The sequence below is a fragment of the Balaenoptera borealis genome (genome assembly GCF_965194805.1).
Source record: "Balaenoptera borealis genome assembly, chromosome: 11".
NCBI lineage: Eukaryota > Metazoa > Chordata > Mammalia > Artiodactyla > Balaenopteridae > Balaenoptera > Balaenoptera borealis.
Window position 1 is genome coordinate 50,279,850 of NC_138868.1, and position 144,179 is coordinate 50,424,028.

The window sequence follows — 144,179 nt, forward strand, 5'->3', positions numbered from 1 at the left end:
GGTAAAAGAAGCTGATGCCATATGCCAAGAGCCTCACACTTACTTCATTTGTTCTTTATCCTTACCCTTTGCAGTTGATAGTCTCCCCATTTTTAATAAGAAAAAGACTGAGACTTCAAGAGTTTAGGCAATTTACCCAAACATAGGGTAAGATGGTCTGGATGGGAAATCTGGTTTTGTCAGATGGTAAAGCTGATACCCTAAGCTGCTACTGTGGTACTATCTATCTCCCATCCTTTCCTTTTCTTTTTTTTTTTTTTTAATGATGATGAAAGCTTGATGGTATTCACATTGCTTAATTTGTGTCATGCTTTATTTATTTATCTATTTATTTATGGCTGTGTTGGGTCTTCGTTTCTGTGCGAGGGCTTTCTCTAGTTGTGGCAAGGGGGGCCACTCTTCATCACGGTGCGCAGGCCTCTCACTATCGCGGCCTCTCTTGTTGCGGAGCACAGGCTCCGGACGCGCAGGCTCAGTAATTGTGGCTCACGGGCCCAGCTGCTCCGCGGCATGTGGGATCTTCCCAGACCAGGGCTCGAACCCATGTCCCCTGCATTGGCAGGCAGATTCTCAACCACTGCGCCACCAGGGAAGCCCCCTTTACTTTTCTTATCCAATAGATTCACAGAATCTTTACATTTGATCCCTGAGGAAGTAGTTTCACACATGGTATCACTTATTGGCATATTCAAGTACTCAATTCACAGAATTGCTAAAGTCAGAGTTAATATAAAAGAACATCTGTGAACGATTTTAAAGTTCACAGAACTTCAATCTTTTTTTTCAATACCTAGTCAATACCTGACCCAGAAGTAAGTAAACTCAAAAAACCTAACATTGTGTGTTGGAGCCTGAATTACAAATCCATGAGGTTACACAGGGGCATTTCTTATGCTTATTTGCTATGAAAATGTAACTTCTATTTATATTTTAGATACGAATAATTTGAAATGTGCATGGACTTTAGTTGGGGGGAATTCAGTGACTATGTACCCATCCACTCTGGTATAGAGATATAAAAGAAGGCTTTGTAGAGGAGAGATGGTCTGGGATGGAACTTGATGCCTGGGTTAGAAAACCAAGAAAGTGGTGAGACCTCTCAGCAAAAATGTAGCCATGTGAAGAAAGTCACCATGTTACCATGACATGAGTATGGGGAGTCTGACTTGTTGAATCTGAGATTCTAATGGGAAACATGAGGAGGGCAAGCCTAAGACAGGACAAGACCCAAATTATACCCTGTGCCCTCAGCTTCTGAACCCTGAGGATGTGTAGCAGTAGGAGCCATTGCTAGATTCTTAGAGGCACCTGAAGGGCAAAAGAGCAAGAAGTGGACCAGGCTTTTACAAGTAATGGACAGTGGTTTAGCGCTGATCTCCCTATCTCTTCAAAGAATAGAGACCAAGAAGTATGTGGCCAGTAAGAAGGGTCCTGTTGACTGTTTTCTGTCAGTACATTTTTCTTTTAATCACTGTGATCAGATAATGGGCAAATGTCCAGTGAGATTTGCTCATAAAAAGATGCACCTCATCTTTTACCTATCTCAAATTATAGATGATGCCCAGATTCTCAGAAAGTTTAATAGACTCTGTCCTTAATGTTCCTTAGGATGGTTGACTCTGTCTGTTCTTCATCTTTCTAACCATGAAATCTGGGCAACCTTAAATGAAATATTTTCCTTTGAAAAATTAGGTCCTGTGCCAGGTATCTTTTAAAGAAGTCAATTAGATTCATCAGTCTGACCAAACCATTATTAAGCTATTAAAGAAAAGGGAATTGTACCTCACTAATATATTTTCCTTAGTAAATTGTCCCCTTAGTAAGTTGTCCCGTTATGTTTTTGATTGGGTTTTGATGATTTTGTAAGACTTTTAAAGCTTTTCACTATTCTTCAAAAACAGAATATACCCATACACAAAAGAAAGAAAATTAAAAGAATGTGTTTTTACATCCAAGGTATATTCCTATAAGAAACACATATTTTAATGAAATCATACCGTATCAATACTTTAATCTGCTTTCTGCCATTCCCTCACTTAGTGTAATATGACGTAAACGTTTTACCAGGTAATACATAGCTTTAAAAATATTATAATAAATCTAATTCATTGAATAATGCTTTACTTTTGAACGCATTGATTCTAAATTTTCACTATAAAATCATGAATTGCAAATAAGCTAATCATTGTTACTGATGTTACTCTTTATACAACAAAGAGAAGCATATGCAGGCACTAGGCTAAACACATGGACTTACATTTAATCATTGCACGTAGAACTTTGTGTTTTCCAGTGTAGAAGTCCCCCAACTTGTTCATCCCCTTTGATCCAGTAATTCCGCTTTGGGAAATATTTCCTAAAGGAAATGGAAGAGAGCAATTTAGCAGTAGAAATGTTAAGCATACCTGTTTCTACATTTACCAGTGGGTGTTTTCATGCAAAGTCTTTTATAAAATACATGTCAATTTTCAAGTAGACATTCAGAATTCTTCTTTATTATAGGTTCCACCAGGATGGAAATAAGATTCCAGTAGTCTACAGTTTCCAGGGGCAATATCTGTCATAGCAGTAAAAATCTAAAACTAAGAGCTCCTGTCCCCTAGCTACTCTAAACCCTCAAACATGTTCATGTCTGCTTGCTAATAATGCCTGCTTGGTGCCTACTTCTTTCTGGCTTACTGACATCCCAGGGCTGGAGTCCCTGCACATCTGGCTCTCCATCCCCTTTAGCTCCATGTACCTGGTGGCTGTGGTGGGGAATGTGACCATCCTGGCCGGGTAAAGTTGGAGCGCAGCCTGCACCAGCCCATGTACTTCTTCCTGTGCATGTTGGCTGTCATTGACTTGGTCCTGTCAACCTCTACCATGCCCAAACTGCTAACCATCTTCTGGTTTGGTGCCTGTCACATTGACCTAGATACTTGCTTGACCCAAATGTTCTTTATCCACTGCTTCATCACGGTAGAGTCAGGCATCTTCCTTGCCATGGCTTTTGATCACTATGTGGCCATTTGTGACCCACTATGCCACACCTCAATGCTCACCCATGCAGTGGTAGGACGTTTGGGCCTGGCTGCCCTCCTCCTTGGAGTACTCTACATTGGACCCCTGTCCCTGATGATTCTCCTGAGGCTGCCCCTTTACCGGACCCAAATCATTGCCCACTCCTACTGTGAGTACATGGCCGTGGTCACCTTGGCATGTAGTGACACAACAGTCAACAACTTATATGGAATGGGAATTGGCTTCCTGGTATTGATCCTGGATTCATTAGCCATCACTGCCTCCTATGTGATGATTTTTAGGGCTGTAATGGGGTTGGCCACCCCTGAGGCTAGGCTTCAAACCCTAGGAACATGCAGTTCTCATATTTGTGCTATCCTTGTCTTCTATATCCCCATTGCTGTTTCCTCTCTCACTCACTGCTTTGGCCATTATGTCCCTCCCCATATCCATATCCTTTTGGCCAAATTTTACCTCTTCATTCCACCCATCCTCAACCCAATTGTCTATGCTGTTCACACTAAACAAATTCGAGAGAGACCTCTCCACATTCTTAAGTCAGGGGCTCAACCCAAGTGACTGTTCTGAATCTATGAGACAGATATTTAGTGATGGCAGGAAAAGGCTCTGACCAGGGAAACCAATGAAATAAGACCCATGCAACCAAGTCTTACCTGAGTTATGGAGAAAAGGGTCAAAGAGGAATATTAGAATATATTCTGTTTGACCATGGATTTCCTGAAAGTGGACACGGGAATATCTGAAATATTTGAAAGAGGAAATCAGGGCTTGAGTTTTTGTACAATATTCCTTTTACTATTTGACTTCATAAAATTAAGCACAATAGACACAAGCATACAGACCACAGAAGTAGGATCGCTTATATCTTTGACTTTTTTGGTGAAGGATTTCTGGTTTCTCTTTGGAGAGAGTGTTTTGCACAATTTCTAGAAGGTAAAATTATAATTTAACACCTTCTTGAAAATGGTTTACAAATTCTGTTCGTAAAGGTCTGGAAAAATTAAAATGTGTTGGCAAGCTTTTCCAATCCTTTTCACTTGCCCCATAAAAGGTCTTTTGTTGAGAATGGAGGCAATATGAATGTGAGAAACCTTAATATAATGAGACTTGGAATGGGACTCTACTACTCACAGGAGTTAAAGTCCTCAAGCCAGGTCATTCTCCCATTTAAATAGATAAATGGAAATGCAGTATCCCACATCTCCTCATAATAAAATTAACTATGAGTGGGGAGGAGGAGACAGAAGGACATTAGGAGATTCCATTTTGGAGACCCTGAAATGGCCTACATGAAGGACAGCAGCCAAACTGAAGTAAAATGACAGAAGCAAGAAGGTAAGAGTGTGGTTATTGACATGAAAGAGGTTGGGTAGAGAACTGAGTAACGGTGATGAGAATAAATATATTCCCAGTGGTAGATGCAAACTTTATATAACTTTAGATCTCTTTGGAGAATTCTTAGGGACAAATTATCAAAATAAATGTATGAACTTTTGTTATTTGTTGATCATAGAAGTTCCATAATGAGATGACTACTTCAGGCTAGAAACCTATAGAAATTTCGTGATAATGCATGAAAAAAACGGAATGAAGCAATCACACTCAATTACAGTATGTCCATTTTAGTTGTAAAATGTTTCAGACCTTAAATTGAAAATGCTCATTTAGCCTCCTCAATTTACAAGCCATTACAAAAATTTAAAAGCTAAGGTGACTTACCTTAGGCTTAAAAGGAATCAACTTCGCATTTGAACGTATAATCTAAAGAAGCCAATGATTAAACCAGAGCTAAAATTTAAACCTCATATATCATCAACAAAAAAATGAAGGACTTAGAATATCAGAAACTTTTTTCTAAAGTTTGGCTTAACGCCCCTAAGCCAGGTCTAAATTTCTATTTCCTCAGAATACTATGCCTAAGCCTAAGGTTGGATGGGTAACATTTATTAATTTTTTCCCATTGTTTTGGGGTGAAGGGTACTTATTTCCCCATCTCCTTATCAAGGGTCCTGGAGTTCAGTACCAAACCTAAGTCATTTATTGGGGAAACATTGTGTTCTATGAACATAATTTAAATGCCAAATGTAATGTATCTGCTAGATTTTATTAGGAGTTGATGAAAAGATACCATAAAATCACCAGAGTTAGAAGCTTATTTTACAGAGTTATCTCCTGACCATAACTTGTGCTTTGGAGAAAATGAAGAAAAATGATGTTCATGTTTATCAGTGGCACCAGTGCTGTGAGGGAAATGACAAAGAACCTTTGTCATGGGATAACTCTTTGACATTAGCTGAAAGTCCATTTATACTATGTAAAGCAGAGTGTGTGTATGGAGATCCATGGCTCTTAATCTGGACTTAATTGAATTCAAGAGGATTAGTACTAAGAACTTTCTAGCTGAATATCCCCCGAAATGCCACAGTAAGGGGTTCCTCTATAGATGACCTGTTAGTTCTTCTGTAGATCAAGAACAAATACCAATAATCTCCAGTTTCTTTATCTCCAGTCAGTCATTCAATACTGTATGAGGAAAAACAAGAAAAATATTACCTGTATGTGTGCTCCTGCTCCATCCAGGGACAACCAAACATGACAACACCCAGGCCTATCAGACTCAGGATATGAGCTAAATTATAGATCATATAGTAGAGCATTTAATCCCCTTGTGAACTATAGTCATGGCTGAGCCCTTTCATGGTGAACAGGATAAGAGGGAAGATACCCTGGTGAATGCAATATGAGGATGTGACAAATAGGTCCAATAACTGAATATCCATCTTATTCAAAGCCAACACCTTGTTTCTCCTTCACACAGATACCTTTTTCTTTTCTGTTACCCATACTCAGGGTGGAAGTAAAGGACACTATCATCATCACCTTTTTTTTTTTTTTAATAAATTTCTTTTTGGCTGCATTGGGTCTTCGTTGCTGAGCTTTCTCTAGTTGCGACAAGTGGAGGCTACTCTTCATTGCAGTGCACGACCTTCTCATTGCAGTGGCTTCTCTTTTGCAGAGCACGAGCTCTAGGCACGCGGGCTCAGTAGTTGTGGCTCACAGGCTCTAGAGCACAGGCTCAGTAGTTGTGGCACGTGGGCTTAGTTGCTCTGAGGCATGTGGGATTTTCCTGGGCCAGGGCTCGAACCCGTGTCCCCTGCACTGGTAGGCAGATTCTTAACCACTACACCACTAGGGAAGTCCTCATCATCGCCTTTTGAGTCTGCAAGTCTTCATGGAAAAAAATGAAGACTAGGGAACAGTTAAGGGAGGAGGAATCATTATAGTTATTAAAGGATCATGTGGCACAGGTAGTTAACTTGGGCTCTGGACTTAGAATAAAGGGCAGAGATGGATCTGAACCAGTAATTTTCAGACTTTGGACGTGTTGCACAATCTAAGCTTCAGTCTCCTCCTCTTAATTTTCTTTTATGGTTTTTATTCTTCAATTTGTTAATATGGGGTGTATCACATTGATTGATTTCCATATATTGAAGAATCCTTGCATCCCTGGGATAAATCCCACTTGATCATGGTGTATGACCCTTTTAATGCGTTCTTGGATTCTGTTTGCTAGTATTTTGTTGAAGATTTTTGCATCTATGTTCATCAGTGATATTGGTCTGTAATTTTCTTTTTTTGTAGTATCTTTGTCTGGATTGGATATCAGGGTGATGGTGGCCTCATAGAACGAGTTTGGGAATGTTCCTTCCTCTGCAATTTTTTGGAAGAGTTTGAGAAGGATGGGTGTTAGTTCTTCTCTAAATGTTTGATAGAATTCACCTGTGAAGCCATCTGGTCCTGGACTTTTGTTTGTTGGAAGATTTTTAATCACAGTTTCAATTTCATTACTTGTGATTGGTATGTTCATATTTTCTATTTCTTCCTGATTCAGTCTTGGAAGGTTATACCTTTCTAAGAATTTGTCCATTTCTTCCAGGTTGTCCATTTTATTGTCATAGAGTTGCTTGTAGTAGTCTCTCAGGATGCTTTGTAATTCTGCGGTGTCTGTTGGAACTTCTCCTTTTTCATTTCTAATTTTACTGATTTGAGTCCTCTCCCTCTTTTTCTTGATGAGTCTGGCTAATGGTTTCTCAATTTTGTTTATCTTCTCAAAGAACCAGCTTTTAGTTTTACTGATCTTTGCTATTGTTTTCTTTGTTTCTATTTCATTTACTTCTGCTCTATCTTTATGATTTCTTTCCTTCTGCTAACTTTGGGTTTTGTTTGTTCTTCTTTCTCTAGTTCCTTTAGGTGTAAGGTTAGATTGTTGATTTTAGATTTTTCTTGTTTCTTGAGGTAGGCTTGTATAGCTGTAAACTTCCCTCTTAGAACTGCTTTTGCTGCATCCTATAGGTTTTGGATCGTTGTGTTTTCATTGTCATTTGGCTCTAGGTATTTTTTGATTTCCTCTTTGATTTCTTCAGTGATCTCTTGGTTATTTAGTAACATATTGTTTAGCCTCCATGTGTCTGTGTTTTTTATGTTTCTTTCCCTGTAATTCATTTCTAATCTCATAACGTGGTCAGAAAAGATGCTTGATATGATTTCAATTTTCTTAAATTTACTGAGGCTTGATTTGTGACCCAAGATGTGATCTATCCTGGAGAATGTTCCATGTGCACTTGAGAAGAAAGTGTAATCTGCTGTTTTGGGATGGAATGTCCTATAAATATCAATTAAATTTATCTGGTCTATTGTGTCACTTAAAGCTTCTGTTTCCTTATTTATTTTCATTTTGGATGATCTGTCCATTGGTGTAAGTGAGGTGTTAAAGTCTCCCACTATTATTGTGTTACTGTCGATTTCCTCTTTTATAGCTGTTAGCAGTTGCCTTATGTATTGAGGTGCTCCTATGTTGGGTGCATATATATTTATAATTGTTATATCTTCTTCTTGGATTGATCCCTTGATCATTATGTAGTGTCCTTCCTTGTCTCTTGTAACATTCTTTATTTTAAAGTCTATTTTATCTGATATGAGTATAGCTACTCCAGCTTTCTTTTGATTTCCATTTGCATGGAATATCTTTTCCATCCCCTCACTTTCAGTCTGTATGTGTCCTTAGGTGTGAAGTGGGTCTCTTGTAGACAGCATATATATGGGTCTTGTTTTTTTATCCATTCAGCAAGCCTGTGTCTTTTGGTTGGAGCATTTAATCCATTCACGATTAAGGTAATTATCGTTATGTATGTTCCAATGATCATTTTCTTAATTGTTTTGGATTTGTTTTTGTAGGTCCTTTTCTTCTCTTGTGTTTCCCACTTAGAGAAGTTCCTTTAGCATTTGTTGTAGAGCTGATTTGGTGGTGCTGAATTCTCTTAGCTTTTGCTTGTCTGTAAAGCTTTTGATTTCTCCATCGAATCTGAATGAGATCCTTGCCAGGTAGAGTAATCTTGCTTGTAGGTTCTTCCCTTTCATCACTTTAAGTATATCATACCACTCCCTTCTGGATTGTAGAATTTCTGCTGAGAAGTCAGCTGTTAACCTTATGGGAGTTCCCTTGTATGTTATTTTTCGTTTTTCCCTTGCTGCTTTCAATAATTTTTCTTTGTCTTCAATTTTTGCCATTTTGATTACTGTGTGTCTCGATGTGTTTCTCCTTGGGTTCATCCTGTATGGGATTTGCTGTGCTTCCTGGACTTGAGTGGCTATTTCCTTTCCCATGTTAGGGAAGTTTTCGACTATAATCTCTTCAAATATTTTCTCTGGTCCTTTCTCTCTCTCTTCTCCTTCTGGGACCCGTATAATGCGAATGTTGTTGCGTTTAATGTTGTCCCATAGGTCTCTTAGGCTGTCTTCATTTCTTTTCATTCTTTTTTCTTTATTCTGTTCCGCAGCAGTGAATTCCACCCTTCTGTCTTCCAGGTCACTTATCCGTTCTTCTGCCTCAGTTATTCTGCTATTGATTCCTTCTAGTGTAGTTTTCATTTCAGTTATTGTATTGTTCATCTCTGTTTTTGTTTGTTCTTTAATTCTTCTAGGTCTTTGTTAAACATTTCTTGCATGTTCTTGATCTTTGCCTCCATTGTTTTTCCAAGGTCCTGGATCATCTTCACTATCATTATTCTGAATTCTTTTTCTGGAAGGTTGCCTATCTCCACTTCATTTAGTTGTTTTTCTGGGGTTTTATCTTGTTCCTTCATCTGGTACATAGCCCTCTGCCTTTTCATCTTGTCTATCATCTTTCTGTGAATGTGGTTTTTGTTCCACAGGCTGCAGGATTGTAGTACTTCTTGCTTCTGCTGTCTGCCCTCTGGTGGATGAGGCTATCTAAGAGGCTTGTGTAAGTTTCCTCCAGTCTCCTTCTCTTAAAAATGGAAGTAACAATAGTAGCTCCTCATGGGTTAATTATAAGGATATAATGAGATAATGAATCAAATGTCTGCATAATCCCTGGCACATGAAACACAACTTGTCTTTTAAAAACAGTATTTTATCATGCACTGAAAGGCCCATGGGAAGGGTAATAAGTCAGGAAGAGTAACTGGAACAAGTTCCTTGAAAAGCCTGCACTTGTGCCTCACTCATAAGTGTACTAGCCTCAGCTCTAGAAAACACTCTCTGTTCTTTGCTTCTCTACAGAAAATTAGTTATATAAACACACTCAGGTTTCCTCTGTTCTCTTTGGCTGCCTGGTACCCACTCATGTACACCTGAGGCTTTTTAACTATTGACACCCACCTAATTAGTCCTGTGACGGTAAAAGGCTAAATACCTCTAAATATTTCCTTGTATAACAAGTAAAAAATTTATACTCACAAACTCAGTTGTGCAAAATGTCATTTCCTTCTTTTTTTTCCCCTGCATCATCCATCCACAATGGGGCTTAGAGTAAAAATTACGTTATACAAGATAGCATTTCCAACCAAATCCGATCAACTTTATAAATTGGAATTGATTAAGAAATCCTTAATTTAGGCTGATACAGTTTTAAAAACTCCCCCAGGAGTTTTTTTTTTACATTACCCTCTTCCTTGTGTTAGATTTAAAACTGCAGTAGGGGGTGGGTGGGTTCTTACAAGACTGCCACCATGGCAGTCATATGGGAGACAACTATCTCCTGCTTCCTTTTCTTGGCTGGCCTCGAACCCATATACATCTTGTGCTATAATTATGGTATTTTTTCACACTGTGGCTTGTGGTACATGACCTCCTCCTACCAGAATCTCTGGTACAGTTGATCCACTGAGATTGCAGTCACGTCCCCACAGGACCCTGGCAGAGACTGTCCACTCTATCTTTCTCATGCTTGTCCCTTTGTCCCAGCTGCAGCACCCTCTGCAAACTGGCCAAAGTGACCACTTTTTATTCTCTCTGTCAGCCAACTTATTTATTTCATCTCTGCCCCAGGAGTGCTTACGATCCGCTTTCACACCACTTGGAGTCTTGGGAGCCTCAGCTTAAGAAGGAGAAGGTATGGTCCCAACTAGTGTTCTTCCTCCCACCAGGCACAGATTGTCTTTGTGCCTAATCTAATCTGAAACCAGGAACAGAAATCTGTTCTGCCAGGTCAGATACCCTTATACGTTTTTTGTCATCTTTTTGGCTCAAAGCTTTTGAATTTAAAAGCCAAGAATTCTATGTCCTGCTAAAGGGGTAACATGGGAGGTTCTGGATGCACTGGTATGCACTATGACTGGTATGTACTATATATATATGTTGTGTATATATATGAGTATTACTCAGCCATAAATAAAATACTGCCATTTGCAGCAATGTGGATGGACCTAGAGAATATTATGCTCAGTGAAATAAGTCAGGCTGAGAATGATAAATACTGTATAATATCACTTATATATGGAACCTAAAATTAATACAAATGAATATATATGCAAAACAAACAGACCCATAGATATAGAACACAAATTTGTGGTAACCAAAGGGGAAAGGGAAGGTGGAGGGACAAATTTGGGTATGAGATACAAACTACTATTTATAAAATAGAAAAGCAACAAGGATATATTGTATAGCACAGGGAATTATAGCCATTGTCTTGTAATAACCTATAATGGAGTATTATCTGCAAAACTACTGAATCACTATGCTGTACACCTGAAACTAACAGTATAAATCAACTATAATTTTTAAAAATCTGTTGCATTTCTATACACTAATAACAAACTTTTAAAAAGAAATGGGGGCAGGTCAATAACTGAGGCAGAAGAATGAATAAGTGAGCTGGAAGATAGAGTGGTGGAAATCACTGCCACAGAACGGAATAAGGAAAAAAGAATAAAAAGGAATGAGGACAGTCTCAGAGACCTCTGGAACAACATTAAATGCACCAACATTCTCATTATAAGGATCCCAGAAGGAGAAAAGAGAGAGGGCCTGAGAAAATATTTGAAGAGATAATAGCTGAAAACTTCCCTAACATGGGAAACATTAACTCAAGTCCAGGAAGCACAGAGAGTCCCATACAGGATAAACCCAAGGAGGAAGAAGCCAACACACATATTTATCAAATTGACAAAAATTAAAGACAAAGAAAATATTGAAAGCAAAAAGGGAAAAGCAACAAATAACATACAAAGGAATCCCCATAAGGTTATCATCTGATTTTTCAGCAGAAACTCTGCAGGCCATAAGGGAGTGGCAAGATATATTTAAAATGATGAAAGGGAAAAACCTACAACCAAGAATACTCTACCCAGCATAGCTCTTGTTCAAACTCGATGGAGAAATCATAAGCTTTACAGACAAGCAGAGGATTCAGCACCACCATACCAGCTTTACAAAAATACTAAAGGAACTTCTCCAGGCAGAAAAGAAATGGCCACAACTAGAAACAGGGAAATTAAGAGTGGAAAAGTTCACCAGTAAAGGCAAACATACAGGAAAGGTATGAAACAATCCACACACAAATATGATATCAAAACCAGCAATTGTGAGGAGAGTACAAATGCATGATATTGGAAATGCATTTGAAATTAAAAGACCAGCAAGTTAAAACAATCTTGTTTATATATAGACTGCTATATCAAAGCCTCATGGTAACCACAAACTTAAAATCTACAATAGAAACACACACAAAAGAGAAAGCAAACCAAACACAACACTAAAGTTAGGTATCAAATCACAAGAGAACAAAAGAGGAAGAGAAGAAGAAGACCTACAAAAACAATTAAAACCCAAAGACCTACCCAAAACAATTAAAATGGCAACATACATATTGCTAATTACCTTAAATGTAAACAGATTAAATTCTCCAACCAAAAGACATAGGCTGGCTGAATGGATACAAAACAAGACCCATATATATACTGTCTACAGGAGACCCACTTCAGATCTAGGGACACATACAGACTGAAAGTGAGGGAATGGAAAAGATATTCCATGCAAATGGAAATCAAAAGAAAGCTGGAGTAACAATTCTCATCTCAGACAAAATAAACTTTAAAATAAAGAATGTTACAAGAGACAAGGAAGGACACTACATAATGATCAAGGGATCAATCCAAGAAGAAGATATAACAATTATATATGCACCCAACATAAGAGCACCTCAATACATAAGGCAACTGCTAACAGCTGTAAAAGAGGAAATCGACAGTAACACAATAATAGAGGGGGACTTTAATAATAGAGGAATGACTGCTTATGGGGGGGGTGGGATTATTTCTTGTGTTGATGAAAATGTTCTAAAATTGGTTCTGGTGTTGGTTGCACAAGTCTGTGAATATACTAAAAACCATTGAATTGTGTACTTTAAATGGGAGAATTGTGTGATATATTATCTCAATAAAGTGGTTTATAAAAATAATAATAAAATAAAAAAAGAAGTATTCATGCCTGACACAACAAAACAGTAAACTGTTTCACATCTATCTTGTAAGTTTTACTCCACACTTCAGTCAATTAAAGATATGTGGCTGAGGTACAAGCCTGAAAAATAGGGATTCTTTCTCAAAATGCTCAGAATGAAACAATGATTGTGCTGTCAGTGGATGCTATGGCATCATTATATTAGTATAAAAAAAAAGAATGTTACAAGAGACAAAGAAGGACTCTGCATAATGATCATGGGATAAATCCAAGAAGAAGACATAACAACTATAAATATATATGCACCTAACATAGAAGCACCTCAATATATAAGGCAAATACTAACAGCCATAAAGGAGAAATTGACAGTAACACAACAATAGTGGGGACTCTAACACACCACTTTCATCGATGGACAGATCATCAAGACAGAAAAATCAATAAGGAAACACAGGCCTTAAATGACACATTAGACCAGATGGACTTACTTGATATTTATAGGGCATTCCATCTGAAAGCAGCAGAATACACAATCTTCTCAAGTGTACATGGAACATTCTCCTGGATAGATCACAGGTTGGGCCACAAAGCGAGCCTCAGTAAATTTAAGAAAATTGAAATCATATCAAGCATCTTTTCTGACAACAACACTATGAGATTAGAAATCAACTACAAGAAAAAACTGCAAAAAACCGCAACTACTTGGAGGTTAAACAGTGTTGCTAAACAACCAATGTATCACTGAAGAAATCAATGAGGAAATCAGAAAATACTTTCAGAGAAAGGAAAACAAAAACACAACAATCCAAAACCTATGGGATGCAGCAAAAGCAGTTCTAAGACAGAATTTTATAGCAATACAATTTTACCTCAGGAAACAAGAAAAATCTCAAACAACCTAACCTTACACCTAAAGCAACTAGAGAAAGAAGAACAAAGAAAACCCAAAGTGAGTAGAAGGAAAGAAATCATAAAAATCGGAGCAGAAATAGAGACGAAGAAAACAATAGAAAAGATCAATGACGCTAAAACCAGGTTCTTTGAAAAGATAAACAGCATTGATAAACCTTTAGCCAGACACATGAAGGAAAAAAAGGAGAGGGTTAAAATCAATAAGATTAAAAACAAAAAAGAAGTTACAACAGACAGCACAGAAATCCAAAGGATCATAAGAGACTACTATATGCAACTGTATGCCAATAAAATGGACAACCTGGAAGAAATGGACAAATTCTGAGAAATGTACAACCTTCCAAGACTGAAACAGGAATTAAATATAAAATATGAACAGACCGGGCACAGTACTGAAATTGAAACTGATTTAAAAACTCCCAGCAAACGAAAGTCCAATACCAGATGGCTTCACAGGCAAATTCTATCAAACATTTAGAGAAGAGCTAACACCTATCCTTCTAAAGGTATTTCAAAAAATTGCAGAGGAAGGAACACTCCCAAACTCATTCTACAAAGCCATCATCACCCTGATACCAAAACCAGACAATGATACCACAAAAAAAGAAAATTACAGGCCAGTATCACTAATGAACATAGATGCTAAAATCCTCAACAAAATACGAGCAAACGGAATCCAACAATACATTAAAGGGATCATACACCATGATCAAGTGGGATTTATCCCAGGGATGTAAGCATTCTTCAAATCCACAAATCAATCAGCGTGATATACCACATTAACAAACTGAAGAATAAAAACCATATGATCATCTCATGAGATGCAGAAAAAGCATTTGACAAAATTGAACACCCATTTATAATAATAATAATAATAAACTCTCCAGAAATTGGGCATAGATGGAACCTACTTCAACATAATAAAGGCCGTATATGACAAACCTACAGCTAACATCATACTCACTGGTGAAAAACTGAAAGAATTTCCTCTAAGTTCAGGAACAAGACAAGGATGTCCACTCTCACCACTTTCATTCAACATAGTTTTGGAAGTCCCAGCCATGGCAATCAAAGAAGAAAAAGAAATTAAAGGAATACAAATTGGAAAAGAAGAAGTAAAACTGTCACTGTTTGCAGATGACATGATACTATACATAGAAAAATCCTAAAGATGCTACCAGAAAACTACTAGAGCTCATCAATGAATTTGGTAAAGTTGCAGTATAAAAAATTAATACACAGAAATCACTTGCATTTCTATACACTAACAATGAAACACCAGAAAGATAAATTAAAGAAACAATCTGATTTAGCATTGCATCAAAAAGAATAAAATATCTAGGATTAAACCTACCTAAGGAGGAAAAAGACCTGTACTCTGAAAACTATAAGATGCTGATGAAAGAAATAGAAGATGACACAAACAGAGGGAAAGTTATACCATGTTCTTGTATTGGAAGAATCAATATTGTCAAAATGACCATACTACCCAAGGTAATCTACAGATTAAATGCAATCCCTAACAAATTACCAATGGCATTTTTTTTCACAGAACTGGAACAAATTAATTTTAAAATTTGTATGGAAACACAGAAGACCCTGAATAGCCAAAACTATCTTGAGAAAGAAGAATGGAGCTGCAGGAATCAGGCTCCCTGACCAGACTATACTACAAAACTACAGTCATCAAAACACTATGGTACCTGCACAAAAACAGAAATATAGATCAGTGGAAAAGGATAGAAAGGCCAGAAATAAACCCATGCACCTATGGTCAATTTATGACAAAGGAAGCAAATATCATATGATATCACTTATATGTGGAATCGAAAAAAATTATACAAATGAACTTATTTACAAAACAAAAACAGACTCACAGATTTAGAAAACAAACTTATGGTTACCAAAAGGAAAAGTTGGGGGGGGGGAGGGATAAATTAGGAGTTTAGGATTAACATATACACACTACTATATATAAAATACATAATCAATGAGGACTCACTGTATAGCACAGGGAACTCAATATTCTGTAATAATCTATATGGGAAAAATAATTTTAAAAAGAATGGATATATGTATAAGTACAACTGAATCACTTCTGTGTACACCTGAAACTAACACAGTTTTAAATTAACTATACTGCAATATAAAATAAATATTAAATTAAAAAAATAAAAACATATGCCAATCACTCAGTGTGGTACATCACATCAACAAAAGATAAAAACCACCTGATCATCTCAATAGATGCATAAAAAGCATTTGATAAAATTCAACATCCATTCATGATAAGAACACTTACCAAAGTGGGCATAGAGGGAACATATCTCAGTATAATAAAAGCTATTTATGACAAACCCACAGCCAATATAATACTCAGTGAAATGCTGAAAGCCTTCCCACTAAAATCTGAAATAAGATATGCATGCTCACTCTCACCACTTCTTTTCAACATAGTATTGGTCCAAGCCACAGAAATCAGTAAAGAAAAAGGAATAAAAGGTATCCAAATTGGAAGGGAAGAGGTAACATTGTCACTATATGCAGATGACATGGTACCATATATGGTCAGCAAGGTAGCAAGATACAAGATTAACATACAGAAATCTGTTGCATTTCTTTACACTAACAATGAAATATCAGAAAAAGAAAGTGAAAAACAATACGTTTTAAAATTGCATCAAAAAAATAAAAATAAAATACATAGAAATAAACCTGACCAAGGAGGTGAAAGACTTATATGCTGAGAACCATAAAACACTGAAGAATTAAAAAGAAATGGAAAGATATCCCATGCTCTTGGATTAGAAGAATTAACATTGTTAAAATGGACATACTACCCAAAGCAATCCACAGATTCAATGTGATCCCTATCAAATTACCCATGACACTTATCATTATTTATTCTAGTTTTGTGAAAAGATTTATATGGAACCACAAAAGACCCAGAATTGCCAAAGCAATCCCGAGGAAAAACAACAAAGCTGAGGCATAGCACTCCCAGGCTTCAGACAATACTACAAAGCAACAGTAATCAAAACAGTGTGGTATTAGCACAAAAACAGGCATATGGATCAATAAAACAGAATAGAGAGCCCAGAAATAAACCCACACACCTACAGTCAATTAATCTTCAACAAAGGAGGCAACAATATACAGTGGAGAACAGACAGTCTCTTCAGCAAATAGTGCTGGGAAACCTGGACAGCCGCATACAGATCAATGAACTTAGCATACTAATTCACACCATACACAAAAATAAACTCAAAATGGCTTAAAGACTTAAATATAAGACATGACATCATAAAACTCCTAGAAGAGAACATAGGCAAAACATTCTCTGACATAAATTGTATGGTAAGTCCCCTACATACAAACCTTCAAGTGCCAAACTTTCAAAGAAGTGAACATGCATTCACATGTCCAGTCACATAAGTTAGTTCACTTGTCTGGCGTACATTGTCATGTGCATGCATCCTGTACAAGTGGTTGTGTTTTTGTGTACTTTGCAGTACTGTACAGAGTACAGTAGTACAGTACCTTTATTTAAAGCCCAGGATGTCCAGAAGCAAGCATAAAAGCAGTGGTAATACAGCTGGTACTACTGTACTTTATGTATTATTTATGTGGAAAGTATTATAAACCTATTACAGTAAAGTACTATATAGCCAGTTGTGTTAGTTGGGTACCTAGGCTAACTTTGTTGGACTTACAACTTACAAACAAATTGGACTTATGAATGTGCTCTCAGGATGCAACTCGTTCATATGTAGGGGACTTACTGTACAAGTGTTTTCTTAGATCAGTCTCCCAAGGCAATAGGAATACAAGAAAAATAAACAAATGGGACCTAATCAAATTTATAAGCTTTTCCACAGCAAAGGAAACTGTAAACAAAACAAAAAGACAACGTACTGCCTTGGAGAAAATATTTGCAAATGATGCAACTGATAAGGGATTAATTTCCACAATATACAAACAGCTCACACAACTCAACAACATAAAAACAATCCAATCAAAAAATGGGCAGAAGATATAAATAGACATTTCTCCAAAGACATACCCATGGCCAGTAGGCATATGAAAAGATGCTCAACTACACTAATTATTAGAGAAATGCAAATCAAAACTACAATGAGGTATCAACTCACACCAGTCAGAATGGCTATCATCAAAAAATTTACAAATAATAAATGCTGGAGAGGGTGTGGAGAAAAGGGAACCCTCCTATACTGTTGGCTGGAATGTAAATTGGTGCAGCCACTATGGAGAACAGTATGAAGGTTCCTTTAAAAACTAAATATAGAATTACCATATAATCCAGCAATCCCACTCCTGGGTGTGTATCTGGAGAAAACCATAATTCGAAAAGATACATGCACCCCACTGTTCACTGCAGCACTATTTACAATAGGCAAGACATGGAAGCAACATAGGTGTCCACTGGCAGATGAATAAATAAAGATGTGGCATATATATAAACAATGCAGTATTACTCAGCCACAAAAGAGAATGAAATAATGCCATTTGCAGCAACATGGATAAACCTAGAGATTATCATGCTAAGTGAAGTCAGTCAGACAAAGACAAATATCATATGATATCACTCATACGTGGAATCTTAAAAAAATGATACAAATGAACTTATTTACAAAACAGAAACAGACTCACAGACATAGAAAACAAACTTATGGGTACCAAAGGGACAAGAGGCAGGAAAGGGATAAATTAGGAGTTTAGGAGTAGCAGATACAAACTACTATGTATAAAATAAACAATGACCTACTGTATAGCACAGGGAACTATATTCAATATCTTGTAATAAACTATAATGGGGAAAGAATCTGAAAAAATATATAACTATACTTCAATTTTTAAAAGAGAGAAATTAAGAAAACAATCCCATTGACAATTGCATTAAAAAGAATAAAATACTTATGAATAAATTTAACCAAGGAGGTGAAAGACCTGTACTTTGAGAACTATAGGACATTGATGAAGAAATTGGGATGTCTTTCCACTTATTTGTGTCAATTTTGTGTTCATGGATTGGAAGGCTTAATATCATTAAAATGTCCATACCACACAAAGTGACCTTTCAGATTCAATAAACCCCTATAAAAAATCTCAAAGACTTATTTTACAGAATAAGAAAATGATTTCTATAATTTGCATGGAACTATTAGAAGACCATGAATAGTTGAACTGATCCTGAGAAAGAAGAACAAAGGATGAGACACCACACTTCCTTACTTCAAAGCTATAATAATCAAAATGGTATGGTATTGGCATAAATACAGATACCAAGGTAAACTGAACAAAATAGAGAACACAGAAATAAATCCACCTATATATGGCCAATACAGAAAGGATAGTGTCTTCAACAAATGGTGTAGGGAAAACTGTATATCCATATGTAAAAGAAGAAAATTGTGTTTTTATCTTATACTATGTATAAAAATTAACTCAAAATGGATTAAAACTAAAACATAAGACCTGAAATTGTAAAACTCCTAGAAGATAACATAGGGGAAACTTCATGACACCAAAAGTACAGGAAACAAAAGCAAAAATACAAATGGAACTATATCAAACAAAAAAAGCTTCTGCACAGCAAAGGTAACAATCCACGGAGTGAAGAGGCAACCTATGGAATGTGAGAAAAATACATGCAAGACATGTATTTGATAGGGGGTTAATCACCAAAAGATAAGGAATTGATACAGCTCAAATAATATAAAAACTAATAATACCATTTTAAAATGGGTTCAGCTCTTGAATAGACATTTCCACAAAGAAGACTTTCAAATGACCAAAAAGTATTTGAAAAAAATGCTCATTGTCACTAATTATCAGAGAAATGCAAATCAAAACCACAATGAGATATCACTTCACACCAGTCAGATTGACAAGTTCATCGACAGATGAATGGATAAAAAATATATGGTGTATATATTCAGTATAATACTATTCAGCCTTATAAGAAATTCTGCAATATGCAAAACATGGATGGACCTTGAGTATATTATATTACATGAAATAAATCAGACTCAGAAAGACAAATACTGCAGGGTTCCACTAATATGAAGTATCTAAAATAGTTAAATCCATAAAATCAAGGACTGGAATAGTGGTTACCAGGAATTGGGGGAGTGGGAAATAGGGAGTTATTAATCAACAGGCATAAAATTTCAGTTAGGGTAAACTGCTATACAAAATTGTACCTATAGTCAACAATAATTTATTGTACACTTAACATGAGCTCTATCCTCTTAACAAATTTTAAGTGTTCTTACCACAATAATGTAAAACAAAATAATGGAAAGAACATCTTTCAAATAAAAGCATTATGGGAAATTATGCCAGACAAAGTCCATGTCAGACCCTGGTATAAACCAGTTTCCTTCTCAAGCCTTTGAAAAGTAGCAGACGTTGAGGTCAGTTGTAGGTAGGATGTTACCCTTTATTATTGATCGATGATTGGTAATTATTGATAATATGCAATTATATTAATAATGGCTTCTCAATTATATACTTAGATTCTCCCTTCTCCCTGTAATTAGGAAAAATTGGGAATATTATCTCCATTTTAGATATAAGAAATAAAGCACAACTGAGGAAGTGCCATTCTAAAGTTACAAGCTGGAAATGAATGCCTAGCTCAGACCAATACGTAACTTGTATGAAAACAAAACCTACCAGACACGTTGACTTGGTTAGGCTTGGTTCTGCCCTTCCCAATCACAGACAGGAGTTGGTTGTAGTTTATATACTCCAATGTGGCTCTCTGTTCTAGGAGACTCTGCGAGGAGGGTGTAGAGGTAAAGTTAAGCACATCAAAGACCAAGGTACAAGCAGGCTTTACGTGAGGTGCTGACAGTCTCTGGAGATTTAAGTATGACCCCTTGGAGACATGACTTAACACCATAAAGGGGAAGAGGACATGGGCTGCAGGAAGCCCTAGGGGTGGGAGCCCTGGGTCAGTGGAGTCCCCTTGTGCCAACCCATAGAGAAGAGGCCAGAGCCTTCCATGAGCCCTTAAGGACCCTATTCAAGTGCAGCAGTTTCTGTTTCCGTATCCTTTTGGGAGAAAATCAGAGGTTTGTGAGGATAAAGCCAGCTGTTCCCTTCCTAACTCCCTGTTTCCCATACTTTTCTCACTGGAAGAGGAAGGCTGTACTGAATTTGCATGGAGGTAATGGACAGGGCCAAGAATGCTACTTCAGACTAAGGGCTGTTGGCAGAGCTAGAACTAGGGGAAACAGGAAAGAGGTGACACAGGTGTGGTAAGTGGGAAAGGATGGGGGCATGCTCAGTTATCTCCCACACCCAATGCTGGTCTTAGGCATCAGCTTCCTGCCCAATCCCTATTCCTTTATTGCCTCTAATTTGGCTCTTCAACTGAGTGGACATAAGTCTTGACAGTCTAACCTAAATGCTTTGTCTACAAACTCCAGACACTCCCTCCGCTACAGAGAATGGCTGCCTCCTTTCTATGCCAAACACTATGGTTCACCTCTAAGAAGTTTTAGCTGATTACATTAGCTTGGATCCTGTCACTTCTCACCTCCTTTCATTCCTCCTCCATACTCCACCAGAATCCCTGTCCCAATTAAGAAGCTTCTGCATAAGTTAGGAGAGAGAAAATGAGCCCTGCACTAGGAAGATGCAGAGAGAGAGATAAGAGTTACATTTCTTATAGGTTTTTCTTCCACAAGTCACATACTTGAAGGATGTTAAGTAAGAGACTATCTTCCTGTCTATTAAAATTCATCATTCTGGTATCCTCTTAAGACATAGGTTAGACTATAAAATAGATGCAATTATTAACTGATTATTTTCTGCATAGGGTGGCACATTTAAGCACTTTGGGGAAAAACAATGAAATAGAAGACAAGCTCTGTAATATGTTGTGGACATTCTGGCTCTTGAAACAGAGTATAGGCTGGACAAAACATTAACTACAAGTAGATTCCTGGGTCCTGGATATTAGATGAAGAAGTCTGTCTCCATTTTTCTCTCCTATTCTGAGGTTCTGATTCTGGGAGGGGTGTATTTTTGATAAGCTTCAACAGAAATGATGTTCATGCACTGTTGGACACCCTGTGTTTGGGGGAAGAAATTGGATAGAACAGAACTTTTTCTTTGTGTGAAAAAGGATGGACAGGTCACAGGGTGGTCAGTTATGTTCAGAAGGTCAAGATCAAGTCGGTGGGATGTAGAGACTCAGAGATAATGTGAAACATGTTTGGATTTGTGAAAAATGCATATTTATAGAGGGTAAAGTTGTAACAGGTATGTGGGATCATTAACAGTCATTTATAGAGGGTCTGTTATGTGGCATTCACTCTTCTTTGCAGGAAAACCAAAAAAAATTTCCTGTTGTCACTGAGATTGTTTCTTATATAGCCAAGGTCTTGTTCCTAGAAAATATGGACAAATATTAGTAAGACCTGGGGAAAATACTTTCAAATGAGAAGTTTATTCTGATGCAGGCAACCAAGGGTGTTGGTGGTGGTGGGGTCTTGGAACTTCCACCCTGGATGTATTTTAAATTAGAAGATAACCAACCAGATTCAGTCTGGATCAGATGAGAAGATTCATCAGGAAAAAGTGAGAAGACATTTTCCAGTAATATGGTTGTTCATAATTCATCTGGTGACATGTCTAACACCTACTGTGTATGGCAAGGGTTGGGAATATTGCAGTGAATAAAGCACAGTGCTTTCACTTCAGATCACTTCACTTCACAATATGGTGAGTTTTTGTGGAAATATAGATATTGGAGAACAAAAACAGAGAACACCTCTGTATACTTGTTAAGGGTATTTTGTTCCACTACTGGGTAAGTGAGAGGTGGTGTCTTGATTGAAATGGAGTAGACAATATTGAGATTTACTGTGGAGATTGACCCAACGGGACCTTCTGATAGAATGAATACGGTGTAGGAAGTAAAGGGTAGAACCAAGGTTGACTTGATTCTAGGTTGAGAAACTGGTTGGAGGGGATATTATGTACTGAGATATGAAATGCACATGGAGGGCAGAAGTCAAGTTTTCTGCCTCAAGCATGGTAGGCTGCAATATCTGCAAGACTGCTATGTGGGGATATTAAGTAGACAGTTGGATATACTACTTTGCAGCTTAGAGGGAAGGTAAAATATGCAAATTTATATGTGAAATTTTAGGATCTGACAGCTAAATCCATAGTAAACAAGTACAACACCTAGAAAGAGGACAATATTCAAGGACGTTTCAGAAGCAGTGTTTGCCTTCTATATTTCTTTTCCCTTGCCACTGGATAATTCTCTTCAGTTTAAAAACGTGCCATTTTCACACACACCTATGCATGCATGCGTGCACAACCAACTACTTTATTCTACTTTCCTCTGAAGCCAGTGCCCCTTTTACCACTGGTCTTTGCAGCATACCTCCTCAAAACAGTGAGTCATGTTAACTCATGACTTCAATTCTTCTGATTTTTCTTACCTAACTCAGTCAAATCAGGTTTTGCCGCCTTCTATTCTAGCAAATTTTTTCTTACCAAGGTATCCAATTTATCTCATTTCTAAACATAAGGCTGATTCTCTGTTTGAAAATTATTTGACTTATCAGTAGCATTTAGCATGGTAATAATTCCCTTCTCCTTAATATACTACATCCAGCAGCTTATCAAGATAGCATATCTTAAATTTTCTGATGGGTTGCCCATTCTCAGTCTCTTTTGCTGACTCTTCCTCCATTCACCCCAAGTCCTCCTTTACTCCAGCTCTTAATATTGGAATTCAGTTCTTGGTTCTCTTCCTTTTATGACCACTCACTGTCTTGGTGATCTCAGTTTCACAACTATTAATATTATCTAAATGATAATGATCTAAAGTTTATATCAGCAGCCAAAATCTCCTTCAAACTTCAAACTCGTATATCCAAACGTATTGACATGTTCACTTGGATTACTGACTGACATCTCAAGCTCAACAGGCCAAAAACTGAAATCTTGATCTTCCCTTCCACACCTTCATCTGAGTTCATAACAATTCCTTCCTCTTAGTTGTTTAAGCCAAAAATCTTGGTATCACCTTTGACTCCCTTTTCTCACACCTAAATCTAATCTGTCAAAAAAAATACAATGGCACTTTAACAAAATATATCCCAAATCTGAATAGTTCTCATCACATACGCTGTCACTTTGGTTCTGAGACTTTCCTGGATTACCGCAATAGCTCCTGACTCTTCTCTCTGCGTCTACCCTTATTCCTATGTGCTGATCTCATTACAGAAGCCAGAGCAAACTTTCCAAAAAAATATGTCAAACATGTCACTTCTGTTGAAAACAATCTCTTTGAATGTGAGAGAAATGGGGAACATTTGCAAAGTTCTACAAAGGCCTACAAGGACCTATGTGATCTGGCCCCACCTTTACAATCTCTATAAATTGCTCATTTATTCACTTCATTCTAGTTACATTGGCTCCTAGCTGATCTTTGAATACCAGGCATATTTATGTCTTAGGGCGTTTGCTCTGCCTAGTCCCTATTCTTTGAGCGACTTTCCCCTAGGAGTAACTCCTTATATTCTACATCTTTTTTGCCTGTCTTACCATCTCTCATACACATATTTGTTTTAGCCATTGCTGTGGCAACCATTGAGTGCAGGTATAGCCCAGTAGCACCTTACTCAGCTACAGCCTGCCCCTGGGTTTCTCTGCTCCACTGAATGAAACACGTGAGAGAGACTGCTCAGCTATTCTGAAGCATATGTGAACCTGGAAGTATGAAGAAATTAACACTCTTTGGGTCAACCCTTGAACTGGGTTCCTGGTGGAAGCCAGTGGATAAATAGTCCCTTCTTCCATATCCTGAGTGAACAATTCTGAGGGTACATCTACATGGTTCTTCATATGGAATTGGACACAGTTAATAGTTGATCACAGCATTGCCCATCTTGGCACTGTATCTTTGGCTCAGATTTCCCTGCTTTTATGTTTCACTCTTCATCCTGTTCTTCTTCCCTGGTATAATTTCACCATATAAACCATCTGCATGGAATCTAGAGTCTGCCTTTTAAAGAGATCTAGCTAATTCATCTCCGCATTCAATCTTTGCTCAAATTAATTTCCCAATGAGGTCTACTTTGATCTCTTTATTAAACATTTCACACCGCACCCCCCCAAATCCATATTCTCATCATCCTGTCTTTAAATATATACATATAACATTGAGTACCTTTAAATGTAATATATAATTTAATCACTATCTCCTTTTATTATCCTTCTCCATATTTTAGAAATTTCTTTTACTCAGAGATCAATCTGTATTGTTCATTGATATATCCTTAACGTATTCAGTAAAAGTATTTAAAATCTCTAGTAAATTTACTAAATATATTTACTGAATGTTGTATGAACATAAAATTGAACACAGTGAAGAGGGACCTTCAAGATGGTGGAAGAGTAAGACGTGGAGATCACCTTCCTCCCCACAAATACATCAGAAATACATCTGCATGTGGAACAACTCCTACAGAACACCTACTGAACGCTGGCAGTAGACCTCAGACTTCCCAAAAGGCAAGAAACTCCCCACGTACCTATGTAGGGCAAAAGAAAAAAAGGAAAAACAGAGACAAAAGAATAGGGACGGGACCTGTCCCTCTGGGAGGGAGCTGTGAAGGAGGAAACGTTTCCAACACTAGGAAGCCCCTTCACTGGGGGAGAAGGGGTGCGGGTGGGGGAAGCTTTGGAGCCACGGAGGAGAGCGCAGCAATAGGGGTGCAGAGGGCAAAGCGGAGAGATTCCCGCACAGAGGATCAGTGCCAACCAGCACTCACCAGCCCGAGAGGCTTGTCTGCTCACCTGCTGGGACCAGTGGGTGCTGGGAGCTGAGGCTCGGGCTTCGGTCGGATCCCAGGGAGAGGGCTGGGGTTGGTACGTGAACACAGACTGAAGGGGGCTAGTGCACCACAGCTAGCCAGGAGGGAGTCCAGGAAAAAGTCTGGACCTGCCTAAGAGTCAAGAGACCATTGTTTTGGGGTGCACGAGGAGAGGGGATTCAGAGCACCACCTAAACGAGCTCCAGAGATGGGCGTGAGCCGTGGCTATCAGTGCAGACACCAGAGACAGGCATGAAACACTAAGGCTGCTGCTGCTGCCACCAAGAAGCCTGTGTGCAAGCACAGATCCACTATCCAGACCTCCCCTCCTGGGAGTCTGTGCAGCCCCCCACTGCCAGGGTCCCATGATCCAGGGACAACTTCCCTGGGAAAACACATGGCACGCCTCAGGCTGTTGCAACATCACGCTGGCCTCTGCCACCACAGGATCGCCCCGCATTCCGTACCCCTCCCTGCCCCTGGCTACAGGGACACAGAGTCCCCTAATCAGCTGCTCCTTTAACCCCATCCTGTCTGGGCGGGGAACAGACGCCCTCAGGTGACCTACAAGCAGAGGCAGGACCAAATCCAAAGCTGAACCTCAGGAGTTGTGCGAACAAAGAAGAGAAAGGGAAATCTCTCCCAGCAGCCTCAGGAGCAATGGATTAAATCTCTACAGTCACCTTGATGTACCCTGCACCTCTGGAATACCTGAATAGACAACGAATCATTCCAAAATTAAGGCGGGGGACTTTGGGAGCAACTATAGACATGGGGTTTGCTTTCTGCATCTAATTTGTTTCTGGTTTTATGTTTATTTTAGTTTAGTATTTAGAGCTTATTATCTTTGGTAGATTTGTTTATTGATTTGGTTGCTTGCTTCCTTTTTTTTTACATATAGGTATATATATATTTTTGCTTTTTCTCTTTTTGTGAGTGTGTATGTGGATGCTTCTTTGTGTGATTTTGTCTGTATAGCTTTGCCTTTACCATTTGTCCTAGGTTTCTGTATGTCCTTTTTTTTGCAGGGGGGATAGTCCATAGGACTTGTTCTCATTGGTGGAGTTGTTTTTTGGATTGGTTGTTCTTTCTTTTTTCTATTATTTTTTAATTTTTTAAATTTTTGATAATATTTTATAATAATTTTTTTCTTTCTATCTTTCTTTTATTTGTTCTTCCTTTTCTTCTGAGCCAAGTGGCTGACAGGGTCTTGGTGCTCTGGCTGGGTGTCAGGCCTGAGCCTCTGAGATGGGAGACCCAGATTCAGGACACTGGTCCACGAGAGACCCCTTGGCCCAACGTAACATCAAACGGTGAAAGCTCTCCCAGAGATCTCGATCTCAATGCTAAGACCCAGCTCCAGTCAACGACCAGTAAGCTTCAGTGCTGGACACCCTATGCCAAACAACTAGCAAGACAGGAACACAACCCCACCCATTAGCAGAGAGGCTGCCTAAAATCATAATAAGGTCACAGACGCCACAAAACACACCACTGGATGTGGTCCTGCCCACCAGAAAGACAAGATCCAGCCTCATCCACCAGAACGCAGGCACCAGTCCCCTCCACCAGGAAGCCTACACAACCCACTGAACCAACCTTACCCACTTGGGACAGATGCCAAAAACAACAGGAACTACAAACCTGCAGCCAGCGAAAAGGAGACCCCAAACACAGTAAGTTAAGCAAAATGAGAAGACAGAGAAATATGCAGCAGATGAAGGAGCAAGGTAAAAACCCACCAGACCAAACAAATGAAGAGGAATTAGGCAGCCTACCTGAAAAAGAATTCAGAGTAATGATAGTAAAGATGATCCAAAATCTTGGAAACAGAGTGGAGAAAATACAATAAACGTTTAACAAGGACCTAGAAGAACTAAAAAGCAAACAAACAGTGATGAACAACACAGTAAATGAAATTAAAAATTCTCTAGAAAGAATCAATAGCAGAATAATTGAGGCAGAAAAACGGATAAGTGACCTGGAAGATAAAATAGTGGAAATAACTAACGCAGAGCAGAATAAAGAAAAAAGAATGAAAAGAATTGAGAACAGTCTCAGAGACCTCTGGGACAAAATTAAACGCACCAACATTCGAATTATAGGGGTCCCAGAAGAAGAAGAGAAAAAAAAAAGGTACTGAGAAAATATTTGAAGAGATTATAGTTGAAAGCTTCCCTAATATGGGAAAGGAAATAGTCAAACAAGTCCAGCAAACACAGAGAGTACCATACAGGATAAATCCAAGGAGAAACACACCAAGACACATATTAATCAAACTATCAAAAATTAAATACAAAGGAAAAATTTTTAAAGCAGCAAGGGAAAAGCAACAAATAACATACAAGGGAATCCCCATAAGGTCAACAGGTAATCTGTCAGCAGAAACTCTGCAAGCCAGAAGGGTGTGGCAACACGTATTTAAAGTGATGAAAGGGAAAAACCTACAACCAAGATTACCCTACCCAGCAAGGATCTCATTCAGATTTGACAGAGAACTTAAAACCTTCACAGACAAGCAAAAGCTAAGAGATTTCCGCACCACCAAACCAGGTTTACAACGAATGCTAAAGGAACTTCTCTAGGCAGGAAACACAAGAGAAGGAAAAGACCTATAATCACAAACGCAAAACAATTAAGAAAATGGTAATAGGAACATACACATCAATAACTACCTTAAATGTAAATGGATTAAGTGCTCCAACTAAAAGACATAGACTGCCTGAATGGACACAAAAACAAAAACCATACATATACTGTCTACCAGAGACCCATTTCAGACCTAGGGACACATACAGACTGAAAGTGAGGGGATGGAAAAAGATATTCCATGCAAATGGAAATCAAAAGAAAGCTGGCATAGCAATTCTCATATCAGACAAAATAGACTTTAAAATAAACACTATCACAAGAGACAAAGAAGGACACTACATAATGATCAAAGGATCAATCCAAGAAGATGTAACATTTGTAAATATTTATGCACCCAACATAGGAGCACCTCAATACATAAGGCAAATACTAACAGCCATAAAAGGGGAAATGGACAGTAACACAATCATAGTAAGGGACTTTAAAAGCACACTTTCACGAATGGACAGATCATCCAAAATTAAAATAAATAAGGAAACACAAGCTTTAAATGATACATTAAACAAGATGGATTTAATTGATATTTATAGGACAATCCATCTAAAAACAACAGAATACACTTTCTTCTCAAGTGCTCATAGAACATTCTCCAGGACAGATCATATCTTGGGTCACAAATCAAGCCTTGGCAAATTTTCAAAAATTGTAATTGTATCAAGTATCTTTTCCGATCACAATGCTATGAGACTAGGTATCAATTATAGGAAATAATCTGTAAAAAATATAAACACATGGAGGCTAAACAATACACTACTGAATAACCAAGAGATCACTGAAGAAACCAAAGGGGAAATCAAAAAATACCTATAGACAAAAGACAATGAAAACACAATGATCCAAAACCTATGGGATGCAGCAAAAGCAGTTCTAAGAGGGAAGTATATAACAATACAATCCTACATCAAGAAACAAGAAACATCTCAAATAAACAACCTAACCTTACACCTAAAGCAATTAGAGAAAGAGGAAGAAAAAAAAAGACAAAGTTAGCAGAAGGAAAGAAATCATAAAGATCAGATCAGAAATAAATGAAAAAGAAATGAAGGAAATGATAGCAAAGATCAATAAAACTAAAAGCCCGTTCTTTGAGAGGATAACAAAATTGATAAACCATTAGGCAGACTCATCAAGAAAAAAAAGAGAGAAGACTCAAATCAATAGAATTAAAAATGAAAAAGGAGAAGTAACAACTGACAGGGCAGAAATTAAAAGGATCATGAGAGATTACTACAAGCAACTATATGCCAATAAAATTGATATCCTGGAAGAAATGGATAAATTCTTAGAAAAGCACAACCTTACGAGACTGAACCAGGAAGAAATAGAAAATATAAACAGACCAATCAAAAGCACTGAAATTGAAACTGTGATTAAAAATCTTCCAACAAACAAAAGCCCTGGACCAGAGGGCTTCACAGGCGAATTCTATCAAACATTTAGAGAAGAGTTAATACCTATCCTTCTTAAACTCTTCCAAAATATAGCAGAGGGAGGAACACTCCCAAACTCATTCTATGAGGCCACCATCACACTGATGCCAAAACCAGACAAAGAAGTCACAAAGAAAGAAAACTACAGGCCAAAATCACTGATGAACATAAGTGTAAAAATCCTCAACAAAATACTAGCAAACAGAATCCAACAGCACATTAAAAGGATCATACACCATGATCAAGTGAGGTTTATCCCAGGAATGCAAGGATTCTTCAGTATACACAAATAAATCAATGTGATACACCATATTAACAAACTGAAGGATAAAAACCATATGATCATCTCAATAGATGCAGTAAAAGCTTTCTACAAAATTCAACACCCATTTGTGATAAAAACTCTCCAGAAAGTAGGCATAGAGGGAACTTATCTCAGCATAATAAAGGCTATATATGACAAACCCACAGCCAGCATCGTTCTCAATGGTGAAGAACTGAAACCATTTCCACTAAGATCAGGAACAAGACAAGGTTGCCCACTCTCACCATTACTATTCAACATAGTTTTGGAAGTTTTAGCCACAGCAATCAGAGAAGAAAAAGAAATAAAAGGAATCCAAATTGGAAAAGAAGAAGTAAAGCTTTCACTGTTTTCAGATGACATGATACTATATAGAGAGAACCTTAAAGATGCTACCAGAAAACTATTAGAGCTAATCAATGAATTTAGTAAAGTAGCAGGATACAAAATTAATGCACAGAAATCTCTTTCATTCCTATACACTAATGATGAAAAATCTGAAAAAGAAATTAGGGAAACACTCCCATTTACCATTGCAACAAAAAGAATAAAATACCTAGGAATAAACCTACCTAAGGGGACAAAAGACCTGTATGCAGAAAACTATAAGAAAGTGATGAAAGAAATTAAAGATGATACAAACACATGGAGAGATATACCATGTTCTTGGATTGGAAGAATCAACATTGTGAAAATGACTCTACTACCCAAAGCAATCTACAGATTCAATGCAATCCCTACCAAACTACCAATGGCATTTTTCACAGAACTAGAACAAAAAAATTCACAATTTGTATGGAAACAAAAAAGACCCCGAATAGCCAAAGCAATCTTGAGAACGAAAAATGGAGCTGGAGGAATCAGGCTCCCTGACTTCAGACTATACTACAAAGCTACAGTAATCAAGACAGTATGGTACTGGCACAAAAACAAATACAGATCAATGGAACAGGATAGAAAGCCCAGAGATAAACCTATGCACATATGGTCACCTTATCTTTGATAAAGGAGGCAAGGATATACAATGGAGAAAAGACAGTCTCTTCAATAACTGGTGCTGGGAAAACTGGACAGCTACATGTAAAAGAATGAAATTAGAACACTCCCTAACACTATACACAAAAATAAACTCAAAATGCATTAAAGACCTAAATGTAAGGCCAAACACTATAAAACTCTTAGAGGAAAACATAGGCAGAACACTCCATGACATAAATCACAGCAAGATTCTTTTTGACCCACCTCCTAGAGAAATGGAAATAAAAACAAAAATATACAAATGGGACCAAATGAAATTTAAAAGCTTTTACACAGCAAAGGAAACTGTAAACAAGACAAAAAGACAACCCTCAGAATGGGAGAAAATATTTGCATATGAAGCAACTGACAAAGGTTTTATCTCCAAAATATACAAGCAGTTCATGCAGCTCAATATTAAAAAACAAACAACCCAATCCAAAAATGGGCAGAAGAGCTAAATAGACATTTCTCCAAAGAAGATATACAGGTTGCCAACAAACACATGAAAGGATGCTCATCATCACTAATAATTAGAGAAATGCAAATCAAAACTACAATTTGGTATCACCTCACAAAAGTTAGAATGGGCATCATCAGAAAATCTACAAACAACAAATGCTGGAGAGCGTGTGGAGAAAAGGGAACCCTCTTGCACTGTTGGTGGGAATGTAAATTGATACAGCCACTATGGAGAACAGTATGGAGCTTCCTTAAAAAACTAAAAATAAAATTACCATATGATCCAGCAATCCCACTACTGGGCATATACCCAGAGAAAACCATAATTCAAAAAGACACATGCACCCCAATGTTCATTGCAGCACTATTTACAATAGCCAGGTCATGGAAGCAACCTAAATGCCCATCATCGGATGAATGGATAAAGAAGATGTGGTACATATATACAATGGAATATTACTCAGCCATAAAAAGGAACTAAATTGGGTCATTTGTTGAGACGTGGATGGATCTAGAGACTGTCATACAGAGTGAAGTAAGTCAGAAAGGGAAAAACAAATATCGTATATCAATGCATATATGTGGAACCTAGAAAAATGGTACAGATGAACTGGTTTGCAGGGCAGAAATTGAGACACAGATGTAGAGAACAAACGTATGGACACCAAAGGGGGAAAGTGGCGGGAGTTGGGGGTGGTGGTGTGATGAATTGGGCAATTGGGATTGACGTATATACAGTAATATGTATAAAATGGATAACTAATAAGAACCTGCTGTATAAAAATATAAGTGCCTTCTTGATAAAATGTTTAAAATGTCATTTAAAAAAATGGGAGAAAATATTTGCAAATGAAGCAACTGACAAAGGATTTATCTCCTAAATATACAAGCAGCTCATGCAGCTCAGTATTAAAAAACAAACAACCCAATCCAAAAATGGGCAGAAGACCTAAATAGACATTTCTCCAAAGATATACAGGTTGCCAACAAACACATGAAAGGATGCTCAACATCACTAATAATTAGAGAAATGCAAATCAAAACTACAATGAGGTATCACCTCACACCAGTCAGAATGGCCATCATCAAAAATTCTACAAACAATAAATGCTGGGGAGGTTGTAGAGAAAAGGGAACCCTCTTGCACTGTTGGTGGGAATGTAAATTGATACAGTCACTATGGAGAACAGTATGGAGGTTCTTTAAAAAGCTAAAAATAGAACTACCATATGACCTAGCAATCCCACTACTGGGCATATACCCAGAGAAAACCATAATTTAAAAAGAGTCATGTACCATGTTCATTGCAGCACTATTTACAATAGCCAGGACATGGAAGCAACGTAAGTGTCCATCAACAGATGAATGGATAAAGAAGATGTGGCACATATATACAATGGAATATTACTCAGCCATAAAAAATGAAATTGAGTTATTTGTAGTGAGGTGGATGGACCTAGAGTCTGTCATACAGAGTGAAGTAAGTCAGAAAGAGAAAAACAAATACTGTATGCTAACATATATATACATATATATATGAAATCTTTTTAAAAAAAGGGTTCTGATGAACCTAGGGGCAGGACAGGAATAAAGACACAGATGTAGAGAATGGACTTAAAGACATGGGGAGGGGGAAAGGTAAGCTGGGACGAAGTGAGAGAGTGGCATGAACATATATACACTACCAAATGTAAAATAGATAGCTAGTGGGAAGCAGCCGCATGGCACAGGTACATCAGCTCGGTGCTTTGTGTCCACCCAGAGGGGTGGGATAGGGAAGGTGTGAGGGAGACACAAGAGGGATGAGAAATGGGGATAAATGTATATGTATAGGTGATTCACTTTGTTATATAGCAGAAACTAGCACACAATTGTAAAACAATTATACTCCAATAAAGATGTTTTTTAAAAAAATTGAACAGAGTTCAAGCTTAATACCTGAACAAATTGGACATTTAGAGGAAGGTCAGAAGTAGGAAACTAAAAAGAGAAGTCAGAGAGGTGAAGAATGGATATATTATGGGAGCTAAAAAAGTATTTTAAGAGGACAGTGGTCAATTCATATAAAATCTGCTATAAAGTAGAGATAAATGAAGGCAGGTAAGTGCCCATGGTACCATCATATGGAGGTCATTTCTGGCCTCAGTGAGAGCAATTTCAGTGCAATTTGCAATATATCAATTTCAAATGAGATTTGAGAGAGTTGGCTGAATACAGAAGTACTTCTTGATATTTTGATGTGAAAAGGAGCAGAAATTTGGAGGAGGATATAAGATCATGGAAGGAAGGATTATGTAGATATTAATCAACAAAGACTTTTTTAAAACATCAGAAAATTTTTGACCCAACTCCTAGAGAAATGGAAATAAAAACACAAATAAACAAATGGGACCTAATGAAACTTAAAAGCTTTTGCACAGCAAAGGAAACCATGAACAAGACGAAAAGACAACCCTCAGAATGGGAGAAACTATTTGCTAATGAAGCAACTGACAAAGGATTAATCTCCAAGATTTACAAGCAGCTCATGCAGCTCAATAACAAAAAAAACAAACAACCCAATCCAAAAATGGGCAGAAGACCTAAATAGACATTTCTCCAAAGAAGATATACAGATGGCCAACAGACACATGAAAGAATGCTCAACATCATTAATCATTAGAGAAATGCAAATCAAAACTACAATGAGGTATCATCTCACACCAGTCAGAATGGCCATCATCAAAAAATCTAGAAACAATAAACAACAATAAATAAAGAGAGGGTGTGGAGAAAAGGGAACCCTCTTGCACTGTTGGTGGGAATGTAAATTGATACAGCCACTATGGAGAACAGTATGGATGTTCCTTAAAAAACTAAAAATAGAACTACCATACGACCCAGCAATCCCACACTACTGGGCATACACCCTGAGAAAACCATAATTCAAAAAGAGTCATGTACCAAAATGTTCATTGCAGCTCTATTTACAATAGCCAGGACATGGAAGCAACCTAAGTGTCCATCATCAGATGAATGGATAAAGAAGATGTGGCACATATATACAATGGAATATTACTCAGCCATAAAAAGAAACGAAATGGAGTTATTTGTAGTGAGGTGAATGGAGTTAGAGTCTGTCATACAGAGTGAAGTCAGAAAGAGAAAAACAAATACAGTATGCTAACACATATATATGGAATCTAAGGGGGAAAAAAAAAGGTCATGAAGAACCTAGTGGTGAGACGGGAATAAAGACACAGACCTACTAGAGAATGGACTTGAGGATATGGGGAGGGGGAGGGGTAAGATGTGACAGAGTGAGAGAGTGTCATGGACATATATACACTACCAAATGTAAAATAGATAGCTAGTGGGAAGCAGCTGCATAGCACAGGGAGATCAGCTCGGTGCTTTGTGACCACCTAGAGGGGTGGGATAGGGAGGGTGGGAGGGAGGGAGACGCAATAGGGAAGAGATATGGGAACATATGTATATGTATAACTGATTCACTTTGTTATAAAGCAGAAACTAACACACCATTGTAAAGCAATTATACTCCAATAAAGATGTTTAAACATTAAAAAAAATAAAAATAAAAATAAAATGTGTAAATTTGTGGAAAAAAAAAAAAAAGACTAGCTGATTTTATTTAAAGACTAGGACCAGGTGGTGCAGTGGTTGAGAATCTGCCTGCCAATGCAGGGGACACGGGTTCGAGCCCTGGTCTGGGAAGATCCCACATGCTGCGGAGCAACTAGGCCCGTGAGCCACAACTACTGAGCCTGTGCATCTGTAGCCTGTGCTCCGCAACAAGAGAGGCCGCGATAGTGAGAGGCCCACGCACAGCGATGAAGAGTGGCCCCCGCTCGCCGCAACTAGAGAAAGCCCTAGTACAGAAACAAAGACCCAACACAGCCAAAAATAAGTTAATTAATTAATTAAAAAAAAAAAAAAGACTAGGACCAGGATCAAGAATTAATCCTCCAAGGTGGGATGTCATAGCTTGACCTCTCTAATCCTATATGTCCTGAATACTCTCCCAAGGTGAAGGAGCCTAAGAAAATCAACAAGAAGAATTTCCAGGAGCCAATATTACCTCAACCCATCCAAGCTCCTTCCTGTTGGTAGGAATTCCAGGTTTGGAGCACTCGCATATCTGGATCTCCATTCCCTTCTGCTTTGCCTATACTCTGGTCCTGCTGGGAAACTGTACACTTTTTTTTTATTATCCTGGTTAATGTAGCCCTTCATGAAGCCATGTACCTCTTCCTGGCCATGTTGGCAACCATTGATCTGGTCCTTTCTTCTTCAGCACTGCCTAAAATGCTTGCCATATTCTGGTTCAGGGACTGAGAGATCAACTTCTATGCCTGCCTGGTTCAGATGTTCTTTCTCCACTCCTTCACTGTCATAGAGTCGGCAGTGCTGCTGGCCATGGCCTTTGACCACTAAGTGGCCATCTGCAAGCCACTGCACTACACCTTACTAGACCACTTATCACCAAGATTGGCATGGCTGCTGTGACTCAGGCTGTGACACTAATGACTCTACTCCCCTTTCTGCTCAGACGCTTCCACCACTGCTGATGTCCAGTGATTGCCCACTACTACTGTGAGCACATGGCTGTGGTAAGGCTGGCCTGTGGGGACACTCACTTCAACAATATCTATGGCATTGCTGTGGCCATGTTCATAGTGGTATTGGACCTGCTCTTTATTATCCTGTCTTATGTCTTCATCCTTCGGGCAGTTCTATAGCTTGCCTCTCAGAAGGCCCCGTTACAAGGTTTTTGGGACATACATGTCCCATATAGGTGCCATTTTAGCCTTTTACACACTTGTGGTCATCTCCTCAGTGATGCACCGTGTGGTTTGCTGGGCTGCCCCACCTGTGCACATATTCCTTGCCAATTTCTATCTGCTCTTCACACCCATGGTCAATCCCATCATCTATGAGGTCAAGACCAAGCAGATTCGTGAACGAGTCTTAGGATTATTCCTGAGAAAAGATGTGTAAATGGACAATGAGGGACAGGTGGAGAAAGAGTGGGACATGTTGAATGCTGGAGTGGGGATGGTGATATAATAAGTAGAGGGCTGCCAGAGTCTCCTTGTTTAGGCCCTTCCTGGTAAAATGAAAAAACTAAATAATGTCCCAAAATTCTCAAGGGTCTCCAGTCTGATTAGGACTCAAGGGTCTGAGTCCTTGCACTCAAACTGCTGACTTTGTTCTTTCTTCATGGAGTCCTCATTAATGATATGGGCTTCATAAAGGTTCTCCTCTTGGTGACATCACCTAAAAACAAAGATGCTTCCAAGTTCGATTACTTAAGAGAAGACCAAGAATCTTAGTTTCTACCCTGAGTCCATGAGAATTTGGTTAATTCTCTACTCAGTCCTCTCTCAGGTCTTAACATTCCATCTGATATGAGAATCCTTCCTTAGTCACTCTGACAGGTGGTGTCCAGCCTCGGACTAAATGCTTAGAATTTTGGAGAGCTTGTGACCTTCCAGGGATAAAGGTTCTCAGTGCTAAGTGAGGTGCTGATGTAACAAATACCTAAAATATATAAGTGGATTTGGAACTGGGAAATGAGTAGAGGTTACAAAATTTGAGGTACATGTTAGAAAAAGCCTATATTGCCTCAAAGATATTGTTGGTAGAAATATGGACATTAAAGGCAATTCTGGTTTTTATATGTCCAAACCATGACAAATTTAAAAGGTAATAATAGCTGGACAATTTTCTTCCATGCAAAGTAAGCAAAAAATCTACAGTATGAAATTGATTCTTCTCCACAACTGAATTAAGGAGCAGTAAATACAGAGGTATAAATGGATGCACCTAACACACATTCTCACCTGGTAAGATTTTACCTTCTTTAAAGATAAACAAAAAATATGAAGATTTTTCTCCCTATGATTACCGCTAACAATGCTGTGAACTCAGAAGTCTTTTCTTGTAACATTCTGCATTATTTTTCTATTACTGCTCTAACAAGTTAGCACAGACTTAGGGAGAGGCTTAAAACAGCACTAATTAATTTTCTTACAGTTCTTCAGTTAGGTTAGAAATCCAACATGAGTTTCACTGAGGTAAAAATCAAGGCATGGGTAGGGCTGCTTTCCTTCTGGAGGCTCTGGTGAAGAATTCATTTCCTTGTTTTTTGCAGTTTCTGGAGACCATTTGCTTTCCTTGGCTTGTGGTCCTCTTCTTCCATGTTCAACTTCAGCAATGTCTCATTTTTCTGACTCAACCAGGAAAGGTTCTCTGCTTTTAAGGATTTAGATTGGTCCACCAGGATAGTCTAGGATACTCTCTCAAATTCTGTGCTCTACTACAAGCAACTATATGCCAATAAAATGGACAATCCAGAATAAATGGACAAATCCTTAGAAAGGTACAACCTTCCAAGACTGAACCAGCAATGCAATCCCTATCAAAGTACCACTGGCATTTTTCACAGAACTAGAACAAAAAATTTCACAATTTGTATGGAAACACAAAAGACCCCGAATAGCCAAAGCAATCTTGAGAACGAAAAATGGAGCTGGGGGAATCAGGCTCCCTGACTTCAGACTATATTACAAAGCTACAGTAATCAAGACAGTTTGGTACTGGCACAAAAACAGAAATATAGATCAATGGAACAGGATAGAAAGCCCAGAGATAAACCCACACACATATGGTCACCTTATCTTTGATAAAGGAGGCAAGCATATACAGTGGAGAAAAGACAGCCTCTTCAATAAGTGGTGCTGGGAAAATTGGACAGATACATGTAAAAGTATGAAATTAGAACACTCCCTTACACCATGCACAAAAATAAACTCAAAATGGATTAAAGACCTAAGTGTAAGGCCAGACACTATCAAACTCTTAGAGGAAAACATAGGCAGAACACTCTATGACATACATCACAGCAAGATTCTTTTTGACCCAGCTCCCAGAGAAATGGAAATAAGAACACAAATAAACAAATGGGACCTAATGAAACTTAAAAGCTTTTGCACAGCAAAGGAAACCATAAACAAGACGAAAAGACAACCCTCAGAATGGGAGAAAATATTTGCAAATGAAGCAACTGACAAAGGATTAATCTCCAAGATTTACAAGCAGCTCATGCAGCTCAATAACAAAAAAACGAACAACCCAATCCAAAAATGGGCAGAAGACCTAAATAGACATTTCTCCAAAGAAGATATACAGATTGCCAACAGACACATGAAAGAATGCTCAACATCATTAATCATTAGAGAAATGCAAATCAAAACTACAATGAGATATCATCTCACACCAGTCAGAATGGCCATCATCAAAAAATCCAGAAACAATAAATGCTGGAGAGGGTGTGGAGGAAAGGGAACCCTCTTGCACTGTTGGTGGGAATGTAAATTGATACAGCCGCTATGGAGAACAGTATGGAGGTTCCTTAAAAAACTACAAATAGAACTACCATACGACCCAGCAATCCCACTACTGGGCATATACCCTGAGAAAACCATAGTTCAAAAAGAGTCATGTACCAAAATGTTCATTGCAGCTCTATTTACAATAGCCAGGACATGGAAGCAACCTAAATGTCCATCGACAGATGAATGGATAAAGAAGATGTGGCACATATATACAATGGAATATTACTCAGCCATAAAAAGAAATGAAATGGAGGTATTTGTAATGAGGTGGATGGAGTTAGAGTCTGTCATACAGAGTGAAGTAAGTCAGAAAGAGAAAAACAAATACAGTATGCTAACACATATATACGGAATCTAAGGGAAAAAAAAAAAAAGGTCACGAAGAACCTAGTGGCAAGACGGGAATAAAGACACAGACCTACTAGAGAATGGACTTGAGGATATGGGGAGGGGGAGGGGTGAGATGTGACAGGGTAAGAGAGTGTCATGGACATATATACACTACCAAATGTAAAATAGATAGCTAGTGGGAAGCAACCACATAGCACAGGGAGATCAGCTCGGTGCTTTGTGACCACCTAGAGGGGTGGGATGGGGAGGGTTTGAGGGAGGGAGATGCAAGAGGGAAGAGATATGGGAACATATTGTATGTGTATAACTGATTCACTTTGTTATAAAGCAGAAGCTAACACACCATTGTAAGGCAATTATACTTCAATAAAGATGTTTAAAAAAAAAAAAGACTGAACCAGGATAAAATAAAAAATATGAACAGACCAATCACAAGTAATGAAATTGAAACTTTGATTTAAAAACTTCCAAACAAAAGTCCAGAACCAGATGGCTTCACAGGAGAATTCTATCAAACATTTAGAGAAGAGCTAACACCAATCCTTGTCAAACTCTTCCAAAAAATTGCAAAGGGAGGAGCACATCCAAGCTCATTCTATGAGGCCACCATCACCCTGATACCAAAACCAAAGATATCACAAAAAAGAAAATTACAGACCAATATCACTAATGAACATAGAGGCAAAAATCCTCAACAAAATACTAGCAAACAGAATCCAAAAACAGATTAAAAATATCATACTCTGTGATCAAGTGGGATTGATTCAAGGGATGCAAGGATTCTTCAATATACACAAATCAATCAATGTGATACACCATATTAACAAACTGAATAAAAACCATATGATAATCTCAATAGACACAGAAAAACTTCTAACAAAATTCAACACCCATTTATGATAAAAACTCTCCAGAAAGTGAGAATAGAAGGAAACTACCTCAACATAATAAAGGCCATATACAACAAAACCACAGCAAACTTCATTCTCAATGGTGAAAAAATGAAAGACCAGGAACAAGACAAGGGTGTCCACTCTCGCCACTATTATTCAACATAGTTTTGGAAGTCCTAGTCATGGCAATCAGAGAAGAAAAAGAAATAAAAGGAATCCAAATTGGAAAAGAAGCAAAACTGTCACTGTTTGCAGATGGCATGATACTATACATAAAAAATCCTAAAGATGCCACCAGAAAGCTACTAGAGCTAATCAATGAATTTGGTAAAGTTGCAGGATACAAAATTAATTCACAGAAATCTCTTGCATTCCTATAAACTAACAACACAAAATCAGAAAGAGAAATTAAGGAAATAATCACATTTACCATTGTAACAAAAAGAATAAAATACCTAGGAATAAACTTACCTAAGGAGGCAAAAGAAAACTATAAGATATTGATGAAAGAAATCAAAAATGACACAAACAGATGGAGAGAGATACCATGTTCTTGGATTGGAAGGATCAATATTGTGAAAATGACTATACTACCCAAAGCAATCTACAGATTCAATGCAATCCCTATTAAATTACCAATGACATTTTTCACAGAATTAGAACAAAAAATTTTACAATTTGTATGGAAACACAAAAGACCCCAAATAGCCAAAGCAATCTTGAGAATGAAAAACAGAGCTGGAGGAATCAGGCTCCCTGACTTCAGACTATACTACAAAGCTAGAGTAATCAAGACAGTATGGTACTGGCACAAAAACAGAAATACAGATCAATGGAACAGGATAGAAAGCCCAGAAATAAACCCATGCACTTGTGGTCAATTAATCTATGACAAAGGAGGCAAGACTATACAGTGGAGAAGAGACAGTCTCTTCAATAAGCGTTGCTGGGAAAGCTGGACAGCTACATGTAAAGGAATGAAATTAAAACATTCTCTAATACCATACACAAAAATAAACTCAAAATGGATTAAAGATCTAAATGTAAGACCAGATACTGTAAAACTCTTAGACAAAAACATAAGCAGAACATTGTTTGACACAAATTTCAGCAATATCTTTTTTGATCCACCTCCCGGAGTAATGAAAATAAAACCAAACATAAACAAATAGACCTAATTAAACGTAAAAGCTTTTGCACAGTAAAGGAAACCATAAACAAAGCAAAAAGACGACACATAGAATGGGAGAAAATATGATGAAGCGACTGACAAGGGATTAATCTCCAAAATATATAAACAGCTCATGCAGCTCAATATCAAAAAAACAAACAGCCCAATCAAAAAATGGGCAGAAGACCTAAACAGACATTTCTCCAAAGAAGACATACAGATGGCCAAGAGGCACATGAAAAAAAGCTCAACATCACTAATTATTAGAGAAATGCAAATCAAAACTACAATGAGGTATCACCTCACACTGGTCAGAGTGGCCATCACCAAAAAAATCTACAAACAATAAATGCTGGAGAGGGTGTGGAGAAAATGGAACCCTCTTACACTGTTGGTGGGAATGTAAATTGATACAGCCACTATGGAGAACAGTATGGAGGTTCCTTACAAAACTAAAAATAGAACTACCATATGACCCAGCAATCCCACTCCTGGGAGTATACCCAGAGAAAACCATAATTCCAAAAGATACATGCACCTCAATATTCATTGCAGCACTATTTACAATAGCCAGGACATGGAAGCAACCTAAACGTCCATTAACAGAGGAATGGATAAAGAAGATGTGGTACATATATACAATGGGAGCTTTTTTATTATCATTGCTAAGGTCTCTAGTTATAACCTTGTTAGGTCTATAGTTCCTTTTTTTTTCTAATTTTTATTGGCGTATAATTGCTTTACAATGTTGTGTTAGTTTCTGCTGTACAATGAAATGAATCAGCTATATGTATACCTATATCCCCTCCCTCTTGGACCTCCCTCCCACCTCCCACATCCCACCCATCTAGGTCATCACAGAGCACCGAGCTGAGCTTCCTGTGCTTTATAGCATGTTCCTGCCACCTATCTATTTAATGCATGGAGGGTGGGACGAACTGGGAGATTAAGACTGACATATAGTCTCTTTTAAAAATTTATCTTCTGCAATTTGTGTGTTATTATTATAACAACTTGAAAATAAATCATGACACTTAAAACAAATAAAGGCAATTCTGGTTAGGACTCAGAAAAAGAACTGTAGAGAAAATTTCTATCTTCTTAGAAGATAGAACAGATATCATACATCATCATGAACAGAACTTTGGTAGAATATGAACAATAAAGGTGCTACTGGTACTGTCTCAGACAGAAAGGTGGGATGTGTTATTGGAAACTGGAGGAAAGGTGATCCTAATTACAGTTTGGCCATGTTTTTTGCCACTTTGTTTTTAAATTTTGTGCAATACAGAACTTGTAAGTGATGAACTTGGATATTTAGCTGATATTTCTAAACAAAGTCTTGAAGATATGTCCTGGTTTTACCTTGCTTCTTACAGTAAAATGAGAGAGGAAAGAGATAAATTGAAGAAGGATTTGTTAAGCAAAAAGGAACCAGAACTTGAATATCTGGAAAACTCTCAGCCCATTTATATGCAAAAAATTAGAATGTATTGAGGAGAAAACATCTAGGGCATGCTTGGGAAACCATTTTCTAAAATGATTAGGTTTGTGACTTGTTGATCCAAATAGCCATTTCAGCAGAAACCAGGGATAGAAGTAGATTTATGTGCAAAGACCTGTGGAGGACCCTTTTGTGGAGCCTAATAACATGCTACTAAAAAACCAATACATCAATGAAGAAATCAAGGAGGAAATCAGTAAATACCTTGAGACCAATGAAAATAAAAACACACTTTTCCCATGAGATGTAGCAAAAGCAGTTCTAAGATGGAATTTTCTAATAATACGGGCCTACCAAAGAAACATCTTAAACAACCTAACCTACTATCTAAAAGATTTATAGAAAGAAGAACAAAGATGAATGCCAGAAGGAAGGAAATAAGATCAGAGAGGAAATAAGTAAAATAGAAACTAAAAATCAATAGAAAATATCAATGAAACCAAGAGCTGTTTTTTTGAAAAGATAAAATTGATAAGCCTTTAGCCTGCCTTATTAAGAAAAAAGATAGAGTACCCAAATAAACAAAATAAGAAATGAAAGAGGAGAAATTACAACCAATATCACAGAAATACAATCATAAGAATACTATGAACAGTTATATTCCCCCAAAATGGACAACTTAGAAGAAATGGATGCATTGCTACAAACATACAATCTTTTAAGACTGAATTGGGAAAAAAGTATATAATGTGAACAGACCAATTACTAGTATTGAAATTGGATCAGTAGTCAAAAACCTCCCAAAAAAACAAAAGTCCAGGACCAGACATCTTTACAGGGGAATTCTGCCAAACATATAAAGAAGAGTTTTTAATACCTATCCTTCTCAAACTATTCAAAAAAATTGAAGAGGAGGGATCACTCCCAAATCCATTATATCAGGCCACCATTACCCTGATACCAAATACCACACAAAGACACTACCAAAAAAGAAGAAGAAGGAGGAGGAGGAGGAGAAAGGGGAGGGGGAGGAGGGAGAGGAGAAGGAGGGGGAAGAGGGAGAGGAGGGGAGAAAGAAAATTACAGGGCACTATCTCTGATGCATATAGATGCAAATATCCTTAAGAAAATATTAGCAAGCCAAATTCAACAATATATAAAAAGGATCATACACCATGATCAAGTGGAATTTATTCCAGGGATGCGAGGATGGTTCAATATCCACAAAAAAACAATGTGATACACATTAACAAAACACATATAAATCACATGATCATCTCAATAGATGCAGGAAAAGCATTTGACAAAATTCAACACCCATTCATGATAAAAACTCTCAACAAAGTGGGTATAGAGAGACCATATTTCAACATAATAAAGACCATTTATGCAAACGCACAGCTAACATCATACTCAATGGTGAAAAACTGATAAGTTTTCATCTAAAATCAGAAACACAAGGATGGCCACTCTCACTATTTCTATTTAACATAGTATTGGAAGTCCTAGATTCAGCAATCAGACAAGAAGTAAAAGGCATCCAAATTGGAAGAGAAGTAAAACTGTCACTATTTGCAGATAACATGATAGTATATATAAAAAACCCTGAAGTCTCTACGAAAAAACTATTAGAATAAATGAATTCAGTAAAGTCGCAGGATATGAGATAATATACAGAAATCTGTTGCTTTTCTATACACTAGTAATAAACTATCAGAAATAGAAATCAAGAAAACAATCTCATTTACAATTGCATCAAGAAATACAAAATATCTAGGAATAAACTTCACCAAGGAGGTTAAAGACCTATACTCTAAAAATTATAAGACATTGATGAAGGAAACTGAAGTTGATACATGTAAAGGGAAAGATATCTTATTTTCATGGATTGGAAGAATTAATATTGTTAAAATGTGCATACTACTCAAAGCAATCTACAGATTTAGTAATCCCTCACAAAATACCCATATTTTTCATAGAACTAGAATAATCCTAAAATTTTTATGAAACGAGACCCCAAATTGCCAAAGCAAACTTGAGAAAAATGAACAAAGTGCAAGTATTACCCTCCCTGTCTTCAGACTATACTACAAAGCTACAATAATCAGAACACTATGGTACTGGTACAAAAACAGACACATAGATCAATGCAACAGAATAGAGAGCCACAAATAAACCCACGCACATATGGTCAATTAATTTATGACAAGGGTGGCAAAAATATACAATAAGGAAGAGACAGTCTCTTTAATAAACAATGTTGAGAAAACTAGAGAGCTACATGTAGATGAATGAAATTAGAACATTCTTCACACCATATACAAAAATAAATTCAAAAGGGATTAAACACTTAAATGTAAGACTGTAAATCCCAAAACTCCTAGAAGAAAACATAGGCAGTACACTTTTTGACATAAGACTTAGCAATATATTCTTTTCAATCTGTACCCTTAGGTAAGTAAAACCAAAGTAAAAATAAACAAATAGGATCTAATTAAATGTAAAGGCTTTTGCACAGTAAAGGAAACCATCAACAAAACAAAAAGACAACCTACTGAATGGGAGAAGATATTTGCAAGTGATATGACAAAGAAGAGGTTAATGTCCAAAATATATAAAGAGCTCATACAACTCAGTATCAAAAAAAGCAACAATCCAATTTAAAAATGGGCAGAAGACCTGAATAGACTTTCTTTTTCAAAGAAGGCATACAGATGGCCAAGAAGCACATGAAAATATGATCAACATCACTAATAATCAGGGAAGTGCAAATCAAAACCACAATGAGATATCACCTCACAACTGTTAGAATGACTGTCATCAAAAAGACAACAAGTAAGTGTTGGTGAGGATGTGGAGAAAAGGGAACCTTAGTCACTATTGGTGGGAATGTAAATTGGGAAAGCCATTATGGAAAACAGTATGGAGATTACTCAAAAAATTAAAAGTAGAACTACAATATGATCCAGCAATTCCAATTCTGGGTATATATCTGAAGAAAATGTAAACACTAATTCAAAAAAACATGTACTCTAATGTTCATAGCAGCATTATTTACAACAGCCAAGATATGGAAACAAGCTAAGTATCCAACTACAGGTTAATGGATAAAGAAGATGTGATGGTATTTAATAGTATACATATTATATATATAATATACATATTATATATATAAATCAGCCCTAATAAGAATGCCATAAATAAGAATGAAATTTTGCCATTTGCAACAACACAGATGGACCTGGAGGTTATTATACTTAGTGAAGGAAATCAGATAGACATAAATACTATAGGTTTTCATTCATATTTGGGATGTAAAAAAAAATCTATAAAAATATTCATTCACTATGTTGTACACCTGAAACTAATATAATGTTGTAAATCAACTATACTTCAAAAAAACCCAGAAAATTGCTGATGAGGATGTGGGGAAATTGGAACCCCTTATACACTGTTGATGGGAATATAAAATGGTATAACAGTATGGCAGTTTCTCAAAAAATTAAAAATAGAATCACCATATGATCCAGCAATTCCAAATCTGTATATATACCCAAAAGAAATGAAAGCAGGATTTCAAAGGGATGTTTGTACACCCATTCCTTTAGTAATGTTATTCATAATATGTATAAGGTGGAAGCAACCCAAGTGTCTAAGTATGGATAAAAGGATAAACAAAATGTGATGTATACAAATAATAGAATATTATTTAACCTTAAAAGGAATGGATATTCTGACACGTGCTGCCACATGGATGGACCTCAAGGACATTATGCTAAAAGAAATAAGCTGGTCACAAAAGACATATACTATGTGACTCCACTTATATGAGGTACCTAAATCGTCAAATTCATAGAGATAGAAAATAGAATGGTGGTATCCCGGGACAGAGGGGAAGGAGGAATAAGCTTTTACTGTTTAGTGTGTACAGAGTTTCAATTTTTCAAGATGAAAAGAGTTCTGGAGATGGATGGTGATGATTGCACAACAATATGAATGTATGTAATACTACTTAACTGTACACTTCAAAATGGTTAAGATGTTAAATTTTTGGTGATGTGTGTTTTGCCACAATTAAAAAAAACATAAAGGAGTTCTAATATATGTCCTTATAAGAAGAGGAAATTTGGACATGGACACACACAGAGGGGATACCCTGTGAAGGTACAGGGAGAAGAATGCCAAGTACAAGCTAAGGAGAAAAGCCTCAGAAGAAACCAACCCTGCCAGCACCTTAACTTGGACTTCTAGCCTCCAAGATTGTGAAAAAATAAATTTCTCTTATTTAAGCCACCCAGTATATGGTGCTTTATTACAAGAGCTCAGCAAACTAGTACACCATCATACAACATCTTTCACAGATGTATTTTTGCACTTTTATCCAATGATCCCTTTGTTTCTTCAGAGACTACTGTTTATGAATTATGTATGTCTATCTCTACATATTTCTATCTTTATTTTTTATCTTTGACAGAGAATCTCCAAGCCTGTGTCAAATGGGATATGAAAGCTTGGAAGTTGTCAAAGAGGGAAGGGTATAGAAAGAACCCAGAGACCTACTTATGCTGTTTCTATCTTTACTCCCATAATTCCCTCTGACACACACACGTAAATCCCCAAGAAAATAAGATTCTACCTTTAGTTCCTATGTGGTCAAAACTTCTTTCTTGTTTTTTGTTTGTTTGTTTGTTTGTTTTTTAGCATAGTGGGGACAGTTGGAAAGCTTAAAAATGACAGTAAATACTAATAACACATAGAGAGTAACATGCCTTAAAAGAAACAGTTTTCAAAACAGAGGTCTGCTTAACCCCTCGAGGACTTATGCAAGGAATATCACCAGCCTGTAGGTCATATCCATTCCCAATGAAGAAGGAATGGCTTTGTTTCCAGTACAAGTTCAATATCACAAGGCTTCCATAGTCAGGTGATACATCTAACACCAGAGCAACAGTGATTAGTCACAAACAGTAAAAGGAACTTACCTTCTGTATTTGCTCATCTGAGTTTGGCATACAAACAAAGCATGAACAAGAAATATGAGCAGCCTAGAGGTACATAAAATTTTACTGTCACACAGGAATATGAGATTATGAAAAAGAAACCTGATGCATTAGTTTGGGCCTAGTGACAATATTTCTAATCACTTAATAACTAGACTTCCCAACATCCCAAATGAGGGTGCAGAGCTGCATATCACCTATGAAGTAGCAGGAACAGTGCTTGAGGGTAGGACTTAGTTCTGCTCAGCGATCACACAACTCCTTCCTTCCTGTTACTTGAGTCAAAAGTCTTGATGTTATCTTTAAATCTCTTTTCTCTTAAATCCCATATCTAATCTTTTAAGAAATCCCATTGGCACATTTTAGAAATAATACAAAATCTGATGACTTCTCACCTCATGCATTGTTGCCACTTTGGTTATGAAACATCATCTTCTCTGGATTACTGTAGGACCTCTCCCTGCTTCTACCCTCACCTCCTTCCTCTGTTCTTATCATAGAAATCAGAAGCAAGCTTTTAAAAACATATGTCAAGTCATGCCAATTTTCTGCTCAAAACTCTGGCTTTTACCCTGAGAAAAATTAAGAACCTTTGCTAAGTCCTTACCTGGTCTAAGTTTCTGCGTGATCACAAAACTCAGCTAGCCAAAGACAAACAAACAAACAAAAGGAACAAACAAGCTAAAAAACAAAGTGCCAGAGTGGGTGTGAAAGACACATTAAAATTAATTAAATTCATGGGACCAAAAACAAAAAAAGAGAAAGCAGAATAAAATTGAATAATAGCTTTAAATGGGTAAAAGAAGAGAATGGCTTATCTAGAATTCTATTCCCAGTGAAAATATCTTTTGAGATTGAAGATGATTGAAAGAGTTTTATAAACAATTATTGATGAAGAGCATCGCTACTAGGCCTGCACTAAAAGCAAAACTACAAGTTCTTCAGGCAGAAGAAAAGTGAATCAAATAGAAACATAGAATTGCAGAGAGAATGAAGAATACCAGAAAAGTTAAATATGTGAATAAATGTAAATTAATATTGATGCACAAAAGTCAGGAAAACACACACGGAATTGAGCAGAGATGTTCCAATATTCTATCTGTTATCTCCAACACAGTTATCTAGCCTATGGTCACTCCCCACTCCATGTCTTTTTCATCCTTTCCCCAAGACATCAGGCTTTAGCCCCCCAGAATGGAGTCAGGGGGCAAAATAAGGTATTTTGTCCCCTCAAGCCCTGCCTGCTTTATCTGGCTCTTGTCTGGACATTTCGACTATAAGCTATAGTCGCTCAATTAAGTCTGTATCACCTCAGCCTCCCTGGCCATGGCCTAGATCCCCATTTCCTATGAGTGTGCTATTTCTAACGTAACAGTGTGTCCTCTGTTCCATGATTAGCTTCCTCTCAACGCAAGGCTGTTTTTTCTCCATCTTGCTTGCTTTGGTCCTGATGCCAACTTTTGGACTATCTATGCTTGGTTAAGTTAGGCTCCAACTTTAAAGGTATTATGGAGGAATTCCACCTTATCTTAACATCTCAGGGTATCAGGCCTATCTTTGGAGCTGGAGGTTGTGGGCTATGGGGGATTGAGGCCACTGAATCAACTACCCCTGGAGGCTAACAATAAGGGAAGATAAAGTTAGGTCCAGGTATCTCTGCAGGAAGGGAGTGGGTGTGATTGAGGTACATATCTCTGAAATTACTTTTTTTAAAGTATCATGGGGAATTAGGGCAGGTAAAGTTCATGGGGGACCCTGATAAAAACTGGCGTCTGACTCAGGACTTTGCAAAATAGCAGATATTAAAGTCAGTTGTAGGTAGAAAGATCAACCTTTATTATTTATAGATGGTTGGTAATTATTTATTGATAATTATAATAATAGTAGCTTCTCAAATATATACTTATATCCTCCCTTCATCCTGTGAATTAGGAAAAATTGAGAATATTATCTCCATTTTAGATATAAGAAACAGAGTAAAACCAGAGAAAGTGCCATTCCAAAGTTATAAGCTGGAAGTCAGTGCCAATATGTAACATGTATGCAAAACAAATACCTAAGAGATGATCTTGGCCTTGGCCTGGTTCAGCTAGAACTCCTGCCCTTACAGGTCCTATCGGATAGGAGTTGGTTGCAGTTTACATGTTCTAGTGGAGCTCTCTTTCTTAGAAGACACTGTATGTGTAGGGTAGGAATAAGGAGAGGCACATGAAAGACCAAGGTACAAGAGGGCTGTACCTGAAGTGCTCACAGCCTCTGGAGAGCAAAAAATGACCTTTGGGAGGCATGAATTGGCACCAGTAAATATGGACAGGACATGGGCTGCAGAAAACCCCAGGGGTGGAGCCCTGGGTTAGGGGAGCCCTAGTGTCAACCCTCAGAGGAGAGATTAGAAAAATGTATCTGAGCAATCCAATTTCTTTACCAGTATTACATTTTTCTTTGTGTGAGAAAGTGTGGACAAGTCACAGAGCAGTCAGTTATGTTCTGAAAATGTACAGAGTAAGCCAGGGAAATGTAGAGACTCAGAGGTAAAGTTAAATATGTTTGGTTTTGTGGAAAATGCATATTTACTGAAGGTAAAGTTGCAACAGGTATATGGGATCATTAACAGTCATTTATAGAGTGCTTGGTATGTACCTGGCACTGTTTGGGGCACTGAAGATAAACCAGTGAAAAACAAAAGACGTTCCTGCTGTCATAATTTTGTCTCCTACAAAGCTAAGTCCTTGTTCCAGAGAATATTAGTAAGACATGCAAAGATACTTTCCAATGAGAAGAGGATGTTATGCTGATACATGCAGCCAAGGCTAGTGGGGGTTCCTTAGAACTTCTATCATGGATGAATGTTACATTAGATGAGAAGCAACTATTCTAGGATTCGATCAGATAGGGAGGTCTTCTAACAAAGTGAGGAGACATTTTCCATTAGTCTGGTTGTTCATGCTTCATTTGGTGAAATATTCAACACAGTGTGTATGCCAGAGGTTGGGGATCATAGAAGTGAATTAAGGTACAGTCCCTTTGCTCCATCCTTCACTTCAGAATATGGCAGGTAACTGTGGAAGGATAGAAATTGGAGAACAAAAGCAGAAATGTTTAAAAATTTTTAGGAGTCTTTTTCTTTTCTCTGCTTATTTTATTTTAACATCTTTATAGGAGTATAATTGCTTTACAGTGGTGTGTTAGTTTCTGCTGTATAACAGTGAATCAGCTGTACATATACATATATCCCCATATCCCCTCCCTCTTGCGTCTCCCTCCCACCCTCCCTATCCCACCCCTCTAGGTGGTCACAAAGCACAGAGCTGATCTCCCTGTACTATGTGGCTGCTTCCCACTAGCTATCTACTTTAAGTAATTGACAGATGATGGTGGTTTGAATAGAGTGGAGGTAATTAAATCAGAGTAGGCAACTTTGTGACTTACTGTGGAGGTGGACCCAATTGGACCTGCTGATGTGGTGCAGAAAGTAAAGGGTGGAACAAAGGTTAACTTGATTTTAGGTGGAGCAGCTGATTGAAGAGGATATTACATGTTGATGTATGAAATTCACATAGAGGGAAGAAATCAGTATTTCTGCCTTAAGCATGATAGGTTGAGATACCTGCAAGACTGCTACATGGGGATATTAAATAGATAGTTGGATATACTAGTCTGTGGCTTAGAGGGAACGTAAGACATGGAAATTTATTTGTGAAGTTTTAGCATCTGAGAACAAAATCCATGGTAAACAAGTACAACACCTAGAAAGAGAGCAATGTTCAAAGACTTTTTAGAAGCAATATTCTCCTTTCTCTCCTATGTTTTAAGTTTTCCTTTGCTACTGGATAATTCTTCTCAGCTTAAAAACATGCCATTTTCTCTTCCTTCTTAAAGACAAATGAACACCCAGCAAACTTCCACACACACACACATTCATGCATGCACACACACACACAACCTTGCCTTTACTCCACTTTCCTTTGCAGCCAGTGCCCCTTTTACTGACGGTCTTTGCAGCAAACCTCCTCAAAAGAGTGAGCCATGTGAACCAATTTCAACTCCTCCTATTTTTCTTATCTAACTCAGTCAAACCAGACTTTTCCTCCCTCTATTCAAAATTTTTCTTACCAAGGTATCCAGTTTACCTCATTTCTAAACACAAGGCCAATTCTCTGTACTGGAATTATTTGACTCATCAGTAGCATTTAGTATGGTAATAGTTCCCTCCTCTTTAATACACTACATTCAACAGCCTATCAAGACAGCACATCTTTGAAAGTCTCTGATAGGTTGCCCATTCTCGGTCTCTTTTGCTGACTCCTCCTCCATTCGCCTCAATTTCTACTTTACTCCAGTTCTTAATATTGGGATTCAGTTCTTGGTTCTCTGCTCTTTATGAACACTCAGTGCCTTCGTGATCTCAGCTTCATAGCTATTAATATTATCTATTTCCAGTGATCATAAGTTTATATCAGCAGCCAAGATTCGTCTTGAACTCCAGACTTGTATATCTAAATATATCAACAGGTTCACTTGGATTTCTGATTGACTTCCTAAATAAAACATACCCAAAATTAAAATATTGATCTTCCCCTTCATAGCCTCCCCCATCTCAATTGAGAGCAACTTCTTTTTTCAGCTACTCAAGCCAAATATCTTGGTGTCATCTTTGACTCCCTTTTCTCTCATGACCTGTATTTAATCTGTCAAAAAATCCCATGGCTCTTTTCTCAAATATATCCCAAATCTGAATCGCTTCTTACCACATATGCTGCCACCTTGGTTCTTAGCCAACATTCTCCTTCCCTGATTACAGCCAGCCTCTAGGGTCTTTTTTTCTTCTGTTTTTGCCCTTACCCTTTCATGCTATTCTCATTACAGAAGCTGCAAAAAACTTTAAAAATATATTTTTCAACTCTATCACTTTTCTTCTAAAAAAAAAGTGTCAGTGAGAGAAATAAGCAGCATTTGCAAAGTTCTACGAAGACCTATAGGGCTCTGTGTGATCTGGCTCTATATATATGACCTCTAGAAATCTCCCACTCATTCACATCATCTAACTACATGGACCTCTAGCTGATCTTTGAGCTCTCAGTGTATTCTGTCTTAGGGCATTTGTTCTGACTGTTCCCTTTGCTTAGAGTTCTTCACACAAGGGGAATTCCCTATATTCTCCATCTTTTATGCCTGTCTCACGTCCTCTCATCCACCTTTTTGCTCTAGCCATTGCTGTGGCAACCACTTGAGTGCAGGTATAACCTGACTGCACCTTATTCAGCTGCATCCTGCCCCTGTGTTTCTCTGCTCCATGGCATGGTGTTCCTGAAGGAGACCGCTCAGCTGTTTGGAGCCTATGTGAACCTGGAAGTGTGAAGAAATTAACCCTTGACTTGGTGGTGGGGTGGAAACCAGTGGATAAATATATCCCTCTTTTGTATCTTGAGTAGATAATTCTGAGGTGCCTTCTACATGGTTCTTCATGGGGGATTGGACACAGATGATTACAGCATTATCCAGCTCAGTACTGCACTTTTGGATATGCTTCTCTGCTTCCCATTTTACCATTTCATCCCACTCTTGCTTCCTATTATTTTCTCCACATAAACCACCTGCATGGAACCCCAAGTTCTTTTAAAGAAGCCAGAAACCAAGCTAATTTATTTTCTCACCTCAATCTTTGCGTAAGTTCCCTTCCTGATCTCTTTATTTAAAATTGCTACCTTGGGCTTCCCTAGTGGTGCAGTGGTTGAGAGTCTGCCTGCCAATGCAGGGGACACGGGTTCGAGCCCTGGCCTGGGAAGATCCCACATACCGCGGAGCAACTGGGCCCGTGAGCCACAATTACTGAGCCTGCGCGTCTGGAGCCTGTGCTCCGCAACGAGAGAGGCCGCGATAGTGAGAGGCCCGCGCACCGCGATGAAGAGTGGCCCCCACTTCGGGCTTCCCTGGTGGCGCAGTGGTTGAGAGTCTGCCTGTCAATGCAGGGGACACGGGTTCGAGCCCTGGTCTGGAAAGATCCCACATGCCGCGGAGCAACTAGGCCCGTGAGCCACAATTACTGAGCCTGCGCGTCTGGAGCCTGTGCTCCGCAGCAAGAGAGGCCGCCATAGTGAGAGGCCCGCGCACCGCGATGAAGAGTGGCCCCCGCTCGCCACAACTAGAGAAAGCCCTCGCACAGAAACGAAGACCCAACACAGCCAAAAATAAATAAATAAATAAATATTAAAAAAAGAAAAAAAAAAGAAAACCGGTCTCTTTTCTCATTCCCCATTTCTTTAAAAAAAAAAAAAAAAAAGAGTGGCCCCCACTTGCCGCAACTAGAGAAAGCCCTCGCACAGAAACAAAGACCCAACACAGCCATAAATATAAATAAATAAATAAATAAATAAAAAGATAGTAGTTCAAAAAGATCTAGAGGATGGGAAAGCTAGAAAATAGAATTTATAAAATTGCTACCTTACCACTCCTCCAACTTCAGGATTTACTAGCCTCATCACCCTGGTTTTTTCACTATAATAATACCTTCAATCATACTATGTAATTCAATTATTATGTTCTTTTATAAGAACAAACGTTCTACTAAAGGTATTAGTCTGCTTTGTTCTTGGATTTATCCCTAACCTATTTAGTAAAAATATTTTTCCAGAAATTTACTGAATATATTTACTAAATGTTCTGTGAATATAAAATTGACCACAGCTCAATACTGAGCCCTTCAGGAATTCAATATTTAGAGGTAAGGCAGAAAAAGGAGAGTGAAATGAGAAGCTAAGAAGGTGGGAAATGGTAATATCATCGTACCAAAGAGAAAAGAGGGTTTTAAAAAGGAGAGAGTTGTAATTCAGATAAAAGTTGCTGAGAGGCTGAGTTGCATGAAAGAAGGTAAGTTACAATGGCACCATCATCATGGAGGTCATTGGTGGTGAATGAGAGCAGTTTCAGGGAAGTAATGGGAATGAAATGCTTTATTACCAAATGCTATTTGAATCAGTTGAGACTGAATATAAGCATTTCTAGATGTTTTCTGTGAAAAGCAGCAGAGATTTGAGGTAATAGAAGGAGGAGAACATAAAAACAAGGGAGGGAGAATATTAATCAATATAATTTTTTTAAAGAAAAGTGTAGTTCTATGGAGGAGGAGAGATGTAAATGGCAGATAAGGCTCTGCAAACACTAAAGAATTATACAAAAAGATCTTATACATAATCCCACTTACACTCCCTACAGCCTTCACTAAGTGAGGTAGAGCATTGCAATTCCCCATTTACAGAGAAAGAAACAGGCTTGGAGATAAGTGATTTGTGCAAGGTCATGCAGCTAGTATAAGTGGCAGTCATGATTTGATACAAGACCTTCAGATTCTAAATTTTTTCTCTACCGCATGGAAAGAAATTAGGTTGTTTTCAATTTGGATATGCTGAACTTGTATTGCACATAAAGCATTTTAATGGAAGCAATAAAGCCTTGTTATTTAGGACACTGGAATTGGAGAAAGCTAGAACTCAGCTGCCTAACACTACTATGATATTTTAGAGATTTTAAGTTTCCAAAAATTTTCTAATATTGACAAGAGAGCAAGTTCTTTCAGTACTTACTTTGTTCAGTGTTATGGTAAATGTTTTAAATTCATTATCTTGTTAATGCTCATAAAAAAACACATTACCTGGACCTAGAAGAGAGAAGAGTAGCTGTGTAAAAACTGGGCCACTCCAGTGTTTAAGGATTCAAAAGAAAAGAGAAAAATAAGAGAAGACGGAAAGATTAAATAGTGTTAGGAATAAAGGGCTTTTTTAAAAATGGAAGCCAGATTATCAGTCTTACTGAAGATGAGAATTCTCCTGTGATGAAAATGAAGGAGCTGGAAGATGGGTGGAGGGAGAGTCACATGATTATGGAAGTTAATTTGAATTTAGATGATGGAGAACCAAAAGAGGTGGTTCATTTTTCAGCAAGCTGGAGGCAGGGCTGTATTTACAGAGATTTGTGGTTGTGGAAGGGACCTGGGAGATATATTCTAGAACAGTTCTCTCCAGTAGAACTTTCTGCAGTGATGGAAATATTCTGTATCTGAATGGTCCAATATGGTAGCCACTAGTTACATGTGTTATTGAGCACTTAAAAATTGTTTTGTGTGACTGAAGTATTGAATTTTATTTTAATTTCAACAAATTTAAATAGCCATGTGTGGCTAGTGGCAACCACATCAGATGTAGTAGTGTTAGAGAAAATATACAGATTGTGTGATTAATAGGGGCATTGGAAATTGCACGCCCCTATTAACTGACTTATCGAGGCACCTAAGCCTGAGATTTCTGAACAGAACATTGGCTTTTGTGATTTTGAGTTTAGCTTGATTATCATATAGAAAGGTACCAATGTATATTCTAAGGAAATTGAATTGGTTTAAATGAATTTTTACTTCTTTTTATCAGGGTATTTCTGACATCACCATGAACACAGAAAACATTACCTTTTCTCCGTTCCTTTATAAAATTGTCTTGTGATATCCATTTTAATGATGTTTAATGTTCTATCTACTAAATGAGATCCAAAGTTCCTTAAGGGTAGAAAATGTGGGTTATGTTTCTCCATGTCTATATCTATGTCTTCTCTAGTCTATCAAGACTACTAACTAATTTTGTTTAAGGTCCAGCAATGAGAATAAGGGCTAATCCTCCCAAGAAGTTATACATGGGAGAAGGGACCCTGTAAAAACTGACAAGGAGAATTTTCAGGAGCCTTGCTAGCCTCTAATATTACCTCAACCCATCCAGCTGCCTTCCTGTTGGTAGGAATTCCAGGTTTAGAGTAACTGCACGTCTGGATCTCCATTCCCTTCTGCTTCACCTATACTCTGGACCTGCTTGGCAACCTGAACCCTCCTCTTCATCATTCGAGCTGATACAGCCCTCCACGAGCCCATGTGCCTCTTTTTGGCCATGTTGGCAGCCACTGATCTGGTCCTCTCTTCTACAACACTTCCCAAAATGCTGGCTATTTTTTGGTTCAGAGATCAGGAGATCAACCTCTATGCCTGTCTAGTCCAGATGTTCTTTCTCCACTCCTTCTCTACCATGGAGTCAGCAGTGCTGCTGGCCATGGCCTTTGACCGCTATGTGGCCATCTGCAAGCCACTGCACTATATCACCATCCTTCCTGGGCCACTTATCACCAAGACTGGCTTGGCTGCTGTGACTCAGGCTGTGACACTAATGACTACACCCCCCTTTCTGCTTAGACGCTTCCATTACTGCCGAGGTCCAGTGATTGCCCACTGTTACTGTGAGCACGTGGGTGTGGTAAGGCTGGCCTGTGGGGACATTCGCTTCAACAATATCCATGGCATTGCTGTGGCCATGTTCATAGTGGTGATGGACCTGCTCTTTGTTGTCCTGTCTTATATCTTCATCCTTCGGGCAGTTCTACAGCTTGCCTCTTGGGAGGCCCATTACAAGGCCTTTGGGACATGTGTGTCCCACATAGGTGCTATCTTGTCCACCTACACACCTGTGGTCATCTGCTCAGTGATACACCGTGTGGCTCGCTGGGCTGCCCCTCATGTCCACATATTCCTTGCTATCTTTTATCTTCTTTTCTCAGCCATAGTCAATCCCATCTATGGTGTCAAGACCAAGCAGATTCGTGATCATGTGCTCAGTCTATTCCAGAGAAAAAATGTATAGATGCACACTTTTTTCCTTAACCACTAGTCCAGGATCTATCAGTCCAGTGGATACAGAATTGAGATGGAGAGGGAAAATCTCAGTAAGAAAATTTCAGAGTTTGGCAATTCTCCAGTATGACAAGGTCCCACTCCTCACAGATCTACCAGTCAGATCAAACCGGGTATGTCCCTATAGTCTGATAGCAGAGGTTTGACCTTCCTATTCTTATAGGTTCATCACATGATAAAGGAAAACATAAAGAACCTCTCAAAGCATTATTGTCATCTAGGTGAAAGACAGTAGAAATACTGCCTGAGATTGGCACAAGAAACTGAGGTCTTGGTGAACTCTTCATCCAGACCGAGGAATTGAACCGCAAATTTTATGACCAAAATGCCAACACCACAACTAGTACTGAAATTGCCACAAAATCCTTTCTGATAAGTGGCCTCCAGCCTCTGCCACTCTTTTTTAGCCTACTACCACTCAATGTTATTAGCTCTACAGTTGGACAGCTCCACTTCTAATGAGACTTATTCCTTCCATTAAGTCAGTTCCTTTCTGACTTCTGACTCATACTAATGACCAATTCTTTTATTGAACACTTAGCAAAAGAGTCTCCTGACATCATTTATATAAACTTATATCATCATGTAACTAACTTTTCACATGTATATGCCTTCTGTCTCCAAAAAAACTTAGTAATAGTTATTGAATGAATGAATAGAAGAACTGAACACCATCCTTGAGCTATGGAATGTAGAAACAGTAATTAACACCCTTCCAACTTGAAGTTGAGACTGCTGAAGCTAAAGAAGAAAATAGTTACAATACATAATTGCGGTAGGCTGAATTACTGTTCAGATATTTATTCTCTTGTTCCTCTACCATGGGAGGGTGTTTTCCTCACTCGAGGAATGTTAAATATTGACTTTCTTTGACCAGTGGAATTTGAGTGGTCTTGAAATGTGCCACAATAATCAGAAATGTTAAAATGTGCTGTGTAGCTTGGCTCAGTAGCACTCAATTTTCTTCTCTGCTTACGAGAACGATCATGTCCCCAGAGTTCTTCCTTCAACCTAGACGAGTGATAGAAAACATACATGGAGCAGACATGAATCTGACTCACAGCCTGGAATATAGCCACAGATGACCCACAGTGTTCATATAACATGAGCAAGGATGATTTTGTTGGGGTTTTTTTTCTAGTAAACCACTGAGATTTGGAAGTTGTTTCGTCGAATGAGCCAGGGAAAGCTGATCGTTGGAGTTGTGAGCTCTTTCTTGCACTCCAGCTCATGACAGTTCAAGACCAAGTATTTAAAGAAAAGAAAATGCACTATTTCTTCTTCTAGTATATCCTAAAAATGATACTGGATTTCACTTATCTTTCTGCTTTTGTCTTCTTATGCAAACTCTAATAATTGAACACTCCTTCCGTCAGTTCTTTGTAAAAGAATCTCTCATACACACTTTTCATGAAGGCCTGCTTATACAACCATGTTCTGTTTTTCATTTTGTGACCCTTTTCTTTCTTCAGTAATAATTAAAAGAAGTTTCTTCAATTCTAAGAAAAGAACAAAGAAACCTGATAGTCTCTGAAAAAGCATCTCCAGGCCCTCCAGGCCCATGTTGTGTCATGGCTTGCCTCTTAGGCACACATGAAGGTTGGTGGTTTCAATGGGTCTCTGGCCAGTTCCCAGTGTCTCAGTCATCCAGACGTTGAGGTGGGGTAATTGGACAGCAAGGAAAGAAGCAGTATGAAACAAAGGCCTCTGACTCTCTCCCCTAAGACTTCCCAAACTCTAGTTTGGTTTTTCTCAATAAAGATGAAGCATTCTATGTGACAAATTGTTCAAAAATGTTCACTCTCCCAGAGTATACTTCCCCACATATTGACCATGAGGATAGCCATCTGCATCACTTTGATCAATGGGGTATAAGCAGATGTGGTACAAGCAGAGGCTTGAAATTTGCTTATGCAGTCGGGCTTGTTGTCTTCTGACTCTGCTGCACCATGAGAATGTGCCCTGGTTAGCACACTGGTCCAAGGAGGATGAGGGAAAAGTGGAGCAGAGCTGCCTGATCAACTTGCAGCTTGAAGCACAGCCTCACAGCCAAACCCAGCTTGGATCATCAGATCCTCAGCTGACCTTCAGATGCATAAGCAAATCCAGTTGAGATCAGCAGTCATCTCAGCCAATCTCCAGATGTATGAGAGAGACATTTTTATCTATGTACAACATACATTTTATGTTGTATGCCACTGAGATTTTTGTGGGTATTTGTTCCACAGTACATTTTGGGAAATAATTGTTTCTGTCATTATTATTTAGTAAATTGAATATAATATAATTGATTAAGTATTCCCAGGATATAAGATCTGATTTGTCCCTATGTTTGGTGCAGGAATGACCTTGTCTTTTAGGTGACACTCATACCCTCCCACAGAGAGTGATTTTTGTCCCACATAGAAGTCTAATAGTATATGAACTCCATTACCATGTAATAAACAACAGTATGCACTGTTAGCTTTATTCACAAATAGTTATTTCCTATCTTATACCAACACTGTGTGCTTAGATGGAGCACAGCCCTCATGAGAACAGTACACGCAAGCTATTTTTAGACTTGAAGTTTTACCATTACATAAATACAAGAGGATACAGAAAATGCATTTGAACGAATTCAAACTTAATTACAATACCTGTAATCATTCATGCACCCTAGCTCTGGATTTCCTGGACCCTGAGTAATTGTCAGTAAGTTGCCCAGACAATGCCTCTACATGAATCATTGAGTGACCCAGACATCTATGTTAGCTAGGACAGCCCCAGCCCATTGATAGCTTGGAAATGACCAAATGACAGACTTAGAATACCGACTAACAAAACAAGGAAGTCAAGCTTCAGTCTACATTTTAGCAAACACATTAGAAGTAACCAAAGTACTTGAATATCATTTCATGTGTTTTGCTTGGAATGCTTCTGCATCATTATTGTGCTTGTTACCTCCCTCTATTGTATTTTTCATCTCAGATATTGTAATTTTCATAGATAAATGTGCTTTTTTTTTTCATCTCAGATATTGTGGTTTTCATCTCTCAAAATTTGATTTGGTTATTTTTTACATCTTCTGAGGCCTGTATCTAACATGCTCAATATTTTCTCTAGCATCTTGAATATACAAAATACCTTTATAATTGTTTAATATCTTTATATGCTAACTTTATCATAGGTACCTATTTTATTGGTTTTGATTGATTGATTTTTATTATATATATTTTCCTGGTAATTTCTTTATTGAATGCCAGTTGTGTTGAATTTTGGGGTACTGGATACTCCTGTATTCTTTCTTTTTTTTTAACATCTTTATTGAGGTATAATTGCTTTACATTGTTGTGTTAGTTGCTGCTGTATAACAAAGTGAATCAGCTATACATATACATATATTCCCATATCCCCTCCCTCTTGCGTCTCCCTCCCACCCTCCCTATCCCATCCCTCTAGGTGGTCACAAAGCACTGAGCTGATCTCCCTGTGCTATGCGGCTGCTTCCCACTAGCTATCTATCTATTTTACATTTGGTAGTGTATATATGTCCATGCCACTCTCTCACTTCATCTGAGCTTACGCTTCCCCCTCCCCGTGTCCTCAAGTCCATTTTCTACGTCTGCATCTTTATTCTTGTATTCTTATATATATTCTTGAGTTTTGTTCTGGGACATGGTTAAGTTGTTGAAAACAGTTTGATTTCGTTCAGGTTTTGCTTTTAGGTTTTATTATTCAGGACTAGAGAAGCTTTTAGTTCAGGCTTAATTTGTTACCACTACTGAATAAAAACATTTTTGAAAAATCTATGATGACTTGTAAGTTATGAGGCTTTCCACTCTGGCTTGTGGGAACAGAAACTATTCCCAGCCTTGTATGAGTATTGGAGATTGTTTCCTCTGATTTTGAGTGGCCTTTCCCTAGTTTCAGGTAATCTTCCTCCCATGTAAGCACTGAACAGTACTCAGATGAAGACTGAAGATCTCCAATGCATTCTCTCTCTCTGCAGCTCTCTCCTCTCTGGTACTCTGCCCTATGAACTCTAGCTCCCGTGGATGTATATGTTTGATGTATTTTGGGGGGTACCACTTGCATAAAATTGGAAGTCAGATTTTTTAAAGTGTATGTGATCACTTAATCAGATAGTATAGAAAGAATCAAAGGCCATGGCCAGATCCTGGCTTTATATGAATAGAACAAAAATCAAGAATGACATCAAAGCAGGAGTAGTCATCAGAACCTAAGAAAATGTGGAATTGGTAAAGAGTTGAAGAAATCATGAAGTGATAGACTGTTCATATACTGTAGAAGCAGAAATCTGAATTTAAACTACTGAAGACGTCAAAGTGGTGCATATATTCTCATAGATTCCAAAGTCCCCAGTTGTCTAAAAAGGTTGGTCTGCAAAACAGGGGCACAAAATGGTCTACTCAGGTAAAGGAAGAATCTTAAAGTTTCCATTTGTTCCTATTTTCTTAAGCCTTTTAATATTTACATTATTGTATGTTTTATAATATAAAATACTAATATAATGCCATGTGATAAAGTACATATTATTGTTTGTTTACATAATACAGTAATCAATATGTGTATATATACATATATATGTATACATATATACACATATATATATACACACACACACACCTTCAATAGTTTAAATTCAGATTTCTACTTCTACAGTTTATGGATAGTCTATCACTTCATGATTTCTTCAATCCTTTACCAACTCCACATTTTCTCATGTTCCAATGACTACTGCTACTTTGATGTCATTCTTGATTTTTGTTGTATTCTGTGAAGGTAGAAATGCCAGAATCTGGCTATGGTCTTTGATACATACATATATACACATAAACACGCGAATGATCAAATCTACAGTACACTGACTTGAATTTTTTAAGTCTACTTCAGCTATTCTTACCTCCTTCTTGGGAAAGCATGTTCTGATTTCTGCTCTAATCCAAGGGTTAAGTCTCCCCGCCTTTACCCAGGGATGGCATTTGTTGTATTTTTTAAGTGGTTGTGATACCAAGTAGAGTTGAATCCTAAGTATTTCTATAGTCATTCTTTGAAGAGGAGTTTTGTGCACAATTGTGTTTGAGAAGCTCAGTGAGTAAAACTAGGAATGGACTGAAGAGTGACCCTTGCTGCTACCCTCAGTACAGCATTGTCTCAGTAAACCACACGACTAGAGCCTAGGAGTCTGAGAGAAGGTCTCCCTTAGGTGTGATCTCAGGTTGGGAGATGTCTAGTTTCATTTTTGGTAGGTGAGTTCCTGTAATGCCGAGACCTCTCTCTGAGAATGGTTGGTTGGTCCTGGCTTTGTTTCCCTCCTTATTTCTGAAGTTTTTGTGACACTGAGGCTGTAATGTCACTTCTTTTTCAAGACAAATGCTATGATTTTAAAAAGAAAAAGATGATATAAATTTTCTGACTGTTAAGAGTTTGTTCTTAATTTAAACAGGTAATGGTAGGTATCAATTATTTTTTATAACATTGAATATATTTAAAATTTTAATGTAGCAGTTTTATTTTTAAATGGCCATATTTAATATAACCCAGGAATTATATATTTGGAATTATTTAATGGGATGATAAATATTCTAGATGTAAACTTGATTTTGAAAAATTGCATTTGTCTTCATGCATTTAAGGAGTTCACTTGCAAAAAGTTGGAGAATCTCTAAATTGGAATTTAGAGATGGAATTTAGAGTTGGAATTCTCTAAAGCACATATGCAGACCCTGGTGTTCGATCTGAAACTTCCAGAATGGGCAGGATTTGGATGGACCTATCTTCAATGCGGATCAAACAACTTTGCTTCCACTGTAGGACTTTAAAGTGGTTTTACCTATCTTAATCCCTCATGAGGTTAAGCACTAATCGAGGAACTAATATTATGTGCATGGTGCAGAGTCAGCTTATAGATAACATAAGTACCAAAATATTTGATCCTTAATAATGATCGCCAAGTCCATTGTCAGCACTTGGCTTGGGCTATTGGTGGAACCAATAACCGCCTATGACTCTTAAGTTTTTTCTGAAGCCTCAAGACAGTAACATCTTAATTACATCACTTTGTAAAATCCCTGAGTCATACACAATTTGATCATCTCATCAATCTGAACTTAGAGAAATTTTTTCATTCATCCATCCATACATCCAAACATTTATTGAGCCCTTAATGTTACAGGTGTTATTCTTGTACTCACGAATTACAGGATGAGAGCTATAGAGCAATGTGACAGGAGACCAAGTGTGAGAGACCAGCACCAAAGAGACTTGAATGCTAGAGTTAGAACCTTTCATCCATGGTCTCTCTCAGCACCCATTCCTAAAAGCCTACTCTGCCCTAACTCTGTGCCCTATTCCAGCTTGGTAATTGCTTGGTTTTCTGATGGCTGCTTCAAAGTTTTGCCTAAGAGTTAGTCGTGAGTCTAATTGCAATCTATTTGATGACTGACATCTTGCTTCTTCCCATCTTCTGACTCTGGCTACAGTCTATACTATTCTATACTTCCAAGTTTCTGCCATTACCAGCAATATCACCCACAAGAAAGATAAAAGAATGAAAGACAAGAATGGAAGGAAAATTTCTAAATCCTGTATCATGATTAGAAACAGCAGTTTCCATAATCATTCAATGAGGGATAAAAATCCAGGAGCTGAGTCTGCTGAAAGATCCTTAATGGAATATTGCTCCTATATCTGGTCCTCATAGGCATGTAAAAGGGCCCACCCCTCTCTTCCCTTGGTGAGACCCACTATTTCTTTTAAATTTAGGACTTAAAAAGGAGCTTAGGGGTGATCTGCTAAAATCTCATTTTACAGATGCCACTGAAGTCCCAAAATTAGTAGGTAAATCTCTCATTCAAGGTCGTATATAGTTGAGTACTAATGAATTACTGTTTTTTAAAATATAGTCATAAAATGTCATAGCTTGATTTTTATAGATAAGTATTTATTTTTACACAAAAAAATTTTAATTCAGAAACCTAGACATTCAGGGAGGCTTGGGAAGATTCATCCTGGGGAAGCCTGCCAGTCAAGATCTCTCTCTTATGTAAGACTATATTGTTAACTCAGAAAGAGCCTTGAAAGATAAGGAGGCGCTCAGCAGAGGGTGTGTCAAGCTAAGAAAGAGCTATCTGAACCAGGAATTTCCTGGTTTGGGCCTATAAGCCTTAAAACAAATTAATGCTTATAAATTTTGGTCATTTAATCCTTCTCAGAAGTTCTTCCTAGAGTTAATACAGAAACAGAAGTATTATTTTTCTCATTTCTCTCATTCATGATTCAAAATAGAATTACCCAGAACCGAACTTTCTTGAAACAGATGAGAGTAAGTGAGCCTGATCCACTATGAGGTACCTGTCCTAAACTCTAGGAGCCAGCAGGACCTCTGGTTAAACAAAACAAGTCTTTTGAACAATTTTCTTTCTTCATTATTGGTTCACTTCAACGAAGGATGTCCCAACAGAGGGAGTAGTAGCACAGTGATAACATGACAGTGAAAACAGAACTTTGTAGACACAATGGTAGAACCAGGTTTCAAACCCAGGTCAATATATACACAATGCAATACTACTCAGCCATAAAAAAAGAACGAGATAATGCCATTTGCAGCAACATGGTTGCAACTAGAGATTATCATACTGAGGTAAGTCAGAAAGAGAAAGACAAATACCATATGATATCACTTATATGTGGAATCTAAAATATGACACAAATGAACCTATCTATGAAACAGAAACAGAATCACGGACATAGAAAACAGACTGGTGGTTGCCAAGGGGGAGTGGTTTGGGAAGGGATGGAGTGGGAGGCTGAGGTTAGCAGATGTAAGCTGTTATATATGGAATGGATAAACAACAAGGCCCTATTGTATAGCATAGAGAACTAGATTCAGTATCCTGTGATAAACCATAATGCGAAGGAATATTTTTAAAAACTGTATATGTTTGTATAACTGAATCACTTTGCTGTATAGCAGAAATTAACACACCATTGTAAATCAACGATACTTTAAAAAACCAGGTTGGGGGGAAGGGTTGGGGGAAGGGATAGTTAGGGAGTTTGGGAATGACATGTACACACAGCTATATTTAAAATGGGTAACCAAGAAGGACCTACTATATTGCACAGGGAACTCTGCTCAATATTATGTAACAACCTAAATTGTAAAAGAATTTGAAAAAGAATAGATACATGTGTATGTATAACTGAATCACTGTGCTGTACACCTGAAACTATCACAACATTGTTAATCAACTATATACTCCAATATAAATAAAAAGTTTAAAAAAAAGATAAAGCAAAAAACCCAGGTCAATGAGCCTTTATGAAATTAAATAACCCCAAAGTTAGTTGCCTCACTTGCAAAATGAGAATAATAGTATCTATCTCACAGAATTTGAGAATTTCATGAGTTAATTTATATCATGTAGTCAGGTTAGTATCTGGCAAAAAAAAAAAAAAAAAAAGATGTTCAATAAATGACAGCGTCATGAGACTAAATCCTATATTTTCTCAATGGTATGCCAGTGCCTCCCTCTAGTTATAGCCTTGTAATCTCAAGTACAGGAAATACCTTAATGTCATAGACCCTCCTCCCCAGAGGCTGTGTTGCAATAACTCATGTCCCAAATCTGCTTGACTTTTAACTTTTAGCTGGTAACTTTTTATTCTAGTTTCAGAGTAAAACATGTCTCTTTAGTGAGCTGTTGTAGTACTATGGATAGATGAAATTCTTATTGCCAAAAGGACTGGGGGGGAAATGAATTTTTAAAGAGGTAAAAATGAGATTCTGTCTTTACTGAAAAGGTACAGAGCAATACTGACTATAGATTTTCCTTCCTGCTTTGACTGGATGACGATAGATAGGGAAAGAGACCTGAAAAATCAGTTATGGTTTGATCAGGGAGGCAGAACCACTATGAATGATGTGGAATAAGGGATTTATTATAGTGATTACCCCTTAAGCAACTGAGAGAGCTGGTGAATTGTATAGAAGACTCTTGTCTTTGTGTGTGAAAGTGACCAGCAGTGGCCCTGTATTTCAGCAAGGCCTACATTCAGGGAAAAAAACCTAGATATGGACCAGAAGAGTGGAGAACAGCAACTTCTCAGGATGAACTGAAACCTACAAAGGAAGCCTAGAATCCACATCTTTCCCTTACTGCCTCCAACCTCCAGAATGCAGGTGACTGGCAGAAGGAGCTGTGCTTCACCGTGAAGATGAACACACACCTGGCCCAGGACCTGGAGAAATGGAAGGAGGAGATGTGGCAGGAGATGAAGGAATTGTGGGCTCAGCTGCTACCTCATGCCAACAAGGTGAGTTCACAGATCAGGGGCAAAATGTGTGAGCTGAAGCAGCCCCTGGCACTCTATGCCAACCTTTAGAAAACAATGGCTGCTGTTTCACTTCTGCCTTCCAATCTGACAAAAATGTGTGTTTTGGCCAGCCATAACCAGAAACCACACTGGGAAAGGAATTCTGGGAAACATAGTTCCAGCTCAGCCAAGACGATACGGTACAATACCCTTACCACATTATATGCATCTGAGAAATCTTGGACAAACCAAACTGAGAATAACATTAGCTCCTGGGTGAATGTCTACTTATCTATATCATATCTGTCTAATCTGCCTATACCACATACTGAGGTGCTTGTATCTTTTGAATGATTATATCTCACCTCGATTAATTTCATACCCACCCAACTTTCTTTAACAAATCAGGATTAATCTAGAAACTATTCCTGGAAAAGGAGGAGTCCTTGCCAAGAGTCTCATCCAGCTCACAATTGTATCTTTAATTTTATATTTAGCTGATGTTTGTTTACTTCTTCAACAAGGAAAACTGACTCACTTGATCCAAATGGAACAATCAACCATATTATTCCCTCAAGGAAATTTGTGCTCATAGGCAATATTGCCAGATACACAGATCCCTCAGATCTTATATTTTGAGTTTGAGAAATGACTCTGCAGAATATCTAAAAACAATTTTAGAATTCTCAATTCTAGAATCCAGTCATAGAAGGATATCACAGCAGCCAGGGCCTCCTATGGTGCCCCTTTAGCAGGACACAAAATTCTTGGCTTTTAAATTCAAAAGTTTTGATCCAGAAAGATGACAAAAGATGTATAAGGGCATCTGATATGGCAGAATAGGTTTATCTTCCTGGTTTCAGATTAGGTTAGGCACAAAGATCCTCTGTGCCTGGCAGAAGGAAGAACATTAGTTGGGACCATGCCTCCCACTTCTTAAACTGAGGCTCCCAAGGCTCCAAGTGGCGTGCAAGTGGATCCTAAGCATTCCTAGGGCATAAGTAAAATAAATAAGTTGGCTGAGAGAGAGTAAGAGTGATCAGTCAGGTCAGTTTGCAGAGGGTTCAACAGCTGGGACAAAGGGATGAGTATCAGAAAGATACAGTGGACAGTCTCTGCCAGGGTCCTGTGGGGCTGTGACTGCAATCTCAGTGGATCAACAGTATTAGAGATTCTAGTAGAAGGAGGTCATGTACCAGAGGCCACAGTGTGAAGAAATACCATAATTACAGCATAAGATGTATCTGGGGTTGAGGCCAGCAGAGAAACAAGGAAGCAGGAGACAGTCCTCTCCCATATGAGTACCAAGGTGGCAATCATGTGAGAACCCACCCATCCCCTACTGCAGTTTTAAATCTAGCACAAGGAAGACAGTGATATAAAAACTCCTGTGGTGGGGCGGGGGGGAGTTAATCCTGTATCAGACTAAATTATAAATTGGAATTGACTAAGAAATCCAAAGTTGATTGGATTTGGTTGGAAGTGCTATCTTCTACAACTCAATTTGATTTTATTATTATTCTAACCCCCATTGTGCATAAATAATGCAGAAAGGGAAAGAATGAAGTAAATTACATTTTGCACAACTGAGTCTATGATTATAATTTTTTAACTTGTTATACAAGGAAATATTTAGAGGTATTTAGACTTTTACCATCACAAGACTATAATTAGGTGGGTGTCACTCGTTAAAAAGCCTCAGATGTACATGGGTGAGTACTGGGCAGCCAAGGAGAACAGAGGAAGGCTGGCTCTGTTGATATGACTTTCTACAGAGAAGCAGAAGACAGAGAGTGTTTTCTAGAGCTGAGGCCGGTACATTTATGAGTGAGGCACAATTGCAGACATTCTTTGGCTTTTCCAAGGAACTTGCTGCAGTTATTCTTTATGCCTGATCCTCCCATAGGCCTTTCAGTGCATGATAAAATATGGTTATTAAAAGGCAAATTGTTTTTTTATGTGCAAGTGATTATGCAGGAATTTTAGATTCATCATCTCATTATATCCTTATAACTAACCCATGAGGAGTTACTATCATTACTTCCATTTTCAAAAAGAGGATACTGAAGCTTAGATTGTGCAACACATGCACAGCCTGAAAGTTACTGGTTCAGATCCATCTCCTCCCTTTACTGTAATCTCCAAACTATCGAGACAATTAAAAGATCAGTGGTTGCAGGGCTTAGGCATAGGGAAAGATGAGTAGGTAGCACAAAGTGATGTTAGGGCAGTGAAAATATCCTGTATGATACCAACAGTGGATGCATGTCATTATATATTTGTCCAAACCCATACAACACCAAGAGAACCCTGATGTAAACCATGGACTTTGGGTGTAGGTTGCATCTAAGTGGTTCACTTGTAACAAATGTACTGCTCTCTTGGGAGATATTGGTGATGAAGGCAACTATGCATGTGTGGGGATGGGGAATATATAAGAAGTTTGTAACCTCTGCTCATTTTTGCTATGAACCCAAAACTGCTCTAAAATATAAAGTATACATTACACTCAAGGGCCTTCTACTTCAATAAAACTTCTATGGGTCCACAAAGCAATCTACAGATTTAATCTGATCCTTATCAAATTACCCATGACATTTTCCACGCAGGAGGCATAACCCTCCCAGACTTCAGACAATATTACAAGCTAGAGTAATTAAAAGAGTGTGGCAATGGCACAAAAACAGATATATGGATCAATGGAACAGAATAGAGAGCCCAGAAATAAACCCACACACCTACGGTCAATTAATCTTCAAAAAAGGAAGCAAGAATATACAATGGGGAAAAGACAGTCTCTTCAATAAGTGGTGCTGGGAAAGCTGCACAGCCACATGTAAATCAATCAAGTTAGAACACTCCATCATGTCACCCAAATATAAACTCAAAATGGCTTAAAGACTTAAATATAAGACACGACACCATAAAACTCCTAGAAGAGAACATAGGCAAAACATTCTCTGACGTAAATCATAGCAATATTTTCTTAAGTTAGTCTCCCAAGGCAATAAAAATAAAAGCAAAAATAAACAAATGGGACCTAATCAAACTTATAAGCTTTTGCAAGCAAAGGAAACCATAAACAAAATGAAAAGATAAGCTACAGACTGGGAGAAAATATTTGCAAATGATGCAATCGACGAGGGCTCAATTTCCAAAATATACAAACAGATCATACAACTCAATAACAAAAAAATACCAACCCAGTCAAAAAATTGACATCCTCCAAAGACACAGCCATGGCCAATAAACACATGAAAATATGTTCATCATCACTAATTATTAGAGAAATGCAAATCAAAACTACAATGAGGTACCACCTCACACCAGTCAGAACGGCCATCATTAAAAAGTCTACAAATAGCAAACACTGGAGAGGGTGTGGAGAGTAGGAGTGTCCCTCCTACACTGTTAGTGGGACTATAAATTGGTGCAGCCACTTTGGAAAACTGTATGGAGGTTCCTCAAAAAACTAAAAATAGAGTTGCCATATGATCTAGCAATCCCACTCCTGGACACCTATCTGGACAGTACTCTATTCAGAAAGAAACATGTGCCCCCCCAATGTTCATAGCAGCACTATTCACAATAGCCAAGACATGGAAACAATCTAAACGTTCATTGATATATAATACACACACACACACACACACACACACATATATACATATATATGTGTGTGTGTGTATATATATATGTATATAATGGAATACTACTCAGCCATAAAAAAGAATGAAATAATGTCATTTGCAGCAACATGGATGAACCTAGAGATTACCATACTAAGTGAGGTAAGTCACAAAGAGAAAGACAAATACCATATGATATCACTTATATGTGGTATCTAAAATATGGCACAAATGAACTTATCTACAAAACAGAAACAGACTCACAGATATAGAAAACAGACTTGAGGTTGCCAAGAGGGAGGGTAAGTTGAGGAGGGATTGAGTGGGAGTTTGGGATTAGGTGATGCACAATATTATACATAGATGGATAAACAAGGAGGTCCTACTGTATAGCACAGGGAACTATACTCAATATCCTGAAATAAAACATAATGGAAAAGAACATGAAAAATAATATATATATACATGTATATATATGTGTATATATATACACATATATATGTAACTGAATCACTTTGCTGTACAGCAGAAATTAACACAACACTGTAAATCAACTACACTTGAATAAAATGAATTAAAAAAAACTTCTATGGGTCCAGTGGTGTGAAGCATGTTGAGATATCCCTTCTAAGGTTGGTGCATCTGGCCTCTTATAAAACCAAAAAAAAAAAAAAAACACAATGCCTAGTGGCCTTCTTTGGAGGGTTTAAGAGGCAACATATTGCTCATTTGGGTGTGTTACTCCAGCCCACTTACTGAGTGACCCTCAAAGCTTCTAGTTTTGACTGGGGCCCAGAAATAGAATCTGCAGCAGTCTCAGGCTGCTGAACAAGCTGCCTTGCCACCTGGGCCATAGGATCCAATGATGCTTGAAGTATCAGTGGCAGATAGGCGTGCTGATTGGAGCCTTTGGCAGGCACCTATAGGTGAATTGCAGTAGAGGGACTTAGGATTTTGGAGTAAAGCCCTGACATCTTTTGCGGATTACTACTCTCCACTTAAGAAATAGCTCTTGACAAGACAAACAAAGAAGGACACTATATAACGATCAAGGGATCGATCCAAGAGGAAGGTATAACAATTGTAAATATTTATGCACCCAACATAGGAGCACCTCAATACATAAGGCAAATACTAACAGCCATAAAAGGGGAAATCGACAGCAACACAATCATAGTAGGGGACTTTAACACCCCACTTTCACCAATGGACAGATCATCCCAAATGAAAATAAATAAGGAAACACAAGCTTTAAATGATACATTAAACAAGATGGACTTAATTGATATTTATAGGACATTCCACCCAAAAACAACAGAATACACATTTTTCTCAAGTGCTCATGGAACATTCTCCAGGATAGATCATATCTTGGGTCACAAATCAAGCCTTGGTAAATTTAAGAAAATTGAAGTCGTATCAAGTATCTTTTCTGACCACAACGTTATGAGACTAGATATCAATTACAGGAAAAGATCTGTAAAAAATACAAACACATGGAGGCTACACAATACACTACTTAATAACGAAGTGATCACTGAAGAAATCAAAGGGGAAATCAAAAAATACCTAGAAACAAATGACAATGGAGACACGATGACCCGAAACCTATGGGATGCAGCGAAAGCAGTGCTAAGAGGGAAGTTTATAGCAATACAAGCCTACCTCAGGAAACAGGAAACATCTCGAATAAACAACCTAACCTTGCACCTAAAGGAACTAGAGAAAGAAGAACAAAAAAACCCCAAAGCTAGCAGAAGGAAAGAAATTATAAAGATCAGATCAGAAATAAGTGAAAAAGAAATGAAGGAAACAATAGCAAAAATCAATGAAACTAAAAGCTGGTTCTTTGAGAAGATAAACAAAATTGATAAACCATTAGCCAGACTCATCAAGAGAAAAAGGGAGAAGACTCAAATCAATAGAATTAGAAATGAAAAAGGAGAAGTAACCACTGACACTGCAGAAATACAAAGGATCATGAGAGATTACTACAAGCAACTCTATGCCAATAAAATGGACAACCTGGAAGAAATGGACAGATTCTTAGAAATGCACAACCTGCCGAGACTGAACCAGGAAGAAATAGAAAATATGAACAGACCAATCACAAGCACTGAAATTGACACTGTGATTAAAAATCTTCCAACAAACAAAAGCCCAGGACCAGATGGCTTCACAGGCGAATTCTATCAAACATTTAGAGAAGAGCTAACACCTATCCTTCTCAAACTCTTCCAAAATATTGCAGAGGGAGGAACACTCCCCAACTCATTCTACGAGGCCACCATCACCCTGATACCAAAACCAGACAAAGATGTCACAAAGAAAGAAAACTACAGGCCAATATCACTGATGAACATAGATGCAAAAATCCTCAACAAAATACTAGCAAACAGAATCCAACAGCACATTAAAAGGATCATACACCATGATCAAGTGGGGTTTATTCCAGGAATGCAAGGATTCTTCAATATACGCAAATCAATCAACGTGATACATCATATTAACAAATTGAAGGAGAAAAACCATATGATCATCTCAATAGATGCAGAGAAAGCTTTCGACAAAATTCAACACCTATTTATGATAAAAGCCCTGCAGAAAGAAGGCATAGAGGGAACTTTCCTCAACACAATAAAGGCCATATATGACAAACCCACAGCCAACATTGTCCTCAATGGTGAAAAACTGAAACCATTTCCACTAAGATCAGGAACAAGACAAGGTTGCCCACTCTCACCACTATTATTCAACATAGTTTTGGAAGTGTTAGCCACAGCAATCAGAGAAGAAAAAGAAATAAAAGGAATCCAAATCGGAAAAGAAGGAGTAAAGCCGTCACTGTTTGCAGATGACATGATACTATACATAGAGAATCCTAAAGATGCTACCAGAAAACTACTAGAGCTAATCAATGAATTTGGTAAAGTAGCAGGATACAAAATTAATGCACAGAACTCTCTATCATTCCTATACACTAATGATGAAAAATCTGAAAGTGAAATTAAGAAAACACTCCCGTTTACCATTGCAACAAAAAGAATAAAATATCTAGGAATAAACCTACCTAAGGAGACAAAAGACCTGTATGCAGAAAATTATAGGACACTGATGAAAGAAATTAAAGATGATACAAACAGATGGAGAGATATACCATGTTCTTGGATTGGAAGAATCAACATTGTGAAAATGACTCTACTACCCAAAGCAATCTACAGATTCAATTCAATCCCTATCAAACTACCAATGGCATTTTTCACAGAATTAGAACAAAAAATTTCACAATTTGTATGGAAACACAAAAGACCCCGAATAGCCAAAGCAATCTTGAGAACGAAAAATGGAGCTGGAGGAATCGGCTCCCTGACTTCAGACTATATTACAAAGCTACAGTAATCAAGACAGTTTGGTACTGGCACAAAAACAGAAATATAGATCAATGGAACAGGATAGAAAGCCCAGAGATAAACCCACACACATATGGTCACCTTACCTTTGATAAAGGAGGCAAGCATATACGGTGGAGAAAAGACAGCCTCTTCAATAAGTGGTGCTGGGAAAATTGGACAGGTACATGTAAAAGTATGAAATTAGAACACTCCCTGACACCATACACAAAAATAAACTCAAAATGGATTAAAGACCTAAGTGTAAGGCCAGACACTATCAAACTCTTAGAGGAAAACATAGGCAGAACACTCTATGACATAAATCACAGCAAGATCCTTTTTGACCCACCTCCTAGAGAAATGGAAATAAAAACACAAATAAACAAATGGGACCTAATGAAACTTAAAAGCTTTTGCACAGCAAAGGAAACTATAAACAAGACCAAAAGACAACCCTCAGAATGGGAGAAAATATTTGCAAATGAAGCAACTGACAAAGGATTAATCTCCAAGATTTACAAGCAGCTCATGCAGCTCAATAACAAAAAAACAAACAACCCAATCCAAAAATGAGCAGAAGACCTAAATAGACATTTCTCTAAAGAAGATATACAGATTGCCAACAGACACATGAAAGAATGCTCAACATCATTAATCATTAGAGAAATGCAAATCAAAAGTACAATGAGGTATCATCTCACACCGGTCAGAATGGCCATCATCAAAAAATCTAGAAACAATAAATGCTGGAGAGGGTGTGGAGAAAAGGGAACCCTCTTGCACTGTTGGTGGGAATGTAAATTGATACAGCCACTATGGAGAACAGTATGGAGGTTCCTTAAAAAACTACAAGTAGAATTACCATACGACCCAGCAATCCCACTACTGGGCATATACCCTGAGAAAACCATAATTCAAAAAGAGTCATGTACCAAAATGTTCATTGCAGCTCTATTTACAATAGCCAGGACATGGAAGCAACCTAAGTGTCCATCATCGGATGAATGGATAAAGAAGGTGTGGCACATATATACAATGGAATATTACTCAGCCATAAAAAGAAATGAAATGGAGGTATTTGTAATGAGGTGGATGGAGTTAGAGTCTGTCATACAGAGTGAAGTAAGTCAGAAAGAGAAAAACAAATACAGTATGCTAACACATATATATGGAATCTAAGGGGGGGAAAAAAGGTCATGAAGAACCTAGTGGCAAGACGGGAATAAAGACACAGACCTACTAGAGAATGGACTTGAGGATATGGGGAGGGGGAGGGGTGAGATGTGACAGGGTGAGAGAGTGGCATGGACATATATACACTACCAAATGTAAAATAGATAGCTAGTGGGAAGCAGCCGCATAGCACAGGGAGATCAGCTCGGTGCTTTGTGACCACCTAGAGGGGTGGGAAAGGGAAGGTGGGAGGGAGGGAGATGCAAGAGGGAAGAGATATGCGAACATATGTATATGTATAACTGATTCACTTTGTTATAAAGCAGAAACTAACACACCATTGTAAAGCAATTATACTCCAATAAAGATGTTTAAAAAAAAACAAAAAAAGAAATAGCTCTTGGCCTACTACTGGGCCTTAGTAGAGGCTGAATGCTTGAGCATGGGCCATCAAGTGACCATGTGATTGGAGCTTCCCTTCCTAAACTGGGTTTTAACTGACTCACCAAGCCATTAAGTGGAGCTTGAACAGCAGGACTCCATCAAATAGAAGTGGTACACATGTGATCAGACCCAAGCAGGTCCTGAAGGCACAAGTTACATGAAGTAGCCCCAATGCCCACTGTCTGCACTCCTGCTACACTTTCTCCATGCCTGCAGCTATGACCTCATGAGGAGTCCCCTAGGATCAGTTTACAGAGGAACCTAAGACTTGAACCTAGTTTATAGCAGGTTCTGTACAACATACAGGTACCACCCAAAAATGGATGCTGCATACTATAATCCCTTTCTGGGACATCCCTGAAGGAAAGTGCTGAAGAAAAATCCCTCTGTGGGCAGAACTTTGATCAGCACAGCTGGTTGTTTTCTTTTGCTTGGAAGGAGAAATGGCCAGAGGCACAATTATATACTGACTCATGGGCTCTGGCCAATGGTTTGGCTAGATGGTCAGGGACTTGGAGGGAACACGATGAGAAAATTGGTAACAAGAAAATTTAGGGAAAATGAGAGACTTCTCAGGAAGGGCAAAAAAATGAAGATGTGCCCCCATGTGAATGCTCATCAAAGAATCCTCTAAAAGGGAGTAAGAGTAAAAATAGATTCTTTCTTCATTGATTCTACTTCATAGCCACTGCCCTGACCATTTGGCTCCTGGTCTGAAGGAGACAGTTAAAAATGTCTCTCCGAGGTTTAACCCCTCCAAGAAACAAAAAAGCAGTGATGGTAACAACAATGTTATTTAAGCACCTGGTATGTTAGTTTCCTTACTAGCCCCTTTGTATATAGTATCTCAATTATAAGAGCTACCCCGAGATAGGTATTATTCCCACTTTATGCTTGAAGAAGTGAAAGTGAAACAATTTGTTCAAGGTTACACAGTAGGTATGTCACTGAGCTGGCTTGCAAACTCAAGCCACTGGAGCTTCAAAGGCCATGTCTTGTCACATGTCCTAAAGTGTGATGCCCCACATCCCATGAGAAGCCCATTAGGACACACCAGGGGATAAGCCAAACTGAGAAAGCAGGTTTGCCCCTTCCTAAGAAACAGGATTTCAGGTTGGGAAGTTTAGGTTCAGAATGATGTAAAGGACATGCACTGCTCCACACAAGTCTATGGGGTCCTTCCCTCACAATGTAAACCAGAGTAAGGGGGAAAGTCTGCAGTATCTCATTTTTAGGTAATAGCTATTTGTCTGTCTTGAAGTTAATTCAGGATTCTACCACCACTTCCAAGTGCTGTAAGGATATCAAACTTCCTTAAAGTTTGACAGCCAGGCTGAGTTCTAACCCCAAGAAGACTCTTCATCCCTCTTCTAGAAAGGCCCTTCTGATTTCTACTTGGCGTCCTTAGACTAGCTGCAGACTCCAGGAGGCCAGACAACAAACAAGAGCAGGACGTGGACCCAAGGGATCATGACTCAATTAAGAGGTCTGTCCTCCATAGACTTAGACCTCTCTGGACCAACCCTAACATGCTATGGATAGCTGTGTTCAAATGTAGAATCTGTGTCCATCCTTCTGGGACAAAGACTGCTATTTTCCTTCTCCACTGAGACAGTGGGAAGGTTACAAGTGGAATTACCCCTGAGCAGAATGCTTATACATGCCAGGCCTCAGAGGCATTTGCAGAGCCCCAGGCTCTTGCTGACACTACACATCCCAGGTAAGAGCATCTTACAAGGAGGATTTAGAAAAGCAGCAAAGGTCATCAGTATGTGTTCCCAGCCTATAAGAAAGAACTTCAAGTTGGGCAACCAACTTTAGATCGTGCTCCTATATAAGTTTCTAAGACCCAGAGGGAAGGAATTCTCTTGGAAAGATACTTAGAAAAGGTGGAGGGGGGAAGTTTCAAGATGGCGGAAGAGTAAGATGTGGAGATCACCTTCTTCCCCACAGATACATCAGGAATACATCTACACGTGGAACTGCTCCTATAGAACACCTACTGAACGCTGGCAGAAGACCTCAGACCTCCCAAAAGGCAAGAAACACCCCCAGGTACCTGGGTAGGGCAAAAGAAAAAAAAGAAACAGAGACAAAAGAATAGGGATGGGACCTGCATCAGTGGGAGGGAGCTGTGAAGGAGGAAAGGTTTCTACACACTAGGAAGGCCCTTCGCGGGAGGAGACTGCGGGTAGCAGAGGGGGGAAACTTCGGAGCCACGGAGGAGAGCGCAGCCACAGGGGTGCGGAGGGAAAAGCGGAGAGATTCCCGCACAGAGAAGCGGCACCGAGCAGCACTCACCAGCCCGAGAGGGTTGTCTGCTCACCCGCCGGGACGGGTCGGGGCTGGGAGCTGAGGCTCGGGCTTCGGTCGGATCGCAGGGAGAGGACTGGGGTTGGCGGCGTGAACACAGCCTGAAGGGGCTAGTGTGCCACGGCTAGCCGGGAGGGAGTCCGGGAAAAAGTCTGCAGCTGCCGAAGAGGCAAGAGACTTTTTCTTGCCTCTTTGTTTCCTGGTGCGCGAGGAGAGGGGATTCAGAGCGCCACCTAAACGAGCTCCAGAGACGGGCACGAGCCGCGGCTATCAGCGCAGACCCCAGAGACGGGCATGAGACGCTAAGGCTGCTGCTGCCGTCACCAAGAAGCCTGTGTGCGAGCACAGGTCACTCTCCACACCGCCCCTCCCGCAAGCCTGTGCAGCCCGCCACTGCCAGGCTCCCGTGATCCAGGGACAACTCCCCCGGGAGAATGCACAGCGCGCCTCAGGCGGCTGCAACGTCACGCCGGCCTCTGCTGCCGCAGGCTCGTCCCGCATCCGTGCCCCTCCCTCCCGCCCCCCCGGCCTGAGTGAGCCAGAGCCCCTGAATCAGCTGCTCCTTTAACCCCGTCCTGTCTGAGCGAAGAACAGACGCCCTCAGGTGACCTACACGCAGAGGCGGGTCCAAATCCAAAGCTGAACCCCGGGAGCTGTGCAAACAAAGAAGAGAAAGGGAAATCTCTCCCAGCAGCCTCAGGAGCAGCGGATTAAATCTCCACAATCAACTTGATGTAGCCTGCATCTGTGGAATACCTGAATAGACAACGAATCATCCCAAATTGAGGAGGTGGACTTTGGGAGCAACGATATATTATTCTTTTGCCCTTTTTGTGAGTGTGTATGTGTATGCTTCTGTGTGTGATTTTGTCTGTATAGCTTTGTTTTTACCATTTGCCCTAGGGTTCTGCTTGTCCGTTTTTTGTTGTTGTTGTTTTGTTTTTTTTAATTTTTAAAACTTTTTTCTTAATAATTATTTTTTATTTTAATAACTTTATTTTATTTTATTTTACTTTATTTTATTTTCTTTTATCTTCTTCTTCCTTTCTTTCTATTTTTTCTCCCTTTTATTCAGAGCCGTGTGGATGAAAGGCTCTTGGTGCTCCAGCCAGGAGTCAGTGCTGTGCCTCTGAGGTGGGAGAGCCAACTTCAGGACACTGGTCCACAAGAGACCTCCCAGCTCCACGTAATATCAAACGGCAGAAATCTCCCAGAGATCTCCGTCTCAACGCCAAGACCCAGCTCCACTCAAAGACCAGCAAGCTACAGTGCTGGACACCCTATGCCAAACAACTAGCAAGACAGGAACACAGCCCCATCCATTAGCACAGAGGCTGCCTAAAATCATGATAAGGCCACAGACACCCCAAAACACACCACCAGACGTGGACCTGCCCACCAGAAAGACAAGATCCAGCCTCATCCACCAGAACACAGGCACTAGTCCCCTCCACCAGGAAGCTTGCACAACCCACTGAACCAACCTTAGCCACTGGGGACAGACACCAATAACAACGGGAACTACAAACCTGAGGCCTGCGAAAAGGAGACCCCAAACACAGTAAGTTAAGCAAAATGAGAAGACAGAAAAACACACAGCAGATGAAGGAGCAAGGCAAAAACCCACCAGACCTCATAAATGAAGAGGAAATAGGCAGTCTACCTGAAAAAAAATTCAGAATAACGATAGTACAGATGATCCAAAATCTTGGAAATAGAATAGAGAAAATACAAGAAACGTTTAACAAGGACCTAAAAGAACTAAAGAGCAAACAAACAATGATGAACAATACAATAAATGAAATTAAAAATTCTCTAGAAGGGATCAATAGCAGAATAACTGAGGCAGAAGAACTGATAAGTGACCTGGAAGATAAAATAGTGGAAATAACTACTGCAGAGCAGAATAAAGAAAAAAGAATGAAAAGAACTGAGGACAGTCTCAGAGACCTCTGGGACAACATTAAACGCACCAACATTTGAATTATAGGGGTCTCAGAAGAAGAAGAGAAAAAGAAAGGGACTGAGAAAATATCTGAAGAGATTATAGTTGAAAACTTCCCTAATATGGGAAAGGAAGTAGTTAATCAAGTCCAGAAAGCACAGAGAGTCCCATACAGAATAAATGCAAGGAGAAACACGCCAAGACACATATTAATCAAACTATCAAAAATTAAATACAAAGAACAAATATTAAAAGCAGCAAGGGAAAAACAACAAATAACACACAAGGGAATCCCCATAAGGTTAACAGCTGATCTTTCAGAAGAAACACTGCAAGCCAGAAGATAGTGGCAGGACATATTCAAAGTGATGAAGGAGAAAAACCTACAGCCAAGATTACTCTACCCAGCAAGGATCTCATTCAGATTCGATGGAGAAATTAAAACCTTTACAGACAAGCAAAAGCTGAGAGAGTTCAGCACCACCAAACCAGCTTTACAACAAATGTTAAAGGAACTTCTCTAGGTAGAAAGCAGAAGAGAAGGAAAAGACCTTCAATAACAAACCCAAAACAGTTAAGAAAATGGGAATAGGAACAAACATATCGATAATTACCTTAAATGTAAATGGATTAAATACTCCAACCAACAGACATAGACTGCCTGAATGGATACAAAAAGAAGACCCGTATATATGCTGTCTACAAGAAACCCACTTCAGACCTAGGGACACATACAGACTGAAAGTGAGGGGATGGAAAAAGATATTCCATGCAAATGGAAATCAAAAGAAAGCTGGAGTAGCAATTCTCATATCAGACAAAATAGACTTTAAAATAAAGACTGTTACAAGAGACAAAGAAGGACACTACATAATGATCAAGGGATCAATCCAAGAAGAAGATATAACAATTGTAAATATTTATGCACCCAACATAGGAGCACCTCAATACATAAGGCAAATACTAACAGCCATAAAACGGGAAATCAACAGTAACACAATCATAGTAGGGGACTTTAACACGCCACTTTCACCAATGGACAGATCATCCAAAATGAAAATAAATAAGGAAACACAAGCTTTAAATGATACATTAAACAAGATGGACTAAATTGATATTTATAGGACATTCCATCCAAAAACAACAGAATACACATTCTTCTCAAGTGCTCATGGAACATTCTCCAGGATAGATCATATCTTGGGTCACAAATCAAGCCTTGCTAAATTTAAGAAAATTTAAGAAGTCGTATCAAGTATCTTTTCTGACCACAACGTTATGAGACTAGATATCAATTAGAGGGAAAAATCTGTAAAAAATACAAACACATGGGGCTTCCCTGGTGGCGCAGTGGTTGAGAATCCGCCTGCCAATGCAGGGGACACGGGTTTGAGCCCAGGTCTGGGAAGATCCCACATGCCGCAGAGCAGCTAGGCCCATGAGCCACGACTATTGAGCCTGCGCGTCTGGAGCCTGTGCTCCGCAACAAGAGAGGCCGCGACAGTGAGAGGCCCGCGCACCGCAATGAAGAGTGGCCCCCACTCGCTGCAACTAGAGAAAGCCCTCGCACAGAAACGAAAACCCAACACAGCCAAAAATAAATGAATAAATTAATTAAAAAAAAATACAAACACATGGAGGCTAAACAATACATTACCTAATAACCAAGAGATCACTGAAGTAATCAAAGAGGAAATTAAAAAATACCTAGAAAAAAATGACAATGAAAACACAACGACCCAAAACCTATGGGATGCACCAAAAGTAGTTCTAAGAGGGAAGTTTATAGCAATACAATCCTACCTTAAGAAACGAGAAACATCTCAAATAAACAACCTAACCTCACACCTAAAGCAATCAGAGAAAGAAGAACAAAAAAAACCCCAAAGTTAGCAGAAGGAAAGATATCATAAAGATCAGATAAGAAATAAATGAAAAAGAAATGAAGGGAACGATAGCAAAAGATGAATAAAACGAAAAGCTGGTTCTTTGAGAAGATAAACAAATTGGTAAAGCATTAGCCAGACTCATCAAGAAAAAATGGGAGAAGACGCAAATCAATAGAATTAGCAATGAAAAAGGAGAAGTAACAACTGACAGGGCAGAAATACAAAGGATCATGAGAGATTACTACAAGCCACTCTATGCCAATAAAATGGACAACCTGGAAGAAATGGACGAATTCTTAGAAATGCACAACCTTTCAAGAATGAACCAGGAAGAAATAGAAAATATGAACTGAACAATCACAAGCACTGAAGTTGAAACTGTGATTAAAAATCTTCCAACAAACAAAAACCCAGGACCAGATGGCTTCACAGGCGAATTCTATCAAACATTTAGAGAAGAGTTAATACCTATCCTTCTCAAACTCTTCCAAAATATAGCAGAGGGAGGAACACTCCCCAACTCATTCTACGAGGCCACAATCACCCTGATACCTAAACCAGACAAAGATGTCACAAAGAAAGAAAACTACAGGCCAATATCACTGATGAACATAGATGCAAAAATCCTCAACAAAATACTAGCAAACAGAATCCAACAGCATATTAAAAGGATCATACACCATGATCAAGTGGGGTTTATCCCAGGAATACAAGGATTCTTCAATATACACAAATAAATCAATGTGATACACCATATTAACAAACTGAGGGAAAAAACAATATGATCATCTCAGTCGATGCAGAGAAACGTTTCGACAAAATTCAACACCCATTTATGATAAAAACCATGCAGAAAGTAGGCATAGAGGGAACTTGCCTTAACATAATAAAGGCCATATATGACAAACCCACAGCCAACATCATCCTCAATGGTGAAAACCTGAAACCATTTCTATTAAGATCAGGAACAAGACAAGGTTGCCCACTCTCACCACTATTATTCAAAATAGTTTTGGAAGTTTTAGCCACAGCAATCAGAGAATAAAAAGAAATAAAAGGAATCCAAATTGGAAAAGAAGAAGTAAAGCTGTCACTGTTTGCAGATGACATGATACTATACCTAGAAAATCCTAAAGATGCTATCAGAAAACTACTAGAGCTAATCAATGAATTTGGTAAAGTAGCAGGATACAAAATTTATGCAGAGAACTCTCTATCATTCCTATACACTAATGATGAAAAATCTGAAAGTGAAATTAAGAAAACATTCACATATACCATTGCAAAAAAAAAGAATAAAATATCTAGGAATAAACCTACCTAAGGAGACAAAAGACCTGTATGCAGAAAATTATAAGACACTGATGAAAGAAATTAAAGACGATACAGATGGAGAGCTATACCATGTTCTTGGATTGGAAGAATCAACATTGTGAAAATGACTCTACTACCCATAGCAATCTACAGATTCAATGCAATCCTTATCAAACTACCAATGGCATTTTTCACAGAACTAGAACAAAAAATTTCACAATTTGTATGGAAACACAAAAGACCCTGAATAGTCAAAGCAATCTTGAGAAAGAAAAACGGAGCTGGAGGAATCAGGCTCCCTGACTTCAGACTATACTACAAAGCTACAGTAACAAGACAGTATGGTACTGGCACAAAAACAGAAATATAGATCAATGGAACAGGATAGAAAACCCAGAGATAAACCCACGCACCTATGGTCAATTAATCTATGACAAAGGAGGCAAGGATATGCAATGGAGAAAAGACAGCCTCTTCAATAATGGTGCTGGGAAAACTGGACTGGTACATGTAAAAGTATGAAATTAGAACACTCCCTAACACCATACACAAAAATAAACTCAAAGTGAATTAAAGACCTAAATGTAAGGCCAGACACTATCAAACTCTTAGAGGAAAACATAGGCAGAACACTCTATGACATAAATCACAGCAAGATCCTTTTTAACCCACCTCCTAGAGTAATGGAAATAAAAACACAAATAAACAAATGGGACCTAATGAAACTTAAAAGCTTCTGCACAGCCAAGGAAACCATAAACAAGACGAAAAGCAACTCTCAGAATGGGAGAAAATATTTGCAAATGAAGCAACTGACAAAGGATTAATCTCCAAAATTTACAAGCAGCTCATGCAGCTCAATATCAAAAAAACAAACAACCCAATCCAAAAATGGGCAGAAGACCTAAATAGGCATTTCTCCAAAGAAGATATACTGATTGCTAACAAACACATGAAAGAATGCTCAACATCATTAATCATTAGAGAAATGCAAATCAAAACTACAATGAGGTATCATCTCACACCGGTCAGAATGGCCATCATCAAAAAATCCAGAAACAATAAATGCTGGAGAGGGTGTGGAGAAAAGGGAACACTCTTGCACTGCTGGTGGGAATGTAAATTGATACAGCCACTATGGAGAACAGTATGGAGGTTCCTTAAAAAACGAAAAATAGAACTACCATACAACCCAGCAATCCCACTACTGGGCATATACCCTGAGCAAACCATAATTCAAAAAGAGTCATGTACCAAAATGTTCATTGCAGCTCTATTTACAATAGCCAGGACATGGAAGCAACCTAAATGTCCATCATTGGATGAATGGATAAAGAAGATTTGGCACATATATCCAATGAAATATTACTCAGCCATAAAAAGAAATGAAATTGAGTTATTTGTAGTGAGGTGGATGGACCTAGAGTCTGTCATACAGAGTGAAGTAAGTCAGAAAGAGAAAAACAAATACCGTATGCTAACACATATATATGGAATCTAAGGGGAAAAAAGTGGTCATGAAGAACCTAGTGGCAAGACGGGAATAAAGACACAGACCTACTAGAGAATGGACTTGAGGATATGGGGAGGGGGAAGGGTAAGCTGTGACAAAGTGAGAGAGTGGCATGGACGTATATACACTACCAAATGTAAAATAGATAGTTAGTGGAAAGCAGCCGCACAGCACAAGGAGATCAGCTCGGTGCTTTTTGACCACCTAGAGTGGGGATAGGGAGGGTGGAAGGGAGGGAGACGCAAGAGGGAAGAGATATGGGAACATATGTACATGTATAACTGATTCCCTTTGTTATAAAGCAGAAACTAACACACCATTGTAAAGCAATTATACTCCAATAAAGATGTTAAAAAGAAAAAAAAGAAAAAAAAAGAAAGCAGTCAGGGTTAAGTGAGAGCCAGAGTGTCTTGTTGGGTAACAGACAAAAGGGCCCTTATCTCTTTCAAGGAAACACTCAGTCTGAGTAGCAGGCTGAAGACAATTGTTAGAGGCACAGAGAACAGGAAATTTTTGAATGTTCATCCCCAAAAGTCTGAAATTCTCAGGTCAGGGCTCTATTTGGAAACACCCGGGACACTAAGGCATAGAATGGGAACAACTGCATGGCTGCCCTTGAGGATGCTGGCACTTTGGATACCCTAAAGGCTTCGGGCTTTCAGAGGTGACCCTCTTTTCCTTAGTAAGAGGCAGCACTTCTGTGAGGCAACAGGTGTTCTCAGGAGCTGCTCTGACTTCCTCTCCTGGGCTTCCAGCCTGGTAACTAGGGTTAAAAGACAGCACACCCTTGCTTGGGATACACAGGGTCTAATAGGGGAGGAAAGTAACTCTACACCAGGACGTTTTCAGAATGAGCACATACTGACAGGAAACAAGAACACCCCTGCAACTGGATTTGGGGCATACTCGATCAAGAGAGATATAGCAGAATGTAAAACTAGATGGAAAATTTCAACTTGGGGGTACTTTCTTAGGATGTGGGGTTTATTACCCTTGCAAGGACCCTAGGAGTTAGCACAAACTCACTGCTAGGGTGGGTCTTTTAAGCCTGAAAACAATCATGGCTAATGCTCAGAAAAGTGAAAATACTTAGGTTGTCCTGGAAGAAGGTAGAGAAAGAAGGAGGGAATGGACATTTAAAAAACGTATCATATAAGGGCAGGAGACCCATCAGAGAAATAGGTTCAGTGGGAGGATAGAGAGGACACAACACTCAAAGCCATCATAAAAAGTCTAGTGACATGGGCACCAGCAACGCTGAGAAGTAAGTTTAATGGTGGCTCTCTCTCCTCTGCACACCACAGTTGATGGTAGCAAAGATAGTTAGAGCTATGAGCTCATTAATATCTATGGGGATAATGGGGCCATAGTAGAGACCAGGTGGAAGCACTTAACCACAAGTCAGAAGACTGAAATTACTCTAAAAACTAGCAAAAATTAAAAGGTCTTGGCCCACAGGGAATTGTAAAGATTAATAAGATATTGTGTCCCAAGGGCCAAAATAGATGGGCAGCCAGCAAGACTTTGCTTACAATGTATGAGAACAAGGCAAGAGATTGGAACCAAGATGGCGGAGTAGAAGGACGTGCTCCCACTCCCTCTTGCAAGAACACCAGAATCACAACTAGCTGCTGGACAATCATCGACAGGAGGACACTGGAACTCACCAAGAAGGATACCCCACATTCAAAGACAAAGGAGAAGCCACAATGAGACGGTAGGAGGGGCGCAATCACAGTAAAATCAAATCCCATAACTGATGGGTGGGTGACTCACAGACTGGAGAACACTTATACCGCAGAAGTCCACTCACTGGAGTGAAGGTTCTGAGCCCCACATGAGGCTCCCCAACCAGAGGTTCCAGCAACGGGAGGAGGAATTCCTGGAGAATCAGACTTTGAAGGCTAGTGGGATTTGATTGCAGGACTTTGACAGGACTGGGGGAAACAGAGACTCCACATTTGGAGGGCACACACAAAGTAGTGTGCACATCAGGACCCAGGGGAAGGAGCAGTGACCCCAAGGGAGACTGAGCCAGACCTACCTGCTAGTGTTCGAGGATCTTCTGCAGAGGCAGGGGGTGGCTGTGGCTCACCGTGAGGACAAGGACACTGGCAGCAGAAGTTCCAGGAAGTACTCCTTGGCGTGAGCCCTCCCAGAGTCTGCCATTAGCCCCACCAAAGAGACCAGGTAGGCTCCAGTGTTGGGTTACCTCGGGCCAAACAACCAACAGGGAGGTAACCCAGTCCAACCCATGAGCAGTCAACAAGATTAAAGTTTTACTGAGCTCTGCCCACCAGATAACAGTCAGCTCTACCCACCACCAGTCCCTTCCATCAGGAAACTTGCACAAGCCTCTAGGATAGCCACGTCCACCAGAGGGCAGACAGCAGAAGCAAGAAGAACTACAATCCTGCAGTCTGTGGAACAAAAAACACATTCACAGAAAGATAGACAAGATGAAAAGGCAGAGGGCTATATACCAGATGAAGGAACAAGATAAAACCCCAGAAAAACAACTAAATGAAGTGGAGATAGGCAACCTTCCAGAAAAAGGATTCAGAATAATGATAGTGAAGATGATCCAGGACCTCAGACAAAGAATGGAGGCAAAGATCGAGAAGATGCAAGAAATGTTTAACAAAGACCTAGAAGAATTAAAGAACAAACAAACAGAGATGAACAATACAATAACTGAAATGAAAACTACACTAGAAGGAATCCATAGCAGAATAACTGAGGCAGAAGAACGGATAAGTGACCTGGAAGACAGAATGGTGGAATTAACTGCTGCGGAACAGAATAAAGAAAAAAGAATGAAAAGAAATGAAGACAGCCTAAGAGACCTCTGGGACAACATTAAACGCAACAACATTCGCATTATACGGGTCCCAGAAAGAGAAGAGAGAGAGAAAGGACCAGAGAAAATATTTGAAGAGATTATAGTGGAAAACTTCCCTACCATGGGAAAGGAAATAGCCACCCAAGTCCAGGAAGTGCAGAGAGTCCCATACAGGATAAACCCAAGGAGAAACACGCCAAGACACATAGTAATCAAATTGGCAAAAATTAAAGGCAAGGGAAAAATGACAAATAACATACAAGGGAACTCCCATAAGGTTAACAGCTGATTTCTCAGCAGAAACTCTACAAGCCAGAAGGGAGTGGCATGATATACTTAAAGTGATGAAAGGGAAGAACCTACAACCAAGATTACTCTACCCGGCAAGGATCTCATTCAGATTCGATGGAGAAATCAAAAGCTTTACAGACAAGCAAAAGCTAAGAGAATTCAGCACCACCAAACCAGCTCTACAACAAATGCCAAAGGAACTTCTCTAAGTGGGAAACACAAGAGAAGAAAAGGACATACAAAAACAAACCCAAAACAATTAAGAAAATGGTCATAGGCACATACATATCGATAATTACCTTAAACGTGAATGGATTAAATGCTCCAACAAAAAGACACAGGCTTGCTGAATGGATACAAAAACGAGACCCATATATATGCTGTCTACAAAGACCCACTTCAGACCTAGGGACACATACAGACGGAAAGTGAGGGGATGGAAAAAGATATTCCATGCAAATGGAAATCAAAAGAAAGCTGGAGTAGCAATACTCATATCAGACAAAATAGAAATTAAAATAAAGAATGTTACAAGAGACAAGGAAGGACACTACATAATGATCAAGGGATCAATCCAAGAAGAAGATATAACAATTATGAATATATGTGTACCCAACATAGGAGCACCTCAATACATAAGGCAACTGCTAACAGCTCTAAAAGAGGAATTCGACAGTAACACAATAATAGTGGGGGACTTTAACACCTCACTTACACCAATGGACAGATCATCCAGACAGAAAATTAATAAGGAAACACAAGCTTTAAATGACACAATAGACCAGATAGTTTTAATTGATATTTATAGGACATTCAATCCAAAAACAGCAGATTACACTTTCTTCTCAAGTGCGCACGGAACATTCTCTGGGATAGATCATATCTTGGGTTACAAATCAAGCCTCAGTAAATTTAAGAAAACTGAAATCATATCAAGCATCTTTTCTGACCGGAACACTGTGAGATTAGAAATGAATTACAGGGAAAAAAACGTCAAAAACACAAACACATGGAGGCTAAACAATACGTTTCTAAATAATCAAGAAATCACTGAAGAAATCACAGAGGAAACCAAAAAATACCTAGAGACAAATGACAATGAAAACACGACAATCCAAAACCTATGGGATGCAGCAAAAGCAATTCTAAAAGGGAAGATTATAGCTATACAAGCCTACCTCAAGAAACAAGAAAAATCTCAAATAAACAATCTAACCTTACACCTGAAGGAACTAGAGAAAGAAGAGCAAATAAAATCCAAACTTAGCAGAAGGAAAGATATCATAAACATCAGAGCAGAATAAATGAAATAGAAACAAAGAAAACAATAACAAAGATCAATAAAACTAAAAGCTGGTTCTTTAAGAAGATAAACAAAATTGATAAACCATTAGCCAGACTCATCAAGAAAAAGAGGGAGAGGACTCAAATCAATAAAATTGGAAATGAAAAAGGAGAAGTTACAACAGACACCGCAGAAATACAAAGCATCCTAAGAGACTACTACAAGCAACTCTATGCCAATAAAATGGACAACCTGGAAGAAATGGACAAATTCTTAGAAAGGTATAACCTTCCAAGACTGACCCAGGAAGAAATAGAAAATATGAACAGACCAATCACAAGTATTGAAATTGAAACTGTGATTAAAAATATTCCAACAAACAAAAGTCCAGGACCAGATGGCTTCACAGATGAATTCTATCAAACATTTAGAGAAGAGCCAACACCCATCCTTCTCAAACTCTTCCAAAAATTGCAGAGGAAAGAACACTCCCAAACTCATTCTATGAGGCCACCATCACCCTGATACCAAAACCAGACAAACATACTACAAAAAAAGAAAATTACAGACCAATATCACTGATGAATATATATGCAAAAATCCTCAACAAAATACTAGCAAACAGAATCCAACAACACATTAAAAGGATCATACACCACAATCAAGTGGGATTTATCCCAGGGATGCAAGGATTCTTCAATATATGCAAATCAATCAATGTGATACACCATATTAACAAATTGAAGAATAAAAACCATATGATCATCTCAATAGACGCAGAAAAAACTTTTGACAAAATTCAACACCTATTTATGATAAAAACTCTCCAGAATGTGGGCACAGAGGGAACCTACCTCAACATAATAAAGGCAATATATGACAAACCCACAGCAAACATCATTCTCAATGGTGAAAAACTGAAAGCATTTCTTCTAAGATCAGGAACAAGACAAGGATGTCCACTCTCACCACTATTATTCAACATAGTTTTGGAAGTGTTAGCCATGGCAATCAGAGAAGAAAAAGAAATAAAAGGAATCCAAATTGGAAAAGAAGTAAAACTGTCACTGTTTGCAGATGACATGATACTATACATAGAGAATCCTAAAGATGCCACCAGAAAACTGCTAGAGTTAATCAATGAATTTGGTAAAGTTGCAGGATACAAAATTAATGAGCAGAAATCTCTTGCATTCCTATACAATAATGATGAAAAATCTGAAAGAGAAAGTAATGAAACACTCCCATTTACCACTGCAACAAAAAGAATAAAATACCTAGGAATAAACCTACCTAGGGAGACAAAAGACCTGTATGCAGAAAACTATAAGACACTGGTGAAAGAAATTAAAGATGATACAAACAGATGGAGAGATATACCATGTTCTTGGATTGGAAGAATCAATATTGTGAAAATGACTATACTACCCAAAGCAATCTACAGATTCAATGCAATCCCTATCAAATTACCAATGGCATTTTTTACAGAACTATAACAAAAAAACTTAAAATGTGTATGGAGACACAAAAAACCCCAAAGAGCCAAAGCTATCTTGAGGGGAAAAAACGGAGCTGGAGGAAACAGACTCCCTGACTACAGACTATACTACAAAGCTTCAGTATTCAAGACAATATGATACTGGCACAAAAACAGAAATATAGATCAATGAAACAAGATAGAAAGCCCAGAGATATACCCATGCACCTATGGTCAACTAATCTATGACAAAGGAGGCAAGGATATACAATGGAGAAAAGACAGTCTCTTCAATAAGTGGTGCTGGGAAAACTGGACAGCTACATGTAAAAGAATGAAATTAGAACACTCCCTAACACCATACACAAAAATAAACTCAACATGGATTAAAGCCCTAAATGTAAGACTGGACACTATAAAACTCTTAGAGGAAAACATAGGAAGAACACTCTTTGACATAAATCACAGCAAGATCTTTTTGATCCACCTCCTAGAGAAATGGAAATAAAAACAAAAATAAACAAATGAGATCTAATGAAATTTCAAAGCTTTTGCACAGCAAAGGAAACCATAAACAAGATGAAAAGACAACCCTCAGAATAGGAGAAAATATTTGCAAATGAAGCAACTGACAAAGGATTAATCTCCAAAATATATAAACAGCTCATGCAGCTCAATATTAAAGAAACAAACAACCCAATCCAAAAATGGGCAGAGGACCTAAATAGACATTTCTCCAAAGAAGACATACAGATGGCCAAGAAGCACATGAAAAGCTGCTCAACATCACTAATTATTAGAGAAATGCAAATCAAAACTACAATGAGGTATCACCTCACACCAGTTAGAATGGGCGTCATCAGAAAATCTACAAACAAATGCTGGAGAGGGTGTAGAGAAAAGGGAACCCTCTTGCACTGCTGGTGGGAATGTAAATTGATACAGCCACTATGGAGAACAACATGGAGGTTCCTTAAAGAACTAAAAATAAAATTACTATATGATCCAGCAATCCCACTACTGGGCATATACCCAGAGAAAATCATAATTCAAAAAGACATATGCACCCCAATGTTCATTGCAGCACTATTTACAATAGTCAGGTCATGGAAGCAACCTAAAGGCCCATCGACAGACGAATGGATAAAGAAGATGTGGTCCATATATACAATGGAATATTACTCAGCCATAAAAAGGAACGAAATTGAGTCATTTGTTGAGACGTGGATGGATCTAGCGACTGTCACACAGAGTGAAGTAAGTCAGAAAGAGAAAAACAAATATCGTATATTAACGCATATATGTGGAACCTAGAAAAATGGTACAGATGAACCGGTTTGCAGGGCAGAAATTGAGACACAGATGTAGAGAACAAAGGTATGGACACCAAGGGGGGAAAGCGGCAGGGGGGTGGGGGTGGGGAGGTGTGATGAATTGGGCGATTGGGATTGACATGTATACACTGATCTGTATAAAATTGATGACTAATAAGAACCTGCTGTACAAAAATATAAATAAAATTAAATTTAAAATTTTTTTTAAATTAAAAATTAAAAACTTTTAAAAAAAGAACAAGGCAAGAATGGAGTGTTAGAAAGCTGAGGATGTTCACTCCAGTAAAGTCAGTCTCTTGCTCATTTCCCAGACCTATGCCAATGTTCAGGTCCTGGACTCATTACCTAAAGAGGTACCTGATCCCTAAGTGGAAGAATTACAAAAAGAACAACAAAAAAAGTATATTATATATCCTGAAGATTTCCTGATATCTTCCTTAAAGATACTGGATACATAGGCAATTTTATACTAAAGAAGAGGGGAATACCAAGACATTGAAGGTTAACAAACAGAGTTTGAGTTGACATTGTTACTCAGAAATCAAAAGCATGGTTATGGTCCCCTCGGTTAGAGCTGGGGCTCTACTCTAGGTAGCAGAGGCCAGTTAGTAAATGGAGTCCTGGACAAAGCCAGTGCTCAGTCACTTAATGCATAATTAGAATGACTATTCTTGGTAGTTGAAGTAACTACCTGTGTTCCTGGCCTGTGAAGTAAGAGCCAAAGAGTGGGGAAGGCAAAATAGCCTCCAACACTTCTCTCAACCAAGAGAGCAAAAAATGCTTCCCAGGTGCATGGTATAGAATTTGGCAAGTGTGTTGTTTTCCACTCTAGTTATAAAAGATCAGAAGCTGTTTCCATTAACAGGGGATGGGCAATAGTTTTCATACATGGTTTGCCTCAGGGTCATGTTAACTCTTTTTTTCATGTGCCATAATATAGTTCTAAGAGATGACTGGGCATCCCGTGGACCACCACCTTGATCCACCAATGGCATCATGTTGACTGGGCAAAATGAGCTAGAGGTGTTTAGTACAATAGAGGCCTTAGTAAGACACATATGCTCCAGAGGGTAGGAGACAGATCCTAAGAATATTCAGGAACCTAGAACTTAAGTGAATGTTAGGGGTCCAATGGTAAAGAAACATTATCAAGGTAAAAGATCGTCATCTTTCATCTTCTACCAGAAAGAAAGCACAATGCATACCACATTGGATTCTGAAGAGAATGTATTCCTCACTTAGGAATCTTGCTTTAGTCCATATACAAAAGATATGGAAGTATAGCCTTGAGTGGGCCCAAAGCAAGACTAGACTGTTTCAGGTCCAGACTATGGTACAAGCATCACTGCTTGTGATGCACTAGCAACAGTAGCAGCAAAGAATATGTGTGGGCCCAGCCATATAGATGCCCAATGACCAAGGTTGACTGCTGCCTTTGAATGCCTGTCAGCAAGAGACATCAATGCTGAAACCCAGATACAATAAGATTATTCTTCAAGGAGGCCACTTGGTGGCAAGTCAACCACTCTGGGTCTCTTGCATCCTAGGAAATACGGTGGTTTGCACTGCCAATGATACATACTTGTTCTTGGTGTAGATTTGCCTTTCTTGCTCACAGAGCCTTGGCCAGCACTTCTCTTTAAGGGCTTCCTGAATGCCGGATTTATAGACAGGACATCCCACATGACATAGTACTCAAAGAAAAGACATTATTCAGGGAAAGATAGGGCTCATGACCATAGGACCCACTGGTAGTATTACATTTCCTCACCAACCAGAAGCAGTTGGCCTCACAGAATGCCCGAGCCATCTTCTAAAACACAGCTAAAAAGCAGTTCAGAAGGCAGCAGTTCACAGAAGTGGAGTGCTGTCCTTTAGGATGCAGTCTATGAACTAAACCAGATCTCTATATGGTGCTAGCTCCCCAACAGGAAGAATACAGGAGGCCAGGATCAAAGGGGTAGAGGGAGGAATATTCCATCTCTCATTCCCAATGATCCACTAGTGGATTTCTGCTTCCTTTCCCTGCAAATGTTAGTCTTGCAGGATTGGAAGTCCTGGTCCTGAAAGGGGGTTCACTCTTGCCAAGGGACAGAGCAAGGGTCCAGTTGAGCTACAAGTTACAACTACCATCAGGCTCCTCCGGACCCCTATGCCCAGGAACAAACAGGTGAGAAGAAGAGTTAACATACTGACAGGAGTAGTAGACCCTGAACTGAGGAGACAGGGCTGCTCTTATACAATAAATGCAGGGAAGAATTTGTAAATAGTGGAGAACTCAGGTGATCCACTGGGGTGATTAATGGTATTCCCTTGCTTCATTGTAACCATGGGTGTACAAATGCAACCATCTTGAAGAGTACGATTATTAAGGTTTCAACCCCCTCAGAAATGAAGGTTTGGGTCACTCCACAGGTAAGCCACCTAGATTTATGGGGTTGAGAGCTGAGGGTGAAGGGAATTCCAAATAGAAGGAGAGGATGAGTAACAGTTGTGGCTCTACGAGGAATTTCAGAAACTGGGGCTGTAGAGCTCATCCTTCCCTCCTTTCAATTTTGCCCTTAGCAAGACAGGCTCATGGGAACTATGGAGGAACTGCTCCTAAAATCCGAAGGAGACCTCTGCAATGCAAGAATGCATTGTGGTGGCCATAACCAATATTCTTTTCAGATCTGACTGCAGGGAGCATATTTGACTGATAGCCTCAGTCATTTTGCTACGGAGTTTATGGTATTGCCTAAGCCCTAGTTATGGGTTGTTTCCAACCAATGGGTGAGCACAGCACTAATAAGATAAGTCTATTGCAGTGCAATACTAATTTCTTCATGAGTTCCATTGACTCAAGACGTACCTTCAGCTTTGCCAAAGTGGTCTTAGAGATACACTAAAGTCTAAGACCTTCCTTCTCTTCTTTCCTTCCTCCCTCCCTCCCAGATCAGATTTGCATTGTGATTTCATGGCTCTTCCAGCCTCAGAATTCCTCTTTGTCTTATTTCATGAGCATTTCCTTCATGAGCCTTTCCCCTCTGTATACCTCTGACACATCTAATTTAATGTTGCCACCTGCTCCTCAGACGGCCCATTCTAATGCAACTATGGTAACTCCCACTGAAAAATCTTCAACTTGTGTTCACAAGGCAGTCCTGTGGGGAAAGCTAATACCTCTATGACTATAAACCTGATGGAGAAAATGTTCACATATTGAGGTATGGGAAAGTCTTTTTGGCTTATACATGGTTCAGCTTGAATACTGTGTGAACTAAGACAGCCTTATTCATGGCCTATTAAACACACAGCACATGCTTTTTAACCATTAAGGTAAAAAACGTCCATTTCAAAGATAAGGATAAATAACTCCCTTCCTATGGTGTTCATGTTAACACTCCTTCAAAGATAAGGTTCCCTTCCCAGACACAAGGGTCCTGCTGTCTCACTGTATAGATACTCAGTCTGTCTCTTTTGAAACTTTGAAGGAATATCCCCCTGTCATGTTGATACCTTATCAGAACAAGGAACATAAGACTATGCGGAAACATGCATCAACTGAGCAGCTTCTCGAAGCTGAGAGGCTGTCTCCTGGGCTACAGTCCTCAGTTTGGCTCAAGAAAGTCTTTCCTATTATAGGTTGTTTATTGGTTATCTCTTTCAACAAGCCCCTTATGAGATCTCTTTTCAAAGACTGCTCTCAGACCTTTGAGAATGAAAGCCATGTAACTGTCACAACCCTCAATACATAGCTTAGCGATGTTCTCTTTTCCTAACCCTGGAACAGAATACATGAGGATCGTTCTAGTGTAGATAAATCTGAAGGACCTCGTGTCAGAAGTGTCGTCAAGCACTGAGTTCAAGGTGTAGCCTGAAGGCAGAGCTGGCTTGAAGTTAACAGGCTTTCTCACAATTCATGATGCCTGGTTCGAAGGGACATACTGGTACAAGAATAACCTGAGACTGCTGTATCCTAGCAGATTGAGGAAACTGGGCTGCAATGTCAGTTTTGCCCTGTAGCAGCTTATTTTTAAGTGTTTGGTTGTGACTATTGACTTACCACTTAAGTTTTCATTCTAATTTGTCCCTCCCTCTCCCTCCCAACTGTTGTACTCAGAACAGATGGGAAAAGAGTATAAAGGATAGATTACCAACTGCTTGGCCCTTGTGAGGACAAAACTTCTAAATAGCTCTGGGTTTTTAAAGGAAGCAGACTAAAATACTCCTGGAGGTACCTCAGCATCTCACTGGGCTGAATTTTTAGTGGTGTTGACTACCAATCTGAGTTGTTTGGACTTTCTTCCTATGTGGAGGTCCCTTTCTCCATCTGTTCCCTTAGGTTACCCTATCCTCATCTCTACTGAGCCCACTCTTTTTTTTTTTTTTGAGCCCACTCTTAGAAAATGTCTCTTACTGATTTAATAGCTATTACCTAAAGGGACTTTCTCAGCCCCAAACTATAGCTTTGATATTAGAACATTCATAGCACATAGAATGGTCTTTGCCCACTTTGGTTCACAACTAACCTCAGATAATAGTGTCCCCAACCTTCTAAAGCTCTCAGGACTGACACATTACCCAAGGACATTTCTATTCCCAAATCTGCTTCTCCCTAGTGGACATCGGTTTTTTATTTTGTTTCGTGGGGAGGGGGAAGATTTACTATCTGTATTTGGTGCCTTGGGCTCTTCATCCAAGGACCTCACACACCCTTTCATTGATGCTGGGGATTTCGCAGCACATGCTCATTGTCCTACAGTAGCCAATGTCTCCAGGGGAGGTGAACTCACAGAACAGAACAAATATGTCTGAAAAACAACTGTTTAAGAAAAAAAGACCTCACTGAATTAGAGTCCATCAGAAGGAGAATTATTAGAACAGACAGCTCACTAGCAACAGTGGTCATGTGTTTGGATTATGTGCATAAGACACAATAGGCTTTAATTTGGCATAAAATTGGCTTAGCTTTGTAGAAGTACAGGGGACAGGAAATAGAGCAGTCTTCCATCTTCAGTCCCATTGTGAGGTCCTACAACTATGCAGCCTCTTGGACTCCTCATCCCTGCAGGGATGTGAATGTTTGAGGATAAGAAAGAATGAAAGGATGAGGCTAAAATGAGTTACATTCCACCTTACACAGAGATCCCTGCATTGATATCCCATTGGAGTCTTGCCTTTTCAATTATATATGTCTAAGACCTATGCCACAGACCCCTAGGTACAGGTACAGTCTCACAGACCAGAAGATCACAGTAAACAGGACAATCATCTCTTTGCAAACAGCATTCCACCTTTATCTTAACTCAGTAAGAACTTATTGAAAGGAAGCCCTGTTCAATTAGTGTAGCTGGAAAAAATCACTATCCACATGGAAGATCATTAGATCCCAACCTCACTCCATATACAAAAATGAACTCCAGATGAATTCAGAATTTAAACATGAAAGTAACTTTAATTCTTGGTATAGCAATATGGGTGAATATGTTAGGTCTTAGGGTAGGTGAGGATTTAGACATATGTTTCTTCCAAGAAAGCTAGAAAGTTTGACTAAATTTTCAAAAGTGCCTTAAATCAAGACATTCCAAATGGAAAGATTCACATTTATATCTTTATAAATTTTTTGTTTTAACTATCAGAAGTCCTAACACTAAGAGAAAAATTGGATGAGAAAACAATTTCAAATAAAGTCTTTAAACACTCAAGAAGAGGGGGGACCTTCAAGATGGCAGAGGAGTAAGACATGGAGATCACCTTCTTCCCCACAAATACATCAAAAATACATCTACATGTGGAACAACTCCAGAGAACACCTACTGAACACTGGCAGAAGACTTCAGACTTCCCAAAAGGCAAGAAACTCCCCCACGTACCTGGGTAGGGCAAAAGAAAAAAGGAAAAACAGAGACAAAAGAATAGGGACGGGTTCTTTTTTCTTTCTTTCTTTCTTTTTTTTTTTTTTTGCGGCACAACATGTGATATCTTAGTTCCCCCACCAGGATCGAACCCACGTCCCCTGTACTGGGAGCACAGTCTTAACCACTGGACCGCCAGGGGAGTCCTTAATTAGTTTCTTAACAATGTGCCTGGTTTGAATTTCAGCTTTGTACAAGCTATTTAACTTCTCTAGACACCATTTTTCTAACCTGTAAAACTGTAAAACCTGATAAGATAATAGTATCTTCCTCATGGAGTAGTTATGATCTCAAAAAAAAAAAAAAAAAAAAAGAATAGGGAAGGGACCTGCACCACTGGGAGGGAGCTGTGAAAGAGAAAAGGTTTCCACACGCTAGGAAGCCCCTTCACTGGCGGAGACAGTGGGTGGGCGGTGGGGAGCTTCGGAGCCACAGAGGAGGGCACAGCAACAGGGGTGCAGAGGGCAAAGCGAAGAGATTCCCACACAGAGGATCAGTGCTGACCAGCATTCACCAGCCTAAGAGGCTTGGCTGCTCACCCGCCAGGGTGGGTGGGGGCTGTGAGCTGAGGCTTGGGCTTTGGAGGTCAGATCCCAGGGAGAGGACTGGGGTTGGCTGCATGAACACAGCCTGAAAGGGGCTAGTGCACCACAGCTAGCCAGGAGGGGTCCGGGAAAAACTCTGGACCTGCCTAAGAGGCAAGAGACCATTGTTTCAGGGTGCATGAGGAGAGCGGATTCCTTCCCTGTCTGCCCACAGAAGGCAGAGGACCACCTAAACAAGCTCCAGAGACAGGCATGAGCCATGGCTATCAGCTCAGACACCAGAGATGGGCATGAAACCCTAAGGCTGCTGCTGCAGCCACCAAGAAACCTGTGTGCAAGCACAGGTCACTATCCACACTCCCCCCCAGGAGCCTGTGCAGCACGACACTGCCAGGGTCCCATGATCCAGGGACAACTTCCCCGGGAGAACACATGGCGTGCCTCAAGATGTTGCAATATCACGCTGGCCTCTGCCACCGCAGGCTCGCCCCACATTCCAATTATAACTACCGTACCCCTCCCTCCCCCTGGCATGAGTGAGGCAGAGCCCCCTAACCAGCCGCTGCTTTAACCCCATCCTGTCTAGGCGGGAACAGAAGCCTGAGGACAACCTACACGCAGATGTGAGGTCAAAACCAAAACTGAACACCAGGAGCTGTGCGAACAAAGAAGAGAAAGGGAAATTTCTCCAAGCAGCCTCAGGAGCAGCAGATTAAATCCCCACAATCAACTTGAGGTATGCTGCATCTGTGGAATACCTGAATAGACAAAAAATCAGCCCAAAATTGAGGTGGTGGACCTTGGGAGCAACTGTAGACTTGGGGTTTGCTGTATGTGACTGACTTGTTTCTGATTTTTATGTTTATCTTAGTATAGTTAGTAGTGCTTGTTATCATTGGTGGATTTGTTTATTGGTCTCCTTGCTCTCTTCTGTTTTTTTAATACTTTTTTTTTATTCAATAATTTCTCATTTTTTATTTTAATTATTTTATATTCTTTCTTTAATTTATTTTTCATTTTTCTCCCTTTTCTTCTGAGCTGTGTGGCTAACAGGGTCTTGGTGCTCCAGCCTGGTGTCAGACCTGAGCCTCTGAGGTGGGAGAGCTGAGTTCAGGACACTGGACCACCAGAGACATCCAGGCCCCAAGTAATATCAATCAGTGAGAGCTCTCCCAGAGATCTCTGTCTCAACACTAAGACCCAGCTCCACCCAACGGCCAGCAAGCTCCATTGCTGAATGTCCCATGCTGAACAACTAGCAAGACGAGAACACAACCCCACCCATTAGCAGAGAAGCTGCCTAAAATCATAATAAGTTCACAGATACCCCAAAAAACACCATCAGATGCAACCCTGCCCACCAGAAAGACAAGATCCAGCCCCACCCACCAGAACACAGGCACCAGTCCCCTCCACCAGGAAGCCTACACAAGACTGAACCAACCTCATCCACTGGGGGCAGACACGAAAAACAATGGGAACAACGAACCTGCAGCCTGCAAAAAGGAGACCCCCAAAACAGTAGGTTAAGCAAAATGAGAAGACAGAGAAATATGCAGCAGATGAAGGAGCAAGGTAAAAACCCACCAGACCAAACAAATAAAGAGGAAATGGGCAGTAACCTGAAAAACAATTCAGAGTAATAACAGTAAAGATGATCCAAATCTTGTAAATAGAATGGAGAAAATACAAGAAACATTTAACAAGGACCTAGAAGAAAAAAAGAGCAAACAAACAATGATGAACAACACAAAAAAATGAAATTAAAAATTCCCTAGAAGGAAACAATAGCAGAATAACTGAAGCAGAACAATGGATAAGTGACCAGGAAGATAAAATACGGGAAATAACTACCACAGAGCAGAATAAAGAAAAAAGAATGAAAGGAATTGAGGACAGTCTCAGAGACCTCTGGGACATTAAACACACCAATATTCAAATTATAGGGTTCCCAAAAGAAGAAGAGAAAAAGAAAGGGTTTGAGAAAATATTTGAAGAGATTATAGTTGAAAACATCCCTAATATGGGAAAGAGAATAGTTAATCAAGTCCAGGAAGCACAGAGAGTCCCATACAGGAAAAATCCAAGGAGAAACACGCCAAGACACATATTCATCAAACTATCAAAAATTAATTACAAAGAAAAAATATTAAAAGCAGCAAGGGAAAAGCAACAAATAACATACAAGGGAATCCCCATAAGGTTAACAGCTGATCTGTCAGCAGAAACTCTGCAAGCCAGAAGGGAGTGGCAGGACATATTTAAAGTGATGAAGGAGAAAAACCTACAGCCAAGATTACTCTAATCAACAAGGATATCACTCAGATTCGACAGAGAAATTAAAATATTTACAGACAAGAAAAGTTAAGAGAATTCAGCACCACCAAACCAGCTTTACAACAAATGCCAAAGGAAATTCTCTAGGCAAGAAACACAAGAAAAGGAAAACACCTACAATAACAAACCCAAAACAATTAAGAAAATGGGAATAGGAGCATACATATTGATAATTACCTTAAATGTAAATGGATTAAATGCTCCAACCAAAAGACATAGACTGGCTGAATGAATACAATTACAAGACCTGAATATATGCTGTCTACAAGAGACCCACTTCAGACCTAGGGACACATACAGACTGAAAGTGAGGGGATGGAAAAAGATATTCCATGCAAATGGAAATCAAAAGAAAGCTGGAGTAGCAATTCTCATATCACACAAAATAGACTTTAAAACAAAGACTATTACAAGAGACAAAGTGGGACACTACATAATGATCAAGGGACCAATCCAAGAAGAAGATATAACAATTATGAATATATGTGCACCCAACATAGGAGAACCTCAATACATAAGGCAAACACTAACAGCAATAAAAGGGGAAATCGACAGTAACACAATCATAGTAGGGGACTTTAACACCCCAGTTTCACCAATGGACAGTTCATCCATAACGAAAATAAGGAAACACAAGCTTTAAATGACACAACAGACCAGACAGATTTAATTGATATTTAAATGACATTCCATCCAAAAACAACAGAATACACTTTCTTCTCAAGTGCTCATGGAACATTCTCCAGGATAGATCACATCTTGGGTCACAAATCAAGCCTTGGTAAATTTAAGAAAATTGAAATCATATCAAGTAGATTTTCTGACCACAATGCTATGAGACTAGATATCAATGACAGGAAAAAAAAACTATAAAAAATACAAACACATGGAGGCTAAACAATATGCGACTAAATAACCAAGAGATCACTGAAGAAATCGAAGAGGATATCAAAAAATACCTAGAAACAAATGGCAATGAAAACACGATGACCCAAAGCCTATGGGATGCAGCAAAAGCAGTTCTAAGAGGGAAGTTTATAGCAATACAATTCTACCTCAAGAAACAAGAAACATCTCAAATAAACAACCTAACCTTACACCTAAAGCAGTAGAGAAAGAAGAACAAAAAAAACCCCAAAGTTAGCAAAAGGAAAGAAATAATAAAGATCAGATAAGAAATAAATGAAAAAGAAATGAAGGAAACAATAGCAAAGATCAATAAAACTAGAAGGTGGTTCTTTGAGAAGATAAACAAAATTGGTAAACCATTAGCCAGACTCATCAAGAAAAAACAGAGAAGACTCAAATCAATAGAATTAGAAATGAAACAGGAGAAGTAACAACTGATACTGTAGAAATACAAAGGATCATGAGAGATTATTAGAAGCAACTCTATGCCAATAAAATTTACAACCTGGAAGAAATGGACAAATTCTTAGAAAAGCACAACCTTCCAAGACTGAACCAGGAAAAAATAAAAATATAATCAGACCAATCACAAACACTGAAATTGAAATTGTGATTAAAAATCTTCCAACAAACAAAAGCCCAGGACCAGAGAGCTTCACAGGCGAATTCTATCAACATTTAGAGAAGAGCTAACACCTATCCTTCTCAAACTCTTCCAAAATATAGCAGAGGGAGGAACACTCCCAAACTCATTCTATGAGGCCACCATCAGCCTGATACCAAAACCAGACAAAGATGTCACAAAAAAAGAAAACTACAGTCCAATATCACTGATGAACATAGATGCAAAAATCCTCAACAAAATACTAGCAAACAGAATCCAACAGCACAGTAAAAGGATCATACACCATGATCAAGTGGGGATAATCCCATGAATGCAAGGATTCTTCAATATATGCAAATCAATCAATGTGATACACTATATTAACAAAGTGAAGGAGAAAAACCATACGATCATCTCTACAGAAAAGGCTGTAGACAAAATTCAACACCCATTTATGATAAAAAAAAAAAACCCTCCAGAAAGTAGGCATAGAGGGAACTTACCTCAACATAATAATGGCCATATATGACAAACCCATAGCCAACATCGTTCTCAATGGTGAAAAACTGAAACCATTTCCACTAAGATCAGGAACAAGAAAAGGATGCCCACTCTCACCACTATTATGCAACATCGTTTTGGAAGTGTTAGCCACAGCAATCAGAGAATAAAAAGAAATAAAAGGAATCCAAATTGAAAAAGAAGAAGTAAAGCTGTCACTGTTTGCAGATGACATGATACTATACATAGAGAATCCTAAACATGTCACCAGAAAACTACTAGAGTTAATCAATGAATTTGGTAAAGTTGCATGATACAAAATTAATGCACAGAAATCTCTTGCATTCCTATACACTAATGATGAAAAATCTGAAAGAGAAATTAAGGAAACACTCCCATTTACCATTGCAACAAAATGAATAAAATACCTAGGAATAAACCTACCTAAGGAGACAAAAGACCTATATGCAGTAAACTATAAGACACTAATGAAAGAAATTAAAGACGATACAAACAGATGGAGAGATATACCATGTTCTTGGATTGGAAAAATCAACATTATGAAAATGACTCTACTACTCAAAGCAATCTACAGATTCAATGCAATCCCTATCAAACTACCACTGGCATTTTTCACAGAACTAGAACAAAAAACTTCACAATTTGTATGGAAACACAAAAGACCCTGAATAGCCAAAGCAATCTTGAGAAAGAAAAATGGAGCTGGAGGAGTCAGGCTCCCAGACTTTAGACTATACTACAAAGTTACAATAATCAAGACAGTATGGTACTGGCACAAAAACAGAAATATAGATCAGTGGAACAAGACAGAAAGCCCAGATATAAACCCATGCACATATGGTCACCTTATCTTTGATAAAGGAGGCAAGAGTATACAATGGAGAAAAGGCAACCTCTTCAATAAGTGGTCCTGGGAAAACTGGACAGCTACATGTAAAAGAATGAAATTAGAACACTCCCTAACACCATACACAAAAATAAACTCAAAATGGATTAAAGACCTAAATGTAAGGCCAGACACTATCAAACTCTTAGAGAAAAACATAGGCAGAACACTCTATGACATAAATCACAGCACGATCCTTTTTAACCCACCTCCTAGAGAAAGGGAAAAAAAACCAAAAATAAACAAATAGGACCTAATGAAACGTAAAAGCTTTTGCACAACAAAGGAAACCATAAGCAAGACAAAAAGACAACCCTCAGAATGGGTGAAAATATTTGCAAATGAAGCAACTGACAAAGGATTAATCCCCAAAATACACAAGCAGCTCATGCAGCTCAATATCAAAAAAGCAAACAACCCAATCCAAAAATGGGCAGAAGACCTAAATAGACATTTCTCCAAAGAAGATATACTGATTGGCAAGAAACACATGAAAGGATGCTCAACAACACTAATCATTAGAGAAATGCAAATCAAAACCACGATGAGGTATCACCTCACACCAGTCAGAATGGCCATCATCAAAATGTCTACACACAGTAAATGCTGGAAAGGGTGTGGAGAAAAGGGAACTCTCTTGCACTGTTGGTGGGAATGTAAATTGATACAGCCACTATGGAGAACAGTATGGAGGTTCCTTAAAAAACTAAAAATGGAATTACCATACAACCCAGCAATCCCACTCCTGGGCATATACCCTGAGAAAACCATAATTCAAAAAGAGTCATGTACCACAATGTTCACTGCAGCATTATTTACAATAGCCAGGACATGGAAGCAACATAAGTGTCCATTGACAGATGGATGGAAAAAGAAGATGTAGCACATATATACAATGGAATATTACTCAGCCATAAAAAGAAACTGAGTTGTTTGTAGTGAGATAGATGGACCTAGAGACTGTCATACAGAGTGAAGTAAGTCAGAAAGAGAAAAATAAATACCATATGCTAACACATATATGGAATCTAAAAAAAAAAAAAATGGTTCTGAAGAACCTAGGGGCAGGACAGGAATAAAGACACAGACATAGACAATGGACTTGAGGACATGGGGAGGGGGAAGGGTAAGCTGGGACGAAGTGAGAGAGTGGCATGGACATATATACACTACCAAATGTAAAATAGATAGCTAGTGGGAAGCAGCTGCATAGCACAGGGAGATCAGCTCAGTGCTTTGTGTCCACCTAAAGGGGTGGGATAGGGAGGGTGGGAGGGAGATGCGAGAGGGAGGAGATATGGGGATGTATGTATATGTATAGCTGATTCACTTTGTTATACAGCAGAAACTAACACACCATTGTAAAGCAATTATACTCCAGTAAATATGTTTAAAAATAAATCTTTGATAAAGGAGGCAAGAATATAAAATGGGAAAAAGACAGTCTCTTCAGTAAGTGGTGCTGGGAAAGTTGGACAGCTGCATGTAAATCAGTGAATTTAGAACACATCCTCACATCGTATACAAAAATAAACTCAAACTGCCTTAAAGATTTAAACATAAGGTATGCCAGCATAAACTCCTAGGAGAGAACATAGGCAAAATATTCTCTGACATAAATCATACCAATGTTTTCTTAGGTCAGTCCCCCAAGGCAAGAGAAATAAAAGCAAAAATAAACAAATGGGACCTAATCAAACTTACAAGATTTGCACAGCAAAGGAAACCATAAACAAAATGAAAAGACAACCTATGGAATGGGAGAAAATATTTTCAAACAATGCCTCTGACAAGGGCTTAATTTCCAAAATATACAAACAGCTCTTATAACTCAACAACAACAAAACAAACAACCCAAACAACAAAATGGGCAGAAGACCTAAATAGACGTTTCTCCAAAGAAGACATACAGATGGTCAATAGGTACATGAAAAGATGCTCATCATCACTAATTATTAGAGAAATGCAAATCAAAACTACAGTGAGGTACCACCTCACACCAGTCAGAATGGCCATCATCAAAAAGTCTACAAATAACAAATGGTGGAGAGGGTTTGGAGAAAAGGGAACCCTCTTACACTGTTGGCAGGAATGTAAATTGGTGCAGCCACTATGGAAAACAGTGTGGAGGTTCCTCAAAAAACTAAAAATAGTGTTGCCAATGACCCAGCAATCCCACTCCTGGACATATACCCAGAGAAAAGTATAATTCGAAAAGGCACATTTACCCCTATGTTCATAGTAGCACTATTTACAATAGCCAAGATATGGAAACAATCTAAATGTCCATCAATGGATGAATGGATAAAGATGATGTGGTATATATACAATGGAATATTACTCAGCCATCAAAAAGAATGAAATAATGCCATTTGCAGCAACATGGATGGACCTAGAGCTTATCATACTAAGTGAAGTAAGTCAGAAAGAGAAAGACAAATATCATATGATATCACTTATATGTGGAATCTAAAATACAATACAAATCAACACGTCTATGAAACAAAAAAAGATTCACAGATATAGAGAACAGACTTGTGGTTGCCGAGGGAGGTGGGGGGGAGGGGAGGGAAGGAATGGGAGTTTGGGATTATCAGAGGCAAACTGTTATATACAGGATGGATAAACAACAAGGTCATACTGTATAGCACAGGGAACTATAGTCAATATTCTCTGACGAACCATAATGGAAAAGAATATGAAAAAGAATATATATATACACACACATATATATATGTATGTATATATGTATGTGTATACATACATATATATGTGTGTGTATAACTGAGCCACTTTACTGTAAAGAAGAAATTAATGCAACATTGTAAATCAACTATACTTCAATAAAGTTTTTTTAAAAATGAAAATAAATAAAGACAAAGATTTTAGACCAAAAAATAGAAAAAAGTAATCAAACCAAGAGCTGGTTTCTTGAAAGGATAAAGATCAACAAACCTCTGGCCAGGCTCACCAAGAAGAAAAGACAGAGGACCCAAATAAACAAAATAAGAAATGAAAGAGGAGAAATAACAACCACTACCACAGAACTACAAAAAATTAAAAGAGAACACCATGAAAAATTATATGCCAACAAACCTGACAACCTAGAAGAAATGGACAAGTTTCTAGAAACATGTAGCCCACCAAAACTGAATCAAGAAGAAACAGATAATTTGAACAGACCAATTGCTAGAGGTAAAATTGAATCTGTAATTTTAGAAGGAAAAAAAAATTCCCTGCAAACAAAAGCCTAAGACTGGATGGTTTCACTGGGGAATTCTACCAAATATACAAAGAAGAACTTAAACCGATCCTGCTCAAACTCTTCCAAAAGATTGAAGAGGAGAGAACACTCCCAAAGTCATTCTATGAAGCCACCATGACCAAAACCAAACAAAGACACTACCAAAAAAAAAGGCCAATATCTTTGATGAATATAGATGCAAAAATTCTCAATAAAATATTAGCAAACTGAGTCCAACAACACATAAAAAGGATCATACACCACAACCAAGTTGGATTCATCCCAGGGTGACAAGGATGGTTCAACATATGCAAATCAATCAATGGGATACATACCACACCAACAAAAGAAAAGACAAAAACCACATGATCATCTCAATTAGATACAGAAAAAGCATTTCATAAAATTTAACATCCATTCGTGATAAAAACTCTCACCAAAGTGGGTATAGAAGGAATATACTGCAGCATAACAAAAGCTACTTATAACAAATCCACCACCAACATAATACTCAATGGTGAAATACTGAAAGCCTTCCTTCTAAAATCTGGAACAAGACAAGGATGCCCACTCTCACCACTGTTATTCAACATAGTACTGGAAGACCTAGCCACATCAATCAGACAAGGAAAAGAAGTAAAAGGGATCCAAACTGGAAGGGAAGAGGTGAAGTTGTCATTATATGCAGATGACATGGTACTATATATAGAAAACCCTGAAGACTCCACACAAAAACTACTAGAACTGACAAACAAATTCAGCAAGGTAGCAGGATGCAAGATTAACAAACAGAAATCTGTCACATTTCTTTACACTAACAATGAAATATCAAAAAGGGAAAGTAAAAAAAATCCCTTTTACAATCACACCAAAAAAAAAATATGTAGGAATAAACCTGACCAAGGAGGTTAAAGATTTGTATGCTAGGAACTAAAAAACATTGATAAAAGAAATTGAAGGTGATTTTTTAAATGGAAAGATATCCCATGTTCTTGGATTGGAAGAATTAATATTGTTAAAATGGCCATACTACCCAAAGCAATCTATAGATTTAATGTGATCCCCATCAAATTACCCATGACATTTTTCACCAAACTAGAGCAAATAATCCTAAAATTTATGTGAAACCATAAAAGACCCAGACTTACCAAAGCAATCCTGAGGGAAAAGAACAAAGCTGGAGGCATAACCCTCTCAGACTTCAGACAATACCACAAAGCAACAGTAAACAAAACAGTGTGGTACTGGCACAAAAATAGACATATGGATCAATGGAACAGAACAGAGAGCCAACACACCTATGGTCAATTAATCTTCAACAAAGGAGCAAGAATATACAGTGGAGAAAAGATAGTCTCTTCTGCAAGTGGTGTTGGGAAAGCTGGACAGCTACATGCAAATCAATGCAGTTCAGAACACTAACTCACACCATACACAAAAATAAACTCAAAATGGCTTAAAGACTTAAATATAAGACATGACACCATAAAACTCCTAGAAGAGAATATAGGCAAAACTTTCTCTGAAATAAATTGTAGCAATGTTTTCTTCGGTCAGTCTCCCAAGGCAATAGAAATAAAAGTAAAAATAAACAAATGAAACCTAATCAAATTTATGAGCTTTTGCACAGCAAAGGAAACCATAAAGAAAACAGAAAGACAGTCTATGGAATGGGAGAAGGTATATGCAAACAATGTGATGAAAAATGGCTTAATTTCCAAAATAAACAAATAGCTCATACAGCTCAATATCAAAAAAACCCCAAACAACCCAATCAAAAAAATGGGCAGAAGACATAAACAGACATCTCTCCAAAGAATATGTGTGGCCAATAATAGGCACATGAAAAAATGCTCAACATAGCTAATTATTAGAGAAATGAAATCAAAACTACAATGAGGTGTCACCTCACACCAGTCAGAATGGCCATCACCAAAAAGTCTACAAATGTTTTATGCTGGAGAGGATGTAGAGAAAAAGGAACCCTCCTACACTGTTGGTGGGAATGTAAATTGGTATAACCACTATGGGGAATGGTACAAACATTCCTTAAAAATCTAAAAATTTGCGATATGATCCAGCAATCCCACTCCTGGGCATATACCCAGACAAAAGTATAATTCAAAAAGGTATACGTACCCCTATGCTCATAGTAGCACTATTTACAATAGCCAAGATATAGAATCAACCTAAATGTCCATTGACAGATGAATGAATAAAGATGTAATATACAGATACACACACACACACACACACACACACACACACACACACACACAATGGAATACTATTCAGCCATTTAAAGGAATGAAATAATGTCATTTGCAGCAATATGAATGGACCTAGAAATTATCATACTAAGTGAAGTAATTCAAACAAAGATAAATATCATATGATATCACTTATATGTGTAACCTAAAAATATGATACAAATGAACTTATTTACAAAACAGAAACAGACTCACAGACATAGCAAACAAGCTTATGGTTACCAAAGGTGAATGGGAGGAGGGATAAATTAGGAGTTTGGGATTAGCAGATACAAACTACTATATATAAAATAGATTTTTTTTAAAAGTCCTACTATATAGAACATGGAACTATATTCAATATCTTGTGATAAACTTTAATGGAAAAGAATATGAAATAGAATATGTATGTGTGTGTGTGTATAACTGAATCACTTTGCTGTACACCAGAAACAAACACAACATTGTAAATCAACTATATTTCAATTTAATAAATAAATAAAGGCAAATGGCTAAAGTGCACATTGCTGCAAACCTACCCAGCCTCCTGTGATATAAGTGTTCAGTCAGAATGATAGGGTTCACATCTCAAAAATATCAAGTAGATGACACCAATAAAATTAAGGGCTCTGTGAAACTATCACCCCAATCTATGCCATAAACATATCCATCATCTCCAAAAGTTTCCTCTTGCCTTTTTTATTTATTATTATTTTTTTATTTGATAGGAACACAAGATCTACCCTCTTAGAAAATTTTTAAGATACAATACAGTATTGTTAACAACAGGGACTATGCTATACAGTAGACCTCTTATCGCCAAACCCATCAAGTTGTACACACTAAATATGCACAGCTTTTAATATGCCAATCATACCTCAATAAACTGGCTTTTTTTAAAAAATGAATCAATAAAAAGAACTTCCCTCAGGAAGGAAGAAAAAAAAATAATAAAGACCTGAAAAATAGGAGCTGTTAATGCTGAAGGAATTCTTTTCATTGTCTCATGCATGGGAACGGCTCACCCATCATGCAGTTACTAAGTAGTGACATCAGAATGTGAAAATTAATATTTAAATCTTTACTAATCATACCTGATAGGGTTGGCAGTTTTAGAGATAGACATTTTGTAATGTCTAGGTGAAATGCTTTCTTAAAAAAACGATGGAATCTAGCAACAAATGTGGACTTTTTCCTCATGTGGGCTCTAATGCAGGCTCAGAAAGTGGACCTAACCATAATTTCAAATATCAATACTTAATCATAAGAAAATCTAAATGGACGGTGAGCAGCTTTCCTGGGCTTGGCAACACCAAACTTTCTCTCTAGCTCAAAGCAGAGACACACATGAAGACAACCAAGAGAAAACTGCCACTCCCTAAGGTGTAAATAGGTGCTAAATGAACTCAGCAGGTACAGTATTATCCTACGTGTTTCCCACCAACCACTCCCCTTTTCTATTTCTTGGTATATGCGCTGGTTAATATTAAACGTGGGAGAAGAGGGCTAGTATTAAGGTGAATATAGCTTACTTACACATAATATTCTTATTATACGTAACAGAATAGAAATATAGTTCTTCCTTAGGTTTGAAATGGAATGGGTCGGGGGTAGACTCCGGTGGGGAAAAGGATAGAAGTGCCTGCACAAATAGATATGCACACACATCCTCTCAGTGAGTCCCCTAGGCAAGGAGATGTTACAGTATATATGAGTATGAAATAGTTCAACTCTGATCAGGGCAACAAGAGGATTACCAAGATGATACTTCTATATGCTTTCCAATGAGCTCAGTTCCCCCAAAACTGTAATTATAGAAGCTGATGCTGCCCCACAAAAGGCTCAGTGGTAAGATCTGAAACATTCAGAAACCTCAAAAGTTAACTCCACCGCTAATCCTCCCCCAAGATCCAGGTTGACCCACAGGGGTTGTGTGCCACTGTGTCCTTCAGCTGCTCTACAAGACATCAACCCTTTTCTGCTGGAAGCGCTTTAGGAAGCCCTGACGGATCTGCTTAGACTTGGTGCAGTAGACAATGGGGTTCATGAAGGGCGGAACCAAGAAGCACAGGTTGGCCGTAAGCACTGCCAGAGCAGGGTAGCTGTGCTTCTCTACTCGGTGCAACTCAGACAGCCCCAGTTTGGGCAAGTAAAAGATGAGAACAATGCAGAGGTGTGAGACACACGTGTTGAGTGCCTTTAGTCGTTTCCCAGGTGATGCAATGCTCAGGACAGTCCGTAGGATCAGGGCATAGGAGAGTAGGACGAGGGAAGAGTTAAAGCCCAAGGAGAGGAGGATGGAGACCAGGCCCACCAGGCTGTTGACCTGAGTTTCCGAGCAGGCCAAACCCACAAGGTCACAGTGCAGGCAGTAACAGTGAGAGAGTACACTGATCTGGGGAAAGAGCAGACACCGCAGGAGGATGGGTCCTGGGAGATTGAGCAGGACGGCCCTCACCAGGATGGCAGGCCCCACTTTGGCCATGGCTGAGTGGGTAAGAACTGAGGCATAGTGCAGAGGGTCCCGGATGGCAACAAAGCGATCAAAGGCCATGGCCAGCAGCACACCAGATTCCACATAGGTGAAGGCGTGGAGGAAGAACAGCTGTGCCACACAAAGATTGAAGGGCAGCTCACAAACACCCAGCCAGAAGAGCTGCACCATGGTGGGGAAGGTGGAGGCACAGAGGCCCAGATCAGAGGCTGCCAGCGTGGACAGGAAGATGTACATGGGTTCGTGTAAGGCTGGATCTGTGCGGATCAGGAAGAGGATGATACGCTTACCCAGGACGGAAACCACACAGATGAGGTTGATGGGGATGGAAACCCAATGATGAGAAGCTCCCAGACCTGGGAAGCCAGTGAGGAGGAAGGTAGAATGACCAGAAGTGCTGGTGTTGCAGGAAAACATAGTGATTCCAGGAGGGAGCTGTCCACCCTATATGTAAGAAGCATTCATTCATTTGATCATCACTTATAAAGTCCCTACCAAGTACTAAGGGCTGGAAAGGAAGAGCTGCCCCATCACCCTTTCTCAGGCCATGAGAGAAAACTCATTCCTCTGAGGAGCTCCATTCCCTCCATTTTCTGTATAATTTAATCTTCTCCTTGAATAAAGTGATATTGAATAAATTTTATGAGCTAATCTCTGCTTATTGCTTTAGCCGCTCAGTATCTATTCTCTCTTTGGCCTAAACAACCTCCTTTCTCACTTAAGCTATACCCAAAACCCTATCTCCAGACCGTATTCTCAAAATAAATAATGAAGAAGAGAGAATAATTTTCTGTTTAAATTTAGTATGATGTTAGGAACAAGCAGTTTAGACTCCATTTCTATGTATTCTTAGAGACAGGTTTTCCATAGTGTGACCTACCTGTTAACAAAAGAGACACATTCAAACAAATGATGTATTTTCAAAACCACCCTCTGGGGAGGCTGGTTGTTTTTTCCTCTGGTGCTGTTAAAGAACCAACATTTTCTGTGTTTCTTTTCTGGAAAAGCCTTTGGAACACAAAGGTTCTTTCCAATGTGCTCAACAGTGACAAATTTCTCTCCCGTGAAGGTGGGTTGGCCTAGAGGAAGTACTCAAGAGTTCTCTGAAGCTACATCTGGTAAACAAGACGGGAACTGAGATGAATTCACTTTTGTTAAACTCCTTCTTACCCAGTCCCACCTCCACATCACTGGCTGCTTAAACTTGTACATTTTCTTCTGACCTTGCCTTTGAGACAGTCCTATGGCCATGGGCTTAATTAGAAGGCACTTTTCTCTTAAATATCTTTTTTCTTCATCCCTCTTATCATAAAAGCTGTTACGACAGCACCAAGTGCTTTGAAGCTCTCCAGAGCTGGGGGCTGGAGGGTGAGGCTGACAGGTCTTGAGGGACAGCACCTACAGAGCCAGGCAGAGAATCACGAGATTCCAGAACCCCAGGGTTAATAACATTTAGCAAGGAGCCCAGAGTGTAGTGTGCAAGCTCATATATTCCCATTACTTCACATAACACTTTTGGGCTGCAAAGCCTCCCTAACTTCTTTCCTCTGCAATGGGAAAGTTGGTCTCCATTTGTCTATTAAGTATCTTCACATTGGTGTGCATTGGTGTACATTGTAAATTGGACGTCCAGCAGAACCACAAATTATAATTCCCCTTTCCCCCAAGTTCACCCTCTAAGACCTGTTGGGCCTTCCTCCCTTTCCTGTTATCCATGAAAACTCCAGGAAAAAAAACAAAACAAAACTAGAATCTCTTTTCACTCTGTAATACATTCCCCAAGTCAACTTTGAACTATCCCCTCCTTTCAGATCCCAATGAAAATAATCTAGCCAAAATCACCATCACTTCCCCTGATATTATAACAGCCTCCTAACTATCCCACTTTCTTCAGTCTTTCTGTATTCTGATTCATCTTCTAAATTTCCATTCGAATCATGATCAGAATACTGAAGAAAAGGCAGGCATGGACATTGAAATGAGTATGAGCCTGGGGAGGAAACACAGTGATCATATTTGTTTCAGGAATATATCTCGTACCATAACTTTGTTTAATGATCCTCACTGGTCCCTGATGCTGCAGGATCAGGTCTAAGCAAGATCTTTATACTGGGTCCAGAAGAGGAAGGACCTTGTTCATCTGACATCTGTAGCCTATACAGTCACCTCTCCCCTAAGCCTTATAAATGCTACTCATAAGCTATCATTCTACTCATCAAACTTACCATATTTGATCATTCTTAAAATGTCTTTTTTGTTGAAATATAAAATACACATAGAAAAGCCTACCTCTCCTAAATGTAAAACTTGATGAATTTCCTCAAAGTGAGCACACCCGTGTAACAAGCACCCAGTTCAAGAAACAGAATATTGTCAGCCTCCCAGAATTCCCTTGTTACCCCTTCCAGTCACTCCATCCTCTCAATGATAACCACTATCCTGATTTTGCCTGTATATATCATGCAGTATCTATATATATACTCTTTTCTGTCTGCCTCCCTCCACTCAACTTTATGTCTATTTATTGAAGGAATGAATAGATGGTTTGATTTATGTTTTACAATCACCGTCTTACTAAACTGACTTTCCATTATGTGTCAAGAACTGTGCCAGGAAACAGCATATAGCAATGAAAGCTCGCATAAAGCAGGAGTCCCCTAAAGGAATGTGCTTATTTGTTCCAATATGAGCATGTGCGATTCCACCAACTGGTTTCTGATAATGATTATTCACAATGATAGTAAGAGTAATTGCTATCATCTATTGACTATGTTCAGACACTGAGTAAGGATGTTCCCTACCATCTTCACAGTAAGGAGCTGAGTCTCAGGCTGAATAACTTGCTGCAAGCCAAAGTGAATGATCCCGATCTCAGCTCAGCCCTGATTCTCAAGGCCATGTGCTATCACAAAGCTCTGAAACATTTCCTAAACTGTCAGGCAAGACATACATTATCTGATAGGCCAGAGTCCAAATGGAAAGGCTTTTTCTCCAGATGCAACTTAACCCATACAAAAATAGCAGCTTGAGGCCCACCTGAGAGCAATGTTTTCACGGACTGTCATTCCATATGGCATCATATAGTTTTGCACAAAGCTTCTGTCCACAGCAGAGTAAAATGACAACCAAGTGCCCACAATCCCACCTGAAAAATAGAACGGCCTTCTCAAGCATTTGGACCTTCTCAAGCATTTGGACATCCTCTTTCTTTGTGGTCCCTAGAGATCCCTGCATCACTGTGCTGGAGTTAAATCCACCTTGCCTTACCCTATTTTTTCCCCTTTTTGCCAGGTCCCTTGGTTTCTGACACTTCTTCAGGGTCCTAAGTTTATCTTTTTTTACTAAATAATAGTAAGAGTCAGAAAACAACACATTTGTCTTTTATAAATGTTCTCTACACATATGCTTACTTAATCCTCTGACCCTGTGGGATATTTTCTCATTTTCTGATGAAGAAATTGGGTCTCAGAGAGGCTAAGTAACTTTCCCAAGGTCATGATGTTAGGTGATAGATCCAGGATTTAAATCCAAGCTGGCCTAAAGACAAAGGCTATTTGCTTAACTGCTTCATATAAGAAAAAGCAATTCTGGCACTTTGTGGTTATTAGATCCTTTGTCCTCCGGATAATTTAAAGGCCAGTTTTTCTGTCCCCTCCCTCCAACCCCATCTCCCTTTAAAGCAGATGCAGAGGTTTGAGACCAGAGTGAAGTCATATGCTAAGAGAAGTGGCCTTCAAACCAGTCCAGCCAGGCCTCTCTGCTTCCATCACTCCCAGTTCTTCCAACCTTTCCACACAGGTTGTGGCTCATCGTCTGAATGCAATGGCCAAGTTACCTTGCACAGCCCACCTGCACCCAAGAATTCGGCGGTGTGTGATAAAAGGGAGGCTGCATCCTCCTCCCCCGTTCTAATGCTGCAGGGTGACAAGGAGTTCACCAAAAAGTTGTGCCCTTATCATGTAAAAAAAAAAAAAAAAAGAACAATAACACTGACTTCACAGAGTGGTTGTGAACGTGGGAAAGACTATAAACTGTTTAGCACACCGTAGGCATTTATTAAAATGTAACAATAAGCAGAGACACCTAGGATTTTCACGCCCCTTATCTCATGACGTCCACCTCTTTCCAAAGCCTGTGAGTGGCGTCATCCCCTTTCCGTAGATGAGGAAATAGAGCCTCAGAGATGAGGAAACCTGGCAGTGACCCCATTAAGAGGAAGCAGAAGAGACTGGCTTCAAGAACATCCCATTTGGGACTTCCCTGGTGGCGCAGTGGTTGAGAATCTGCCTGCTAATGCAGGGAACACGGGTTCGAGCCCTGGTCTGGGAGGATCCCACATGCCACGGAGCGGCTGAGCCCGTGAGCCACAATTGCTGAGCCTGCGCGTCTGGAGCCTGTGCTCCGCAACAAGAGAGGCCGCGATAGTGAGAGGCCCGCGCACAGCGATGAAGAATGGCCCCCACTTGCCACAACTAGTGAAAGCCCTCGCACAGAAACGAAGACCCAACATAGCCATAAATTAAAAATAAATAAATAAATAAAAATTAAAAAAAAAAAAGAACATCCCATTTGACTCCAAAGCTCATGCATCTGTCTATCCCTCAGCACTCTCCTCTCTAAAATCTTTGAAAATAATATTTGTCTCTTGAAATCAATATAGAGATCGAGAATACATGCAAAGCACTTAGCATAGTGCCTGGCACATAATAAGCGCTTAAAAATAATAATGCTTGATATTTATCAAGTATTTACTGCCTTATGAGGTAGGAATCATTTCCATTCCCATTCTGCATATAGGAAAACTGAGGCACCAAGTGGCTGAATAACTTGCCTGAGATCATGAAGTAAGAAAGTGGATGAGCCAGGGTTTAAATCTAAGCAGTCAGATTCCAGATCCCACATTCTTTTTTTTTCCTCTAATTTCTATTTATTTTAATTTTTATTTTATATTGGAATGTAGTTGATTTACAATGCTGTGTTAGTTTCAGGTGTACAGCAAAGTGATTCAGTTATACATATACATATACTATTCCTTTTCAAATTCTTTTCCTATTTAGTTTATTACAGAATATTGAGTCAAGTTCCCTGTGCTGTACTTCAGAGCCTACATTCTTAAGCACTGTGTTATGCTGCCTCTGTCTGCTAGCTATGATGGTTATTAATATTATGAAAGCTGCAAATTCTCATCCCCAAAGAAGATGAAATAGGATTACAGATTTATAAGATCTCATTTACCACTCCTACCTCCTCCTTGACTGCTTATATGCATCAATCCTTGAAGTTCTAAGACTATAAGGGGCCCACATGCTTACTGACAATTTCTGTATTGCACACTGCATGAGTTTAGTTACGGGCTTATGGCTTAGGAAGAAGAATGTTCTCCTCAAAGAAGTAATCTCCTGAGAGAGCAAAAGAAAAACGTGATGAAACTATATGCGGAAGGAAACAATGAAAGAAAGAGATGGAGAGAGAGAATCAATGCATAGCAGAGCCTTTCAAGGATGAGTGAAAAAAATTAAACTACACTCTCTGCCCCTCCACCATTTTACTCATCCAGGTTCCAGAAGACCAGGAATAGTGCAAAGATTATATTTACCTAATCGAGGAAGTCTGTCCCCAGATGGCTCAAGGCCAAATTATGAGCCACCAAAAAGAAATGACCCAGCTTAGAGAAAGTTAGAGACCCTCTTCCCACAAGAAGATTCCTATGGCAACTAATGCCCAAGGGGATGTAAGGCTTTAAGCCTCTGGATTTGCCAGCTGAGTCCTGGGACTGAGGAAGCCCCAGGCCTAGGGCCAAAAGGGAGGTTACAGAAAAATAGGCCCTGACACTGCAGTCCTAGCCTAGCAAAAATATCGGGAGATGGGGATCCAAGTTTTCCCCAAGCCCTTGATACTGTTGTGCTTTAGCCAAAATTAGCTCTAATACTTCTCTGCTCGGCAATAAGCTTAGCACAAACCTGTCTAGTTCGGGTACCTGTAACTGGGAAGCCACTACCTGTCTCCAGGGGCTCCAGCTCCTCAGAAACAACTCAGACCCCCTCCATCTCCTGCTGCTTTCTAGAAGTTTGAAGCTTTATTATGTTCTAGGGCTGAAGAAGGAATGTGTGGAGAGATGTCCACCCCACACTACATATAAACTAAGAGATGCTCAGAGGCCACTACTTTAATACAAGATTTAAATCCTGAAAGTTATCAGTGAAATTGCAGTGAAATCTGAGTAAAGGAATAAAGTTGGAATTCCTCTAAAAGTCTTAGTTTGTTTATAGATTTGGGATCCATATAGAGAAGAAAAATCATGATTATTAAATAAATCTGATCCCATCAGTCTTTTAAAAATTCTTTTCTTTACTTGATCTCTTTAAATGTTTTCAAACAGGAGACCCCCTTCAAATCTGACTATATAAGTGTTGCCTCATTTCAAAAGCTGTCAACCAAAATCCTTGATTAGATTTAACTGGTGAAGCCTGGTTATTTAGGAAGAGATGCCAGGGTCTGGAATGGATCAAGAATGTCTCTAGTACTGAATAATATTTAAGTTAAAATGATAGCTAGGTAGATAGGTAAGTAGGTAGATAGGTAGAATCAATCTGGTTTAGAGGCCTGTTTGTGTAAATCACCAGTACCTGTGAAGATGCTGTAACACAGCCTTCTATGATTCTCCCTCCAGGATTAACAAAGATAAATCTGCTAAGGATGTCTGATATGTCTGTAAATGTGATATTTCTTTAACTTCCTTGAATGTCTTAAATAGCATGAATAATGGATGTTCTATTAAAATCGTGAGTCTCCTCACTTTAGCATTTCAGAGGTTGGGATAGGTTGGCATCTTACATATATCTTATCCAGCGTAGGCAGTACAGAGTAGAAGTATGTGCTCCAGACCCAGACTGCCTGAGTTTAAATCCTGGCTTTACTACTGATTAACTATATGACCATGGGCAAATTTCTTAACACTTCTCTGTCTTAACGTTCTCACCTGTAAAAGGGAAATTTCTCGCACTGAGTTGCGCTGAGGTTAAATAAGGTCACCAAGAATTCCTAATCCCTTAATGCACGTTAACTCTGATCAGCTGTTACAGAGCTACCAGCCTTCTCACCCTGAGTTAGCTGAGGATGAGCTAGAAAGTGAGCCTTCTATGCCTGCCACAACTTGTCAGAATATGCTGCCTAAGGGGAGGTTTGCTCACGCAGCTGGACCCCAAATTAAGGCAGAGTCTATCCTTTATGACTATCTTTGCCCCATAATCAGAAGCCCCACAGTAGGCTGCAGGAAACCTGCCAGTTTCAGCCTGTGCAAGGAGCAGCCCCTGCAGGGGAATCTGGGGAATCTGGAGCTTGTTGTGTCAGTTTGGCTAGTTGGCTGAGGACTGAGAAGGGTCAGTGTTTCCTTTTATCATGAGGTGACCATGTTTCTCAACAAGGAACTGTCAAGCTCAGAAAGGACGTTGATGTGATAAGAACTCATTACTGATGCCCACCCAAGCCCATTATGTTATAAGAAGGAGGATCAGCAAAGGCCTTGAGGTAACTCTCACCTCTCAGGTTATGGGAAGACCTGGAGGGTAGTTGCCTGCCCTGAGCAGAGACCATTTAGTGCTGCCCAGAGGCAGAAATGCTGGTGTAGGGCAGTGGTGCAAGGCCTCCAGGCTCAGTGCCCTCACCCCAGGCCCCAGCTCTGACACCCCAGTCCCGGCACTCACCATGGCTCCAGAGCTTGCGTCTCCTCTCATCTGAACCGGTGTTTGTGAAAAGCATTTTCTGCTGTGTCAATAAAGACCAGTACTTTATAATCCTCCTGATGGAGGGAGGGAAATAACAGGTCTGCTGAGATCTGCGTGCAAATCCAAGAGATTTTCATAGTTGAACTTCCTGAACCCCCTGAGTGCTGGGCCAGGCAGCCATGGGACTTGAAGGAAGTAGCAAGCAGTACCTCCTGATGATTTCTCACAGGGGCCGCCAGAAGGAGACTAAAGTGCGCCTGCTCCTTCCCAAAGAGCCAGCCCCTGAATAGCCCAGCGATAAACGGAGGCAGGTGAGGACTACGCGGATGGTTCTGAGACAGGCTGGAACCTGGGGCCCTTTGCTGCAGCGCTGCAGTGCTTGCACCTGGACACACCTCTCCTCAAGCAACAAAATACAAAGAAACTGTACGGGACTAAAAATAACTGCGTGCATGCCCAGATGGGGCAAATTCTGGACCCAAAAGTTACAAAGAGACCAAAAAAACCCAATTGCCACTTTTGAAGAGCCTAGAGCAAAAACAGGGGGTCGGGAGCAAAAGCAGGGTACTGAGCATGCCCCCTGCACACACCACCTAAGCAGTGGGCAAAACACCTAAGCCACCCCTCTGGCGTGACCCCTGGATACACCCCTACCCTCACCCCATATAAGGAACAAACGTGCCCCCCCCTTCAGGGAGCAAGCAAGTGAACCTGTTGTTTGTTCTCACTCCCCCCTACTGCAGCAGGGGCCCCAATAAAGCCTTGCTTGAATTTCTTGTCTGGCTTCTAGTCAATTTCTATTGATTGGGGAAGGCCAAGAACCCTGGTCGGTAATAGTTAGAGACTGGGACGTAGTCTGTCCTCCTGGGGCAACAGAGGCTGCAAGGAATTTCCATTTCTAGAGAGAATGAGACATCAGGCATGTAACCAAAGAGACATGTGTAAGTGCTTTAAACATGGAGAGTGTGTTGGAAAGGAGAAAAGTTTTCTATCTAACTTTATGCCTGTACCTAGGGAATGAAGGTGGTTGAAAACAGTTATAATGATGAAACAATATCTCTCACCTGTTAATACCCTCAGGGATCATACATCAAGCATGATGTAGAAAAGCTGTGATCTATTTCTGGCTCTGTCACTCATCAACTGTGTGATAATGAGCGAATGACTTTAACTCCTTGAACCTTTCATGGTTCACTTGTAAACCGGGAATAATGATTATTTCATGGGATCATGGTTAGAATTATATTACAATAGAAAGGCACTCAGAAAGGAACTTGACACATCATATAAGCTCCATACATACTCCCTTTTCCTTTCCAATAGGAAATTGAGAACAGGCTTCAGTAATCTGCTTGGACTCTTCTGCATTGTCCATCCATATGCCACACTTCCTCCACCACTCAGAGTCAGAGTTTTGACTCTTTTAAAATAAACTTTTTCTTGGGATAAATTTAGATTTACGGAAAAGTTAAAAAGATAGTGTAGAGAATTTCTGTATACCCTTCACCCAGTTTTCTTAATGTTAACATAATACATAAACATGGTACATTTGTCAAAACCAAGGGACTAATATTGGTACATTACTATCAACTAAAGTTCAGATTTTATTTGGATTTCACCAGTTTTCTCACTAGTGTCTGTTTTCTGTCTGTTCCACGATTCAATGTAGGTACTATATCCCAATTAGTCATCATGTCTCCTTAGTCTCTTCTGGTCTGTGATGGTTTCTCAATTTTTCCTTGGTTTTCATGACCTTGAGAATCTTGAGAAAGTTGGTCAGTTATTTTGTAGAAAAGCCATCCTCTCTTCCTTTCTCTCTAGCATGAAAAGAAGACAATGTAGAGATGTCAGGCTACACTGCAGGATGTCCTGACACCTCTTTTTTTTAATTTATTTTTATTTTTATTTCTTATACAATTTTTAAAGGTTACTTTCCATTTACAGTTATTACGAAATATTGTCTATATTCCCTGTGTTGTACAATACATTCTTGAGGCTGTCTTACACCCGATGGTTTGCAAGCTCCACTCCCCCACCCCTATATCTCCCATCCACGCCCACTGGTAACCACTGTTTGTTCTCTATATCTGTGAGTCCTAACTCCTCTTTATTCCACTCCAGGTTCCAGTGTTTCCTGCAGATTAAGGAACAGGATATTTCCAGGTTCTGTCTGCTTGAGGCTATTAGCAGTTCCTGGGGTTTTCCAGGTGGTTCTTTCAACCAGGAGACCAATCTCTCTGTCCTCCATGGGCCACACCCCAATATAAGCCTTCCTATACCTATTACACACCATTTTCTCATTCATTGAAATTTTAGAAATTTTGGAGTTTCTTATATTTCAGTTTCTAGGGATAAAGAGATCATTTTTTAATGAATTCTTAACTGTTTGTTGAAGTACTGACATCTCTCTGATGCAATATTTTCTTTAGCTTTTCCAGCACCTAATTCTAGGATGTTTTCTTTGCCTTACAAGTAATAAATATGGCTAATGCAAGGGTCAGCTCTCAAATCAGGGATGGGATAAAGAATGATAAATGGAAGTAGGCAGGTGAAACTTAAGTGTAATTCTATCTTCTTATGAGAGACTGCTCCCCATTCTACTCATTCTAAAATCTAAATTATCCAATATTATTTGAAATGGTTCACAAACTTGGGGTCCCTTTATTCACTGTGCTTTACCCAGAGATTAGAAAGGCATCAATCCTATCCTCTAGTAGCTTATGCCTCAAAAAAAGAGTAAATGTGTGTAAAAACTAAACTGGTATATTACTCTCTCCTTTAGTAGACAAGGAGGAATAGGGAAGGTTTTATATAAAAGAGGATTGGTGTTTGAGTTGAGACTTTAAGGATACGTTGGCCTTAAATACATAAAAACAAAAGGCTTGCCTGGATTATAGTTAAGATCATTGTATATGGCATCAAGCAGAACTTAAACTCCTGACTTTTAAACTAGGTACCTTGTGCCAGGTACCTAGACTCTAAATGCATCAGCATCCACTCTATAAAACTGAAATGATAAGACTATCTAGAGAGTTATAAATAAGATGATATGTATAAAACACCGAGCCAGTCATTTGCATGTTTGCTCTCAAATATATCCCTTCTCCCTCTTTATTGCAAGAGGTTAATTCCTGAATGCTGGGTTTCCCAGGCTCCCTTGTGATCTGGTTTCTAACTGGGCTTAGGCATTGCAAATATCGGAGGAAGATTGACCAGATCCTCTAGATGAACCTGAGGTATGATTAAGTTAGTGACCTTTATTCAGCAGGCAGTGAGGGTAAGAAAAAAGAGAAGCAAGACAATCAGCCTTGGGGGAAAGGGAAGTGAGGAAAGGAAAAAACGCAAAACAATGCAATTCAATGCATTATCGCACTGGATAATGATTCATAATGAGTTTCAAAAAAGACCTGACAAGCTCCTTGGCCAGTGGGTTTGCTCATCAGAACGGCAAGAAGGAGCCTCATCTAGAAGTAGTCCATGGGAGAGAAAGGAAGGGAATTTATCAGTCCCAGTCTCTCTATCTCTCTTTTCAACATTCACCTCATGGAGAACTAACTCCCTGCACTTTTTGCTTGTGGCATTTGCCTATAACCGCTGCTCAGAAATCTGGATCCCATGCCCTGCAGCGTGATGTCTCATCCAAATCCAAAAGTGTGTGTATGGAGTGGTAACCCAGCACTGGTAGGGTGCTAAGAGAATAAGAGGGGGTTCAAGAGAATCTGATATGGTGCACAAGATTAGTATCCAATACATATCATCCTGCAAGACAATGGTGAAGGAAAATCTTCCCAATGGACAGAACTTGAAGCAGGGGGTTGTCTGCTTTGCTTGAAAAAAAAAAAAAGATGAATTGATGTAGATGATGTAGATATACCACCTCGACTGTGTCTTACAGGTTGGCCTGTGGTCCAGGGCTGAAAAAAAAAAAGATTCAAAGATTGATAACAAAGAGTTATGGATAGAAGTATGCATTGAACGTCTAGGAAAGGGTCCAGAGTGAAAATATTTTTGTCCCATGTGAATACACACCAGAGGACATACAACACAGAGAAGGCACTCAATAATCAGGTAAATAAGATGACCCATCCTGTGGATGTTGATCAGCCTCTTCCCAGTCACATGTTGCTTGTTCAGTGGGCTCTTATACAAGTGTCTTTATCAGTAGTGGTAAACAGATAGCTTGAGGAGAATCCCATGCTCAGGCAGAGATTATATCCCTGCTGCTACCGACACTTGCACCTAAAAGGCCAACTCTGAAGCCTGATTTTTCCCTACTTCTAAGAGAATCTGGACAGTCTTCTAGTGGAATGTTAATTACATTGAACCGACAGCAATTTGTCCTCACAAAATAGGTACTGTTCCAGAGACAGATTCATTTTCCATCTTACATTGCTTCTGCCAGCACCACCATTTTTAGACTTATACCATCTGTGTATCCAACAATATCACCTGCAACCAAGGAACTGATTTTACAGTCCAAGAATTCTGATAATGGGATTGCCCTGTGGAATGCAGTGGTCTGACAATGTACACCATCAGCCAGAAAAAGTTGGCCCAATAAACCTCTGGGATGTACTGCTGAAGGCTCAGGTATGGCAGCAATTTGGAAACCCCACCCTATGATATAGGAAGGTTGTCCCATAAATTCTGGTACATGCTTAAAATCAACAACTAATATGTGATGGCATTTTTTTATATCCATTATAAACACACTCTTCAGAGAATCAAGAAGGGAGGTGGATGTGGCCCCTATTACCATCAAACTAGTAATATTTACAGAACATTTTCTCTCCACACCCCGCCCCACCAACATAGGGCTCAGCACTGTTCGAAAGATCTAGTAAAGAAAGGAGAAGCTCTTCCACCAGAGTAAGAAAATCTATTCTAATAACTAGGAATTTGCCACTATCCCCTGGCTCTTTGGGGCTTCTTCAGCCACTGAAGGAATAGAGGATGGGGTTTCTATACTAGCTGGAATGACTCATCCCTATTACCAAGACAACTTGAGTTGCTGGTACATAATGGGGGCAAGGAGGACTATGCCTAAAACCTAAAATATGCATTGGAGAGATTCCTAGTTACCATTGTCCAGTAACAATGGCCAATGCATTAAAGACAGGAGCATTGATATTGAACCTTCAGGAATGAAGATTTGGGTCACCTTACTAGGAAAAGAACACTGAAGTACTAAAGTGCTGGCAGTGAATGAGGAGAATTTGGAATGAGTGGCAACTTTGGTCTTATAGCCAATTGCCAAGGTGGGAACTGCTGCAGCTATGTATGCATTATGTTAATTGATCCGTGTGCATAGTATTGAACATTTGCCAAAGCAACTCTGTGGTGTATGTATTAACATCCTCATATAATAGATGAGGAAACTGATGCTGAGAGAAATGGCATGTCACTAGTAAATAGCAAGGCTAGCACTTAAGCCAGTCTGCCCTATCATGAGACCTGTGCTCTTTTCTACGGTTCTCCTCCCAACAGTTACTTATACTTCGTGCCTGCTGGAAACCACAAAGGGTCTGCAGTGATGTGAAGCAGAGTCATTTTCTGAGTGTTTTCAAACTCACATACAAGTCTCTTCTTCCTTTCTTTTTTTTTTTGTTTGTTTGTTTGTTTGGTGTTTAACTCTGTTTCCAACTTTGCTTTCTGGGACTATGTTCCTGGAATTAAGTCTGGATACAGTGGCACAATTTGGACATTAGATATCACCTGAGAGCCTTTCACTGAGCAAATTCTCTTAAAAACAGAATTGGAAATTTCAAAGAAGCATGAACTGTCTTTAGGTTTCCAAAATCTATAGACAATATTAAGTGAAGTTCAACGGATGCTTTTACCTTAAGTTATACAAGGACCAAAAAAAAAAAAAAAAGAATGAGTAAGAAGGAATTGAGAATTCTTCTAGCCTTACCATCCTTCCTCTTTTGTCCTTCGTCCTCTACAGCCACATTTCTATCAGCTGCCCCTGCAGCCTCTGTCTGAACTATCAGGGCAGCCTGTTATCTCCTGGCTGTCCCTAAAATGAGGATTTTCCCTGGAACTTTAACTCTCATGCACCTATGCCTACTGCGTCACTTAAAGCAAGTCACCTCACTCCATCCAGCCTCTGTGTCCGTTCCTGTAATATGAGTAATAAACCCTGAATTGCTAAGTTGTTGTGTGACTTAAATAATATAACCTCACTTAGTAGTATTATTCACAATAGCCAAAAGATGGAAGCCACCCAAGCATCCATTGACAGATGAATGGATAATCAAAATGTATACCCAGGGGCTTCCCTGGTGGCGCAGTGGTTGAGAATCTGCTTGCCGATGCAGGGGACACAGGTTCGAGCTCTGGTCTGGGAAGATCCCACATGCCGCGGAGCAGCTGGGCCCATGAGCCACAACTACTGAGCCTGCGCGTCTGGAGCCTGTGCTCCGCAACAAGAGAGGCTGCGATAGTGAGAGGCCCGCGCACCGTGATGAAGAGTGGCCCCCGCTTGCCGCAACTGGAGAAAGCCCTTGTACAGAAACAAAGACCCAACACAGCCAAAAATAATTAATTAATTAATAAAAAATAGAGCTCCCTATTAAAAAAAACAAAAACAGATAACGAAAAAAAAAAAACCAACCCAAATATCAAACAAAGCCCAATTATTAAAAAAAAAAAAAAGTATACCCAGACACTGGAATATTATTCAGCCTTAAAGAGGAAGGAAATCCTGTTACATGCTACAACATGGATGAACCTTGAGGACATTACGTTAAGTAAAAGAAACCAGTCACGAAGGGACAAATACTGTATGATTCCACTCACAATGAGGCACCTAAAATAGTCAAACTCACAGAAACAGAAAACAGAACGGTGGTTGCCAGGGTCTGAGGGGAGGGAATGGGAAATTATTGTTTGGCAAGATGAAGAAAGTTCTGTGCATGGGTGGTGGTAATGGTTGTACAACACTGTGAATGTACTGAATGCCACTGAACTATACACTTAAAATTGGTTAAGATGGTAAATGTTATGTGTATTTTCCCACAACTTTAAAAATAATAATAATAAAACTGCCAGAGAAAATCCCTAGCTCAGTGATTAGTGCACAGTTGGTGCTGAATAAATGTCAAGTCCCTTCTTACCACTCACTGATGTGATGCCACCTTGGGGTAATGCGAAAAAACTCTCTCTCCCCCTGATATTAAAAGAATATCAAGTCTCCTGAAAAGGAATTGTTTTGGGAAGTAGGAAACAGAAGGTGGCCTTTGCGGGAGAGCTCCGGGCACTCCTGTCCATCCAAACCTCCTTAAAAGCCGCTCCTGCACGCGGGCACACCACGTAGGCGTGGGGTGACGACCAGTGTCAGATAAAGCAGCATGACTCCTCCACGTAGCAGATAACGATCTTTTACTCTATTAGACAATGGGGACACGGGAGGGAGCGCAAAGCAAGGACTAAATGCTGCGGAGCTTTCACTCAGTCCCAGCCTCCAAAAAGCCCCAGCCCACGGCTCGCGTCGCGGGCCGCACCTCAACCCCTCCTCCTTCCTCCTCCCTTTGCCCCTCCCACTCTCCTCCTGCTCCGCCCCCTCCCTTTCAGACTGGCCTTTGACAGGAAATCGAAAGTGAAACAGGGAGCCGGCTAGTATCTGCTAAGTGCCTTGAAAAGGTGAGTGAATTTGGCTAGACCGAGGTACCCCAGCCCTGCCTTGGGGACCTCTCCCCCTTCCCCAGATCGGAAGAACCCCTTCCTAAGCAGTCCCCACCCCTAGAGCCTTAGATCTCAGTTTTCCCTTCGCAACAGGTCTCCCTCAACCCTAACCCAACCCTAACCCTCCCCTGCTGCCTGGGTGGAGGCTGGGCTGCGAACCTGACTTCCAAGAAGGAGCTCGGGCTGCCCTGCTGGCGGCACCTGAGCTGGGATGAAGGACCCAGGGAAACTGGGAGAACTAGGATGGCAACCTAGCTCGGAGGGTGGTCCAGGGGAGCCCGGTGTGGGGTGGGTCTGCAATCCCTGAGACTCCCATCCCCAAAAGGCCCCCTCTGGAGGTGAGAGGGACAGGGTTGCTTAGAGTGTTAGAAACGTATGGGTCTATGCCCTGGAAGAAACGAAGACAGGTGCCAGGTTCAGAGTAGCTGAGAGAAGAGCCCAGGGAGTGCTCAATCAACCACACATTCGTGTGTATGTGTGTGTGTGTGTACACATATGTATATACATATACACATATACATACATGCACATACAGATATACATATATACTTATGAGAATATATAAGAATAAATATTCTTATATATATTCATATTACAGATAGATAGATATAGGTAGTTCCTGCCATTATTGCAAAAATTAATGAAGATCTATGTGAAGTATGTAGCGCCTGGCACATGGAAGGTGCATGGTAAATGGTCGCTACTATTAGGATTAGCTCTCAACAGAGTCGAAGACCAGTGGCCTGAGATGGAAGATGGACAGGTAAAGCCTGAGCACTGAGGGCTTAAGAAGAGATGGACATGATGAAAGTCAAATTGTAAGCAGCTGTATCTCAGGTTCTCAACAATTTTTGCTCTCTCTTTTGGGGACTCAGTTTCCCCTTCTGTCTGACTGGATCAGTGAACCAGACTGTGGAGGAGCAGCTCTTGTTATTCAGGTTGAGTTCCTTTTCTTTTCTTGTTTTCACCCCCTCCAGCTCACTCTCCCTGGTGGTTTCCTTTGAATTGTCTTGCTTTTCTCACACAGCTCTTCTCATCTCCTCCTTTCCTCTTCTTCCCTCCCACTAGGCCACTGGAAGATCTCCCCAGTGCTGCTGAATAGGAACATTACCCCTATGGCCTCAGCAGTGCCCTTGGCAATGATGTGGGAGGAGGTCACGTGCGCTATCTGCCTGGATCCCATGGTGGAGCCCGTGAGCATCGAATGTGGTCACAGCTTCTGCCAGGAATGCATCTCTGAGGTTGGGAAAGATGGGGGCAGCGTCTGTCCTGTGTGCCGGCACCACTTCCTGCTCCGGAACCTCCGGCCCAATCGACAGGTGGCCAACATGGTGGAGAATCTTAGAAAAATCAGCCAGGATGCCAAGGAGGGCACACAAGGCGAGCTGTGTGTGGTGCACAGAGAGAAACTTCACCTATTTTGTAAGAAAGATGGGAAGGCGCTTTGCTGGGTGTGTTCCCAGTCCCAGAAACACCGTGACCACCCCATGGTCCCCATTGAGGAGGCTGCTCAGGAGTACCAGGTGAGGCCTTAGCATGGAGGCGCGAACAGGTAGAAAGGGGATAGGGCCTTGATGACTGCTTTGTTCCCCAGGGCTGGGAACGGGAGAGAGTCACCTGTGGAGTTGAGGGGATGGGGAAAGGATGGGGGTCTCCTGCCTTCTGTGTCTAATTTAAGGGGAGAATTGCAAGCTCAGTACAATTTTCTCATTCCCCAGGAGCAGGGTATATGCAATGGGAAAATGCTGCATGGATCATGTTTCCTTGTGGCCTCCTGGTTAATTAAGAATGAGTAGTGCCCCCATCCCTACTACCCCAACAGTGTGGCTCTATTTTGTAAGGAACATCAGGCTTTTTCCAAAGTCTTCCCATCCACAGAATTCCTACTCCAAACAGACTCTAGTTCTTGCTCATCCTCTGCACTCAGACTTTTCTAAGAACCAGTATGATCTTCCCCCACCTCATGCCACCGCATCTTACTTCTTGATCTGAGTGGACATTAACCTGCTATCTTTCTCTGCAGGAGAAGCTCCAGGTGGCACTACAGAAACTAAGGAACAAGCAGGAGTTGGCTGAGAAGTTGGAAGTGGATGTTGCAATGAAGAAAGCAGCCTGGAAGGCAAGAGTCATGTCCTGAAGGGAATCTTAGATCAGAAGCCTGGGGAGGGTCCAGGGTCCTGGACTCAAGAAAGCCCTAACCGTAGCTACATCAGTCCCTATATGTCACTCCCCAAGAACCAACTGTCCCCTAGGTCTCCTGATGGAGGGGAATAAAAAAGGGTGGAGCTCAAAGAGAGCTCCCAATCAGATGGAGAGTCTTAAGAGAAGGTGCTGAGGGACAAGACATACCCTGAAGCTCCTGCTGCTTGAGCCCAGTCTCTGGAGATGACAGCACAGAGCCTCAGTGTCTGGGACAGAGGAATCCCAGGAGAGATGCCAATGGCTTGGCCTGTCAGGAAACGACAAGGGCTGTGAGGAACAGACTTAAGGGAACCATCAAGGTCTAAGGTAGGAAAAACAGTCTGACCAGTTGGTTGCTTGACCATGTCCAGATCACTGGTCCAAAGTGTAATGGAGAGCTACAGCTTGTTCTGCACCAGGAATTAGGGTGTGGGGCGTGTCAGGGACTAGGAGGGAGCGGAAGGAGCTCATGGCCAAGAGATCCCAGAAGAGGAAGATCTGGGACCGGGGAAGGGTGAGTCAGGCTGTGGTGGCAAAAGGGGTCACCCTGTGTCATCGAGTGACCCTCCAGTTACAAGCAGGAGAGAGCAAGCCAAGAATATCCCAAAGACTCCTTTCCCCCAGAACTTAGGAACGGGGTTGTGAGCCTGTCTTTGCGAGGTTGTTGGCGGTGGGGCCAGGTGTTCCTCCCTCAGCTACTCACTGAGATATGAAGACCAAGGGGCATGTTTGGGTGGTGATTTGAAAGAGGTTGAGGAAATCTCCGATACCATAGGCAGATGCAGCTGTGGTTGGAGGGCAGCTGTGGTGCGCTCCCACCGGTCCCATTCCCCTCTTAGTCCCAGGATCCTCAGCCCGCTACTTCCCCAGCAAGACTGTATACGTGTGTGTTTATTCCCAGACAGAGCCAGAGTGGTGAGTCTTCAAGGAATAGAAATAGATATGGGCACTTGCAGTCCCAAAGCTTAGGAGACTGTGATAAAAAACCACCTCTTTTCTTTCCATTGACACCAAAGGGGAAGGTTGAGGCACACAAATTGAGGGTTCACGAAGAGTTTGTAAGACAGAAAAACTTCCTGGCTGAAGAGGAGCAGAGGCAACTGCAGAAGCTGGAGGCAGATGAGAGGGAAGAGCTGAGAGTCCTGGGGGCCACAGAGGCCGGGCTGGCCCAGCAGAGCCAGGCCCTGCAGGAGCTGATCGCAGAGCTAGAGAGGAGGACTCGGGGCTCAGCGCTGGAACTGCTGCAGGTGAGGCCTGAGGACGGGCTCCCCTCTGAGATGCAAGGAGTAATTGAAAAAAGCCAGAGCTCTTCGGGGCTACCTTCAGAGCACACAGAGACTTGGTCCCTGGAGTCTTCTTAAATAAAACAAACTGGAATTCAGACCCATGAGTGGTTTGCATTCAAGGCATGGAAAGGTACAAATTTAGGTGGGAATATTCCATGCAGCAATTAAAAGAAATGGACATCTCTGGTAAGTGCCTGCTCTTATACATACCAGATTCATGACCTTGAGAAAGTACCTTAATCTTTCTGAGGATTAGGTTTCTCTTATGTTAAACGGATATTATAGTATTACATATCTCCAAGAGACAGTAGCCCAGCCCCAGCCCTGCCACCAGTTCTCTCTGTTACCCTAAGTTGTCATTTTCCTTTCCTAGACCTAATTTCTCCATTTGTGAACCAAGGGGGAGGGAGTGGGCTAAATAACAGGGGTTCCCCAGGATTTAGTCATAAATTTATCGTCTTTACACATTCTGCTACTTCTGTGAACTACCCAAATGATTTGAGCATGTTACTTTTTTCTTTAAATTGTCTCACTCTTTTACCTGAATAAATTTAGTTTAAAAGGAAATTTGTCCTCACAGACAAATATCATGATATCACTTATATGTGGAATCTAAAAAAATAATACAAAGGAACTTATTTTACAAAGCAGAAACAGACTCACAGACATAAAAAACAGACTTATGGTTACCAAGGGGGAAAGGGGGTGGGAGATAAATTAGAGATTTGGGACTAACAGATATACACTACTGTATATAAAATAGATAAATAACAAGGACCTACTGAATAGCACAGGGAACTGTATTCAATATCTTGCAATAATCTATAATGGAAAAGAATCTGAAAAAGAATCGATATGTATATATATGTGTAACTGAATCACTTTGCCGTACACCTGAAACATTAACTATACTTCAGTTAAAATCAACTATACTTCAATTTAAAAAATAAGAAAAAAAGAGACAGGGGGCAAAAACAGGGTCCACTCTTGGGAAAGCCGCACAGGGTCCTGCTCGGTTTCAGGACGTATAAAATGCTTAGAACAGTACCTGGAATACAGTATGTGGTTGCATAAATGTTAGTTAATTTTATTATCATTTATATTATGAAATACCTACTGAACATAAAAACAGTAGATTGGAAATGAGGAAATAAAGCTAAAAGTAAAATAACAGAAAATAAAATTAAACCTTGTGAGCATAATTTTGCCCTCCCAGGAAAATCAGGACCAGGAAATGAGAATTTTAGAGAAATATTAAAATGTAACTTTGTTTCTCCCTTATTTGGCCTAAGCCAGTGTTCTCATTAGGTAATATAGCTTAGATGTATATGCTAATTGCATGAATTATTGAGTTATATGGCTATCCTTGTAACTTTGCTTGTTCTATGCCTGTTTCCTAATCTGTAAATGGAATATAAATAACAGTACTTACCTAATAGGAGTTTAGTAACAATTAAACAAGACAAGTTATACAAAAAAAAGAAAAAGAAATTTGTCCTAAGCAATAGTAGCCATGTGTTATGTTACTGATACCTTTTCTAATGTATTTCATAACAATAATATTAATAACTGCAAATTCTTAAATAGCACATAAAACATGCCAGGTGTTTAGTCCCTCATGACAATGCAATGAGGTGGATGCTACTGTTATCCCCATTTCATAGATGAGAAAACTAAGGTGCAGAGATGTGAAGAGATTTAGTGAGAGACTAAAGCTAAATAGCTTAACCAAGTTCACCTGAATAGTAAGAGGTATTAAGTAGAACACACATCAATGAATTTTTTTAAACTATTTTTTATAAATTCATTGATGTGTGTTCTACTTAAAGTCATCTCATATCCACCAATGATATGCTTGCCTCACTTTGGGAACCTTTGGACTAGATGGTCTCAAAAGTCCCTCTGCTGTAACATTCTATGGTTCCTCTTTTCCCTGCACCTTTTCACTGTCTCGGGGTCAGATATGGTCATGAAGCCATTTCTGGTTTGTGCAAAAAAGCCCACAGGATTGATTTGACTTGGCAGGCTCTCTTCTTCCCATTATCTAAGTCTTGCTTCTGCCCAGCATTGAGCAGAGCTTTCTAAGGCACTTTTGCCTGGGCCTAGGAGCCTGCCGGTTCCCAGGTAAGGACCCCAACCCCTGCCACAGAATATTCTCAGATGTTTTGGTTTCACATACGTGACAGGGGCTACGTTAACTACAGCAGAGGACAGAGCTCTAACTAGCCAGCCCTTCCTCCCCAAATGGTGCAAGCCCACAAATAAGAGCAGTTTCTGTGCATTCTGTGCATGCTGACTTGGCCATTCTTTCGCTGTGACTGTCTCTGGGCCTCAGCCAGGCTGGCCATTTGCCCCTTTTTTCTCTCCCACCCACCCCCACCAAGAATCTGGTCTTTTTAATTTGTTTTCTGAGTCAGAGTTTGTAAGCTGCTCTTCCTTCCCCTAACTGTAAGTCACACCCGTGCTGGGTTTCTGCTTCCCCCACAAGCACCCACACATGCCTTTTGTTCCAAGCTTGTCGGAAGCATCTTTTGGGCCTTGGCCCAGAGGGATGGGGCAGAGAGCAGTGTCCTGTGGACCTCAGGGTGGCATCGCGTCACCCACAGGACTGAAGTCTCAGACCTAAACCAATGACTCCAGATCTTACTCTCTTGTCTCTTTTCTCCTCAGGAGGTGAAAAGTGTCCTGGAAAGGTAAGGAGAGGTTTTCTTTGTTAGAGGATGGGGCAGCAGGAGGCATATATACCTGTGAAAAATGGTTTTGAGTTAGAAAATGTGCATTGAAGTTATCCCCATCCTCTTCGCTATTCTCAAAGACCCAATCCTCCATAAAATATCTTCTGGTCTCAGAAGGCTAATTAATGGGCATCTCAGTTGGTAAGTTACCCAAAGTAATTGGACTGTAACGTCTTCACAAAGTGAAGTTATGACCAACAGGGAAGTTCTGAGCCTACAGCCTGCTGGGACTCCTTCTTTAAAAAGAATCTAACCAGTTTCAAACCTCCCAGAAAGAGCCATGGGTAAGACCCACGATAGGGGTGGGACTCCTTAGGTTCCTCATGGAAGTGATTCAGCCTATATCAGACACCTTGATGTGAAATGAAACAGAATGTGCTTGCGTGGTGACCTCAGGCTCGGAGTGGAGATACAGACTGTCCAGGTGCTGCAGAGGCCCACTGTAGCCAGCAAGGCTTGGATAGAAACTAAATCCTACCTCCTTTTGCCCTTCACCCTCAGGAATCCTAACACAGGAGGTGTTTTTGCAAATTTGCATTATATTAAATTATTAGTCATCCCCGAAGGCGATTATAGCAACAGGATTTGGGAAGGGTGAGGTAGGAGTTGGAGTCAGGGTCTCTAACTCTTTTTCCCACAGGAGTGAGTCCTGGAACCTGAAGGAGCTGGACATCACCTCCCCAGACCTGAGGAATGTGTGCTACGTGCCCGGAGTTAAGAAGATGCTGAGGACATGTGGAGGTGAGGCCAGTACCAGGGGTGTGGGACTGGCCTGCCGGGAGTGAAAGGGGATAAGGAGGATGCATAGTGCATCCCAGGGTTGGGGAGAGATGGCAGGTCAGAGCAGGCGGGGCAGGGGCAGAAATAGGGAAGGTGGTTGCCTCAAAGGTCAGGGCAAGGGTCAGAGTTGGCTAGGGCGTCATTTCCTCACCCAGTGAGGCTCAGGGTCACCCTTTCATCCACATCCCCCCACCACAGGCACAGGGTCACTGACTCCCCACACTCTCCTGGCCTGACTGTGGTCTTCTCTCTGCAGTACACATCACTCTGGATCCACATACAGCCAATCCGTGGCTCATCCTTTCGAAGAATCGGAGACAAGTGAGGCTTGGAAACACCCAGCAGAAAGTGCCTGAAAATGAGGAGAGATTTGATACCTACCCCATGGTCCTGGGTGCCCAGCGCTTTGACTCTGGAAAAGTTTACTGGGAGGTAGATGTGACGGAAAAGGAGGCCTGGGACCTGGGGGTTTGTAGAGACTCCGTGCAGAGGAAGGGGCAGTTTTTGCTCAGCCCCAACAATGGCTTCTGGACAATTTGGCTATGGAACAAACAAAACTATGAGGCTGGCACCTGCCCCCATACTCCCCTCCACCTTCAGGTGTCTCCACGCCGAGTTGGGATCTTCCTAGACTATGAGGCCAGCACTGTTTCCTTCTACAACATCACTGACCATGGTTCCCTCATCTACACCTTCTCTGAATGTGCCTTCAATGGACCTCTGCGGCCCTTCTTCAATCCTGGTTTCAATGACGGAGGAAGAAATGCGGCCCCTCTGATCCTCTGTCCACTGACGATGGGCTGGTAGGGATCCAGATGGGTCTCTCTGGACACCAGCACCTCTCTGTTGGTTCCCCTTCTCAGCCACTGGCCCTGTCTCCTTTGCCCATGAACTCCAAACCACCTTTGTCTCTGCAGAGGTGTCAGGATGCCGGCAGGCAAACTTTGGCAAGGAGGTCACCAGAGGTCTATGTCAAATGACCTGCAACACCAATATTCCTGCCCTGCATTGCTTTATGATTCCCTCCATGAATCAAGCTACTTGTATTTGGCCCCCAAACTCATCTGGATCAACTAAAACATGTTTCTGCCTTCCTTATGTGATTCGAGTTTTGTTTTCTCCTCTCCATCTCTAGGCCTTTGGTCAGATCCCTACTACGTATCTTGCAAAGGGCTTCCTAAATAAATTGGGCCTCAGTCTACCCCATCATTCCTGTCTCATACACATCTAGGATTATCTTTCCAACATACACGCATCAGATCATGTGTGGCTCCCCACTGCCTATAGAAAAACAGCCATTAGCAGCCACACTTTTAAAATAAAGGCTGAGGTAATTCCCTGGTGGCCCTGTGGTTAGGACTCCACGCTTTCACTGCTGAGGGTGCGAGTTCAATCCCTGGTCAGGGAACTAAGATCCGCAAGCCCCATGGTGCAGCCAAAAAAAAAAAAAAAAGGTAAAATAAAGGCTGAATTATGCGTGCCTTAGTTTGCCATGTTAAATATCCAGCCGGATGTGCTCCCCCATTCCCACTATTATCTCCCAACCACATCTTGTTGTTAGTGGAGTTGGTTAAAGGGCATATCAATATAAATGGCAGGTGTGATGGGTTTTGATATGCCAACTTGCCTAGGCTATAAGCCCCTAGTTTTTCAATCAAACACTAATCCAGATGTTGCTGTGAAGGTATTTTTGTAGATGTCATCAAAGTCCATAATCATTTGACTTTAAATAAGGGAGACTGTCTTAGATAAGCTGGGTGGGCCTAATGTTCAATCAGATGAAAGTCCCTAAGGGCAGATCTGAGGCTTTCCTGAAGAAGCTATTCCACTTGTGAACAGAAGCTTCAACGCATGCCCAAGAGTCCCAGCTTCCCCTTCCTGATAGCCTGCCCTGCGGATTTACAACTTACTTTGCCGGCTCCCACTGTTGTATAAGTGAATGTTTGGCAATAAATAAGTAAATCTCTTAATATTTATCTCCTGCTAGTTCTCCTTCTCCAGTTGAACCCTTACTGGTGTGAAGGCCAGGATGGAGGTAACAGGATCACCTGGTTTCAGCAAACTCTTTCTTGAATTTAAGCTTTTAAGGTTGGCACAATGAAGCTCTGCACCTGAGCATCAGGAGGCTGCCTGAGAGCCACTCTCCTTCTAGGAACCCTGATTTCTTATCTAAAATAGAATCTCAGATTGCCCTTAGCACATCTAAATATTTCATGAAAAACTTAGATACTATACAAAGATGTCAGTGACCTTAAAAAGAGCTTATTGATAAAGGAGTTGTTTCTAGGAATGAGTAATGGTCTATCTTAACACTGGACAGAAAGAAGATACTTTGATGGAAAGATAAATAGAACAGAATCCTCAGGCAAGAGACAACGTCACAGAGTTAAATCAGTGTGAGTTGGCAAAGTCGACCAGTGCCTTGGTTGATACACTGGAGAGACTATGGAGGAGAACTCAGTCCTCTATGAATGGGATGTACTGGGGGAGGGTTGGATTCTGTATACCCAACATGGGTCATAGAGAAATATTTTTTAATAGAAGGGTAGGGTATGAAATCAGCTCTTCTGCTTCTCTGTGTCTCTGTCTTGGGTTTGACCAGTGTAAATGATGGTGTTTTTTTTCCCCTTCAATTGATATACTGGTGGGAGGAGACTGCCATAATGATATAAACTTAAATATTCTCATTTCTCAAAATCTGAATACCTTGACGTATTGGGTTACCCTGATACTTGGAGATGTACATTACACAGATGACATACTGCCATCCCCTGGGTCTCAACCAAAAGGAATTAAATAGAGATTTCATAGTATCTCAACTTTTATCTCCACCAATAACTACTAACAAGTGATGCAAGTACACACCTGCATGTCACACACAAGATTATCATAGTAAGCCAAAGACAAGTATCATATGATATCATTTATATGTGGACTCTTAAAAGAAAATGATACAAATGAACTCATATACAAAACAGAAACAGACCCACAGACATAGAAAATGAATTTATGCTTACCAAAGTTCAATTTTTTTGTATTGTACATATAAGAGAAATCATACTGTTTTTGTCTTTCTGTGTCTGGCTTATTTCATTTAGTATAAGGTACTCCAGGTTTCTTCATGTTGTCACAAATAGCAGGATTTCCTTTTTATGATTGAATAATATTCCATTGTGTATATGTACCACATTTGTCTTTTTTTCTCCCAGCTTTATTGAGATATAACATTTTGTAAGTTTAAGGTACTCAGTGTAATGATTTAATATACATATATATGCAAAATAATTACAACAATAAGGTTAGTTAACACATCTGTCATCTCACATAGTTATATTTGTGTATGTGTGTGGTGAGAACTTTTAAGATCTACTCTCTTAGGAACTTTCAAATATACAATACAGTATTGTTAGCTATAGTCATCATGCTGTGCATTACATCCTTATAACATATTCATCTTACAACTGGAAGTTTGTACCCTTGACCACCTTTACCCATTTCCCCTACTCCCAACCCCTCACCTCTGGCAACTACCAATCTGTTCCGTTTCTATGATTGGTTTTTTTTTTTAGATTCCACTTATAAATGAGATCATACATTATTTATCTTTAACTTATTTCATTTAGTGTAATGTTTTCAAGGTTCATTCATGTTGTCACAAATGGCAAGATTTCCTTTCTATGTCTGAATAACATAAATGTATATATATGTGGGTGTATGTACATATATATATATCACATTTTATTTATCCATTCATTTGTCAGTGGACACTTAGGTTGTTTCCATGTCTTGGTTATTGTAAATAATGCTGCAATGAACATGGGGGTGCATATAACTCTTTGAGATACTGATATCATTGTTTTCAGATATATACCCAGAAGTGGAATTTCTGAATCATATGATAGTTCTATTTTTACTTTTTTGAGGAACATCCATACTGTTTTTCATAATGGCTCCACAAATTTACATTCCCACCAACAGTGCACAAGTGTTCCCCTTTCTCCATATCCTTGTCGGCATTTGTTATCTGTTGTTTGTTTTTTTTTGATAATAGCCATTCTAACAGGTTTCAGGTGATATCTCATTGTGGTTTTTGACTCACATTTCCCTGGTAATTAGTGATGTTGAGGATCTCTTCATGTTCCTATTGGTTATTTGTATGTCTTCTTTGAAAAAGTTCTAATCAGGTCTTTTGCTCATTTTTTTAGTCAGGTTATTTGTTTTTTGTTTTTTGTGGGGGTTTTGCTATGGAGTTTTGCTACTGAGTTTCATGGGTTCCTTATATATTTGGATATTAACCCCTCATCAGATGTATGATTTGCAAATATTTTCTCCCATTCCATAGTTGCCTTTTCATTTTACTGATTGTTTGCTTTGCTGTGCAGAAGCTTTTTAGTTTGATGTAGTCCCACATCTTTATTTTGCTTTTGTTGCCTGTACTTTTGGTGTGATATCAAGAAAATCATTGCCAAGACCAATATCAAGAAGTGTTTCTCTGTATTTTCTTCCAAGATTTTTACAGTTTCAGGATTTACATTTAAGTCTTTAATCCACTTCAAGTTAACTTTTGTGTATGGTGTAAGATAAGGGCCCAATTTCAATCTTTTGCATGTGAATATCCAGTTTTCCTAACATCATTTATTAAGAGACTGTCCTTTCCTCATTGAGAATTCTTGACACCCTTATCAAAGATTAATTGACCTTATATGCAAGTGTTTATTTCTGGGCTCTTTATTCTGTTCCATTGGTCCCTTTTCTAATTCAGAATAAAAGTTTATAGATATAAATATAGATATCTCAAATGTATATATTATTAAATTAATATAATTCTGCCTATAGGTTTTAATTTCAATGTCCTAGACAAGTTCATTATAGAAAATAATTCTCATTGTTTAATATGATTTAGTTTGGTTTTGATATTTCTATTTTTCTGGAACCCTATGCATGCGCTAAGAAGAGTCTCTAAGAGAATAAGTAACTTCCTCCAGGTCAAACACATCACTTTTGGTGAACCCAGGACTCAAAGCTACTTCTGATCCGACAACTTGTGCTCTTTCCTAAACACCACCCTTCTCAAGATAACATGGCATTCTGTCTTTAAAAGCCATGACAAATCACTTTGTTCACAGTCAGTACCACCCTTTGTTCATAAACCTCTACAAAGTAGGCAAAGGAAATGTGAGGTCCTATGTTGATAAACATATCACCTGTCACACAAACTCAGCAGTGTTCCCACTGTGAAGACAAAGTACTAACCACACACTCTCGAATCTGCCTGGTCTTGACCCCATAAATGATGGGGTTTAGCATAGGAGGGGCTAACATGCAGATGTCTGCCAGCAGAATGTGGGCATAAGGAGGAACATGACGCCCAAACTGCTGGGCAATTATGGTAAAAATGCCAGTCAGTAGAACATGGACATGACCCCAAGATGGGAGCCACAAGTGCCTAGGGTCGTCTTTTGCCAAGCTCCTCAGGAAGGGAGGCGGAAGACTGCATTGAGGATGAAGGTATAGGAAACCAAGATGTGCAAGGCATCTATCACTACAGTCGAGAGCAGAGCAGACAAGCCATACCAGACAGTGACACGAATGTCAGCACAAGCAAATTTAGCAACAGCCGTGTGCTCACAGTAGGTATGTGGTAGCACATTGTTATGGCAGAACGGTAGTCTCTTCACCAGGAGCACATCTGGGAGTATACAGAGAAGCCCCTCAGGACCACAGCCAGACCAACCCTGATGATTACTTCACGACTGAGCGCTGTGGCATAGCGCAGTGGGTCACAGATGGCCACATAGCAGTCAAATGCCATGGCCAACAGAATTCCTGATTCAGCAGTAAAGGTGGCATGGATGAAGAAGATTTGGGTGACACAGCCATCAAAGGAAATCTCTCCAGCATGGAACCAGAATATGGCCAGGGCTTTGGGCACAGTGGTAGTGGACAAGATGAGGTCAGCCACAGCCAGCATGCAGAGGACGAAGTACATGGGTTCACGGAGGCTGCATTCAGTGACGATGATGAAGACAAGGAGGCTATTCCCAAGGACAGCAACAAGGTAAGAAATAAAGAAGGGGTGAGAGATCCATATGTGCCGGTCTCCCAGGCCAGGGATCTCCAGCAGAATGAAGAGTGAATGGCTGGTACCAGTGTGGTTGGGGGTTGCCATGCCTGGGATGAGTCATTTGGATGTTGGTATATGGGATTTGGCAGTCATCTCTTCTCTCTTTCCAAAAAAGGTGAATGGGGCTGGAGTAGGGGAGGTGGAAACAGATCATTTTTCACTGAATGAGAAGTAGAAAGGGACCTGGTCAGGAAATCAGGAAACATGGGTTAAAACTCCTTGCCGTTCTATTCACCAGCTATGTGATCTCAGTAAAATTACTTCCCTGCTCTGGGTTTCTCTTTTATCACTTTAAAACTAAAGTTGAACTAGATATCTGTAAGAGAGTTGTTCCAGCTCTAGAATGCCATAGGGTCTTAGCATCAGATTGTTACAAACAGTTGAGAGCTGTGAATAACACTGCAGTTTCCACTTTGACCATCAGAATGGGATATGCATCTCAAAAGGCAAATCGTAACTGAGTTAATTGTCAATTTAACAAACCTTACTGAACACACTGAGCAGGTACCATGGCTCCTGGAGGACCTAGTTGAGGGGAGACAGACAATTAAACAAAATAGCTATACAATACAGATAGTGCAGAAGAATGTTAAACTCAGGGGCTGTGGAAACATGGAAAGTTTTCTAGGAGTTCAGAAAAGTTTTTCTAAAGGTGCCACCCTGAGTTGAACCTTGAAAACTAAGTAAGAGTTTGCCAAGTAAAGTCAGGAGGGGAGGGGAGAACACAAAGTCACAGAGATCTGAAAGGACATGGAGTTTGGAGGAAAATTGTCATGATTCAGGGTTACCATAGCCTGGAGGACATGGCACGAAATGATAGGAAATAATGTCAGGCAGTGAAGTAGGGGCCACATCACTGAGGGCTCTGGGTACAAGTGTAAGGAGTTTAGAATTTATGTTGAAGCAGTTGGAGCCACTGAAGGGTTTGTAGTGAGAGAATGGCATGGTGCAGTTTGCATTTTGGGTCGCTCTCTCTGGCAGTACTGTGTAAGAAGGGTGGGGAAGGGAAGAGGCAGGTTGGAGAACTGAGACAGAGATCGGTTAGGAGCAGCTCTGCACTAAGGGCCGCACGTGCATTATCTCAATCACCACCATGTGAGATAACTGTACTCGTTTTCCCATTTTACCAATGGAGAGCAAAGAGAGCTTAGAGAGTTCGTCATCCCCCCACCCAAGGTCACCTGGCTGGTAAATGGTGGAGCTAGAATTTGGCTACCCACACCATGCTTTGAATCACATCATGTCTACCTTACTCCACCTTGGTCCCCTTCATCAGGTGCTTGTGATTTCCTGACTCCTGATCCAAGGGAAAAAACAAAAGTCACCTGTTGTTAATTCCCTTAACTACCTTCATTCTGCCACCTACAAATTTATATTTGAATTGTCTCTTCCCTCTCGCTCCCATTCAAGGCTCAGCCCTCCATTTGTGCACTGGACCCCAAACTTCTCTCCATTAATCTGTCACTCTGGTAATTTCAAACTCTCCCTCTCTGCTGGCCCCTTCTCCTTAGTGTGTCTCTTCCCCCGTTCACCTCGGTTTTACAAAAGGAGGGATGTGCACTCTCTTCATCTATCCTCTTACCACCCTCGTAATCTTTACCCAATGCCATTTTACTTATAACACCAATATGCCACTAAAGCTTCCTTTTCTGAAACAATCTATCATATCACAGTTGCCAAATCTAATATTACATTTCATTTCTGATTACTAGTAATCTCCAATTTCTATCACTAATACTTCTTTATCTGATGATAGCAACCATTAAATATCTACTGTTAGATATATGTATTATTTCTAATTATTGCACCAAATGTATGAAATTGAAAGTATCACTAGTTCGTGCGTGAAGAAACTAATCTCATATGGCAGCTGCCCAAAGTCAAACAACCTGTTAGAGGCTAAGCTGATATTTGAATCCGAGATTATTAGAGCCAAAGTTTCCATTAGCTTTTGAAACGTCCACTTTTGTTTGCTGATTACCTAACCACCTTTCTTTGGCTTCCTCTCCACTCCCTTCTCATTCTTTTATTTTGCCAGAATGTCTGAGACATGTAAGACAATGTAATAGAGGAAAAATCATATGGGCTTTAGACCTACCTGAGTTCAATTCCAGCTCTGCCTGCTTCAAATCCACAAACACACAAACTTCCATTCATATTACCATATTATCATACACATTCATTTATACAGGCAAAACACACATTTACTCACACAAATTTTGATGATTTACACACTAACACACATTTTCCCTAGTCACACAAATGGCCCTTCCCCATGAACGCACGCACACACACACACACACACAGTTTTAAACTTTCCTTCATGTAGATACCCACCGAAATTCGCACAGTCATTACCCAGTCAAACTCACTCTCACTTATCTAAGTCATAACTTTGCCTATCTCCATTCAGCACGCTGGCTTTCCTCCCATTAAATCAGTTGCCTCAGGGAGGTGGAGATTCCAAATGTTATTCAACTCTCACCTCTGTCTCCAGCCTGACAGTCCTCTAACATATGCCAGAACAAATAACTGTCTCTGGGAATGCAGTTCACAAGACAACCCCCCACCCTGCTTCACCAGTTCCACCCTGGAATTGCCCAAACATGAATCAGAGATGTAAAATATCAATGCTGGTTGACACTTTATACCAGCGGTCGTCAAACTGCTGCCTGTGGGCCAAATCCTGCCCACCACCTTCTTTTATAAATAAAATCTTATTGGAACACAACCATGCCCAGTTACTTACGTATTGTCTATGACTGCTTTCGTGGGACAGATTGAATAGTTGCAGCAGAGACCACATTCGAAACTTAAAATATTTGCTGTTGCCCTTTACAAAAAATTTTTGGCAATCCCTGCTTTAGAATAATCTTGTTGTATGATTTATTATTTACAAAAGCCACAGAAGGAAAGGCAATTTTCCCAAGGCCACAGAGGACGTGAGTTAAGATTTCTTGCCTATCATGCCACTGTTTCCACCATGCCACAAAGCTTCTGCAGACACATTTTGGTCTGTCCTCTCTGACTCTGCCCTCAGGGGATGGAGAATTCCAAATACAGCCTCTAGTGGGTGATCAAATGATGAAGACAATTCATTATTGTTTCTCACCTCCTTTATCCCCACCATTCCTGCCCATAGGCAGAAGGACCCAAAGAGGCACCAGCCCACCCTGGTCAGTACCAACCTACATCTCTCCTCACCCCAAACTGTCTATCACAGCCATCAGGAATCACAGACTGGAGCCATGCCCCTGCCTAGATGGCAGGGTATTCCGATAACCAGCAGACTGTGTTCAATGGCCAGGGGACCAAGCCGGAGGAGGAACCGCAGGGCAAATTATTTTTTCTCTGAGCATCTTTGGAGACCATGGGCTTACTCATGTGACTCTCTTCTCCCCTAGGATCTCCTCTACTGAGGATCTCCTTGGTGATGTAACTGTAAAGCCCTTAACCCTTCTTGTCTGAGTGCCAGAAACCTCATGTGAAAAGAATGCCAGAGAGGTTATATGAGCTTAAGAGAGAAAAGGAGGTGGGAGAGAAGTTTTGGAGTGAGAGGTCAGGGCAAAGGATGGGAATGTGGTTAGGGCCTTGGTCAAGTCCCCGGAACTTATTCCAGTGCATCTTCATCAACCCTGACTTCCAGAAGGCATAAAAACACTTCAGGAGCTGGAGTCTTATAGAGCAGCGGTCCCCAACATTTTTGGCACCAGGGACCGGTTTCGTGGAAGACAATTTTTCCACAGACAGTGGGGGCGGAGGGGGGGGAGGGCAGGTTTCAGGATGATTCAAGTGCATTACATTTATTGTGCACTTTATTTCAATTATTATTACATTGTAATATATAATGAAATAATGATACAACTCACCATAATGCAGAATCACTGGGAGCCCTGAGCTTGTTTTCACTTGCCACTCACTGATAGGGTTTTGATATGAGTCTGCAAGCAATTGATTTATTATGGTCTTTGTGCAGTCAAACCTCTCTGCTAATGATAATCTGTATTTGCAGCCACTCCCCAGTGCTAGCATCACTGTCTCAGCTCCACCTCAGATCATCAGGCATTAGATTCTCATAAGGAGCTTCCAACCTAGATCCCTCGCATGCGCATGCGCAGTTCACAGTAGGGTTCGCGCTTCCATGAGAATCTAATGCAGCAGCTGATCTGATAGGAGGCGGAGCTCAGGCAGTAATGCGAGCAATGGGAAGCAGCTGTAAATACAGCTCGCTTGCCCGCCACTTATCTCCTGCTGTGCAGCCCGGTTCCTAACAGGCCATGGATCCCTGCTATAGAGTCTCTCAAACATTCATGTATTCATTAACCACTCATTCAAGCCAATGTGTACTAAGTGCTATGTTAATGGCACCCTAATAAAATGTTGAACAAAATCAAATCCACTTAA

The 144,179-nt window shown here is 39.7% G+C and overlaps 4 protein-coding genes, 1 long non-coding RNA gene and 2 pseudogenes across 10 annotated transcripts in view; 4 read left to right on the forward strand and 3 right to left on the reverse strand.

Annotated features, from left to right (window-relative positions):
- The window catches only part of LOC309605094, a 9,466-nt gene extending 6,837 nt beyond the window's left edge, over positions 1-2,629 (reverse strand). Inside the window, exons 1-2 of the long non-coding RNA XR_014231225.1 lie at positions 587-2,629; positions 1-219 (exon numbers count right to left, since the gene is read on the reverse strand). The exon at positions 1-219 is cut by the window's left edge and continues 6,837 nt beyond it. This is a non-coding gene — a long non-coding RNA (uncharacterized lncRNA). The remainder of the gene's footprint in view (positions 220-586) is intronic.
- A 31-nt stretch (positions 2,630-2,660) lies between these two features.
- Positions 2,661-5,916, forward strand: LOC309605068 (olfactory receptor 52M1-like). The gene is given in 2 exon segments (XM_082340388.1): positions 2,661-2,774; positions 2,777-5,916. Coding segments are annotated over 2 exon segments (846 nt in total). The 5' UTR covers positions 2,661-2,734; the 3' UTR covers positions 3,583-5,916.
- A 23,466-nt stretch (positions 5,917-29,382) lies between these two features.
- Positions 29,383-115,505, reverse strand: LOC309605060 (olfactory receptor 51H1-like). 3 transcript variants are annotated; one of them, XM_082340375.1, is made up of 3 exons: positions 102,313-115,505; positions 72,316-72,940; positions 29,383-29,413 (listed from the first exon to the last, which is right to left on the reverse strand). In XM_082340375.1, exon 1 carries the CDS (start codon positions 111,674-111,676, stop codon positions 110,723-110,725), a length of 954 nt encoding a protein of 317 aa, XP_082196501.1. In that variant the 5' UTR covers positions 111,677-115,505; the 3' UTR covers positions 29,383-29,413; positions 72,316-72,940; positions 102,313-110,722. The 3 variants fall into 3 exon arrangements, with proteins under 3 accessions (XP_082196501.1, XP_082196500.1, XP_082196502.1); XM_082340374.1 differs by lacking the exon at positions 29,383-29,413 and having other exon boundaries at positions 69,343-72,940; XM_082340376.1 differs by lacking the exons at positions 29,383-29,413; positions 72,316-72,940 and adding an exon at positions 87,689-89,567.
- LOC309606620 (olfactory receptor 52K2-like) lies at positions 33,527-37,837 on the forward strand (annotated as a pseudogene). Its single transcript has 2 exons — positions 33,527-33,536; positions 35,493-37,837. The product of its transcript is annotated as an olfactory receptor 52K2-like (transcript).
- On the forward strand, positions 47,297-58,710 carry LOC309605075 (olfactory receptor 52K1-like). The gene has a single exon (XM_082340401.1). It carries the CDS (start codon positions 56,599-56,601, stop codon positions 57,358-57,360), a length of 762 nt encoding a protein of 253 aa, XP_082196527.1. The 5' UTR covers positions 47,297-56,598; the 3' UTR covers positions 57,361-58,710.
- Positions 115,506-126,488: 10,983 nt separating the features above from the next.
- TRIM21 (tripartite motif containing 21) lies at positions 126,489-134,745 on the forward strand. 2 transcript variants are annotated; one of them, XM_082340342.1, is made up of 7 exons: positions 126,489-126,627; positions 127,738-128,192; positions 128,693-128,788; positions 129,867-130,097; positions 132,807-132,829; positions 133,512-133,612; positions 133,908-134,745. In XM_082340342.1, exons 2-7 carry the CDS (start codon positions 127,785-127,787, stop codon positions 134,456-134,458), a joined length of 1,410 nt encoding a protein of 469 aa, XP_082196468.1. In that variant the 5' UTR covers positions 126,489-126,627; positions 127,738-127,784; the 3' UTR covers positions 134,459-134,745. The 2 variants fall into 2 exon arrangements, with proteins under 2 accessions (XP_082196468.1, XP_082196469.1); XM_082340343.1 differs by lacking the exon at positions 126,489-126,627 and adding an exon at positions 126,683-127,607.
- A 2,993-nt stretch (positions 134,746-137,738) lies between these two features.
- The window catches only part of LOC309605062 (olfactory receptor 52B4-like), a 7,197-nt pseudogene continuing 756 nt past the window's right edge, over positions 137,739-144,179 (reverse strand). Inside the window, exon 1 of the transcript in view lies at positions 137,739-144,179. This exon is cut by the window's right edge and continues 756 nt beyond it. The product of the transcript in view is annotated as an olfactory receptor 52B4-like (transcript).

What these genes read in the sequence shown, in the direction of transcription:
- TRIM21 (XM_082340342.1), top strand. Translation starts at nt 127,785, where the DNA reads ATGGCCTCAGCAGTGCCCTTGGCAATGATGTGGGAGGAGGTCACGTGC. An exon ending in TGAAGAAAGCAGCCTGGAAG is followed by an intron (nt 128,789 to 129,866) that starts GCAAGAGTCATG and finishes TTGACACCAAAG; the next exon opens with GGGAAGGTTGAGGCACACAA. An exon ending in CAGCGCTGGAACTGCTGCAG is followed by an intron (nt 130,098 to 132,806) that starts GTGAGGCCTGAG and finishes TTTTCTCCTCAG; the next exon opens with GAGGTGAAAAGTGTCCTGGA.
- LOC309605075 (XM_082340401.1), top strand. Translation starts at nt 56,599, where the DNA reads ATGTGCCTCTTTTTGGCCATGTTGGCAGCCACTGATCTGGTCCTCTCT.
- LOC309605060 (XM_082340375.1), bottom strand. Translation starts at nt 111,676, where the DNA reads ATGTTTTCCTGCAACACCAGCACTTCTGGTCATTCTACCTTCCTCCTC.